This window comes from Glycine soja, chromosome 12, assembly GCF_004193775.1.
Source record: "Glycine soja cultivar W05 chromosome 12, ASM419377v2, whole genome shotgun sequence".
NCBI lineage: Eukaryota > Viridiplantae > Streptophyta > Magnoliopsida > Fabales > Fabaceae > Glycine > Glycine soja.
Window position 1 is genome coordinate 22726821 of NC_041013.1, and position 132827 is coordinate 22859647.

The 132827-nt window shown below is 36.1% G+C and overlaps 1 protein-coding gene, 3 long non-coding RNA genes, 2 other non-coding genes and 1 pseudogene across 19 annotated transcripts; 2 read left to right on the forward strand and 5 right to left on the reverse strand.

The window, feature by feature from the left end:
• Nucleotides 1-9526: 9526 nt before the first annotated feature.
• On the forward strand, nt 9527-10283 carry LOC114379095 (annotated as a pseudogene).
• Nucleotides 10284-38498: 28215 nt separating this feature from the next.
• Nucleotides 38499-38571, forward strand: TRNAR-CCU. The gene has a single exon. It is a non-coding gene; the product is annotated as a tRNA-Arg (tRNA).
• A 413-nt stretch (nt 38572-38984) lies between these two features.
• On the reverse strand, nt 38985-47724 carry LOC114379112 (calcium homeostasis endoplasmic reticulum protein-like). Of its 14 annotated transcripts, none has more exons than XM_028337690.1 (9): nt 47644-47724; nt 46070-47163; nt 45138-45415; nt 42603-44688; nt 41829-41892; nt 41257-41297; nt 40549-40632; nt 39483-39824; nt 38985-39407 (listed from the first exon to the last, which is right to left on the reverse strand). In XM_028337690.1, the coding sequence occupies exons 2-4, from the start codon at nt 47116-47118 to the stop codon at nt 43904-43906; spliced, it is 2112 nt and encodes a 703-aa protein (XP_028193491.1). In that variant the 5' UTR covers nt 47119-47163; nt 47644-47724; the 3' UTR covers nt 38985-39407; nt 39483-39824; nt 40549-40632; nt 41257-41297; nt 41829-41892; nt 42603-43903. The 14 variants fall into 14 exon arrangements, with proteins under 14 accessions (XP_028193491.1, XP_028193482.1, XP_028193490.1 ...); XM_028337681.1 differs by having other exon boundaries at nt 41123-41297; XM_028337689.1 differs by having other exon boundaries at nt 41257-41345.
• Nucleotides 47725-63616: 15892 nt separating this feature from the next.
• Nucleotides 63617-65499, reverse strand: LOC114378618. The gene is made up of 4 exons (XR_003659383.1): nt 65433-65499; nt 65276-65299; nt 65100-65159; nt 63617-63821 (listed from the first exon to the last, which is right to left on the reverse strand). It is a non-coding gene; the product is annotated as an uncharacterized LOC114378618 (long non-coding RNA).
• A 5346-nt stretch (nt 65500-70845) lies between these two features.
• Nucleotides 70846-72006, reverse strand: LOC114378551. Its single transcript, XR_003659370.1, has 3 exons — nt 71754-72006; nt 71569-71672; nt 70846-71468 (listed from the first exon to the last, which is right to left on the reverse strand). It is a non-coding gene; the product is annotated as an uncharacterized LOC114378551 (long non-coding RNA).
• A 1597-nt stretch (nt 72007-73603) lies between these two features.
• LOC114378204 lies at nt 73604-75049 on the reverse strand. Its single transcript, XR_003659272.1, has 3 exons — nt 73993-75049; nt 73830-73878; nt 73604-73720 (listed from the first exon to the last, which is right to left on the reverse strand). It is a non-coding gene; the product is annotated as an uncharacterized LOC114378204 (long non-coding RNA).
• A 28557-nt stretch (nt 75050-103606) lies between these two features.
• On the reverse strand, nt 103607-103713 carry LOC114380670. The gene has a single exon (XR_003659843.1). It is a non-coding gene; the product is annotated as a small nucleolar RNA R71 (small nucleolar RNA).
• Between the last annotated feature and the right edge of the window lie 29114 nt (nt 103714-132827).

The window sequence follows — 132827 nt, forward strand, 5'->3', positions numbered from 1 at the left end:
GTTTTTTTGGGTATAGTAATCTACAAAAAGTTACCTCTATTTTGACCTTTCTTCTTTCACATTTTATAAGACTTTTTTTTTTATGTGTTCTGCTCTTTCTTCCTCCCAACTTATAATTTTTTTAATCAAATTTGTTACATTCTTTTTCATTAATTTCACGATCATATTTCAATTTTTGGCTTCATTACTTTGTTCTTTTTGCTCCTAGATTGATCATTGATAACAATTGTGTATAAATTGTGAGTTAATATAATCATAATTTTTTTTATTTTCGGGATTTTGTTTTGTTTTTTGAGTATTTGTATGTGTAGTATATAATATTTAGGATTTGTTTGATTCTCTGAAAAATACGAGACAGGGCAAATGAAAAGTGATAAACACAGCACAAAAATTTTTTTTGTTACTCAAGAATCTACGGGACAAAGAAAGTTGTCCCAATAACAAAGCTAAAGGCAAAAATATCCTTTTAAATACTCAATTTCTCTCCCACGCAAAGCACTTTTTTACCCTCGTTCTCGATATTTCTCGTAACCGCTACTCTCATTTGATAACCGTGCTTGCTCTTTCATAATTTTTGTTTGTTCTGGTCATATGGCCTTCCGTTTAATATAATAATATTATATAATGATATGTGTTATAATATATTATATATAATATTATTTACAATATATATTACTATATAATATTAAAATATTTAAAAATATATATATAGTATTTGTAATATATAATTATGTATTAAAATATATTATTTTAAATACAATAATATAAATTATATTAAAATAATTAATAATAAAAGGGTATTACAGTAAATTTTGTATTATTTTGCTTTTGTACTGTACTGTATGCACTAAACAATGTACAAGACAAAAAGTTGACGGTAACTTAGGCAATTGTCGTGTGTTGTTCTCTTTGTGCTACGCTGAATGTTGAATCATACTCATCCTTAGTTTGTATTATAACATTTAAAATGACAGTCAAGGTTGTTAAAATCGCAGGAAAGATTACATAATCGAATAATCGAAAGAAAGGTTGTCCTGAATCGCATTGAAGATCATAGCTTGTTGCGAATCGTATCAGATAGCGATCTTCCGCGTGAAAAATTGTCCATTCTGCAGTTTGTCAATATTCAGGGGCAGGTTTGTGTGCTGTATTTCGGGGTCGGGTTTCAGTTCAAAACCCACATTTCTTGATCTGGCCCAAAAAAAACGCAAACTTCTGACTTCAGTCATTCTTGTTCACCTCTCCTTCATCCCTAGGGTTCGTTCTCCCCCTGTTGCCCAGCTTCTCGTGTTCTGCGTCTAAAATTGAGGTCTCAGGTGCCCTATTCTTCATCTCAGTAATTTTTTCGTTTTTTTTTTTGGTTCGACTTTGTTCCCCTCAAGCTCACCCGTTTTTTGTTTTTGTCCCCTGATTTTACAATTTTTAATTTTTATAATTCGTGTTGTTTGTCATGTTGAGCTTCATGGTTTGTGTTCTGCTACCACTTATTAATTTTTTTTGTGTCTACCCAAAATCATTATTTTTTGTCATTCGTGTTCTGCCTTTCTCATTTTAATATAGTTATAAAATTTAAATGTAAAAATGTTTTACTTTGCCTTTATAGTATAGTTTCTTATGTTTTATATCATGTGACTGATTATGAGTTGTTTTGGACCTGTTAGTTATGACTTATAAATTTATAACCTACCTTATATGTGTTGGTAAATATTTGTACTATAATTTAAAATTTATAAATATATATTACTTATATTAATTTTATTTTATAAAATAAAATATTTATTTTAAATTTTCTTAAGATTTTTGTTTTAATGAGTCAACTAGTTTGTTACGTTTGTTTTGATAAATGTAGGTTGGTTTCCAACGGTCATGTCCTCAACTATCATATTTTGTTGTTGTTGCATAAATACTTATATATATCTTTGTCCTCTTTTCTAAAGACACACATAGCTACAATCTCATCCCTTCTCTCAAAATTTTCTATTTCTTCTCTTATAATTTTTTTTTAGAGTAAGAGTATTGATGTTCATAAGATTCGGGAATTCTTTCACTTCACACGATCGGAATCAACTGGTTGTCGTATCTTGGAAGAGGAGCGCAATCAGAATTTCTTACCAGTGCAGTGGAGGCGTATTCTCTCTAAGGATAGCGTTTGCACGCTTCAACCCAGGCTAACTAAATAATTTTTTCCCTGATTTATTTTTTCCTTATGCTTATTGTATGTTATAATGCATTAGTATTATTCATGTGCTGTCAATTAAATTTATTTTGCTACTTTTATTTTGTTATTTAATTAAAGGCTTTGCATTTTGCTTCTTATTTATTTCTCATTTTTTAATTTTATTTTCTAACAATATCTCCTATGTTTATCTTTATATATAATTTTTCCTTTTTGGTAGATCTTGCACAATCATGTGACCTTCTTTTCTTTGCTAAATGTGTGAATTTATGAAGATCAATGGATTAATTTTTTATTTTTTTATCCTTCAACCGGACCTGTTAAAATGCTAGTTCAGTCAATAGATCTATTGTATATGTACACCTTGTACATGTAGCTTTTGCTACAATCATATATATAATGTAAAATAATACATACACTGATCTCAACATGCAAATAAATTTAAATAGCATATTTAGATCAAACAGCGGAAATTAAAAGGAATTACAAGCGTACCTCCAACCATTGCAAATTGAACGGGAAGCGGCTCACACACGAACCTGAAAGACAGTTTTGTTCTTCCAGACCCTTACTCACTCTGAATAGATGGTGTATTTTTCCTGAATAGAGAAGTGGGTTTGGTGATACAAAACTGAGAGCACCCCATCCTATTTATAGAGTCTGTCCATCACAGAGCTCTCAACTTGTTGTCAGAATGTGAGATAGGAAGTTATCAGACGTGAGATAAGAAGTTATCAGTACGTGAGATGATGGGTACGTGATTTGTTACTGAAGGTGGTTGCAAATATATTTTGCAAAGATATGGGATGAATGTGGATGGAAAATGGACCAGATTCAAAATAACTAATTTTTTCAAAAATAATAAAATTAATTAATTAAAAGAACGTGGAGGTGAACGTGCACTTCCAACATTCTCCCACTTGGTCCATTTAACCCAACATCAACCGTAACAAGAAACATAATATATGAGTCATGGCGATAGGTCCTCTAATGATGAGTAGTATCTTCCATGTACCACAATATATCGAGTCTCTCAACACTAGCTCTCAACTTAATGAATAAACCATATGTTTATTCTATATCTAAACCGAATGATTTTTCTCGAAATAAATAAATATGTGCATAAAACGATATGAGAAAATATCTAACTGAATAAGAGTTTCATTGAAAATAACAAATGTTCGTACAATGAAATTACATCATGGAACCAAGTCCCATTCGTACTACATGATCCTTAAAATTCTTTGGTGGCATGCCTTTAGTTAAAGGATCAGCAATCATTAACTCAGTGTTAACGTGTTCAATGACCACTTTCTTTTCTTTAACACGTTCTCTTATGGCTAAGTACTTGATGTCGATGTGCTTACTTCGACTTCCACTTTTGTTGTTTTTAGCCATAAACATTGCAGCAAAGTTGTCACAATACAACTTTAATGGCCTAGAAATAGAGTCCACAACTCTAAGGCCAGATATGAAACTCTTCAACCATACACCATGCGAGGTAGCCTCAAAACAAGAAACGAACTCAGCCTCCATAGTGGAAGTAGCAGTCAAGGTTTGTTTGGCACTTCTCCAAGATACAGCTCCACTGGCTAACATAAAAATATAACCAGATGTTGATCTTCGTGAATCAACGCAACCAGCAAAGTCTGAGTCGGAGTAGCCAATCACTTCCAAACAATCAGTTTGTCTATACATGAGCATGTAATCCTTTGTTCCTTGAAGATATCTCATCACTTTCTTTGTAGCTTTCCAGTGGTCAATACCTGGATTACTTTGATATCTTCCCAAAACTCCAACAGCGAATGCAATATCAGGTCTAGTGCAAACCTGAGCATACATAAGGCTTCCAACTGCTGAAGCATATGGAATATTTTTCATGTGTTCCCACTCAAAATCATTTTTGGGGCATTGACTCAAAGCAAGTTTGTCACCCTTCACAATGGGAGCTACACTTGGTGAACAATCTTTCATATTAAATCTCTCTAAAACTTTGTTGATATAGGTTTCTTGAGACAAGCCTAAAATGCCTCGAGATCTTTCTCTATGGATCTTTATGCCTATGACATAAGATGCCTCTCCCATATCCTTCATATCAAAGTTCTTTGAGAGAAATTGTTTCACCTCATATAGCATACCCTTATCATTAGTCGCAAGCAGAATGTCATCTACGTATAATACAAGGAAACAAATCTTACTCTCACTGACCTTCTGGTATATACAGTGATCCATGACATTCTCTTCAAAGCTAAATGAAGAAATGACCTCATGAAATTTTAAATACCATTGACGGGAAGCTTGTTTCAATCCATAAATGGACTTATTAAGCTTGCAGACTAAGTGCTCACCAACACTAGATAAGAATCCCTCAGGTTGTTTCATGTAAACCTCTTCTTCTAGATCACCATTCAGGAACGCCGTTTTCACATCCATTTGATGCAGCTCAAGATCAAAATGAGCTACTAATGCCAGAATTACTCGAAGAGAGTCTTTCTTAGATACAGGGGAAAAGGTCTCTCTGTAATCGATTCCTTCTCTTTGAGTGAATCCTTTAGCAACAAGTCTTGCCTTATGTCTCTCAATGTTGCCTTCTGAGTCTTTCTTTGTTTTGAAGACCCATCTACATCCGATGGCTTTTACACCAATAGGCAACTCAACGAGATCCCAAACTTGGTTAGATGCCATAGAATCCATCTCATCCCTCATAGCATTATACCACAAATTTGATTCCTTAGAACTCATGGCTTGTGAAAACGTCTCAGGATCATTTTCGGCTCCAATGTTGTAGTCTGATTCTTGTAGGTACACTACATAATCACTAGGAATTGCTGTCTTTTTTATTCTAGTAGATCTTCTTAATGTTGTTTGGTCATCTTGCTGAGGAACTTGTTCAACTGGTTCTTCACCAGTTTGTTCAATATCATCATGTTGTTCCTCACAAACAACTCGATCTACATGATCACTTTCAACAGCTTGTGGAACTTCAATCACTGGTTGTCTAACACCCATTTTAACTTGAGGGGTGGGACTGACTACCAACCTATTACTTGTCCCAGAAGGTTCAGCTTCATAGTGATCCCTTTCAGAAGAAATGTTCTGAAATTGATCACTCCCACTGATCAAGTCATTTTCAAGAAACTTTGCATTCCTTGATTCCACAATCCTAGTGTTGTGGGATGGACAATAGAACCTATACCCTTTAGACCTTTCAGCATATCCAATGAAATACCCAGTAATAGTCTTAGGGTCTAGTTTCTTCTCTTGTGGATTATAAATTCTTACTTCAGACGGGCATCCCCAAACGCGTATATGTCGCAAACTTGGTTTCCAACCCTTGAATAACTCAAAAGGTGTCTTTGAGACAGCCTTGGTTGGAACTCGGTTTAATATATACGCAACCGTCTTAAGAGCATCAATCCACAAAAATTGAGGAAGCTTTACATTACTCCTCATGCTTCTCACCATGTCTAATAAGGTTCGATTTCTTCGTTCTGCCACACCATTCTGATCCGGAGAACCAGGCATAGTGTATTGGACAACAATCCCATGTTCTTGAAGAAATTTCGCAAATGAACCTGGTGCTTGTCCATCCTCTGTGTATCTACCATAGTACTCCCCACCTCTATCTGATCTCACGATCTTAATTTGTTTTCCACATTGTTTCTCAACTTCAGCCTTAAAAACTTTAAAGGCATCTAAAGCTTCATTCTTAGAATGAAGTAAGTAGAGATACATATATCGTGAATAATCATCTATAAAGGTTATGAAGTATTTCAGACTATTTGCATCCATGTCCGGACAACATATGTCTGTATGTATGATTTCTAATAAATTAGAACTCCTCTTTGCACCCTTTTTAGACTTGTTAGTTTGCTTACCCTTAATGCAATCTACACAAGTCTCAAAATCAGCAAAATCCAAAGTACTAAGTACTCCTTCATTTACTAATCACTTGATTCTTTCAATAGAGATATGTCCTAATCTCCGGTGCCACAACATAGAGGATTCTTCATTCATAATACATCGTTTTAACCCAACAGAAACGTGCATAGAGGTAGCGTCATTTTGCAATTCAATCGAATAAAGACCATCAACCAATTGACCACAACCAATAATTTCAGATTTATTTAGTAAATTAAAACCAAAGTCTGTAAAATTAAAATAAAATCCCAAAGGTGCAAGTTTAGAAACAGAAATTAAGTTTTTACAGAAACTAGGAACATAAAAAACTTTCTCCAAATGTAATTTAAAGCCACTACTTAAAACTAAGACGCACGTTCCAATGGCCTCTACATGCGAGCTCATCCTACTCCCTGAGTAGATGCACTGCTCACTTCCCACTGGCTTCCTTAGGCTTTCCATACCCTGCAAGGTATTAGAAACATGGATTGTAGAACCAGAGTCAATCCACCATGTATTATGATTCACATTAATCATATTAGATTCATAACAAACGAAAGTCAATGGTGTACCTTTCTTCTCAAACCAACTTTTAAATTTGGGGCAGTCCTTCTTCATGTGTCCTTTCTTTTTACAGAAGAAACACTTTGACTCCTTTTTAATTGTTGGTTGAGTCAGAATCCTTCCTTTATTGGTGCCTACAGACTTCTTCCTATCCTTTCCAGAATTAGAAGTAGTCAAATTTACCTTCTCACCCTCTTCCATTATCAATCTCTCCTCTTCTTGAACACACATGGTCATCAATTCATTAATAGACCATTTATCCTTATGTGTGTTGTAGGAGATTTTGAAGGGTGTATACTGTTGAGGTAGGGTGCACAAAATGAAATGTACCAGGAAGGATTCAGACATGGTAACTTCCAAGGTTTTCAACTGAGCCACTATGTCCCTTAAGCGCATGATATGTTCACGCACACCCCTCGTTCTAGTAAGCTTAATGGAAGAGAATTGCATAATGAGCATGCTAGCAAGTGACTTCTCAGAGGTCGTAAACTGTTCATCAATGGCTTTCAACAGATCTCTGACCTTATCATGCTGGTCAACTGAACCCCGGATACTAGCGGATATGTTGGTTTTTATGAACATAACGGAGAGACGATTAGATCTCTCCCACTTTTCATAAAGATCAACAACATCAGGTTCGCTAGTTTCAGTAATAGCCGGTGGCTCATCCTTCCTTATAGCATAGTCAATATCCATCCAGCCCAAATGAAGGAGAACTCTTTCCTTCCAAACCTTATAATTATCACCTTTCAAAATGGGAAGGTCACAAGAAATATTCATAGATTGTGAAATTGCAAACAAACACACATGCTCATTAAGAAAATTTGAGACTAAACAAATGCCATGTTTTGCCAATGCAAATCATGTCTCAATATATGAATCTAGTGACACAAAACTTGCCTGTGGGCTAAAGTCCTACTCAATTAGATTCATCATGCAACTTTATGATAAAACTATTAAATCATGTTCTTTTCCTTAATTCCTGTGGGTAAATTAAGAAATATAATTTAATATTTTATCCTAATTAATCATACAAATATAACAAAATTCCTGTGGGTAGATTTCATCACATTACATATGATTAATCACAATTAATATTTCTAATGTGATTATAAATTTAGTATATAATTTTACTCAATTAAAGATGCTGTGGCTATTCTCTAATTTAATAAAATTATATTAATCACTTAACATTCAAAATAATCCTTGCATAAACATACTTAATAATGCAAATGTGCTCAATATTGAATCATAAAAATTACATGTATACCAATTCAAAATAACATTGCACGTATATTCATTCAACATGTAATAAACTTTAAAGGATTAAATCCAATGCATACCAGTATTTAACATAATATTGCATGTTCAACATAACTTAAGAGACACACAATTTTAAACAGTTTGTGCATAAATAATTTATCCTTCAGAAGTTATAAATATACATGAACTACAGTTAATAAACAATTAAATTGCAGTAGCTTAGCGGCAAAGGGAGTCCTTTCATGCTTGTAGGGTGAGGGTTCGAAACCAGACCAAGGTGTTTTCGTTTCATTTATACTTCCTTTTAATTAATTAAAACGAAAACAAGCAAAAGAAGGCAGCAATGAGATTCGAACCCAAAATAATGAGGTAATACAAATCACATCTACCACTGGACCAACTCATGCTTTGTTTAATATTGTTAATTTAAAATTTACATTAACAATTCCAACACAATAAACAAAACCCACAAGACTTCGTCTTCAACCTCCAGCGGTGGGTAAAAAATTAAAAAATTATTACCTTAATTTCGAAAAACCCACATCATTATGTGCATTTTAAACACCCAAAAATACGTTTTAAATCATAGAAAAATTAGAAAACTCACATCATTCCTAATTTTGATGTTATTTTGAATTAAGGAGGCTTAAAACATAACACCCATATACTTAGAAAATAAACTCCGCATAGGAGCGACCCAATAAGCAAGACAGAGGTACATATAGGCTCTGATACCAAATGTAAAATAATACATACACTGATCTAAACATGCAAATAAATTTAAATAGCATATTTAGATCAAACAGCGGAAATTAAAAGGAATTACAAGCGTACCTCCAGCCATTGCAAATTGAACGGGAAGCGGCTCACACACGAACCTGAAAGACAGTTTTGTTCTTCCAGACCCTTACTCACTCTGAATAGATGGTGTATTTTTCCTGAATAGAGAAGTGGGTTTGGTGATACAAAACTGAGAGCACCCCATCCTACTTATAGAGTCTGTCCATCACAGAGTTCTCAACTTGTTATCAGAACGTGAGATAGGAAGTTATCAGACGTGAGATAAGAAGTTATCAGTACGTGAGATGATGGGTACGTGATTTGTTACCGAAGGTGATTGCAAATATATTTTGCAAAGATATGGGATGAATGTGGATGGAAAAATGAACCAGATTCAAAATAACTAATTTTTTCAAAAATAATAAAATTAATTAATTAAAATAACGTGGAGGTCAACGTGCACTTCCAACATATAATACAACTTTGCCTTTAAAAAAAAAAATAGAAAACCAACATGTAGACACTTTGATGGAAGTTGGTGGCACCTACATCCTGTTTGTGATTTATCAATTGTGGGAATGATGTGAGGTTGTTTGTTCTATGGGTTTCCTTGCCAGATTGCATTGATGAATGCATGCATTGGATGTGGAACTTGAAAATATTATTTTTATATCTTTCTAGTCACGGAATGATATCTCATGTCATGTCAATGGTTATCCATAACTAACTTTAAAAAGCATGATTCTAGATTGCCATATTTATGAAACAAGTTACTGTATTGTGTTTCATTGATTGAGTTTCATCCACACGTAGAGCTACTCTTTCTTCTTATTGCTTGTAGCAATGGATGTCGAAGATGCAGAGAATGAAGTTTCAGTTTCTTCTGCTATTCTCAATTTGATAGCATCTCGGCCGAATGAAGTTCTTTCTCCAGAAGATCTTGCTTGGGTTGATTCCTGCCTAGTTAAAGATTCTGATAATTCAGAAACTGATTGGATCCCTTTGAAAAATGCTTTATTAGATATTATCAGCTCCCAACCTCAATCTTTCAGCACAGAAGAAGTCATAAAAATTCCTCCCTACATTATTAGTTCTGAATGTGCTAATACTGCGTCAACTTCTGATGGGAAACTTAATTAGCAATCTTCAACTTCTGTAAAACATAATAAGCAATCTTCAACTTTTGATTGGAAACGCTTATCTGAGCCTTCTTCAACTTATAATGTTAAATTACTTATGGCAGTAGAAACAAGCACAGATGAAATTCCAGATGATGAAAAGACTGGTACTTTGCCATCTATCAATCCTTTTCTGCCAACTTATAAGGAATACCTGAAGGAGAATGAAATCATTGATTTTGGACTTAATCTGGACTCTTCCTCTTATGAGATGGAGCACCTCGCCGAGATATCTTCAAAATCTGGGATTTAGATATTTAATCTGAGGAAGGTGAACTGGTTAAACAGTTGGATAAAAATGTCATTAAATAAAAGTGTCTAGTGTTCTTTGATTTTTACTCAGGTTAAGGTTGTTCTGTTAAATTACGTTTACTTTCAAGTATTAGCATTAGTATTTAGAAGTTCAAAGCCTCTTTTGCTTGTTAGGTAACTTTTTTTTATTCGGAACAATGTCGAGGCCTTAAGTTATCTTTGCAACATAAGACTCTCTCCTGTTCTATACAAAACCACCTGTGATCAAGACAGTTGAGAATAGGGATTGGGAAACATTGGAAAAAACAGGACATACATGAATTTTAAAGCTTATTTTATAACCTTGTTTCTTACAGTGAGAAGTCTGGACTTAATGATGGATACTTATCCTTTTAATCAGGAACTACACTGGTATATCTAAGTTATGAAAACATTGTCTCTATTGAGTTGTTCCAACAATCAGGTTATTAACCATTTAGGGGTATTGGATTATGATTTTAAAAGCATAAAAAGGTTTTGTGGATCTTAAACATTATGTATGATTATTATGATTTATCAGATTTTTATATAAGATTTTTATGATAGTTTGAATTTTAATGGATTTATATCATAAGAATTTAAAAAATTTGAAAGAACTTTATAAATTTATAAGATTTGAAAGAATTTTATGAATTTTTAAAAACATTTAAAATTATAAGAGTTAATGAAAAAAATAATAAATGATGAGGATTGGATAAAAAAATAAAATAAATATAATTTTTTTTAATCTTTTAATAGTTATATTGATTTTAGTTTTATATCTTTCTATACTAATTTTTTCTCTAATAACATCTTTTCATTCTTCTAAATTTGAAAATAGATTTAAAATTATATGTTGATTTTTTATTTTTTTAATTACTACAATTATTTCATGATAAATCTAATGACATGTTTAAATAGGATGCAATAATAAATATATACTAGAAGGGAGTAGTGTGGGTGAAAAATTGGTAGGAGGTTGAATTATGCGGATGATGAAGTTAAGGGTGATAATCACGAAAATATTGCGTCAAATATGTGCTGAGCATGATCAGTGTAAGAAAAACATTGTTTGTTATAGTACATAAGACAAACATTAATTTAATTTAAAAAACCAAAAAGTGCAAAAGGGAGAATATATTTGACATCTTTTTTATTCCAAAAGAATAGGAAAAATATATTTGACACACGCGTCTTGAAGAATATTAAAGAGAGAAGAGGATGTTGATGAGAAAAAAAAGTTTGATAGCCGATAGAAAAAAAAGAAAAAAGTCTAATAAAATCTCAAGAGTTTAAATGAGATTGTTTGATAGATGTTTTATATTAAAAAGTCTAATAAAATTAATCAAAATTCTTCTTAAAAAAAATTCATCAAAATTTGTATATTTTTGAATACTAAAAAACTTTTTATAAGTTATAAAAAATCCTAATTGAATACCACCTAATTTTATTATCTTCCTTAAGAAATCTTAAAAGTCTTAATTGGATATTATAAGACTTATTTATGTTATTTAAAAATCCTGATTAAATACTACAAGACTTCATTTTATATAAAAGAATCTTTTAAAATCTTTTAAAATCCTAATTCAATACACCACTCTTAAACACGCTTGAGACTTAAGGGCCCGTTTGTTTAAACTTGTTTGCTAAAAAGTGTTATTTAAAATGAAATATTTTTTTATTTTTTGTGTTTGTTTAAATTATTTTGTTTTAAAAAATAATTTTATGTTTTTTTTAAATTATTTTTTTACTTTTTTTTTAAGTTTAAACAAATATACCTTTACACTAGTTACACATTTTATCTTTTCAAGTGCAAAGCAGGCACGTAAATGGCCTTGGCACATTTATGTACTCAAAGATAAGTACATACAAATAGGTAGGAATGTGTGTAGGGTAAGCTTGTGTGATTGTCTTACACATTGAGTTCCATGGATGCATTATTATTATTATTATTTTAAAAAAAGTACTTTGGGTTTAGGCTGTGTATCGCATGGAGCCTATAAAAAAAATAAAAATTTGCCTCTTTTTGGTTGGAACTTGGAATTTTATTTTCTATTAAAAATACAGGTTTTATTACTTATACATTATACTTCAAAATTAATTTTTATCAAAATCAATTAAACTTAACTTCAAAACAGACGGATCTCAAGAATAAGTGTGTGTTTCACCATCCGTTACACGCGTTCCAAGACACCAACACACTTTGTTGCTTTTAAAATAACACTGGTTACGTTTGGAAAAACGGTAACCCAAATACGCACTGTAAGAACCCCAATGTTACGTTGGGAGCATTATCCTCCATCTAGAAATATTGGCAAAACTTGACAAAAAAAGATAAAGATGGAAAGACAACAGACAGAAGACTTGAAACTAATTGTGAACAATTGCATGGGGTACATGTTTCCTGCACTCCTACTATTATTACATGCTGCACCTTTAATTGCATTTCGAAAAGTTCATTTTAGAATAAATTTTACATTTTGGAATATGAATTTTTTGAAATACAATAGAAGGGGCATGATGCAATAGTAGAAATGGAAGATGCAATAGCCCTGCATGATTTAGAAGTTAGAACTCTACCCCTGATTTAGCTAGACTTGTTGGAACCATAGGCGAAGAGTTTAATTTTGCATCTGTTGGATTTTGAGTGCAATGGCTTAATACTTTATACATTTAGCAAATTTCATTCGTATGATAGTGGGCGCAAAGGAATTCCACAATTATATTTATCAATGTTGGCATATCATTGATTGCAAGTGTGGGAACATTTAACTAGGATATCATTGATTGCAAGTGTGGGAACATTTAACTAGGATATATTTAGTGTACAACGCGCTCTTAAATTAATCGGGTTTACTTTTTGTGAAAATCAATGTCTACACATTGAGTTGTTTTTATATGCATCCACTAGATTTAATCACTTATACACTCATTTTATATCCACATAAGTGATGTCCAACAAAGCAGTAAAGGACAATGTTAGCTACAAAGGGAAGTGCATGTTCTTGATTTTCAAATTTCAGCTATGTCCCTCTTTATTTGAAATTGCTTAAATTTGAATTTAAGGAAAGGAAAAATATAGATGGGAATAGAATGAATTTGTGAAATATTCCTCGAAGGTCGCTTTCGTCGTAGAAGAGGAGCATATGTAGTTATTTGTACTATTTTTACTATCTTTCCATTTAGAGCACGCCATGTGATTTCACCTCTAGTTATGAGACAACAATCATATCAAGACTCAACAATGATCCTGTAACAGATTCTTCACTGAAGTCTATAAAAGACATCTCTTGGTCAAGAAATCAACAACGAATATACAAGTGAAAAACAAGCACGAGTTCTCTGATGTGTTATTATTTTCTCCAATTTCTTAACCCTTTTTGTTACCATTTTAATTACTGATTAGCCTTAATTGTCAAATTAATTATGCAGTTTTATCATTTGGGCCTACTGGACTAATTTTGTATTTTTAATTTAATTTCAGGAGAATTGTAAGCAATTAGGCTTGAATCCGGAATTGGGCTTGGACTTGAAGAGAGCAGACAATTTTATCAAATCTTATCTTATCCATATTTTATCTCATCTAGATATTATTTCATATAGATTTTATCTTATCTTATCTTATCTAGATTTTATTTCATCTAGATTTTATTTTATCAAATCTTATCTTGCCCAGATTTTATTTTATTTATGGGCTTGAACTTAAAACAGATTTGTAAGCTTTGGGGCTGAGAACCTATATAACAGCACCAAGGTTCTAGCTTTAGGGAGTCTTTTCGTTTTGGGGAGAAAGAATAATTTTAGGTTTTGCAATTCCAGTTTTTACTATTCACGTAGCAATAAAATTCATTTCCTGCTTCAATCTGCAATTTCGTTTTATGCTTCATTCTACAATTTCGTTTTCTACTGATTAATGGAAGACTAAGTCTCCAGCGTTGTTTTCTCTTGAGGATCAAGCACAACTCTCTTTGAGGTTTTATTATCACTATTGAATTCTGATCAGTTTTTCCTCTTCACCAATTACTCTGTATTTGTTGTTATTAATCCCTGCATGCTTATTGCTTGATTAATTGTCTCTGCGCTTAATTTACGTTCATGCTTAATGATCAGTTTCGTTCATGATTAATTGGTGTATGTGTTGCTTAATCACATAATGACAACCTTATGTTAAATTTCGCTTAGTAGTTTAATTTAGGGTTGGATTAAGTGGTTGAACTGATAAAGGATAAATTCTCATAACCTAGGATAAGAGACTTGCTTGTGAATCAAGGGGAAACGTGTTTTAATTCTGATATTTTCTAATTAAATTTGCTCGTTGTTTAATTTACAAAAACAAACACCCCCCCCAATTCGTTATTGTTTTATCACTATCTATTATGAACGTTGGTTGACCATTGCTCGTTGGGAGACGACCTAGGATCACTTCCTAGATACTGCATTTTTAATATTTATTTGATTCGGGTACGGCCTCGATCATTCTCTAAAGTAAAACTCTACTAAATTAGTGGATGACACACTTAACACTTAAACTTTTCATCCTTGGCTAAGAAAAGTTTATTTTTATTTGAGCTTAACTATGTATCCACTCTTTGAGTGTTATTGAATCATTGTATTCGGTCAAACTTTTGTTTGTGAAAACCAGGAGTGACTTAGTGTTTAACAATACTTAGTTGTTCTTAGATTCAGGGGAGTCTAAGGGTGTTCTAGGAGTGACAAAGAGAATAGTTGTATAGCTGGGAGTGGCATGATAGAATGTTTGCTTGTAATCAAAGTTCTGACTAGTGGACCCTTTATAGGAAAATTGGACGTAACTTTGTTTGAGTGAACTAGTATAAACCAAGTGTTTCTACTTCTCTTTGAAGTTGTTTGTTTGAGTATTCTTTTAAGCTCATCTTGATATACTTTCTCACCAAGTGTTTATTTGAAAAACCTTTGTGAAAATATTGTTTATTTGTTACTAGACGACAACACTTTATTTTCATCTAAACTTGTTTTTCAACTTAGTGGACAACACTATCTATATTTGTCTTTCTTATCTTTGTGAAAAAAAATTTATTTGCAAAAAGTTATTATATTTGATTAACATACTATTCAATCCTTCTTCTAGTGGGATTGTTGATATTTCAGTTGGCATCAGAGCTTGCCCTCACAGGTTGAGTATTTGACAATACTAAGGAAAAGATCTAGAACTGAAAGAAAGAGATGGAATAAAGGTATTCTACCAACAAGCCACAGATGTTCAAAGGTGTGAAGTACGATTACTAGAAGGAGCAGATGACTCATTTTGAGTCTATTCACATCGACCTATGAAATGTGGTAGAAAATGAAAATTATATTCCATAGGATGATGAACTAAATGAGATCCTAAGAAGCCAGTGGGTGGAGGAGCAAAAAATTAGATTCCTGCTCAACTCAAAGACTTAGAAAGTTATGTTGTGTGCTCTATCAAAAGAAGAGTACAGCAAAGTACACATTTTCATGAGTGCCAAGCAGATGTGGGATACCCTAGCTATAACTTACGAGGGAACGTCACAAGTAAAGAGGAACAAATTAATTCTCCTCACACATAAGTATGAACTCTTCTCTGTGGAGGAAGGCAAAGACATACAAAGTATGTTTGGGCGCTTTCAAACCATTCTAAATGAATTACGATCTCTAGGAAGAACTTATGATAACTATGATCATATTGACAAAATTTTGAGAAATTCGTCTAGGAAATAGAGACCACAGGTAATAACATTGATGGCTCTAAAGAACCTTGACTCAATTTCCCTTGAAGAGCTCGTTGGAACTCTTATGGTTGATGAACAAGAACTACAACAAGATGAAGGACTTAATAAAAAGAAGTCTCTAGCACTCAACATCCAAAAAGACCCAAAAGGCCTCATCATCCAAAGAGTCATCCTCAAAATCAACGTTTGGAGGCTTGTCCAGAGCTCTTAGAGTGGATAACTCCTCCTCTAATGAAGAATTTGAGGATAAGTCTCATGAAGATGAGCTTGCTTTCATCTCACAAAAGATCCATAAAATATGGAAGAACAAAAGTAGATCCAAATAGAAGAACTCTTACAAAAAGGTGTTCAAGGAAAGGAAAGACAAAGACAAAAGCTCCATATTATGCTATGAACGCAAGAAGTCTGGACACTTCAAGTATGAATGTCTAGAACTGAAGAAGTCTTAGGACAAGAAGAAGTACTAAAGTCCAATGAAAAGAAAGGCCTCATGAGCACTTGGGATGACCTAGACGACACCTCGTCTAATGAGGATGAAGAGGAAGCTAACCTATGTTTGATGGGGGATATAGCCTCTAAAGAATCATAGTCAGACCAAGAGGATGAGGTAAACTTTGATGAGCTTAAACAGACCTATCATGAACTATTATCAAACTTGTCCATTCTTTCAAAAGCTTAGAAAAACTTGTGAAAAGACTTTAAGAAGCTATCTAGAGATCATAAGGAACATGAAAATGCTTTTCAAGATAAAGTAGATTTTACTCTGGACGAGTCCACTTAGACATGTAATGCTTGTGAAGCTCTTAAGATAAAAGAGTCTAAGCTCTATTTTGAGAATGAGACAATCACCAAAGGAAAATCTACTCTATTGAAAAAATTTAAGGACTTGGAAAATGAACTAAAATATTTGCAAAAAATTTGGAATAACTTAATGAACCTCATGATTATCAAAATGAAGAAAGAAATGATCTTTAGAGAGAATGTGCACATACACACAAAGATTATGAGGATCTTAAAAAGAGCAAAGATAATCTCTAGGTGGAATGTGCAGAACACAAAATATTTGTGAAAGTTTCAAATGAAGAGCTTTTAAAGAATGAAGATTTTAAGGGTCAACCTCAAGATGTTGTAAAAATTCTTGAGGAAATTGGAACCTTAAAGTCTACATTGACTAAATTTGTTGGTGGAATCACAAGTCTTGACAAATTGTTAAGATACTGTATATGTCCCACTAACAGATTTGGGAATGGATATGAGGGAGATATTTATGTTCATGATGAAGATACTATTATTTGTTACTTTTGTGGAAAAGTTGGACACATGAATCCCAAATGCAAGGATCAACCTAGAAAGGGCGTGTCCGATGCATTTAAAACTAACAAGAAAGGACCCAAAAGGATTTAGGTACTTAAGGAAAAGATAATTCGTGTTGCAAATGTCCTTGATAGCAAGAAGTAAACACCTATCATGGTACTTGGACAGTGGTTGCTCATGGATCATGATAGAAGAAAAGTGTATGTTCCAATGCTTAACTCCCTATCATGGTGGAACCACCATTTTGGAGGGAATCAAAAGGTCAAATCACAGGAGTGGGTAAGATAGGCATACATCCTTATCCCTCTGTTGATAATGTTTTGTTTGTTGAAGGACTCAAATACAATCTATTGAGCATAGTGGTCGAGCCCGGCAAGTGCACCGGATCGCGCAAGTTGTATAAAACGGTAAGAACCGAGTATCGAACTCTCGGGAAACTTGTATTACTTGGTAAAGCTATATTCAGTGAATAAGTGTCTAGTATGAAAAGATATGTATGGACTATGAATAGGTATGTAAACTAACTATTAAAAAGGAAAATCACATGAGTAATGATGTGTAAAGACAAGTAGACAACATGTTGGTCTTCCTATTAGGTGCCTGATGTTATAAGGATATTCTCTGCTTAACAATGCTCATGTGTTCTATGGTGTCGACTGAAATGCTAAACCCCGATCCCTCGTGATAGTCTAGCCTAATCCTAATCAAGCATTGTTTGCAGATTCCTCTTGTTGGACTAAACTCAACCAGAATCGCATTAAGACAAACATACAAACAACTAGGTTACCATACCCCGATCCCTCGTGATAATACGATAAACTAGCCTTGTCCTATCAAGTTCTAAGAATCAGACCAATTTCCACTGTTGAATGATCCTAACAAAGCATGCATCTACATGATCAAGGAAAAAGCACACTGAAATGACGTACTGATAGCACAGAGAACACATAAAACATCATTAAATAGATATACAAATATTTACATCAAGTACCTACATGGAAGAACCAACAAAAGATTTAGCTCTCCATATCTGGGAAGCTTCCTTTACAACAAAAAGAAGAGAAAAATGAAGGATTGAAGAAATGCAAGTAGTAGGGATGTCTCCTCCACCTCTAGAACCTCACAATCACTCACAGACTCATCTCATGCTCTCAGGATGGCTTCCTCTTCACTCTTTGTTCTCTGCCAGTCTTCGCACAACAAAAGCTCTCAAAACTCTCTGGAACTTGGACCTTTCTCTCTCTAGAAATCTCTAAAAATGTAGAAGCTCAAGGAAAAGCCCAAACTCCCCTTCCATTTCTGATTTCAGGCTTAAATAGGTGGCCTTGTTGGTGCTTGCGCGCTTAGCGCAACTCTGCCTCGCTTAGCGTGCATAAGTGAATTTCAGCTTAGCGTCCGGCTTCTCGCTTAGCGGATGCATGCAAGCGGTGCGCTTAGCAGAATGAGCTCTCGCTTAGCGCGTGTGTCCAGCTCATCCTTCTTCCAAATTCTTCGTCGCTCTCAGCCGCAAGAGTGGTGCGCTCAGGGGATGGCTCGCTAAGCCGACAGATTGGCTTAGCAAGAAGCTAAAAATCAGCACTTCACAAACTTGCCTAATTAACCTGAAATTGAAAGGAAATGATTATTAAATACACAAAATAGGAGTACTAAGTACTTATTACCTATATTTAACAGAAAGTAATTACAATACTACAAAATAACCATAAATGGGAGGAGTTAGATACAATTTGCACATATTTATTACACAAAAGTTAGTCGTATTCATCGACTAACACATAGGTCAGTTATGTGACAATGGATATGTTGTTTCCTTTAACAAAGATGAGTGTATCATCCAGAACAAGGATAGGTCTTTGCACTTCTCTACTAAGAGAAAGGGTAACCTCTATAAGACCAAGTTGGGAGAACTATCAGATTAAAAGGTATCATGCTTGTTATCTGTAAAAGAAAATTATTGGCTATGACATAAGAAACTTGGTCATGCAAGCTTAAGGTTAATCTCAAAGCTGCAAAAATACAACCTCATAAGAGGATTACAAAGTATGTCATACAAAGAGGATTGACTTTTTTAGGCATGTTGTCAGACCCTAATTTCATCCGGGGACTATCATTCACTGATGTTTTGATTCTCGCTAGCCAAATTGCGTTGTTCGACACCAGTTACCGCACAAGATGAAAGATCGTTCAATGTTTTGATCAAGAATGCAAAAGATACCAAAAAGGAGGGGCAAAAGGGGCACAAGACAAAAGATCGTTCAATTTTTTGTTCTTATTAAAAAAAGAATCTTTCAAAAGCATAAAAAACAATTTGACACACAAACTTTCTCACTTTAAAGAACTACATAGGTCTGAATTCCTCATCGCACCCGAGGATACATAGGAGCAAGGGCAACACCCTTGTTGACCCTAAAAAATAAAAAATATAAAAAGGGAAAATATATAATTTTGAAGTCATGTTTTGTGCACTCAATCAAAGGCTGTCGTCCCTCGTGATAGGCGCATGGGGTGATAATACCTTCCCCATGCATAAACAACTCTCGAACCCTTATTTTCAAAATTCGTAAATCTTATTTTTTGGTTTTTCTAATGTTTTCCTCGAATAAACGTTGGTGGCGACTCCCACATGTTTTCCTTTTTGGGAGACAAATTTTTGCCTTTTTGCTTGCACTCTCGTCGTAGGGTAGGTTGCGACAGATGGCAACTCCACTAGGGACATTAGAGAGTTAAGCCATTCGATCAGTGTGCAATGTTTTATTGTGACAAATTTTTGCCTTTTTGCTTGCACTCTTGTTCAAACCTACGTAGTTCTTGCAAAAGCGATAAAGTTATGTGTTGATTTTAGGCTTTGAATGGTCCATTTTAACCAATAAAAGCAAAGAGGACCATTTTAAGGCGTTGGACCTTAAAACAGTTTTGAGTGACATTTGCGAACAAAGCTTGGTTTGTGAGTTGATTTTAGCCTTAGTTTCACTTTGATCATTAGTCAATTCATTCAAGGAAACTTTCAATGAAAAACGTCCGATTGATTTTTTATTATTATTTTTTTCTAGATATTTTGATTATTTTATTATTATTTTTTCGAAGATATTTTGATTATTTTATTATTATTTTGCTTTTTTTGATTTAACTGAAGTTACAACGTGAGCGATCGGTTGAATTTTATTTTAATAGCGATTAAACGAGATTATAACACAAATGATCGGTTGAAATTCATTTTATCAATTATTAGGCGAGATAACGGCTTAAATAAACGGTAAAAAGCTCATTAAAAGCGAAAGAAAAGAAAATCAAAAGTGAACGAGATGAAGATGGAAGCAAACAAAACAAGAAATGAATTGAAAGTCTCGGATTCGAAAACTTACCAGTTGAAGACTAAAGAAGGAACGAAGAACGGTGAAGAATGGCGGAAAATCTTCACGGATTTGCTCACGGAAACGTCTCGGAAGCGTAACGGAAGCACCTCAGGTTGGATTTTCTTCACGAAAACACGTTTTTTCACCCAAAACAGCTAAAATGCATAGCATAGGGGTCAGGGACCCTTGAAACTCAGCCTCCTCCCCCTATTTATAGGAGAAATGGAGAGGTGCTTGCCGCCTAGAGGCTTCTTGAGGAAGATTTATGAGCGCACCCCAATTACTAAGTTCACCCCCCTTTTCGTACTTTACAGAAAAGTTACGGAAGTCTTACAAGAGAGTTTCAAACTTGATTTTCCTCTTTTTTCGCTTTTCTTTCACCAATATTAAGTGAAATATGTCAACCCAAGGTTTTTGGAAATTTTACGGAAGCATTATGGAAGCCTCGGATGCCATTTTTTAACAAAATGGAGGTGGTTGCCGCCTTGAGGAAGATTCCTGAATGCGCCCCATAATTGATAAGTTCACCCCTTTCTAGAATGTTCTGGATGAAGTTTCCTGAGTGCACCCCCCGTGTTTGATAAGTTCACCCCCTGCTTTTGTGTTTTTGGCTGTTTTCTTTTCGAAACGTCCCGAAACTTTACGGATTCCACGACAATGGGTATTAAACATTTTGAAGTGGTGAAACGAAGGTCACATGCCGACAAACAATGGTCCCCAGACGAAATTAGGGTATGACACCTCGAATAAACATTGGTGGCGACTCCCACATGTTTTCCTTTTGGAAGACGAATTTTTGGCTTTTTGCCCGCACTCCCGTCGTAGGGTAGGTTGTGAAACATGTCAAAAGGGAAAACAAATTAAATGCTCTTTTTCAAGAAACAACCTTGTTTCCATATCAAGACCTTTAGAGCTGTTACATCATGATTTTAGTCCAACCAGAACAACATCTATCAGTGGAAAGAGGTATGGACTCGTCATAGTGGACAACTACTCTAGATGGACATGGGTTATGTTCGTAGCCCACAAGGATGAGTCTTTTAGTGTCTTCTTTAAATTTTGTAAAATAGTTCAAAATGAAAAAAGAGTATGCATTACTTCAATTAGAAGTGACCATGGGGGAGAATTTGAGAATGATAATTTTCAACTATTTTGTGAAGAAGATGGTATGCTCCACAACTTTTCAACACCACGAACATCTCAATGGAATAGGGTAGTTGAAAGAAAGAACATATCTCTACAAGAGATGGTCAAGACCATGCTCAATGATAATTCAACCCTTAAACACTTTTGGGCTGAAGCAGTAAATATTACCTATTATTTACAAAACAAAATTTATATAAGACCCATTCTCGAAAAGGCTCCCTATGAACTGTGGAAGGGATGCAAACCTAACATATCATACTTCCATCCATTTGGGTGAAAATGTTTCATTCTTAATACTAAAGATAACTTGGAAAAATTTGATTGAAAGAGTGATAAGGAAACATTTCTTGGATACTCTAAAACATCTAAGGCATTCAGAGTTTACAACTCTAGAACCATTCATGCGAAGTTGAATGACGCTAAGCCTGATAAAGATTTATTAGAGCTAGATGAGTCCTTTGCAGATCTAAGACTGGACAATGGTATTAAAGATAAGGTGTCATCCAGCCAATGTCCAAAAGTTGTAGTGTCCACTCAATATACAAACGATCCTTAAGAAGAAGTAAGGAAATCCACTAGATGTATAATGAGAAGAAACCATCCAGAGAGCCAAATCATTGGTGACCCAACAATACATGTTCAAACCAGGTCATCACTTTGACCACAAGGTCATATTGCATTGATCTCAGAAGTGGAACCCAAACACATAGATGAGGCAATGCAAAACGAGAGCTGGTGAAAGCTATGCAAGAAGAGCTAGACCAATTCCAAAAGAATGACATTTGGAAGTTAGCAGAGCTGCCAAAGACAAGAAAACTATTGGACCCAAATGGGTCTGCCATAACAAGCTAGATGAGAATGGTAAGGTTGTGAGGGGCAAGGCATGGTTAGTTTCCAAAGGTAACTCACAGTAGGAAGGTGTTGATTATCTAGAAATCTATGCTTCTATGGCTCATCTAGAGATAATATGAATTTTACTTTCATTTGCTCCTCATAGTAATATGAAGCTATATCAAATAGATGTAAAATGGGCATTCCTCCATGGACTCATCCAAGAGGAATTTTGTGTTGAACAACCTCCTAGATTTGAGAGTAACATTCTTCCTCACCATGTTTTCTAACTTAATAAAGCTTTGCATGGACTCAAGCAAGCTCCTCGAGATTAGTATGAAAAACTAAGTTCTTTCCTTTTGAAAAATGGCTTTGAAAGAGGAAATGTTGACACAATTTTGTTCTGTAAGAGCTTTGAGTCAATTTATATCAATGCAAGTTTATGTCAATGATAACATTTTTGGTGCTACTAATGAAATTCTGTGTGAGGATTTTTCTAAGCTAATGCAAATAGAATTTGAATGAGCATGATCGGTGAGCTGAAGTTTTTCCTTGGACTGCAAATAAAGCAAACAAGGAATGAAATTTACATCCATCAAACCAAGTACGTGAAAGAACTTCTAAAAAGGTTCAACATGGACAATGCAAAAGAGATGAAGACACCTATGCATCCAACCATATACCATGGACTAGACAAAAAGGTGGATGGGACTCAATACATAGCAATGATTGGATCACTGATATACCTTACAATGTTTAGACTTGATATAATGTTTAGTTTTTGCTTATGTGCAAGGTTAAAAAAAGGGAAGTCCATTTATCTATTGTTAAAAACATTTTCAGATATCTTATTGGAACTTTTAACCTTGGCCTATGCTTTAAGAGATGGGAAGATTTCAAACTCACAAGTTATTGTGATGCTAACTACGCTGGAGATAAGCTTGAAGGGAAGAGCACAAGAGGAAATTGTCACTTCATTGGTGGAAACCTGGTAAGTTGGATATGTAAGAAGCAAGATTCAACTGCATTGTCCACTACTGAAGCATAATACATGCTAGCAACAAGTTGTTGGGCTCAACTTCTTCAAATAAAGAATTAACTTGAAGACTACATCATCTATGAGAGTAAGATTCCTATATGTTGCGATAATAAAGCTGCTATTAGTCTTTTGAAAAACCCTAAATTATATTCGAGAGAAAAACATATAGAAATTAAGCATCATCTTATAAGAGATCACATTTAGAAAGGGACAGTGGATTTATTGTTTGTACCTACTAAAGATCAGCTTGCTAACATATTCATAAAACCCCTTACTGAAGAATGATTGATTCTGTTAAGAAATCAACTTGGTATGGACTTTATAAAAGATTAACTTAAAAAATACTTGGGTTTTCTTAGATACACAGAGAGTGTAAGATATGTCAAAAGTGGCTAGAAGAATACTTGTATAGCCAGGAGTGGCAGGACAAAATACTTGCTTTGTAATCAAGTTTTTGATTAGTTGAACTCTTACTATTGTGTAAAGGAGAACTAGACGTAGCTTTCTTTGAGTGAACCAGTATAAATCAAGTGTTTCTATGTCTCTCCTTAATTGTTTTATTAATCATTCTCTTAGCACTTTCTGTCATTCTTTTCGTATCAAGTGTTTGCTTGAAAATTATTTTAAAACTCTATTTCATATATTTACTGAACAGCCAAACTCACCTTTATCAAAGCCGATTTCTTTTTAGTGGACGACTCAATGTGTGTGTGTGTGTGTGTGTATCTTTCTAAACATGTGATATGTTGGATCAAGTGGCCTCGGAATAATTAAGAAAGGGGGGTTGAATTAATTATTAATGTGTCATGACTGATTAAAAATTTATCCTTCTTAATGTTACTAGATTCAACTAGGCTTTTACTACTAAGTTACGAAAGTAAAGAACAGAAACAATAACTTAACCAAAAGTAAAAGCGACAATTAAAAGTACACAGTGGAAATTAAAGAGTGTAGGGAAGAAGAAGACAAACACAAGATTTATATTGGTTCAGCCACAAACCATGCCTAAATCCAGTTCCCAAGCAACCTGCGGTTCTTGAGATTTCTTTCAACCTTGTAAAACCCTTTACAAGCCAAAGATCCACAAGGGATGTACCCTCCCTTGTTCTCTTTGAAAAAACCAAGTGGATGTATCCTCCACTTGAACTGATCAACAAGAGATGTACCCTCTCTTGTTCTTAGTATAACAATCCCCAAGTAGATGTACCCTCTACTTGTACCACAAAGGATGTACCCTCCAATGTGTTGGGACAAAGAATTCTCAGGCGGTTAGTCCTTTGAATCTTTGTAAGGGGAAACAAAAGATATCTCAGGCGGTTAGTCCTTTGAGATCTTTTGTTTAAGGGGAAAGGAATAATCAAAAGAATTCTTAGGCGGTTAGACCTTTGAATTCTCTTGGAAAGAGAGAAGAGAGACACAAAATAATTCAGGCGGTTAGTCCTTCTATTCTTTTGGCAAAGGGAGAAGAGAATGAAAAAGATGAATAGCACAAGTTTTTGAACAATGAACTTTTCTTGGAAGAGAAAGTGTTGAACAAAAACTTTTAGAAAGATGAAGAGAAATGAATTAGAAAGTTTTGTAGAAAGTGTTGAAAGATTGTTGAAGGATGATTTTAAATTCATGTCATGGTCACATATTTATAATCTCTTGATGACTCAAGTTAAAGTTTGTGACTCTTGGTAATTTCTTTAAAACTAGTCACCCTTTAAAAATTGTGACTCTTTTGAAAACTAGTCACTTAAAAAGTTATGACTTTTGAAAAAATCTTCAGAAACAAGTCACTTGAAGTATTGTCACTTTTGGAAATTTATTTTTCGAAATGAGTCACTGGTAATCGATTACCATCAAGGTGTAATCGATTACACATCAACAGATGTGACTCTTCATGTTTAAATTTGAAAATTAAAATGTTTAGAAACACTGGTAATCAATTACAAGTATTGTGTAATTGATTACACAAGTTTAAAATGATTTGAAAATGTTTAAACACAAGTTGTGACTCTTGAAATTTGAAATCTAACGTTTTAAAACACTCGTAATCGATTACATGCTTATGGTAATCGATTACAGCTTTGTAAATTAGTTTTGAAAATAATGCTGGCTACTGGTAATCGATTACTACCTTCTGGTAATCGATTACCAGAGACTAAAACTCTTTGGTAATGATTCTGTGAAAACTTCTTGTGTTATTCAATGTTTTGAAAAACGTTTTTAGTACTTATCTTGATTAAGTCTTCTCTTGATTCTTGAATCTTGAGTCTTGAATCTTGATTCTTGAAACTTGATTCTTGAATCTTGAATCATGATTCTTGATACTTGATTCTTGAATCTTTGGAATTTGCTTAACTCTTAATTCTTTGACATCATCAAAATAATCTTGGAAGGCATTGCTTCCACAATCTCCCCTTTTTTGATGATGACAATCCTGAAATCAAGAGAATGCATACATGTTTTGTTCTACCGTTCACTCATCCCTTTCTCCCCCTTTCTTTTTGAATTTATGCTTAATTTTAAAGCTTTGAAAAAATATAATATCTTGATTTCTAAAATACCCATTTTCTCTCCCCTTTTGGCAACATCAAAAAGGCGAAAGTGCGTAAAACATACATAATTTAAAACATACACAAAGCATATTTTGTAAAACAAACATAAAAGATTAACCATTCATGAAGCAAGACATGAATAAAACCAAATTGAAATGCAAACCACATAGTCATATATCACAACCCTTAAATATTCAGTCATACTACGCAAATATTAAAAATACTAAGTGTTCAAATGTCATAAGCATATAGCCAAATACAAGGCTTTAGAAACAAAATATAACAATAATAATGTCTAAACTGATGGTGGTGGTGGAGGTAAATCAAGGAAGTCGCGAATGATGGTGACATCTTCTTCAACCTTTGTGATTCTTGAGTCCATTGCATCGAATCGCATGTCCACTTGTCGTTCCAAAGCATCAAACCTCTCACCAACATAGGTTTGAAGTCCATCGAACCTGTCCAAAATACTCTGAAGGAGAGAAGAGTCCCCTTCAACCAATAATTGTCCTTCATCATCATTTGGTTGAGCACCCTTTTTTACCCAAGAGTCATCACGCTCTTTGCGGTAACCAAAGGACGCAACCACAGCAGCACCGATCAAGAAAGATCTCTTGATTGGAATATATGGTTCAGAATCAAGAGGGATGTTAAAATTTGTTGAAGGAAAAGAGTGACTAAATGTGGATATGGTAAAGGAGCATTTAATCATAATGCCTTATGCATGTGATACCGGACTAAATGTGCCCAATCAATTTGTCGGCCGGTATGAAAGGCCCACACGACTATAAGATCTTCTTCAGAAACCTGTGCAAGGTTTGAAGATCTTGGGAGTAAGATACAAACAATAAGATAGTGAAGGATGCGGCTTTCAAGAGCCAATGAACCGGCAAGCAGCCTTTCGGTCATATCCGCTTGGTTGGTGCAAACCAACCGGCGAGCATCATGCATAGAAAAATCAAATTTCCAATCATCATCTAGTGTACCTTCAAATGGTATACCTTCACTAGACAATTGAGTCAGATCATAGAAGAGGGATTGGTCAATGACCATCTTTATCCCATAAACCTCTGAAATCAAGGTACTTTCTTGAATTTCAAGATTAGAATAAAAAGCTTTTACAATAGAGAATACACAGGCAATTTTAGTGACATAAAGAGAATGAGATTTGAGTTTTGAAATGCTTGAATGCATTCAAAACTCTCATCAAAAAAGAAATCCATATCTATAAACTTAGGGTCTATGATAGAACGAGAGGAGAAGAGGTTTGTGTATCGTATACGTTGTTCTTCTGATGAGAACAATGAGGATGAGGAAATGGAGGAAGGAATTGGAGTATCCTGAGCCTCAGAATGCTATTGGCTTTTACTCGAAGAACCTTTGCACTTCTTTGATGGTTCCGACATTTGAGAGACTTATTCGAAATTTCAATCGGTTTAAATGAAAGAGAATGAAAAAGGATGAATTTTGGGCTTTGTGGGAAGTGGTTTGGATAAGAAATGAGTAAGTTATGGCAGAAAGAAAAATTGGGAACAAGGGTTTCGTGAGAGAAATGGAGGTTCTGGTTCATGAATTCTGAAAATTGAATTTATAAGCACTAGGGATGCGTTGTAATCGATTACAGCTTTTGGTAATCGATTACACTCAGCCTGACTCGTTGTAATCGATTACATATTGTGGTAATTGATTACTAGAGAGCTTTTTAGGAAAACTAAGTACTAAATGAATTCTTAGAGTGAAAGGATTTGAAAAGTGTTCAAAATAATTTATATCTAAAAAATCTTTTATGAAAATAAATATATATAACATAATAGATTTTTTAAAAAAAAAACTTTGTGAATGACTTTTAAGCAAGTAATTCACATATCATACTAAAAATCATGCAAGAAGCATAGGTACTATCAACTATTTGATTTAATAATAAACTTCATGCTTCGAGAAAGAAAATAACTCAATCAAACACATAAACACATAGCAATCAATCAAGACAAACAAATAAAAATTTGTTAGTCATCATATAAACATGTTAATTGAAAGAAAAAATTTCAATCAACTTAATTTAAAAGAGAATGGTTTTGATGTTACCTTTTTCATGATTTAAGTGCCTAGATCTTCAAAGATGGAAGTCAGACTTTTTCTTTTTTTGCTTAATCTTCTTGAGAAATGTTCTCATCGCTCTCATAGTCCTTGGATAGAAGGTTGATCTCCTTCTTCGAACCATCGGATGAGTCATTGTCATCCCAAGCAATATACGCCTTCTTGGATCTTCTTTCTTTATAGCTTTTCTTCTCATTCTTCTGGGGCATGACTCATTTGAGGGGCATATTGCTTTTATGTGACCAGGTTGATTACACTTATAGCATTTAAGTGTTGGAGAAACTTCTTGAGATCTCTTCCCATTGTTGAAGTTATGGCTTCTCTCCATTCTTCTATTTTTGATGAATTTATGAAACTTCTTCACAAAGAATGAGAAGTCTTCTTCATCATTAGATTCTTCTTCTTCTTCTTCTTCTTCTTCTTCTTGCATTAAGGAGGAGGCTTTGAGTGCTATGCTTCTTTTCCTTTTGTTGGTCTCTTCATTTTGATTGAGACGTTGAAGTTCCATTTCATGTTCCTGCAATTTGCCAAACAAAGTGGCAAGAGACATAGAGGAAAGGTCTTTACTTTCATAAATGGCAGTTACCTTGGGTTGTCATTCCCTACTTAAACATCTTAAAACTTTATTAATTAAATCTTCATTAGGGAAAATTTTTTCTAAGGATGCAAGATGATTGACTATGTGTGTGAATCTTTTCTACATACTGTGGATGTTCTCATTAGGGTTCATCCTAAATAATTCATATTCATGTGTAAGGGTATTGACTCTAGATCTTTTCGCATCAGTGGTGCCTTCATGTGTAAGTTGGAGAGTATCCCACATCTCCTTTGCATTTGAACATTTTGACACTCTAAAATACTCATCTATTCCTAGGGCAGAAGTGATGATGTTTTTGGCTTTAAGATTATATTGGATTCTTCTTTTATCCTCTTCAGTCCATTTATCTCTAGGTTTTTGTGTTGTTGTGCTAGTGCTTGCATCTACTGTGGTGGGTATGTAAGGTCCTATTTCTATTGCTTCCTAAATGTTTAAATCTATGGCTTCAATACAGATTTACATTCGGGTTTTCCAATAGTGGTAACCCTCACCATTAAAGATAGGTGGCCTATGAATCTTGAACTTGTTAAACGTTCTACAAGATACCTGCTCTGATACCAATTGTTGGATCAAGTGGCCTCGGAATAATTAAGAAGGGGGGTTGAATTAATTATTAATGTGTCTTGACTGATTAAAAATTTATCCTTCTTAATGTTACTAGATTCAACTAGGCTTTTACTACTAAGTTACGAAAGTAAAGAATAGAAACAATAACTTAACCAAAAGTAAAAGCAACAATTAAAAGTACACAGCGGAAATTAAAGAGTGTAGGGAAGAAGAAGACAAACACAAGATTTATACTGGTTCGACCACAAACCGTGCCTACATCCAGTCCCCAAGCAACCTGCAGTTCTTGAGATTTCTTTCAACCTTGTAAAATCCTTTACAAGCCAAAGATCCACAAGGGATGTACCCTACCTTGTTCTCTTTGAAAAAACCAAGTGGATGTACCCTCCACTTGAACTGATCCACAAGAGATGTACCCTCTCTTGTTCTCAGTATAACAATCCCCAAGTAGATGTACCATCTACTTGTACCACAAAGGATGTACCCTCCAATGTGTTGGGACAAAGAATTCTCAGGCAGTTAGTCCTTTGAATCTTTGTAAGGGGAAACAAAAGATATCTCAGGCGGTTAGTCCTTTGAGATCTTTTGTTTAAGGGGAAGGGAAGAATCAAAAGAATTCATAGGCGGTTAGTCCTTTGAATTCTCTTGGAAAGAGAGAAGAGAGACACAAAAGAATTCAGGCGGTTAGTCCTTCTATTCTTTTGTCAAAGGGAGAAGAGAATGAAAAAGATGAATAGCAAAGTTTTTGAACAATGAACTTTTCTTGGAAGAGAAAGTGTTGAACAAAAACTTTTAGAAAGATGAAGAGAAATGAATTAGAAAGTTTTGTAGAAAGTGTTGAAAGATTGTTGAAGGATGATTTTAAATTCATGTCATGGTCACATATTTATAATCTCTTGATGACTCAAGTTAAAGTTTGTGACTCTTGGTAATTTCTTTAAAACTAGTCACCCTTTAAAAATTGTGACTCTTTTGAAAAAAAAGTTGTGACTTTTGAAAAAATCTTCCGAAACAAGTCACTTGAAGAATTGTCACTTTTGGAAATTTATTTTTTGAAATGAGTCACTGGTAATCGATTACCATCAAGGTGTAATCGATTACACATCAACAGATGTGACTCTTCATGTTTAAATTTGAAAATTAAAACGTTTAGAAACACTGGTAATCGATTACAAGTATTGTGTAATCGATTACACAAGTTTAAAATGATTTGAAAATGTTTAAACACAAGTTTTGACTCTTGAAATTTGAAATCTAACATTTTAAAACACTGGTAATCGATTACATGCTTATGGTAATCGATTACAACTTTGTAAATCAGTTTTGAAAATAATGTTGGCTACTGGTAATCGATTACTACCTTCTGGTAATCGATTACTACCTTCTAGTAATCGATTACCAGAGACTAAAACTCTTTGGTAATGATTTTGTGAAAACTTCTTGTGCTATTCAATGTTTTGAAAAATGTTTTTAGTACTTGTCTTGATTAAGTCTTCTCTTGATTCTTGAATCTTGAGTCTTGAATCTCGATTCCTGAAACTTGATTCTTGAATCTTGATTCTTGAATCTTTGGAATTTGCTTAACTCTTGATTCTTTGGCATCATCAAAATAATCTTGGAAGGAATTGCTTCCACATGATAAACTTTTAATTCTATAAATTCATTATCTTTTATTAACACACTATTCAACCCCCCCCCCCCCTCTCCCCTTCTAGTGTGATTTTTGTTATTTCAGTCACGGTCCCAGACTTGATGATTTGTTGTGGTGAGATATGAATTTGTTGGGGTGAAATTGCTCACTTTGGCACTTCACTTCTTATCCTCGTTCATTGTGGTGAACACTCCATTCATTGTGGCAAATTGGGATAATCAACTCTACTTTTGACTTTTCCTTGAAAATGTCTTGTATGCAAAATATTCACAAAAACATAGTAAATTCTATTTTTGTTTCCTAAAATTAGTTTTCACAATTTTATTAACAAAACAAGTAGTTCCAATCTAAAATGCTAAGGAAAACAAAGATGATTGCTCACAAACATAAGGTTCAAAAAGCAATTATCAGCTCCCTACAACGAAAAACTCCTTAGCCATGAAGAGTCTCAACCGTTGGTTATGGTATGGTTGAGGAAGTAGAATAAGATAAGGAGCTCTTAGAGGAACTATGGGAAAAAGGATGGCTGAGGAGAATAAAGAAAAGGAGGGGGGAGTATTCCCCAAGGCCAAACATTTCTACTCCCTAGAGGAAAGTCATAATTAGGTGTTAAGTAAGCGGGTAAGCTTCAAAACGCTTGAACAGAAACTTGAAATAGAAACAATGACACTAGAAGAGGGGTTGAATATCGTGTTAATCAAATATAATACCTTTTTAAAACTTTTAACACAAATATAGACAAATATGTATATGTATTGTTAGTCATCCACTTAAAAGAAAACAGTTTTTAATAAGGCCAAGCTTGATCGTCCAATGACTAAATAAGATAAAGTCTTTAAAATAGTTTTTCAGGCAAATACTTGGTATGAAAATAATGACAAAAGGTGCTAATAGAATGCTTAACAAACCATCAAAGAATGATGTAGAAACACTTGGTTTATACTGGTTCACTCAACCTGAGCTACGTTTGGTTCTCCCTTACAGAACAATAAAGGAAATCAAAACTTGATTACAAAACAAGTATTTTGACCTGTCACTCCTAGCTATACAAGTATTCTTAATACCACTTCTGGAACTATCTTAAACTCCCCCTGAAACTAAGAAACCCAAGTATTATTTAACACAAAGCCACTCCTAGCTTTCACAAATAGTAGTTTGAATGAATACAAGTATTCAATAACACTCAATGAGTGAGTAAATAAAAAAGCTCAAATACAAGATAACTTTTCTTGAAAAAGGATAAACAAATGAAAACTTAAATTAGTTGTTTAGTGATTTCAACAGTGTTTTGCTTTAGAGATATTCTCATTTTCTTGTAATGTTTTTTCGTCATATTTGTTTTAGATTTCAGAGAAAGATCTGTTATGGGATCAGTGTTGATTCCTTGAAAAGACCATTGTCTCACATTGGGATGTAGCAGAGCCTAAATCACCTAATATCCCTAGACATGGATTAAGACTTATATTAAATAATTTGCATTACGAGCAGAGATGCATAAATAGGCTAGACAATACCACTCTATCCCTAGACATGGATTACCTAGATGTTCTTCCCAAGTTCTTAGCATATAAACATTTCCCAATATGTATATCCTAAAACAGTACATGAAAATGGATGATCAGACCACAAGCATGTGAATGAGCACAAAGATGAACAATAATATCAACATCATATTAATAGAGAGTTTAGAATCATTACATCAAAGAGTTTAGTTTGCATAACTCCCAACAACAGGTGGTTTTATCCTCTCATTATCATGAGAGACTTACAAATATAAAAGTAGGATCAAAGGGAAGAAAATGGAAGAGAAATGGATTGAAACGAATCGGCTAGAGCTCTGGAATTGATTTCCTTCAACAATGGCTTATTAGTTTCCTTGCTCCTCTGCTTCTTGTTGGTTTCTTCCTACTAAGGAAACAAATGTTTCCTTTCGTTTTATATGCTTCACCAATTGATTGGCCAATTAGAACTTCCTTGTGCATTTAGCGCGACACTCGCACTGAGCACGCATGTCCAGCTGAATCAAGTAGCCACGTGCTAAGCGTAGGATGTGCGCTTACTCGTAACAGTTATCTTCCAATGTGGCTTCTTATGCTAAGCGGCTTGCTTAGGCTTAGCGGTCCTGACTCGCTAAGGGCGACACTTCAGTTCATCAATTCTCTTCCATGCCTCTACTACATCTCTACACAAAATACAACCAAAATTACTATAAATTCATTAACTTTAGCATCTTCTAGATAAAGACTCAAAAGAAGCTAAGTTCCTATTGTTTCAACACAAAATAAGCAATAAAAGAGAAGAAAATGATATAATTGCTATGTGATTTTAGTATACAAGTGACGTATGCATAACAATTATCAATTGTTAATTATCAAAATCCAAGGTAGATGTGAAAAGTGGTCATCCAGATGTAACTAAACTCAATCACAGTTGGCCAAAAGGGGGTCCTATCAAGCAAGTGGATATGCTTGATGACTTTTACTTTGTCCAAGGATGTTGGTAAAAAGACAAAGTTAGAGGAAAAAAGGAGGGACAATGACGACATATTGGGAGCGATTATGACAAGTCAAAGCATGGTGTTATAAACTCTAAGGTGGTTAGGAATGACCAGGGGAAGAAACCCAATTAGGATATGAAACATGGCTATAAGGCCAATGTAGGGGATCAGTAGGATAAGGTTGTAGCAACACAAAAGCAATTTGCTCAGAAGATGGTGGTGAGGAATGGGTGGTAAGAATCCCCAAAAGCATCCTATGGGCAAGAAGAGTAGGGCCATGGACAATTCAGCCAATCCAAAGAAGTAGAGTAACAAAAAGGTGGCTAGGACAAAAGGGGAAGGGCAATTGTCCTCGAGTGGGTCCCATTTAGTGACTCACACAAAAAGTTCAAATGATAAGGATGTTGGTACAGAGAAGGGAACAGGCCTTAGTGACGAAGAGAAACGACACAAAGATGAAATGATTTTGCAAAGAATAAGGGAGGTGGGTAATAGCTTTGATATGGACTCCTGTTTAACATGATTAAAGTGGTTCACAATAGCATGACCCATCCTAGAACCCAACCTTAGCCTGGGGTACAGGTGGGCCAAGGCACAATTTTGAGGAATGACACTCATATGAGTGAAACTATGGGGGTTACAAACATTGGGCCCTTACCTAAAGAGAATAATCCATGTTTGTGTACTAAAGGCTCTCTAGCCCAGGTGACATCGCCCAATAGGGCCCAAATTCCTTAAGTTATCCATGAATATTATCACATGGAATAGTAGAGGCTCAGGAAGAAAAAGTTTGGCCCTTTTGATTAAAATTCTGACCAACAACTACTCTATTGACTTAGTTATTCTTGTTGAAACTCATGGAGACTCCAATACAACGAATATTCTTACTAAGAAGTGCAATTTTGACAAAACCCTATGTGTGGACGCTACGAGCCAACTAGGGGGGATCTGGTGCCTTTGGAGGGACTCATGGGATGTGGAATTCATTTATTTGTCTATGCAAACACTGCACCTGAAGGTTTCTTTTAAGAAATAGAATTGTTGGTTCTTTATCTAAATATATGGTTGATCTCAAGTTCCTCTGAGGAAGGTCCTATGGGAGGACCTTATTGATTTGGTTTCGAGTACTAGTGGCGAATGGATGGTGGCAGAAGATTTCAACTCCTTTATTTTCCCCCATGAGAAGAATGGGGGATCATGGAGCCCTTTGGCAAAGAATTCCCTTGTTTTTAAATCTACCATTCAAGTATGTTAGCTTCTAGACATGGGTTTTGAAGGCTTCACCTTCAGCTGGAATCGGAATAGGGTGCATGAAAGGCTAAACAAGGTTCTGATTAATAGGGAGTGAAGGGTTAGATTTCCTAAAGCCCACGTGTGTCATATTCCACCCTTCACTTACGATCATAATCCCCTTCACTTGAAGTTCAAATCCTCTTTAAATTATAAAATGGAAAGGATACCCTTCAGATTTAAGGCAGTGTGGCTTACCTGTAGTGACTTTCCAACTTTCGTGAAGAACAATTGGAAATTCCTAATCCACTAGAATATGAATTTATCCAATTTCATGGAGAAGCTTAAAGGATGGAATAGAGATGTGTTTGACCACATTTTCTATCAAAAGAAATGGGTTCTTGAGAGCCTAGAAGGTATTGCAAAAAAGCTTAATATTTCTTATAACCCCTTTCTATTTGATTTATAGGGGAAGCTATGGAATGACCTTGAACAAGTCCTCTTTAGGGAGGATATCCTTTGGTAGAAGAAATCTAGTTGTAAATGGCTAAAGTATAGAGATCAGAACTTCAAATTTTTCCATTTAGCAACTGTCATTCATAAGAGGAGGAATTTCTATGAAAGTCTTTAGCTAGAAGATGGAGAGTGGACACCATTGAGCATGAATTTTCTAGGAACTTCCTGGATAAGTTCTCTAAAACTCATTAGCCCATTGCCCTTTTCCTGTGGGATGGGTTCCCTACTCTATTTGATGTGGAGACTCAGGATTTGGGAAAGGATATCTCTAAGATTGAAATTAAGTAGTTACTCTTCCAGATAGGAGGCCTCAAATCCCCAGGAGATGATGGGTTGCAACCTATTTTCTACCAGAATCAATGGGAAGTTATCCGTCTAGCCCTATGTGAGCTCATATGTTCTTTTTCCAAAACCCTGAGAATGTGGCAGACTTTAATGGTACTTTGATTGTCCTTGTGCCAAAGTAAGATAATACCTCTAAACTAACCCAATTTCTCGCTAGTATCCTCTTCAACGTCTCCTATAAAATCCTTATGAAGGTGCTTGCTACTAAGTTCAGACACATCATGGGGAAACTAGTTAACCCAGTGCAGTGCAGTTTTCTGCCTAATAGGCAAAGTCGTGATAACATCATAATAGCCCAAGAAGTTTTACATTCTATGCGCTTTAGGAAGGGAAATAAAGGTTGGATGGTTGTGAAGCTTGATATAGAAAAAGCTATAGTAGTATTTGAGGAAGCCACTATAGAGCAAGCTATAGTAGTATCCTTCAAGATTGTCTGAATCATTTTTTTCCAAGCTCAAGCCAAAACATCAATAAGGGAAAAACCAAGATATATTTCTTCAAAAATGTTAACTAGACGGTTGAGGAGGAGAAAAGCTCCAAACTGGGATTTGGATGAATTGACAACCTCGAAAAATATTTGTGAGTGAATTCATCACAAGAAGTCGTCTTGAAGCACTTATAAGCACATTTTGGACATGGATGCTTCTAAACTTTCAGCTTGGAAGGCGAAAAACATGTCTCTGGTGGGAAGAACCACCCTCATTAAGTTTATGCTCTTGGCGATTCCTACTTATGTCATGCAATCTGAGCGGCTTCCAAGATCGGTGTGTGATGAGTTAGACAAGATGAGCAGAGGTTTCCTTTGGGGGGAACATCAAGGGAACCAAAAGTGGCATACTATAGCTTAGGATATTATTTGCGTTCCTTGTAAGTGAGGCGGTCTGGGCATTAAAAAGATGAGGGAGGTTAATGATGCTTTCCTTAAAAAGTTGGCATAGGAAGCATGTTGTGATAAAGATAAGCTTTGGGTCAGAGTGTTAAGAGGGAAGTACAAGTGTGGTGATGGGATGCCTTCTTTCCACACTAATAGTAAAAATATCACGAGATGCTAGAGGGGTATCTCCTCGGTTTGGGAATCTTTTAGGAACTCAATGTCCTGGAATGTGGGTGATGGAAACCATATTCTATTCTAGACATATTGGTGGGCGGATGAAGCTGGTGTTTTAAAGGATAATGCCATTAGGCCTCTCCAAAGCTCCTACACTCAAAAAGACTTTATCTCAGCTTACCCTTGTGGATGGATCGTGGAATCACCGCTACCTTCTAGAAATGTTACCGAACCACATTAGCAATCTCATCATGGTTATTCCTCCTCATTCTTCTTCCCTTGGGAGGATGAATTTGATGAGATGGGTAGAGATGGCATATGGAAGTTTCAATGTTTCCTCTGCTCATGCCAGCTCCTTAGCCCCTGCGATGGGAAACAACAACAGATTATTTCTCCTTCTCTGGGCTTGGCCAGAACCTGAAAGAACTAAAGCCTTCCTCTGGAAAATGTCTCACAATGCCCTTCCTTCTAATGCTCTTCACTTTGCCAAAGGTATAGCCCAGGATGCTCTATGTCCAGTTTGCATTGGGCAAGTGGAAAGTACTATTCATATCCTTCTTGATTGCCCTTTCTCCATGGGTTTATGGAATTCGATTTTCTCTAAATTGCACCATAGAGATGACTAGTTCTAGAACCAGCAACTTCCTCACTGGTTGTCCTTTAATTTGAACCATATGGGGCTTGCTAAGGTGGGTTGGAATCTAATTTTTGGGCTTGTCCTTGAAGCCATTTGGAAGAGGAGAAATAACAGGGCTTTCAATGGCTTTTGGAGTGAGGACTATGATATTTTCACCTATGAAACTAGAACCACTTCTAATGCCATTATGATGCATAGAGAGGAAAAAGGGAACCATTCCAGATTATTCCCTAATCATATGAAGCTTTTTAGTTGGTAGCCTCCACAACGAGTTTGTTGAGCTTAATTGTGATAGGACCTTTTCTTCAGCTATTTATCGTTGCCTCTCTGGGAGGTGTTATCAGAAATTATTGGGGTCATTTTATTGTGGGCTTTGCGCCTAATTTGGGTCAATGCACCATTGTGAAGGTTAAGTTTTGGGCCATCCTGCATACTTCTCAACTGGCTATAAGTAGTGGTTTCTTGAAGTTGAAAATCAAAATTGATTCTCAATTGGTTGTCTAATTCATTAAAAGCGGGGTTTCTCCTCATCACCCTTGTGTTGCTCTAATGCATAGCATCAATCTGGCGTTGAACCGATTCACTTTGTTTAGAATTCGTCATATTTATAGAGAAGTTAATGCCTCTGCCGATGCTTTAGCTAAATAGGGTCTTTCCTTAGATCAAGAGATGAGGGTCAGGATTCTTAACTTTGCTCCAACCTTCCTGAATTTAGCCTTACTAGCCAATTCTTCGACAATGCATTTGTGTACATAGCTATTTGTTCTTTCTGTTTTTAGCCAGCCTGTAATATATAAAAAAAAAAAAAACTTTCATTTGATGGTCTGGGTGTATCTGTTTGTGTTTGTGCTTAATCAATCATTAGGGACTTGTAAAATCCAAAGTATTTGCTTTTCAAATGAGATATTTTCAATATCTTTAAGATGAGGCTGGGAGCTTCGACTAACTTTTATTTTTTTGTCTGAACCACATGTATCCTTCACCGGAGGCAATCCTATTCGTGTCGGATAGGACCATTATGGGCTGCAAACCTCGAATAATGTCCATAACTTCTCAGCAACTAAACAGAACAAATAGTGAAGTGGTTGCAGAAAGCTGCCAATTCGCCATCGTCTTCTTCCACTCTCTTCCAATTGCGCCTATGCTTTTGAAATCTTCATCCAAAAAGCTTTTAGGCGGAATCTAAGTATTTATTGTATTTTTACACACCTCATAATTAATAAGCGCTTGTAGCTCAGTGGATAGAGCGTCTGTTTCCTAAGCAGAAGGTCGTAGGTTCGACCCCTACCTGGCGCGTCCTCTTTTTATTATTTTGTTGTATATTATTATTTATTATTTTCTGTGTATTTTATGTTCATCACCTTTTGTTCTGTATATTTTTTGTTCTGCCAAATTTTTGTTTGTCTATCTATTCAAACTTCAACCGATGTACAACAACAACAACAACGCCTTATCCCACTAGATGAGGTCGGCTACATGGATCAACTTCCGCCATAATGTTCTATCAAGTACCATACTTCTATCCAAATCATTAAGTTCGAGATCCTTTTTGATAACCTCTCTTATAGTCTTTTTGGGTCTTCCTCTGCCTCGAATTGTTTGCCTTCTCTCCATCTGGTCTACTCTCCTCACTACAGTTTTTTCATTAAGCAATTGTGCAGATCATTAAGCAATTGGTTCCTAAATTTATCTGTGCTCTAAACAAAATGTAGAAAAACTTGTGCAGATCATTCATTATAAGAAGCACAAAATCTGCTGTCACCGTGTACATTTCTTCAAACGGCTGGAATATCTATCCATCTCCTTTTAGAAAACTTAATGTACAATTATGTACCACAATATGCAGATAAGCTAACTAATTAACTAACTACTCTGCTCGTGTTAAAAGAAACGCTAATATTTACAGGTAACTCAAGTACAAGATTTCATCCATCTCCATTCTCCTCTGTATGACTTTTTCCCATTAGTTTTTAGGTGAATTCTCCACTGAGTGCAGCACCAGCAGCTCTACGAATTGCTTTGGCAACCCTCCAAATCTCATATTGAATTGATGATAGCCGACGACCTAGTGATAGAATCAGAAATCCCTGGGAAGAAATTAACCTCCCATGGTTGCTTGAAGGCCCAAACACCTATAACAGAAAATGTCAGGTTTTATGTTTCATTTACAACATGCAACGATGATAATATGCGAGTAACACACTCACGAGAGATGCTTGAAGTCCATCTGCATCCAAGAAGCCTTTTTCCGCAATTAGTCTATCATTCAATGCTCGCTTTTTCATATCTACCAAACAACCTTCAGTTTCTTGCAATCTCAGTTTTTATGGTTCAAAAGAAAGACAAGCATAAATGCATGGCAATTGGAAACAAGTTGGAGTGTTTACAACATAAGAAACAATATATGAAAACCATTGCGGTTATTTTGGCTTTACCTTTAATTCATCATCGGCTTCTTTGGCAGCAGAAGCAGATTCTTCAATTGAAAGGGTTAATGGATGTAGAGAAATTTTCTGGTCTATCAAGTTGCTCAACGTGTTTTTGTACAACTGCCCAAAGCAGGGAAAGATTACATAATCAATATATGGATGCTGTGCAACTAATACTGTAATACATGGTGCCAATTACACAACCAACATCAATATTACAAAAACTTTCTTCAATTCATTTCTCACTGTTTGTTTTATTCAGTTTCTCACTGTTTGTTTCAGCCCTATGTTAATCTTTTCTTATTAGATAAAGACCAACGTCTTTTAGATTAAGAAAAAAAACAATTTAATGGAATTCATGAAAATTCAATTTTAAATATTTTTAATGTTTAACAAGAAAAAAATGTTGGATAATAATCAATCAAAACACACTCACGGTCCATCCATTATTCAGGCAACTTCCATGCATTATGCATCATGCATCATGCATGTCAGGATGTCACTAATTAGTATCATTGTATCAACTCATTTAATTTAGTAGTTAACTCTCAAATAAAAGTCCCTAGTTTATTTAACAGTGGAACTACCTATCCCAAAAGACAGTAGCTAACAAGAAGTTAGTTTAAATCAGAGGTGAATATAAATGCACACCTGTAACTGTAACTAATTTGCATATGGAACGTAATTGAAAGGAAGAACAGGATCATCAGCCAAGTGAAGGGCTACAAGCCCCCAAACTCCAACAGTTACAACAAAGAACAGAAAAGTAACATCTTATGACTGTCACATGGATTTACAGTTCATTAAAAATAGAAACTTTTAAACCATAAAAGAAAAATCTAACCAGTAACATGGCGGTGGAAGAATGGATCTCAATACTATGCCATCCAGTTATAGGAGTCGAACGCAGTGTGATAGATGGGGAAATCTGGAAATCGGAAAGAGATTATTACACCACTATTATTAGAAATTCAAGCCTATGGATATATGACACATTATAGACATGGCATATTAGAAGCATATTGAGGTAGCAGGGCCATGGAAGCCACTAGGTGAGTGAGGCAACCACCTTAGGCCCCACTTTAGTTCTTAATTTCTTTAAAAAATGATAATTTTTTAATTTAAATTATAAACTTTATTATAGTATGTGAAATTATTTCTTAGTAAGTCTATGCAAGTTAAAAATATGTATATACAAAGATATTTTTGTAAATCATTTAAGTTTATTGCTCATTTACAAAGATAGAGAAAACTATTTACATTTAATATACAGTGATTGAATAAATTACCATAAAGTTTGGTGTAAGAATAGATTACCATAAAGTGAAATGTTGAAATTGTTTTATTGTAAATGCATTTCAATAAGTTAGAAATAAAATGAAACTCGACGAATAATATCAAAGTAAGACTCAACTCACTCAAGTATAAAATTTGCCTCAGGCCTAGAAAGTTTTAGACACGGCCCTGTGAGCTAGAAATAATTTAATTTTGTATCACAAAACAATATGCTTAAAGAATCTGGGACTGGACAGTGAATCATGAGATACATAACTCTTCCATAATACATATCAAAATGAATGGAACCCCTGCGTGCTGCACAAATGGAGCAAAATCAGAATCAACTCCACTGAGCCTTTGAATCTGCGCAATCAAACAAAAGTGGCTACCAAATAGAACAACAAAATTGAAACCCACTTTGGAAAAAGCATGGCAAAAACACATTATCATAATACGGCTATAAAATTTAAGTTGCTCCATTTAAAAGTCAGATATCATATCCTACAAATAAAATAAATCTGTTATAGGGAAACAAAAGAATGCCAATCACCTATAAATTCAGTTTCAGCTTTACACACTAGGGTTGCCAAAACTCAAGCACCTTGAGAAACCCCAATTATAAGCTATTCATTATCAAACTAATTTTAGCTATATGCCAGCTCAAAACCCAAGACAAGTTTGATCAGTAACGGACAAATAATGAATAACTGTAGGATCTGGTGCATTAAAGCAACAAAGATAATCAAGAGATCATGGTTCTCTGGAACATCATAACAATTGTATCAGACGAAACATATATGAGATGTGAGCAAACAAACACTTGGCAAGTAGTGACAAAAGCATTACATTATTGCCTCCGCCAGCAGCCACCCAATTCTCATGATACACCCTCAGAGTCAGGATCCTTGACCTGAAATTAAAGCAAAAGCTGATTGATATTCAGAATTACTGAATTACTATGAGTAAGCATAATATATATTTGTTAAGAATTACCCACATGTATGTTTGCACATGTATTTATAAATGATAATAAATTCAACTAAATACATTTTTTGTGACCTCAAGAATAAGACTGTCTAGCTGAGGAGTTGAACCAACAAAGCAACCAAGACCTTGCATAGCACAGTCCACATTAAGGTATGCTACAGCTTTGGAACGAAGATTATTAAGGTTTTGTTGAACCCACTCAGTGGATCCTATCTACATAAACAGATAAACTTGATTTCGAGAGAATATTGCAGGAAATGACACCATTATTGAAATAAAGCAAACTCATTTGATTTGATAGTGAGCATATCTGAATGTTGAAGAAGGCAACTGACAACACATTGAAGAAAACAGGTAACAAAATTGCAATCCGTATCAAGAAGAAATTCAAGAGAAAGACAGCGACATTTAATTTAGGCAAATTAAACAAATAATAGTAGAGTTTCACCCCAAATGTCCAAAATTATTTGTAGCTAGCTTATCAACAACCACTGACACCACATCATCATGAAAGTGGTTACAGCAGACATTAACATGAATTTAAAATTTTAAAAACCAAAAAAACTGGTCATTTTCCATATTATTCACAGAACCACAATGCATATCAGTTGTGAAGAAGGAACTACTACCTACCATCCCAAATTCCTCAGCATCCCAACTGCAGAGAATTATAGTTCTGCTTGGCTTCCACCCCGAGCCCAATAGAGCAGAAAATCAACGAGCAACATCAAGTAGTGCAGCTGTTCCAATGCTAGGATCAACAGCACCATTCGTCCATGCATCTCTATGGTTCCCAAGAAGAACATATCAATCAGGTTCTTTCGACCCCTTTATGACAGCTAAAACATTTTGAATTGTGGCCATCTTTTCACCCTAAAAAATAGAAACCAAAAGCCAACAGAAACATACACACAAAACAATATCAAGCTTCAGCTTAAGTGTTCCCATTCCTCCTTTTCAACTCCCCACCTCATTTCTATCAAATCATGTGCCATCTTACTGAGGTGTTATCTTATCCACTAACGGAATGGAGCTGAGTCGAGTGGCTGGCAGAATTATGGCATTTTTAGGTGTGATCTATTAATCCTTTGCCATTAGTCCTTGATATGATGAACATGTACGATACTGAAACAGTTTCAGAAAAAGACTCGATGGCATTGTGCGAGGCAAAGCTAGGTACATAAGATTCAGTAAAGATTACTGCAAGTGACATGCTTTTCAATGTGTCCCAGCTGAGTGGCTGACCTTCACAGCCGAACACACAGGACAAAACAAAAACAACATGGTGGCTATAAACGTTAAAGAATTTTCTATTGCTGTTAACTTGTCAGTTTCGAGTCAAGTTGAGTGATTTTGCTCATCTGCATCAGCTTAAACAGTTTCTTAGCCCATGTTGAGTATGTTAGCCAACAACACCAAATCATGCAGCTCAATTCACAAGTTTATCTGCTTGATCATGTTCACTTTAAATTGTAAGTCAATTAAGGTTCTGTGGAACTGAAAAAAAAAAAAAAAAGAGCATGACTCATTCAAGCACACTGAATCATACAATTAAACAAAATCCATTAAAACTTAAAAAAAAGGCTAAAATGAATAAAGGATAACGAGTTACAAGGACTAAAAGACCCTATTAAACCATATACCAAAATCAAACTTGAGCGAAGGGAATATAGAGGAAAATGGGATTATCATTCATTTTCTATCCCATTACCATGTGTGACTTAAAGTTTATGGAATATTCAGTTTTGGTCAAGGAATGATACATCCAATCCATGAATTCAGCTGAAAAAGCACATTTGACCATTGGCAAATAACAAACAAAAGTGTCAGCTCAACTACAGCCATTCAAAAAAACATTAATAAAGACAAAGCTAACTGAGCTAGTCTAACATCCTGGAATCTGAAATGTTGGATGAAAAGGTAATTAGAGGCTTTCATCTTGTGGCGGCTCTAGCACTCATTGATGAATGGTAATTGGTGCTTCTGTGCTTCCTGTAAGATGTATATACATCATCATACTGACTCACCTCATTGGGATTAGCTGTGGCCCCAAGCCCCAATCTTCCCGAGCCACTGGATCCTGGTTTCCGTTCTACACTTCCATCAGCATAGGTTCCCGTCTCTGGATCAACCTGCAAGGTTGGGGGTGGAGGTATACAAGCACCTCCCTTTCGTATTGGAGGCTCCCTCTCATATTCTCTATCATATTCATCATCTTCATCTCTTGAATCGGAATTCATAGGGCCCTCAGAAGGATTTACCTCTCCAATTTCTTTAAAAAATTTTGACACTCTTTGAAGAATTTCTGATGGCGGTACAGTCGATGGTGGTATTATAGTTGGAATATCCAAAGGGCTCAAAGGAGAATATGGGACTCCGCTACCAATCTGCATCTTTCTAACCATTCCAGGAATGAGGCCAGGTGGGAATAATGGATATGGTGGCAACTGTTCAGGGGTGTCAGATGAAGGAAGGGGCAATAAATGAGCACCAGGAGCTTGGTTAGCTGGTTGAACAGAAGATGGTATAGCCATGGACCCAGGAAAGGCACCAGGAGAAGCAGAACTTGGAAGAAACTGCTGAGCTACTAGGGGAATTGATAGTGACTGTGCTGAAGCTGCAAGTTTATCAGGACGATCTTGATCCAAGGAACTTAAACCAGCGCCTAACCTATCAGTTTGCCACTGCTGGGCAACATAGTTAGGTGTCTGCAGTATTCCTGCAACAGGGAAGGGAGAAGAAATTATAAATAATTTACTAAATCACATAATATAGACCTGAATTGCAAACTTCAGTTTTTTTTTTTTTTTTGTAAACTTCAGAGTAATAATTTCAAGAAAACAAAACTAAGTTGTTTCAAGTTCAGTGGTGACCGGTGTGGATGACTATGAAATCAGAAATTAATGCCTAGTCATTTATTACAAAACTTCATGAAAAAAACATGCAAGAAAACACCAAATTAGCTTACAGTGTTCTAATGGATAAATTTACAACAGATGACACCACAAAATTACTTGAGTCAACCCCTTCCCTCTCCTTAAAGAAAGAAAAAAGAACTTGAGTATTCCTTAAAGCAAGATGGACATTATCCAGCTATCATGAGAGAAGAAATTGACTGACAGACTTTATCAAGCCATAAAACATTCTGGCTAAAAAAGAGAAGCTTACCTGAACCTGACTCTGCTGAAGCAGAAGATAAATCCTTTGAAACCCCGGGAAAAGGAGTTGATTGTGGCCCACCAATCATCTCACCCTTCAGTAAAGATATAGTCTCTTGATCGTATACCTTTTTAGAAGACCAGAATTCCACCATTTGCTGCATTCTTTTCCTGTATTCCTCATTGCTTTGTGGATTATGATAAATTCTTGCAAGCATGGAGCCTAAAACAGGTTTAAAGGCAAGAGCTTCATTGTCAAGGTCACTATTGCTTGTCCTTCGATTTAAGCTGTGATGTAGTGATACAAAAGTCAAAGATAATGAAAAGCAGAATCATCCACTCTAGCATCAATGTCAAGAAAATTATCAAACCAGGACCAAAATAACCAAGAGGGCAAAGATCTTGCAAAAAAGTACAACAAAAGGAAAAATATGCTCTATTTTTATATAATTATAGTACAACCATAGGGCCAGAAACAGTTAACAGTTAATAAAACTCCCAAATAAAATCCAGCCTGCACCTTCCGTGAAAAGTGCTTTGATAATTGATAGGATGACTATGTATTGCTTTGCTATTTTCATGAGATTTCAGCATAATTTCCAAGAGATTTGGGAAGAAAATAGAAGGTTTTAGGGGGAAAATGAAATACATGAGAAGGGGTAGTGTTTGGTAACTGTGGTAAGTCCTATAAAACATGATTTTTATTGCATTCCTAGAGCCGTGAAAATAATCCCCCAATCAGGCAAAAACTGCAAATGGAGAAAAACCTACACTAATAACCAAGCTTATTTGGACATGACAACAGGGAGGGAAAATACAGTGTATGCGTGATCCATACTTTGCAAATTAATCAAAGAATGTTTCTGAAATTTGGGAGGGGGGGGGGGTTGGGGGGGGTTGAAGAAAAACCAAGCTCAACGCTGAAATAATATCGTATGATACCTGTCAAAAAGTATGTCATTGGCGAGGTATATTATGTGTAACTGTCTCTCAACTTCATCCAATGCAAAGACTCTATCTCTAAGAGCCTCTGCTAGGGCTGGTGCAAATGGAGATCTCTGCATGAACCAAAGTTTTGCACCTTTGATGGATTCTTTTGTACCATTCAGATTGTTAAGGACATTACTGAGCTCCATTGCAACATCAGATGGAAGTGGCCCAGAGATCCCTTTGAAAGACTTGGATGACGGATCATACTCAGGCCGACCAGGAAGTCCAAAAGACTGAGGATGTTGATGGTGGTGTTGTTGATCATAGAACTGTTGGAAAGGAGGTGGACCTAGCATCGAAGGTGAAGAACCAATTCCTGCAGGGTTCATCGGAGAAACATTTACAGGAGACAGATTCATCATTGGATTTGGAGGAAGCATCATGGGCATGGAAGATGATGGAAAAGACGGGTTGAATGGACCACCCGGGGGACGAGTTGATAACCAAAGCTTATAACGGTAGTAACCATGACCTTCCCCACCAAAGAGGAAGCTATAGGAAGGATTATCCCGTTGTTTTTCACATATCATAGCTTCAAAGTCAGGGCCATTTTTCACTGCATACTCAACAAGCTTGTCAATTCTCTTGTGCAGCTCGGGATCAGAAGGGGGAGCAACCGGGGGCGGAGCAGGAGCAGAATCATAAAACGGAGATGGAACAAGAGGAGGAGGATAATGCGAAGGGTATGCAGGTGGTCCTTGGTGCTGCTGCTGCTGCTGCTGAAGTAGAAGATGAGGCGGGGGAGGGGCATGAGGGTGTAATTGTGGAAGTGGCTGTTGCTGCTGCTGCAGGGCAGGATGATAAGGGAATTGTTGCATAGGGGGGTGTGCAGGACCAGGACCTGGGGGGATAAAAGGAGAACCGTGCATTGACGAAGGAAACTGCTGATGCTGGGGATGAAATCCAAACTGCTGCTGTTGTTGCATATTAGCAGCTTGTCGTTGTTGCTGAGCATATGCCATAGCAGATGCAGTTGCATAATCATGACCCTGGCGCTCCATAACCTCAACAGCACTTCAGAAGTAGTATTATCTTAATTAATGTACCTACAACCAAAGAAAATTTTAAAATCCCTTCAATTTTGTTATATATATATAGTTGGTTGCCATTGATCCATAACCTGACATATTCGTAATAACTGAACCCAAAAATACTGCAACAGTAGACAAATTTCTAAACAAACATTTCTAGAAAACAGAATTGGCTCGATGGAATTCCTCTTAAAAAGTTCAGTTGAAGTTTGTTCATAGCATTGAGGCAAGGTAATGCAATAAAAATTAATAAGAAAATAAAAAATTATTATAATCATAAAAATGCGACCCAAATCAAGAACAAAAGATCAACACATACACCACAAATTCCGCCATGAAATCATAAATATCCAAACTCGAATTAAAAGAAAACAAGTATTGACGAAATTTCAAATGACGAAACCAAACAGAAAACAGTGAAGCGGGAACAATAATTAATCAGATATAGAGAAGAAGGATCAGCGGTGGATAGAAAACAAAAGGGTGAAATCGCACCTGATGTAAGAGACGAACGAAGAAAGCACACGCTGCTGGGGTTTTGGGATGCTTGCTTACACTTCAACGAGACCAGCGTGAAAAATTTAGCCCCACCCGAGATTTACATATGGCTTATAATTCGAAATTACGTTTTTACCCCTTATGCATTTTTTGTGATTATAGATATAAGGATATTTGGATATTTTATTCAAACTTATTTGTTAAATAAATGTTTATTTTAATTGAATAATTATTTTTTTTATTCTGTTTTTAAAGTATTTTTAATTAAAATAAATATGTTTAGTTTAAGAATCAAATCCTATTAATTTATCTGCTTATTAAAAATGTATTTTTTTTTGTTAAAAGTGTTTATTTAAAAATTATTTTTTAATTAAATTGATCTTTAAAAATTTAAATTTTTATAAAGATGAGTCAAGAAGAAGTTCACCACCATAGGAAGTCAAAGATAAGAGCTTGAAGGTAAGAGAGAAGATGAGTGAAGGGAGAAGGAGAAAAGGAGCATGAAATTTTGTGCCTCAAAAGATATTTGAACTTTAAAGGGTAATTCTCAAATGATCAAAGTTGAAAAAATGCACACACATGGTCTCTGTTTATAGTCTAAGTGTCACAAAATTCGAGGGAAATTTAAATTTCTATTCAAATTTTACTTGAATTTGAAATTGAATTTATGGAGCCAAAATTTTACTAATTGTGATTAATGAATTTTAGATGGTTCAGCCCACTAATCCAAGATAAGTTCAAGATTCTCCACTAAGTATGCTTAGGTGTCATGAGGCATGTAAAGCATGAAGGACATGCACAAAGTGACTATATGATGTGACAATGGGGTGTAACAAGCAAATGTTCACCTCTCCCTTTAAAATTTAATTGGATTGGGCTTCTCCCAATTCAATTAAATTTATTTCCTATTGATCACCATTTAAAAAATTAAGGAAAGTAATGCAATAAAACGTACCTTTTTTTATATTCTCATGTTGATTACTCATACCAAAAAGTATGACAAACCTAAGGTGTCCCATATGAGCACCTAGGTTTGTATTGAAACAAAAAATAATAACAAACCTACCTAATGAATCTCTATGTACACAAATCATGAAGATGTTGAGTGCATGAGTGATTTTACAAAAGAGGGTTACACAAATTCATCATACCACCTATTTTAGGGATTTGGTGCCTAGTAATATCTATTTTGGGCACCAACAAAAAACAAGGATTTAAGCTCTTACGAACCAAACTCTCATCCAACAACTCCTTTAATTGAGGAATAACCTCAAGCCCAAGAGGTGTGGCAATGCTAACAAGTGTCTTTTGACAAAGGAGAAAATGTAGAGGTTGTCTAAGAGGGGAAATTTCTTTAATGTTTGTCTTTATTGCAAAATGATTTTCCTTCTTAGCTAACCTCTTGGAGGAGACACTTACCTCCTTACACTCCTCCTTAACCATTAATGGTTGTCCTTCTTCTTGGGGGTCGATTTCTTCACTAGATTCTTCCCCTTTTGCTTCATCACTTTCACTAAAGGAAGGTGAAGTAGTAGCCTCATCTTGGCTACTATAAATGTCTTGGCCCCTCATAATCATGGTTTTCTTGGTGGGGCATTAAGAAGTAATGTGTCATCTTCCAAGACATTTAAAGCATTTTATAAAGCTAGTCTTCTCTTGCATACTAGCCTTGAGGGGTTGCTTTTCTATTATCTTCCCCTTATCATCTTTGGGCTTAGAAGGTGGTGCCCCTAAGATTCCTAAACCTTGGTCTTTCTATAGATAAGAGTGAGAGCCATAAGATTTTGAAGTAGACTTTCTTTTAAGTTGTTGCTCTACCCTTATTTCCCAATCTAAGTAAGCCTCTACATTGTCCTTCCCATGGATGTATGGGAGGTTAATGTTAGCCTCTTGAGGCTTTCTTTCCTTTTCTCTCCTTTGGGAGTGAGGTCTAAGATGTGACCTATGCCTTCCTTCATGATAGTCACGAAGTTCTTCACTTAGGCTCTTACAAGAATCATGACTACTATAGGTGGCATGTTTTTCTTTCCTTAACTCTTTTAGTATTTTCCTTCTTTCTTCTTCTCTTATTTGTTCCCTCTTATCTTGATTTATTTCTACCCTCTCTTTTCCTTTTTCTTTTCTTTCTAGTTTTTCTTTCCATAACTTGAGGGAACTCAACACATCTAAGATTCTAGATAGATGGTCCTTATGACTAGTACCCTCACCATTAACACTAGATGAATGATGACTCATGTTGGTTCCTAAGTTGTGGTTCTTTCTTGTTGGGGGTTTGTAAAAGGTAAAAGCTAGGGTTCAAAAGAACTCAAGATAAGCATGATAAGCCAAAAGAAAGTATCATGCAATAACAAGATAAACTAGGCGTGACTAGTAAAGAAAATAAGCTATGAAAGTAAGCAAGAAATTAAAGTGAAAGAAATGTAAACTAGGCGGTTCCTAAGAGTGTTTGGATGACCTCATTTACGGTTCCCAACAAACCACTCACTATCCTAAGAAAAAATTGCCTAAAATTATTACACACAAATGGAAGTAGGGTGACCTATTAGAGGCTCCCAACTTACTTCTAATGAAAGGCCTTTTTGTTACAAAATTAGAAAGCAATGAAGGAAAGTAATTTGTCAATTACAAAATTACAAAAAGATCCTCAATTTTGGTGGTTGTTCTCTCTTTGGTGATTCACTCAATTTGGAGTGCTTCTTAGCCCAATAGCTCTTAAGGTGGTTGGCCCGTTGCTTCTTGACTCAAATTCTTAAAGGGATGACACCAATCCTCCTTTGCAATTTCCTATATGGCAACTCACAAACAAGGAAACAAAGAGACAATCAATAACCAAAGACCAAAAAAATGAAATGAAAGCTAAACCAATAGAGTTTTATCAAGACAAATTTTCAAGGATTATTCAACAATTAAAGCAATGACCAGCACATAAAAGCAAGGTAGGACTCAAAGAGAAACCTAGAATGGCTCTAGAGTAGAGTAAAAAAACTAAAAAAAAGACTCAACAAACTGTTAGTCGTCATTTACGACTAACTTTTGTATTGAATAGTTATATGAAATTAGCATCTTTCCCTCAATTTATGGTTCTTTTTGTAGGATTCGTACATATTTTTGTGTTTAGTTTGATTTTGCTCAGCTGATACTCTTATTTTTATGAATTAATGTGAATCAATTTTAGTTTCAGGCCAAATGAAGAGAAGGTCTAGCAGCTGGTGTCTCGCTAAACGAGGCATATGCGCTTAGCGAGTGACATCCGCTAAGCAAGGCACTCAGCCCGCTTAGCGCGTTGGGAAACCCTAGAAGAGGATCTGTGTCAGATGCCCACGCTCAGTGCACCGCCAGCTCGCTCAGTGAGTCATTTGTTCCTTATCGCGCTTAGCGCGCCCAACTCGCTAAGCCAAAATTCACTTACTTGCGCTTAGCGAGCAAATCGCGCTAAGCGAGCCTTCAGAATCTGAAACGTGGAAGCCTTTAAAACACTGAAGTTGGTGTAAAAATTAAAAAGAGGACACCAGAGGAAATGAAGAGACACACCCAGAGAGATGAAAAACAGAAAAAAGCTCCAGCCTTCAAGAGAGTTTAGGTTTTAGGAGTGATTTTAGGGTTCTAGGGGTGGAGGAGACATCCTCATCCATTTGTAACCTTAGTTTTTCTTCAAAAATCTATCCTTTGTGCTGAAAGTTATTAACTTGCAATGGAAGGCTAAACCTCTTGTTGGGGATTTCTGCTGAACATTTGATGTAATATTCTCTCACTATCTATTTAAAGTTGTTTTTATGTGTTTGTTGCTTCTATCTACACTTATTTCTTGCATGCTTGTGGCTTGATCACTCATTTGTATGTAAAGTTAGGATTTTAGTACTGGGAAGTGCTTTAAAACCTTAGAATTTGATAAAGCAGACTAGAGAACTGTATGTCTAGGAACGGAGTGTAGTGATTTAGTTTATATTATGTTGTAATCTTAATGCAACTCGTTTAAACTAAGTTTGTTGAGGGATCAAGGACGAAGTTTAAATAGAGTTAGGCCCATTCACTCAAGGGATATTGGTTTGGGTAGTTTCTTCAGCATAAGAACACTAGAACAACGTTAAATAGAGAAAATACTTAGTAACATCAAAGTAGGTTCAGTAGAATGACCCAACGCTTTTACTTGACTGTTTTTATCTCTCACTTTTAGACATTTTAAATTGGTAGTTAATTAGAACTGTAGACAAAAACCCTTCTTAATATTTACTGGCTTTAAACAAATGTTTGCTCATTTGAACGCATATTTTCTGAATGAAACAAGTTCCTTGTGATTCGATACTCGGTTCTTACCATTTTATATTACTTGTGTGACTCAGTACACTTGCTAATTAGCATCGCGGATTAATCCGACCGAACAGAAACCTCTAGTTTTGGCACTTGTTTTCACACTAATTTTCAATTTAAATTTCAGAACTAAGATTGGTATAAAATAGGCACCAATTATAGAATAAATTTCGAGCCAAAACAACAAGCACACTTCCCTTTCACTCTTTTTTTTCTGGACACTGATTTTTCTGCCAACTTGTGTGATTTTTCATATGTTTTCCTTTTATCCAAATCACTTGGTTCTTTTTTTATAATTTTTTTCCAGATGTCTAGAAAATTTTGTAAACATTTCAGCTCAAAATTTGCAATGACCAATTCCCAGTAATTTTTACAAGTATGTATGTTCAAGTTACCAGCACCAGCAATTTCAACCTAGAAATCAAGAGTAGTGTTTATGTTGTTTAAGGCTTGGATAATTACAATTTGTGTTTGCTTATGCTCAAATGCCTTGAATAAAACAATTCAAAAGAGCTTAAGACTTATTTTGATTCACAAATTCAGCCACAACTCAGCACCACATCTCAATTTCTTCATAGGCATCATATAGGAAACTTAGAAAACAAAACAAAGTCCAACAACAAGACTACTTCTAGGAATTGATTTAGAACATGTTATGAACTAAATAACATGCATGAATTAGACTCAAAATTCAAAAGATAGGCTAAGAATGACAAGAATACATGAACAAATGTATCTAGAATTCAATCAACCAAATCAAAATTCAACACAAACTTAGAACATAATGTGACAATTATTATGACTAAACATGACTCTAAGACAACATGGATTAAGTGATTTACACTTAGATTTTTGTGTTTTTTTTTCTAATAAATATTTTGGAAGAAAATTTAGATCTAAAGGTTCAACACAAAAAGATTATGACTGAAAAATGATAGAACCTAAAATCAACACAAAAACAGGATTCAGGAGTAGATCTATAAAATTTGAACCATAGAAATGTAGGAACAAGTGTAGATCTAAGATTTAATCGGTTTATTTTTTTGAATCTACTCTAAACAACACCAAGCCACAAGAAAATGGAGGATATACATGGAGAATAAGATGAAGAACAAGTAATTAAAGTGAATTGACAGAACAAAAAGATAGAGGAAGCAAAAGAACATCACCTGGATGAAGATGATCTTGATACCTCATGATGTAGCTCCATTGGAGCTTGTAGGCCTTGGATCTTCTTCATCAATGGAGTCCTTTTCTTCTTGAATTTTAATGGCAGTGGAATGGAGACGAAGAAGAGTTGAGAGGAGACGCCACTTCAAGGAGAATATTAGTCAAAAAGAAGCTCACCACCATAGGAAGCCATGGATAAGAGCTTGAAGGTAGGAGAAGATGAGTGGAGGGAGAAGGAGAAAAGGAGCACGAAAATTTTGTGCCTCAAAAGAGGTTTGAACTTTGAAGTGTAATTCTCAAATGATCAAAGTTGAAAAAATAAACACGCATGGCTTCTATTTATAGCCTAAGTGTCACACAAAATTGGAGGGAAATTTGAATTTCTATACAAATTTCACTTGAATTTGAAATTGAATTTGTGGAGCCAAAATTTCACTAATTATTATTAGTGAATTTTAGCTATGGTTCAACCCACTAATCCAATATCAAGTCCAAGATTTGTTAGACAAGTGGCCTCAGATATCTTAAGAAGGGTGGGGGGGTTGAATTAAGATATTCCAAACTACTTCCCCAACTAAAAACCTATTTCACTTTTTATTTAAGTTATAAATTTCCTTAACAATGAACTTCTTAAATATTGATTCAAATAAAACAATTTGAATATGAATATAAAGCAATAATAAATAAAGGAGTTTAAGGGAAGAGAAAGTGCAAACTCAGATTTATACTGGTTCGGCCACACCCTTGTGCCTACGTCCAGTCCCCAAGCAACCCGCTTGAGAGTTCCACTATCTTGTAAATTCCTTTTACAAGTTCTAAACACAGAAGGACAATCCTTCCTTTGTGTTTAGAATTCTTTTACAACAAGAGACCCTCGGTCTCTTAATCCCTTAGAGAATTAGAAGGAGAAGAAGAATGAATCTCTCTTGAAAGAGATAGATTTTACAGATTGAGCACTCAAATAATTCCTTAATGAATTGCAATTGAATTGGCCAAGGAATTCTTAAGAGGATAAAATGATTTTTCTCTTTTAGAGAATAAACACTTGTTGTTCTGAAAAACTCTGAGCAAATTCATGTTATAAATCACATATATATAGACCATTAGTGGTCATGAAAAAGCCTTTTGAGAAGTTGTGACTCTTAGAATTATTTTTCTGAAAGTCTTGTCTGGTAATCGATTACAGGATTTGTGTAATCGATTACAGCTTTTAAAATTTGAATTTAAAACGTTTATTAACTGCTGGTAATCGATTACCAAAATTGTGTAATCGATTACACAGTCTAAAATTTGAATTCAAATTTTTAGTAGCTGTTGTAAAGCATATTTGGTCATTGGTAATCGATTACATCCTCTGGTAATCGATTACCAGAGAGTAAATCCTTTGAAAAACACTTTTTAATTTAAATTGCTTGGCCAAACCTTTTGCTAATTCAATTAGGAATTCCCTTCCTAATATACTAGTGATCATCTTGATGTTGTGACTTGTATTCTTGAAGTACTGTCTTGAAGTTAAACTTGAAAAGCCCATTTGCATCAATTGCATATCATCATGATCATCATCAAAACACCAAAGGCATTTGCATCTACAAGATTCTCCACAAAGTGTGCTTAGGTGTCATGAGGCATGTAAAACATGAAGGACATGCACAAAGTGTGGCTATATGATGTGGTAATGGGGTGTAGCAAGCAAATGTCCACCTCCCCCTCTAAAATTTAATTGGATTGGGTTTCTCCTAATTCAATTAAATTTATTTCCCAACACACACATCAAATATTCACTTAATTCACGTGAAATTAGAAAACTACCCTTAATACAAAAACTAGTCTAGGTGCCCTAGAATACAAGAGCTGAAAAATCCTACATTTCTAGGATACCCTACCTATATTATGGAGCCCTAAATACAAGGCCTAAAAATAATGAAACCTTAATCTAATATGTACAAAGATAAGTGGGCTCATACTTAGCCCATGGGCCCGAAATCTACCCTAAGGCTTATGAGAACCCTAGAGCCTTCTCTCGCATCTCTGGCTCAATCTTCTTGGAGTCTTCTATCCAATGCTCTTGGGGGGTAGGATTGCATCACCCCACTAGGAGAGACCCCCTGGTCGCTTTAGTGCAGTAGAGTTCTGCATGGAACTCACCCTCCCAAGTATACATTTTCAATAAAAAAATATTCCCAAAGGACATGGCTAACTTCTTTCAACACATGGATGATTCTAAAATAAGATTATCATTCATCATCATCATCTAATCAATATTCCATTTCAATTCTCAAAATATAAAAATCTTCTCAATATTTCATTCAACAAATACAATTTTGTTTCTTCATGTTAATCTAAATGCCTCAATTGATGTGAACCTAAGTAGGAGCGGATCGTTTGATACAGGCTATGAAGATTTGGATGACGCCACTTCCAGTGAAGGAAGATAAGTCAGGGTAGACGCCACAAGGATTACCTTGATAAGTCTGATATTGGTTCAACAAGAGAGAAACTCTCACCCAATTTTATGAAAATGCCAAAAGTTTTTTTTATTCAAAACAAAAACCAATACTTATAGTGTAGCTGAACAAAAAGATAAAAAATAAACATGGGCCTTCTAGACAGTTTGGGCCAAAATTACAATAAAAATAAATTATAACTAAAAACTTATTTAACTTGGGCCTTCAAATTAGTTTGGGTCTTCAGCAACAATTAATAGTTTTGATAGTGTCTCTGCCTCTGTGCCTTCATCCTTCTCCACTTGGGCCTTCACCCTTCTCCACTCGGGGGCTTTGTCCTTCTCCACTTGGGCCTTCGTCCTTCTCCACTTGGGCCTTTAGACTGTATTTGGCCAGTTTCATGATTCTCATCATTCCCTCCTTCTTGGAAAACATTTGTCCTCAAATGTCCAGGATCATCACCGGGTTCAAGTACCACTTCCTTCCTTTTCTTGTTGGCTTGCTTGGCATAGTTTTCATTCTTCTTTGCAATTTGCACCTTCACTTGGTCATACAATCTTTTCACATACTCAACTTTGGCATGTGCATCCTTACGTTGAGTCTCTTGGGGATTGCTTTTGTAAGTTGGCCTGTTAGGCAATGAAGCTCCGGGGAGGAGATCAACTTGATGTTCTATGCCTCTTGAAGGTGGTAGTCCATGAGGAATCTCCTTAGGAAAGACATTTTTAAATTCCTGCAATAATGGTTGAACACTAGGAGAAATTGAAATAGTAAACTCATTAGAATTATCAGTAGAAATTTTACTGTCTTTGCAATACTGTAGATTGAGTGGTTCATGAGCAGGTAACACTTTCCTCACTTCACTCGCCTCTGCAAAATAATTAAATTTTCTCTTATGTGTATCACTCTCTCTCTTATGTGTATCACTCTTTTCCTCGGGTGTATCACTCTTCTTTTTCATATTCCTTTGTGGTGCCTCACTATTTTCTTTCTCTTGTTCTCTTTTTTCTCCCATTCTGATTTGGTCATCACACACTTCTCTAGGGGATAGAGGTTTAAGAGTAAATGAGGAAGATTCGACTATTCGTCTGTAGGGCTCTTCTTTGTTACGGTTCAACAAACGTTGCATTTGTGTAGTCCACGCGTCCAGAAATAAGCGTTGAGATTCGTCCAATTGATGATATACACCACCATTGTCACAAGCTCTTGCCATGATTAAGGAACAAAGAATTTTGTAGTAAATTAAAAAAATTCAGGACCTCACCACACTCTACTCACGTGTTTCTCTCTTTGATGGTAGTTCACTCGTGTTTGATGCTCTCAATATAGGCTTTTGTGTGATGTTTTCACTCTTGCCTTTTACCACTCACTCCCTCTTAAGTTCCTGGATGAATCAAATTAGACACACAAGGTATATAACAGGAAAGACAATTTAATTATCACAGACTGTGTAGCAGATTTAATTTGGATAACAAATCAGATTTGATTTTGGTTAACAGATTAGACTTGATTTGGATTTAGATTTGATTTGGATAACAGATTAGACTTGATTTGGATAGCAGATTAGATTTGATTTGGATAACAGATTAGATTTGATTTGGATAACAAATTAGATTTGATTTGATTTGGATAACAGATCAGATTTGGATAACAAATTAGATTTAATTTGGATAACAGATATGATAACAAATAAGATAATAGATATGATAGCAGATAAGATAACAGATATGACAAGTAAACTTCAAATGCTCATAACTTTTGCTACGGTTGTCCGTTTGAGGCCCACTATATATCAAAACGCTCAGAATTCAGAGGAGAATCTAGAATAGGGGATTTGATCCACGATTTTCTTTCCAAAAAAATACCTCTAAATGCCTCGATTTCGTGTTCAAAGATCAAACACCCACTTTTTTTTTCAAATTTTTTTGCAATTTTTTTGACACAAAGTGTGAAAGACACAAGAAACAAGAACAAGAACGTGACAAGAACAAGAACAAGAACGCAAATAACAGAACACAAGATGCAAACAAAAACGAAACAAGATGTAAACAAGAACGCAAATAACAGAACAAGGACAAAAACACGAACCTAGACAAATTACAAAGAAAAAAAATAGGATAGGATAGGATAGAACCTGTATCAAGAGCCGAAGCTCTGATACCAGATGATGTGAACCTGAGTAGGAGCGGATCGTTTGATACAGGCTACGAAGATTTGGATGACGCCACTTCCAGTGAAGGAAGATAAGTCAGGGTAGACGCCACTTCCGGTGAAGGAAGATAAGTCGGGGTAGACGCCACTTCCGGTAAAGGAAGATAAGTCTGGGTAGACGCCACTTCCGGTGAAGGAAGATAAGTCAGGTTAGACGCCACAATGATTACCTTGATAAGTCTGATATTGGTTCAACAAGGAACCCAGAGAGAAACTCTCACCCAATTTTATGAAAATGCCAAAAGTTTTTTTTATTCAAAACAAAAACCAATACTTATAGTGTAGCTGAACAAAAAGATAAAAATAGACATGGGCCTTCTAGACAGTTTGGGCCAAAATTACAATAAAAATAAATTATAACTAAAAACTTATTTAACTTGGGCCTTCAAATTAGTTTGGGCCTTCAGCAACAATTAATAGTCTTGATAGTGTCTCTGCCTCTGTGCACTCATCCTTCTCCACTTGGGCCTTCACCCTTCTCCACTCGGGGGCTTTGTCCTTCTCCACTTGGGCCTTCGTCCTTCTCCACTTGGGCCTTTAGACTGTATTTGGCCAGTTTCATGATTCTCATCATCAACTTATCATTTTTAATTAAAAATAAATGACATTCATCTATGGTTATATGAAAGAAAGCAAGCATATCAAACAACTACATAACTAAAACCTTCTTTAATCATTCTCGACTACTCTTTGGAGAGTTCAAGGATTGTTCTTTGGCCTTATTTTCACTTAGTAAGGTTTTTCTCACTTAGCGAATAAAGTCCCCTAGGTGTTCACTCGCTAAGTAAGACTATGCTCACTCAGTGAATATAGTTCCCTGGGAGTTCACTTGCTAAGTCACAACATACTCATCAAGCCATAGAGCGAAATTTGCAACTTGACACTCTCACTCTCATTTAGCGAGAATGTGCTCGTTAAGCTATATCTGTGATCTACAAAATATCATTTTCACAAGATCTGCTTAAAAGGCCCATCAATGGCTTCCCAAGCATAACAATCAAGTTATAAAGACTTATATTACATTTATAATCGATTAAACTCCTCAATAAACCCATCAATCAAGCCTAATCATCAAAATCCCTAAATCTCCACCTTGGGTTCAAATGGGGAAAAAACACACAAATCAAAGGGACACGGAAGGACAAAGGGGAAGCACTCACCTCTTGGAACATGTGGAGTTGATCTTTGGGCACTAGGTTTAGAGATCTTTGCTCCTTCTCTTCTTCACCTTCCTTTTTCTCCTCTTTCTCTCTCTAACCTCTTTCCTTTTCTTCTCTTTTCTCTCCCTAAACTCCTTACTTCAACGGGGGTGGTTTAGCGGGTCTCGGTCGACATTGGGCCTTGGTTCCCCATATGGGTCATGATGCCCTATTCTCATCAATTCTTAATATGGGGTAACTATTATTAATGTTTAAGGGTCTCCTTTAATCATTAATTATAAAAGACTATGCCATAAAAGATATCTTTTTATTATTTATGATTGAAGTTCATAAATTTGGAATGTTACAATAACTAATGTGTTACATAAGTAATTTTAATTAAAAAATGATGACAAACTAACGATGGACCAAAATTTCTCGATTTTTAAAATGTGAGAGAGCAAAAGTGCAAGAAAAAAATTTTAGGGATTAAAATTGCACAATCGAGAAACTATAAGGATCAAAGGTGGATTTAATCAATTTTTTTAGTCACCATAACATTAGTGTAAAATATTTATTGACTTTGTCAATGTTTGTTGAAGAACTTGACTAATCATTTTTAGCAAGGCATTCTCTTTCAACCATATTTTATACCCATCCGCAAGACTCGAATCAAAAACCTTGATTAAGATATTTGAGTCCAATACCAATTGAACAATAAGATGTTGGTTTATATTGTAGAATTTAAATGAGTAATATACATTAATATATGATTAATTTGTTATGCCAATTATCATCTAAAAAATAATAAATATTTTGTAATCTTTATATTATATATATAAAAGGAAGTAGGTGGGAGTATTATTAGAAAAAATTACAACCTTTGAGGCCCACCAAGAGGAAGTAGGTGGGGGTATTTTGTGATCTTTATATTGCAGCCCACCAAGAGTACATAACCATTGATTGAAATTTTAATTTTATCATAGCTGTTGATTTGATTTAAATGGTTCACATTAATAATCTTTATTATTATATAATTTATGCACAATTTTTTAGTAACAGTCATTGATTTGATTTAATCATATTTAGCCATGGATTAAAAGTTACAAATAACAATAACTGTTGATTTAATTTAACCAAACTTGAAGTTTATGTAGTCATTGGATCAAGATTTTAAGAAGACTAATAAAATAAGAGATAATATAGTATCTATTTAAGAAATAAACAATATTTTTAAAAAAATATTTACTTTATAAATTATATTGATATTAATTTAAATGATTATGCAATAATAATAATAATAATAATATATTAGTTTTGAAATAGAATAAAAACATTGTTATAAACACAAATCTATCTATCTATATACTATAGGTAAAAAAAGCTTGAACTTTCATGAGTCGTCAAATGAATTTCTAATTTGTCAAGAACGGCTGATTTGATATACTATATGTAAAGGAAAATTGACGCTTTGTTAGCCTATATATTATATGTAAAGGAAGTTTGAACTTTGTGAGATATAAGATGAATTTTTAGTTTGTCAAGAATCATTGATTTTGTGAATCTATATATAACCGTTGATTTGATATACTATATGTAAAGAAAACATGAAGTTTTATCGGTCATTGGATCGAAATTCTAATTTGTCAAGAATCATTGATTTGATATAATATATAAAGAAAGTTTGAAACTTTGTGGTCGTTGGATCAAAATTTCTAATTTATCAACGACTATTGATTTGATATGCTACATATACATATATATAATAATTTATTATTTAATTCCATACTAAAATATTAATTTTAAAAAAATATATGACAAAAAAATATTACTACTTAATATTATTGTGATTAAAACTAATATTTAATTTAGTATTCAAGATTTGAATAAATTTAAAATGCTTTAACATTTTAGAAACATTAATTTTTTTAGTTTTAGAAAAAAAATTAAATAATAGTAATAATAATAATATGCAGACATATATAATAATTTATTATTTGATTTCTATTCTAAAATATTAATTTAAAAATATATAAAATAAAATTTTAATACTTAATATTATTATGATTAAAATTAATATTTAATTTAGTATTTGATATTCGAATAAATTTAAATTAAAAACTTATGAAATAATATCTTTCATTGTTAGTTTTTAACGAACTTAAATAATTCTCTAAACAAATTAAATAAGGAAATAACCGGTTGTTAAAAATTTAGGTTAAAACAACACAAAGTGAAACTGACAAAATAATAAGAAAAAAAGTTATTGAAATTGAATTTCTTAAAAAGAAAGAATTTAAATCGGTCATAAAGTTAAGTCAAAGCCTTTACTAAACTATTTAATTAACATTTAAACCAATTATATTCAAACAACTGTTTTGAAAAAACAAATCTAACAACAATCATTTATTATTTAGCATTGTTGAAAAAAAATCCATAATTTTTTTATTTTTAATTTATGTTTCTTATTTATAAAGAAGAGGAAAGAGTTTGGTTTATTCCTCTGCAAATGGATAAAAAAGAAAAGAAAATGAAACAAACATGGAAACTCAACTCATGTTGCTAATAATTGGTTCCAGGATAACAATAAATAATTCAATTTACCAAGTACCCATTGTATGCTTAAAAATGTTAGTTTAATATGTTTTGTAATGTATACAAAATTTGTTGAACAACATTTTAACAAAAATGTTAGTTTAATATCTTTAACCCTTTTAACAAATATATTTTGCTCAACAACATTTCTCCATTGGATGGAAAAATCATCAAATTAAAGTTCGAGCTTCAAGAATATGGGACACCCATGGCATTTATAAGAGGAAACATTTTATTGGCAATAACATGGTGTTGATTGATGATGAAGAGATTTCAAATCTTATTTTAATCTTTAGTTACACTACAATCATGTAATATATTCTTTTATGCTAATTTTTTATAATGTTTTATTTCAAAGTAATTATATATACATGCTACTATTGGAAAGTTTGTTGTCCGTAAACAAAATTAAAACTTTCACAAATGTTTCATTTGTTTATTATTTCTTTTCTTGGCTTAGCACTTTCTTTCTCTCATTATGTTAATAAACAATGACACATTTTGTGTAGATAAGATGAGAAAATTCTTATAACGATGCACCTGGATATGGGTTGGAGATTCATAATCACCTACTACTTTAACTATCATCACATAACAACTAATTATGTATATCATCTTATCCTGTCTTTTAACAAATGTTTCATTTGTTTATTATTTCTTTTCCTGGCTTAGCACTTTCTTTCGCTCAATATGTTAATTAACAATGACACCTTTTGTGTAGATAAGATGAGAAAATTCTTATAACAATGCACTTGGGATATGGATTGGAGATTCATAATCTCCTACTACTTTAACCATCATCACATAACAACTAATTATGTATAATATCTTATCCTGCCTTTTATTATCTCTTTTATGATCTCTTTGCATTTTTTCCATTTCTCATTTTACAATTTTGTATTCTTTTTATATTTTGATAACTGTTGTTCAATTTTTTCAAACATATTCTTATATTTTTCCTCTTACAACTACTACATTATCTTTTCTCATTTTGAATAAAAAATATTAACAATCTAAATTTTACTTTATATCTTCAACTTACTATATTTTTTTTTTGTTTAGCAGAGTGTAAAGGAAGTATATTATTGTTACTACCATAAACAAAGATATTGTCATACCTGTTTATTCGCATTTCTATTGTACTATTATATTTTATTGTGTTAAAATTTATATATTGATATAATATCTCTTATTATATGTAAATTTATGTGTATATTAATTTTAGTTTAATATGTTTTGTAATGTATACAAAATTTTACTTCTTATGTCTCTTTATTTGTTATGATAACATGATAAATTAATATATTTTATTTGTAAATACATGTCTATTTATACACAATTGACTAAAGCATTTGTGGTACATACTTGCATATTATTCTATTTGATAAATGTATTTGTAAAATATTGAAATATTAACATTATTATGTCATGTTGAATATTTTTTCTTCTTATTTTAATATATCTTTGCTCTTAGGATCTATATACTTCAATTCTAAGGATTTATATATATATATATATATATATATATATATATATATATATATATTTATATATTTCAAAGTAAGATATGTGGTGAAGAGAAAAATAAGAGAAATGGATAAGTATATAAAATAAATATAAAAATATATGTAAAAAGGAAAGATTATTTGAACATTTTTTTAATTGTAATTGCAAAACAAAAAAATTCATTCAAACCATGTTTCCTTTGATAGTGTTTTTGAGTTTGTTATCATTTTTTAAACATTTATATCCAAAATTAACAAATTATAGAAATATACAATGGTGTTTGTTTTTCCACTAGCATTTGATAAATAATAAATTTCTAGGACAGAAAAATAATTAATGATTTTTTTTTACTTTTTTAGAAGAAAAAAATTAAAGATAATATTATGTTGAAGTCATTATAGGAACACGTTAGCTTAAATATTCATGTTTTTTTTAACCAATGAGTCATATTTTAATGACTTACATAAATTCATTTCATAAACTTCCCTTAAGAGAAAAAAAAAATCATCTTAAATACCTTACAAAAGTTCAATAAAACTATTTCTTAATGTTATCAACTATCGATTAAGTCATTTTTTCATAATTTGATGTTCGTGATACAAATACAAAATTCAACAATTTTTTTTATCCAAATACAAATCTAAAAATCAATTTTAATATAAATTTGTATGACTAAATACTATAAGCATGACATGATCAAAGACAAAAAGAGAGAAAAATATATCATCTTGTTCTTTACAATTATGTTCCTTTTTTTTCCCTTTCCTATAGGCTCATGGCATGCAAACTTCAAATACTTCAACTACACACAAAAATGAGAGAAAGAAAATTAGAGCAATAAAAAACAAAAGAAAATTAATAAAAGATAAATTTAAGTTTAAATATTAATTGAAAATGTAAATAAAATAACACATTAAGACAATAAAAAGTCTATAAAATGTAAGAGGTTTTCTTACTTTGTTTATCTCATTTTTTATCTATTCTCTCTTCAAATCAAAAACTTTGTCAACAACACCATACATATTTTCACCATCCTTAAATATTAGAAAATTATATATTCTCATGGTTTCTGTTCCCTAAAGGCACAAAGATAATAAAAAAATTATAGTATGAATGAGATAAGGGAAACATTATTATATTTTTCTTCTTCTTTTCCTTTAAAAATACTAAGAAACAATAAGATAAACAAAAACAATATAGAAGAAAATAGTTAAAAAAATCTATAAAATGTAACATGTTTTTTACTTTGTCTATCGTGTTTCTTCTCATTTTTCTCTTTAGATCAAAGAGTCTTTGCCAACACAACATCATACATCTTTTTACCTCCTAAAATATTAAAAAATTATATATTCTCATGACTTTTGTTTCCTAAAGGCAAAAAGATAATAAAAAAGTAATTAAAATAAAACTTATAGCATGTGAATGAAATAAGTGAAAAATCATTAAATTTTTTATTTTTTACCTATAAAAACACTTAAGAAAAAGAAGAAGTTTCTCTTTTTAGATCAAAGAGTCTTTTGCCAACACAGCACCATACATCTTTTCACCATCTTGGAATAATAGACAATTATATATTCCCATGACTTCCTTTCCCTAAAGGCTCAAAGATAAAAAAAAAAAAAAACTTATAGTATCTGAATGAGATAAATAAAAAATCATTTGATATAAAATGATTGACATTATTACTTACATGCATAGCAAAATATTGATAAGTCTAGTGAGAGAATTTGATTACAAAGGTCACATCTGAAAATCTCAAAAATAATTAATCAATAATGGGTTTCTTTTTCTAAAAAAGGAAAAAAGAAGTAATGCTTTAGATGCAAGACAACATAATGGTGTAGGAATTATACCCACATCTTTCATATGTTGTATGCCATGTTGAATTCCATCCTTCCAAATGTACTCAAAATGAATAAACATCATGTAAACCAAATTTATACTCTAAGAATTATACATGAAAGAGAAAGTCAAAGAAGGAGAAGAGAAAAAAAAAAAGTAAATGAAAAGGAAGAGATTCCAGATAGAAACTTAAAGTAATAAAAGAAATTATAAAAAAAAAAAAGAGTAGTGTTTTTACATTTAAAAGTTGGATTGTGTTGAATCACCCTAGCCACCAAACGACCAATTCTTCCAAATCCTATTACATTTCAATTTAAATATTAATTAAAAAAACTGAGAAAATGGAAAAAGTAGAAAAATAATTGAACTGATGTTAAGCAACAGAAGGGTGATCGAAGGATGGAGAAGACTTACCGCTGATTCCGATCTTGACCTTGCCTGATCCATGCAATTCATTTGAAAACAAAACAAAAATCAGAAAAGAAAGAAGAAAAAAATTAGATTGGAAGAAATGGAGTATAGAGTTGAAAATGAAAAGAAAACGGTGAGTGTGTGGTGGTTATTTGCATACCCATGACAGCGGGAAAAAAGAAAGTTGTTGGAGTAGGAAGTAGCAGAAGTTGTTGAGAATGGAATAGTATGAGTGAGAGATAGGGTTTATATATTAATATTATTAAGGATAAAATGGTTTAAAAAAATATGAAAATAAAAAGCAGTTATACAGAATAATATCATCTTTATATATTGGTATAAATAACTCTACTTCTTATTCATTAATTTTCTTCTTTGTTATATTTTTTATTAATTCACTTAACACAATTTGTTTTTCTACTCATTTTTCTTTTTTTGTTTACACATATTGATTATATAATTCATTATATACTGCTTTTTTCTTTTGCAAAGTTGTTTATATACTTCAACTTTTATTAATAATTACAAATAAATTATTATGAAAAAATATATAATTGTTTTTATTGGTGTAGTAAAAAACATATTACATAAAACCAAAGTTATTGTAAAAAATATTAATTGTTGTGTCAAGAAGAATCTCCATCACTTTGAAATATATGTTATTAAATAATCATTAATATAACCAATTTAATTAACATATATTTGGTCCTGAAATATGTTATTAGCTTAAAATAAAAAATTAAATTGATTACATTATTGATGGTAATTATTATACAATTTTTATAATAATGAAAAAATAAATTCCAATTAAATTCTTAAGAGTCAATTTGTTATTCTTATAAATTAATATACCTTAATAATAATGATCATTATAAAATTAGTAATAATAAAAATAAAATTGTGGATTATAGGTATTACATGTTAACATAATATTTATAATAACAAAAACACACACTCAATTTTAAATAATTATAAATTGATATATATTATATTTATATTTTTAATTTATACATCTAATATAGATATTACATCATTATTATTACTTAAAAAACAACAAATCGTAATAAGTTTTGATAGGCTTAACATTTTTTCAGACTTATGAATTAAAAATATAATTAATTAGCTTTCTCAATTTTAATATAATTATATTTAATATACTATTAAATATTTTAAAAATTAATAATTTTATTATATACATATAAATTTTAAAAAAAATTATAAAAATCTCAATAGACTTAATATTTTTTAAGACAACATCTACTTGATTAAAAATATACTTGATCCTTTTCATCTATTTTAATAATTAATATAATATCTTACTAAATATTTAAAAAATTCATTTTATTTACGTACATATATTTTTTTGAATAATAATAAATATAAAAATACAAATAAAAAATTTAAATGAAATTGTGCATGGCATGGATTTAAAATATAGTGTATTATGTTAGGTCCTCTTTTTTATATAAGACATAAATATGAGTATTGAAAAAGGAATATGAAAAATTATTTAACAGAAATTAAATAATTTTTTGATAAAAGAATGTGAATTAAATTCAAATTAAGTTCTTAGCAGTTGTAAAACGTTTTAAATTTAATTTATTTATAGTATAGATTTATTGTATTATTAATTCAAACAATGATTATCCACACATAATAATAATAATAATAATAATAATAATAATAATAATAATAATAAAAATATAAACATATTTTTTATCTTTATAACAGCCAAATACTGTTATTATATTTAAAATATGAATTTTAATCTAAGTATGTTTTTTCTTAAATAGCAACTCAATTAATTGTTTTTAAATTTTGACAATTTTTAATTGATTACTCTAATCCTATCATACGAAAAAAGAAAAAAAATAAAGTTTAAAACAACAAAAATATATTGTTTTCAATATTTAAGTGCCTTTTTAGAAATTAAAAAAAAGTAATTACATGAACTATTATACCTAAATATATATATTTCTTTTGTAATCACTGATATAATTAAAATAATTAAATTGAGATAAATACATATTTTTATCGCCATAGAATTGGATAAAGGTACGTAAAGAATGAATTTGTATATATTCCCTAAGTAGCTAAATATTAAACCATACTGAAATTTGGGACCTCATTGCGTTTGGAACTCAAAGTGATGATAGGTTTCTCATTAGCAATGCTAACAGATCGACATGCCTAATATGGTGCAGTGGTACAATGAATATATTTTTGAACAATCTTTTTTTCTAGGGAGGTCTCGGATATGTAACACGAGGTGTTTTATTGGCTAGAATTTTTTTTCCTTTTGTATTTTGTTTATACTTGGATTTAACATATCTTATGTTGAATCTGGTTCTCTTTCTTAATACTTTGGCTTTGTTTTTCCTTTAAAAAAACACCTTTTTTCTTCAATTTTCTGTCCCACATTTCACCGTATTTTTTTTTGTTAGGTTTTAGTTTTCGCACTATTTTATTTTTAATAAAAACTTTTTATGTTAGGTTTGATCTTCAAATTTAAAGAGATAAAAGATTCCTATGGTTTGAACTTCCAGGTAAATAATTTTTAATAAATTTATTCTAAAGAATTCTTTTTTTTTATTTTCTTATTTTTCTTCCTATATTTTTATTTTAGTTTTCTTTGCATAAATGTTGTATTGCTTACAATTTAGGTGAACTATTTTTTTCAATTAAAATTATTGAGTTTGGCTTGTATTCAATATTCATGTATTTGTGTTTTGTTTAATTATTTATTTCATATACAGTTTTCATCATTTTTTTTAAAATAATCTCGTGTAATATTATTTCTATTTCTTATATACAGGAGAACCACTCTACAACTTCATTCCATTTCATAAATATTAGTCTTTTATTTAGTATGATGGTGGATATTGTTAGAGGAAGAATATTGATATAGAATGTATACTAACAAATCTTCTTGAATTGTGTGAAAAGTGTAAATTGTTAATATTGATGTTGAAAGCGATATATTGATAATTTATTCTATCGAAATACTTTACTTATTCAACAACTTTTTATTCAATTACAAAAAAAACATTAAATTATTTAGTATTCTATCATTTTAAAGTTTAAGCATAATCTTTTGTTCTTTTTGTTTTTTATTTTATTTTTATATTATATTCTATTTTGATTCACTACTATAAAATGTAGATTTCATATTGCTAAGTTAATATCGTTTTTTGATAAAATCGATATTAACAAAAACACGATGGCATAATCATAAATAACGTGAGTTTGTTAACATCGATTTTTCTAAATCACTGATGTTAACACATTAGGTTAACATCGATTTTTTAAAAACTGATGTTAACGAACTCGATTTTTAAAAATATTATTGCCTCCACGCCCTAATTCACTCACTCTCTCTTGCGTATCTTCGTCTCTGTTGCAGCTCCTCCATTCACGGTTCACAACATCTGACTCTCGTGCCTTTGCGTCGAGCTCCGGTGTCGTTCTCGCTACCACTCGCGACCAATCTCACTGTCACTGTCACTATCAGTGTCGAGGTAAGCTTCTCTTACACGTGTTAGAGGCCCATTGTTATCTGTGAACCAAAATGACTTTTGTGTGGTTCTGTGAACACCAGGCATTGTGAGTTATAGGTGATAACAAAATGACTTTTGTTTGGTTCTGTTAACAAATGAATTGTTGTTCATAAGTTGCAAAAGATTTTGCAGAAGTTGTATTTTGGCTAACCGAGTGATATTTGGCTGTAAACCTAGAGGCTTATTGCCCCAAGCAGTGTTAATGGCACTGCTCAAGTTTGACATGCCAAGAAACTGAGAAAGATTCATGAGGTCATTCAAGTCTGTCCTTGGCTTGTGAGTTTTTGGATCAATACCCATCTTGCAGAGTGTTTTATTGTATTAATTAGCTTCTTCTTGTTCTTTCTATGGAGTTCCATTTATTTGTGCTAGCTCTTATGAAAGGAATCCTGTAGCTCTTATGCACTATGTGAATATTAGAGGTTGGTGTCATAAATAACTAAAAGGTAAAGCTGGACATTAATAGATGATCAGATTTATACAAATTAATTCAATAAGAATTTTAGGAATCAATAAGGTATGAATTTGATATTTTATTTTTTACTACATTGAGTTGAAGATGATGCCTTTCTGCTGAGTATTGAAAACATTGTCACATGCATATAATGCATCCCTTATTGTTGTAGTTGTGAATTATGTATTGTACTATAGTACATAGCTCTAGCTAGGGACCAATATATTCATTGTTGCAGTTGTGAATTATGTATTATACTACTAGAAAACAACCTTTCTACATCGGTTCTTTTCACCATTCTACATCGGTTATGACGCGTCATCGTAGTAGGTGATGTTGAAAGTCATGCGTCCTACAATGACGGTTATTTGACCGATGTAGAATACCTCACGTTCGAAGATGGATGTCTTGTAAAATCTGTCGTAGAATAATGAACATTCTACATCGGTTATTAGCGTTGAACCGTCGTAGAATGTCAATCTTTCTAAATCATTCTACATCCGTTGTGCCTTTAACTGATGTAGAATGTCATACTTTCTACATCGCTTGCTGTTAAAATTGTAGTAGTATCCTAAACCATTCTACATCGGTTGTTCTAATAACCGATGTAGAATGACGATTTTTCTACATCATGTCTTTGGGCACTGTAGTAGATGCTAAACTATTCTATATCGGTTTTGGCTAATAATCAATGTTGAATGGAGTACTTTCTACATCATTTTTGTCATCAACCGATGTAGAATTATTATTTTTTTTGGGTGCTTTTTGTTCAATAATGACAGTAACTATATGTGCAAATATAATTATACTTAATGTCTCATATGAGACTTAATTCAACAATGAAATTATACTACCCGGTCAAAATTCTGCAATGAAATTAATATACTATAAAAAATTATGCCATATAACTGAAATCATTATGCATAATTATATGGCAGCTTACACCTGCAAATTTGTTATTGAAATAAAATTATTACAGCTAGTCATATGTATAATATGAGTGTTTGGTTGCTCAAAATCTCCTATCCTAATTCTAGAAAAGCATAATAAAGTTGGTAGAGGCAAAAATTCTTGAGCATCATGTAAAGGGATTGATAACCTAATGGTCCTTGCTGGTCTTCCTGTCTCTTATGACTTATTCCATTATATCTTTTCCCTTGCTACAGTTTCACTACCTGCGATGTCCAAATAAAATGAAGATTTACATTTAAAGCCACATATTCATGGGTTTCTTCAACAACTTATGTCCAGATGTTTGGTATTTTGTCAGCATACCCTATACCTATTAAATAAAAACACTAGGAGAAACAACAAGGCTAATCAAATAAAAACATTTTCTCCAACCAAATTTCAAATATATATTCTCTCCTAAAATCATTCATGGTCTTCACCTAATAGCTTAAGCTTTAAGGAGATAAATCTACTATTGAAATTAAAAGGAATGATTCTATTTTAAAGGGAACTTCAAGAGAAAAGTGCTAAGACCTCTTTATTTGGAGGAATATAACCATTGAGTTTTGCCGCACTGGAAAAGTCTGGATGACTCACATCGATCTCTTCATTGTTGCACACAATGAATATATGTATAAAGCTCCATTTTAGAAAGTGTAGATGCAATAGTAGACACAATCACACCGCTATAAAAACATAGAGCCAAACTGATGGATTTTTGTTTTGTTCATCACATGGCTCGTAACAAAGCTAGATGAAATCATGAAACCAACAAATGAGCTTGACTCATAACCATAACTTAATGGCAAATGAATGCAAGAGATGAAGTGTTTGCCGGTTTTTTGGTTTTTTTTTTGTGTGTTTGCTGGTAGCTTTAAAAGCTGTTGCTTTTAATTACATAGTATAACACACAATTTGAAAAATTATAAAATGATTTATTTACATAGTAAACACACAATTTGTAGACATATAAAATGATTTCAACAATTATAAAATCATTCAATTGGTAGATAATTAACCAATACATGCAGCAGCAACAACACATCTGATACAATGCAGACTTGGAATTTAGATGAGGAATACAAGAATTTAGATGACAGTACCTGAATGCTGCAATAACATTCTCCAAAGTGAACAACATACACAAAAACAAGAAAAGAGTATTGGGTTTGATCAGGCTCAGATTGCAAAGCAAATACCCTACCTTTGCACTTCTTAATTCTCTCTGCTTCCCCTGTAAGAGTTTCCAACCAATTTTGAATCAAGTTATATCTATAGAAAAGCATATATTCAGCAGAGAGCATAAATGATGATGGCATATGAGTATGACACACTTGGCAAATCAGGCTTCAAATCAACAGTCAACTGAATAGCCACCATCCTTGGATCCCATCATTGCTCGAGAATCCCCAGTATAGCCCATGAACAGATTCGAACCCTGGTACAATTAGAAATTAAGAAAACTGGAAAAAAAATGAGAAACAAACATAAGTGTAGATGTTGCTCTTTATTTAACTACCTGCTTCACTATAGTCACAGTAGTGCTCCCACTACACAAGCAATCCTTCCCAGCTACGTTGTGCAAGAGAACCCTGTTGAGTTAACCTAACTTCCTTGGGGACTAAAGATGGACCTGGAGTTCTCATTCTAGATGGTGAAACAAGACTAGTTCTGGGTTTCACGGCAGATTTTCCCTGACCATTTTAAACTCCTAGATGATTATTACTACATAAACCTAAATCACAAGTAATTTTACTCAATTATAACTACTCAAATTATCCCTTAAAAGTGAGAAGATCTATTTAAGGAGAATTGTCTATGAAACAAAAAAGTGGTCATAAGGGGATTCAAATTCACACTAAAGAGAAGATAAAAGTTAGTTCTAGATCCTTAATTATTGTGAACCCGCATAAACATTTCACCGTTATTGTCATTCTTTTTTTTTTATTTGTCAAAATTGACATTTTTTTATAATTGAAAATTGACAGTAATTATTAAAAAAAAGCTAATTTAAATTAAAAATAACATTAACAATACTTATATATATGCAAAGATAAGAACATTAATAGGCGCAACTTTAGGACGTTAGGTGGAGAAAATCTGCGCTCTTGCAAAGGCAAGGAAAGCCAATGATACACCTGTCCTGGTAATAGAATATAATACCATCATTATTGTTTAATAAGAGTTCGATTAAGAATATTTAAATCATTCCCCACTTAACCCCATTTAATTTTGAATTGATTGAAATTAAGCTTATAAGTTACGAACTAGTTTTCACTTATCCTAGAAAGTTTATTTAAACTTAATTAAATTGAAAATAAATTATAAACAAATATTAAAGTAACTATTTTAATAAGTTCTCTTTCAAACACCTACCAAATATACTTATATATCTCATAAGATAACTCTAAAAAATAATGATTACATTAAAAAATCTATTTTTTTCTTTAAAAAAAATATTTTATACATACAAATGTAGTGTGTGACTGTAAATTAAAGATATGCAAGTTTTATTTCTTTTTATCATCAAATATTAATTTGTTAATTTGGTTAAAAATTACTATTGATATACATTAAAATTAATCTATAAATTTTTGGCATGTCTAAAAATTAAAATTTTTAAATACGTGTACTTTAATTATCACTAAAATTAATCTATAAATTTATTTTACTCATTTTTATAACTATTATATTTTCATTATATGAGATAACTAATATCAAATAAAATTAATATTTTTTAAAGAAATGATCAAACAAATTTATGCATAAAATGGGATTTTAAGTAAAAAAATTAATAAAAATTGACATATTAAATAAAAAATAATGAATATTGGTAGGCGTAAACAATTGTATTATTGAAATAATGAATTCTGCATGCTTACCAATTACAGAAATTAATATTAAATAAAAAATAGCAGTATATACAAACTAGCATATATATATATATATATATATATATATATATATATATATATATATATATATATATATATATATATATATATATATATATATGCTTGTACATGTATGTATATACAAGTAGGAATGAATAAACACTTATTTATATATCAAAGTTTCGTTAATGAAATCATTCAAGTTTACAAGTTTAATTATTAATTGCTAAAATTTGCAACTCAATTCACTTGGAGAAATAATGAAAGGATATCATTAACAACGACAAAGCCATTCATTCTAGACTTCTAGTCTTAAAAGTAATATCACTAATATGAAAGTATTTTTCAATTTTGCACCAAAAAACAATAGGAATCAGGCAGGAATCAGCTTTACTAATTCTTCATACATATCGAGAAACAGAGAGAAGGAGAGTGTGAAAATTCAAACTTGAGAAAAATACGTACCTTCTTCTGCTTTCCAATGACTTTTATCCCGCTGCAATCAGACTTTCCAACATTGAAATCAACGGCTGTGATTCCACCTTCATCCTTGAAAGCAATGTGGGAAGGAGTCAACCCAATCACACACAAGCTTTAAGGTAACAACAATAGTTATAGAGAATTAAAAAAAAGAAGAAAAAAAATACCAACACAATTCAATTCCAAGTAGAATCTCAAAAGAAAGAATGAATAGTATATACCCATTGGCGTGGCGGTTAATGTACTGATCATGAGCTGGCTTCATGAAATCTGCAATTCAAATTAATTAATTAATTAATTATTCTCATCAGAATTAAGTGTTAACCGAACTAGAATCTGCAATTCAAAATATTATAATAATAATAATATTTACATTGTATTTACCTGGCATAAGATTCAACTCTAGTATAAGCTTGAATAACCCAATTGTATGTCTCGGTATCAGGCTTCATGTAATCTGTATAAGGCATTTGCATCAATGGTCACATTAGGTCCATTGGAGAAGGGAGCCATGAAGTCTCCAGGAACAACAACTTTTGTTGGGGAAGCAAAAGGGCTATCAGGGAGATTATGCTCCAAATTGCATTTAAACCAAGGATTGAGTTTTATTGGTTCATGGCATATACAAGAAATTACATAGAGTTTCTTTGAATCATTTCTTGATCTTTGCCTTTTTGGAACCTGGAGTTTTTTTCTTTGCTATCTTTGCTTGTGGTTTTCCTCCTGTACTTCTACCTCTTTTCTTTCCGGCACCCTGCATCCAAATTTTCAGCAATTAAGTATACATGCACCAGCATTTTCATTCACTAGCTTGTTCCTCAGCATTCTCATTTGATCAGTTTGGTTAGTTGACTTCTGGATCATGCCAGCCTCCTCATCCAAATCAAGGAGATCCAAGAAAAAATAAGAAAGCTGCAAAACATCCTAGTGAAAGCAAATAACCATATAAGTATACAGAAGGAAAATATCTGTATTACTCTGAATGTTTCAATTCACTGAGATATAACCAATTACTTTAGGCACATGCACGTCAAAGTTATTCCACAATACAAAGAAATACAAATATGATAGAAGGTACACTACTGTGACTAGCATCTAACATTTAGTGATTCATTTATTTAAGGTAACAAAATAAGGATTGAAGAGTGCCATTTACGATTCCCTCCCTCCAGTCCATGCATCACTGAACCATCTTTCTCTGAAAAGAAAAAAAACAACAACAACAACAATTGAATGATGATACCCATTGATGTTAAAATTCAAATCATAGCATCTTTGCAGGGACGGGGACTTTCATATTTCTTTAGACTCTAGAGTCTAGACAAACAGTGAAAGTAGAAACTCTCCTAATCAAGGATCTCAGCAGGAAAAAAGTATTGAGATGCACCAAAAGTGCATATGAAGGATAAGCGCACAAGTCACAACAGTATATAAAATTGATTCTGCTGGAGGTTTAAGGCACTAAAGCTTAAACAATTGAATATATTTGATAATTATATAATATATTCATCATGGTATTATCCTTTATAAATGGAGTATTAAAATATAAATATGCAACCACCGAAATTTTATCATGTTATATCCGAAAGAATAATCCGCTCCAACACCTTGCAGGAAAAGCCATTTTCTGCCGTACAATCAAACAAATGACAAACAATCTGATGAATTCATAATTCTTCTTGCTTTATTAAATTATAGTTCCCTTCATTATTGACCTTAATCTTCCTCTTCACTGTCGATCATAACCACAACGGAAAAAGTACCATTTCTAGGTATGTTATGTTTCAACGACATCTTTTCAGCGTTAATTTTAAGGGGGGGCAGGGGGATAAAAAAAACAGGAAAAGAACAATGATCACAAAGGCGTAGATATATTAATGAAAGACCAATGAAGTTCAACCAATACTCATTTTTCCAAAAGATAATTCTAGATTAAAACCACTAATGCAATCACAAAACTTATCCCTGGATGAAGTCTTATGAGAATGTAAAATTGAAAGATGAAATGCACCCAAGCATGGTTTGCAACAAAAGTTAAATGGACTTTTAAATGTAAATGTGCTAGGAATTTGCATCAAAATCTATTATTTAATTATTTTTGCACTCATAAAAGCATGTCTTTGCAGAATTGAAGTGCACACCGGGGAAGGTGACAACAAGTTTTCCTCATTAGGAACAGACATGAATGAGTCTTGACCAAGGCTTTTGGATCCTAATTTACACCAATTACTGGCGAAAGTCAGAAATGTCCACAAAAGCTTTATGGAAGTATAAATTAAAGACAACAACAAAAGAACCAAAAAAAAATAACAAAAGAAAACAATGTAGAGATCTACATGACCTGAACCTATTGTTAAGAATTAATTTAATTTTGAACTTTCAAAATATGCTAAGACATCATTAAAGAAACTCTAAAGATAGTAAGAGATTGAATATGCTTAAGAAGGCAAGGGATGGTCACACAATACAAATGTAAATTTCATCATGTAAAGTTCAACCAGCAGGCTCTAAGAGAATAAGAATCATGATGGAATGAAGAAAACACAATAGCTTAAAATAAAAAGATGCGGCTTCAGGAATCATATTGAATTGTATTCGTGTATATATAATCAGTGAGGAAAAAAAAAAGAAAAAAGGAGCACTCTAAGTAATTTGGGTCAAGCAGTTGACAATAACCTAAAGTAGTAGTAAGAAGAATGCCTTAAAATATTATCAACATCATCATTGTTAAGTGCCTATATAAACACGATGGTGGAGCAACATTTAACTCAACATTGACAACAAAATATAGTATAAACCATAACCCAACCTAAGAACATATTCATCACACGCATATCCTTCATCTCAGTCTTCAGACAAGTTCTCTACATTATCTTCCTCCTTTCTAGAAGGCAAGCACATGTTTTACTCTTTAGCACAAAAAAAACTCAATATTCAAAATAACTCAATCCAATATATGACAACAGAGACTCCAGTACTATCTTTGTTCTTCAGCACAGTCAAAAGCATCAACACTGCAAATAATAAAAAAAAACACAAAGCAACACAACGAGAAGGGAATTGAAACGCACTTGAGCGCCATTTTGCGGTACACGATTTTGATTTCCTGATCCGTGGAGTTGCATGAGACGCTGAGGACCTCGTAGGGGTCGTCCCATCGGAGCTACTTCTCACCACTGCTGTCGTCGACGTCGTGCTTCTCCGACTTTGAGTAGTGCCCCGACATCTTGCGCCGCCCTCAAATCAAACGACATCATATACATGTTTTATGCTTTCTATCCCCAAAACCCTAGAACTCGGATACAGAGAGAAGAGTATTAAGGAGAATGGAGATTGAAATGGAAGGGATGTGGAGCGAGTGATATCTTCCCGTGCGTGTGAGTCACGGGGAAGGAGAAAGAATGAAGAAGGAGCATTAGGAAGAAGAAGGTGTTGTGGCGGTGACGGTGAGATCCAGAAAGTGGACCATATAAAGCACAGAATCGGAATCAGAATTGGATGACACCGTATAAAGCACGATCTCTCCTCAATGATCAGCTTCTTCGAGCCACCAAGTGTAGGGGAGGAGGTAGAAAGGCTCGAGGGCGACAAAATCGCGGTGGTGGTCGTGGTCGTGGTCGTGGTCGCGGCGGTGGGGACGGTAGGGGTAGGAATCGAGGTTGTCAGAGAAGTAATCGGAGAAGAGGTTGCTATTGTCCATGGTGACAGCTAGGGTTTGTGAGAGTAGGAAGTGAGCGAGGGACTTGCAGAGATGATGGAGAGTGGAGAAAGAAACAAGAGTATCTTCAGATTTCTCCTAATTTTTATATGATTTTTTATTTTTTTTTTATTTTTAAATTACGACGGTTGTTCAGTAAAAGCCGGTGTAAAATTTAATTCGTATAACATTCGAAGGCGGTTTTCAACAACCATCTTAGAATGTGTGTCGTAAAATGTATTTTTAATCACAATAATTACAAAAATGCCACCATACCATTTTCTAAATCGGTCATAAACAACTGTCGTAGAATTGGTGTCGTAAAAAGGACCTTTTTTAGTAGTGATAACTAAAAGGTAAAGCTAGACATTAATAGATGATCAAATTTATACAAATTAATTCAATAAGAATTTTAGGAGTCAATAAGGTATGAATTTGATATTTTATTTTTTACTACATTGAGTTGAAGATGATGCCTTTCTGCTGAGTACTGAAAAAATTGCCACATGCATATGATGCATCCCTTATTGTTGCAGTTGTGAATTATGTATTGTACTATAGTACATAGCTCTAGCTAGGGACCAATATATATCTAGATACATAAATAATAGATGCTTTGGATGAAGAAAGAGCCCACTTAATATTATCTCCTGAAATCCTAATTAGTGTATTCGGGTTTTTGAAGTAGCTAAGCTCTTAAACTAAGGTGGTGACCAGCGAGCCCCCAAGGGTTGGCCATTGCCTAAACTTCAGGTATTGTCACTGCCTCCACAACACCTTAATTCTTTCTTTTTCCATTATAAAATGGATGCATATATATATGCTAGCTAGTTTGGCAATTGGCATCATAGCCAAAGTTTATTATTATGTGTATAGTACGTTTCATGAATTATAGTTGTAATAATATTCTAGCTAGGCTATGAACTCATCACATATTACCTGTTTTCACCCTTTGCCCCTATTGTTCAGAAATCAACATTGTGTTGTTTTCAAAATTTTAAAAACTGCCTGTACCAAAATTAGGTTTTTGAAAGTGTATGTATAATTAATTTGACTAATTTTTATAGAGGTTTTTTTCTTTTCAATATTTTAGAGATTTTCAAAAAAGAAATTATCATTTCCCCCCAAAAGTAACAATCATAACTGAATTTAGATTATATATACTAAATTTGGTTTGCAACTTTCATTTTCAGCCCCACGCTACTGTTTTCTTATACCATGAGATGTATTAAGTGTACAAACATATGTTCTGATTTAATTATGAAGGGTTAGCATGGGATACATTAGTCTAATTTCTAGCTTTGTTTAGAAACAAATATGATTGACACGATATATATGTGTATATGTATACAAGAGGTGGCTAATAAGTTTTTAACTCTGGAGATAAGCATCAAAGTCTTTGAGCCAATAATATGGGATGATTACTCATTTTGATATCTTCTAGGGAATTCTAAAACTATTAAATGGTTGGTATTCTAATTATTATCTAAGATACTTTTTCACCAATATGGATTTTATTTTAAGTGCCTAAAGAATCCATTGTATGAAAAAAGTGTTTGATGTGGGTTAACTATAAATCAGGCATGTCTAGTTTGGTGGATTATTGATAAAAAAAATGTATAAGATGGACATGGTATAAATTAGATTTAGTGGGTAACATGGACATGGTAATTTTGTAGGCATTTATCATTTTGTTGTTTGTATCGTGATTCACGATATTCATTGTTGGAGACTATTGGTGAGCATTATCACAAGTACGAATGCAAAACATACTTTCTTGGGCTGTTTTTTTTATTATGAGTCCTTTTTACATTGTTTTATGTGATTAATGACTATTGCTTTGTATACAATTAATGTTCATCACGAGTGAACCTTAGATTCCCGTTTAAGATTGAATACATTGATTCTTACGGACAATTTGCATTAATTGTTGTATTGAATCTTGAATTGTCCGTTTGTACAATTTAGGAAGAGTCATTTTTTAATGGTAGATTCATGTGTTAAGGTTTAGTCTCTTTTGTTAAATTTGATGAAATTTTGGTACAATGCATTTCTAGTTGTTCTCTGAGTGCATACATGATAGCCGGGGAATTAATGTTACTGCTTTTATGTTGTGTGCTTGGAGGTCAATGCGAAATGATATCGAAATTTTGTCAAATTTAACAAAAGAGACTTAACCTTGAAGTACGAATCTACTATAAAAAAATGTCTTCCTGAATGGGATAGGGTCCCACCTTTAATAAAAAAAATGAGATTTTCATGCATCGAATAGCTTTGTGAGTATCACGAAGTTATTAATTAGATGGATCAAAGTTGGATGGACGAAAGTCGTATGAGCCTTGCATATAAGGAAAGCATGGAACAATTCTTGCAATTTGCTTCGAAAGAAGTCGATCAGATGAGGATGCAAAATTTTTTTGTCCTTGTATAAATTGTTTGAATGGGAGACGACAAATACTCAATGACATATGGGAACATCTGTCGTGTGATGGGATTAAGAAGAATTATACAACGTGGATATGACATGGTGAATTGACAAACATGCAAAGGGGATCCCAATCTAAACCGTTTGATGTAGAAATGGGAGATCGCCTAGAGGATATAATTTGTGATCTTGGACAAGAGTCTTTTTAACAAGTACATGCCCCTATGTATGATACATTGCAATCTGATTCAAAGAAGCCATTGTATCCGGGGTGCAACAATTCATTGGCGTTGTTGTCAATGGTGTTAAGTCTGGTTAATGTCAAGGCTAGATGTGGATGGAGTGACAAAAGCTTCAGTTCACTGCTTCAAGTAGAGCACAAAATGCTTTTAAGGGAAACATATTGCCAAAAAGTTACTATCGAGGGAAGAAGATATTGTGTCTGATGGGTATGGAGTATTAGAAGATTCATGCTTGCCCTAATGATTGCATACTGTACAAACACCAGTTTGAAGAAATGCATAAATGCCCTAGGTGTGGGGTATCACGATACAAAGTGAAGGATGATTACGAGTGTAGCAGTGACAAAAACTCAAAGAAAGGCCCCCCAGCGACGGTGTTGTTATCTTCCGATCATTCCAAGGTTTAAGTGCATGTTTGCTAACCGAGACGATGCAAAAGACCTTACATCGCATGCAAATGGGAGAAATTGCAATTGAATGCTTCGTCATCTGGCTAATTCCTCCTAGTGGAAGAAGATTTCGGCAAAGAGGTAAGAAATCTTAGGCTTGGACTTGCCACTAATGGAATGAATCCATATGACAGTTTAAGCACTTAACACAGTTTGTGGCCAGTTTTGTTAGTAATTTACAACTTGCCTCCTTGGTTGTGCATGAAGTGAAAATACATGATGTTGTCTATGATGATATCGAGCCCAAGATAACCAGGAAATGACATCGATGTTTATCTCAGTCCCTTGATTGAAAACTTGAGAAAGTTGTGGGACAAGGGGGTTTCAGTGTTTGATGGGTTTCAAAATGAGACTTTTGATTTACGTGCAATGCTTTTTTGTACCATTAATGACTTTCCAACATATGGGAATTTGAGCGGGTACAGTGTTAAGGGCCATCGTGCATGTCCCATCTGTGAAGAAGACACAAGCAACGTACAACTGAAATAGGATAGAAAAACAACATCCACTAAGCATCGACGTTTTCTGACACCGTATCACCCTTACCGATGATTGAAAAAAGCTTTTAATGGAAATCAAGAGCATGAAGTGCATTGATAGCATTAACTGGTCAACAGGTTTTTCAGTGGGTTAAACACTTGAATACTATTTTTGGAAAGATGCAAAAGAAGGATAAAAGTAAGAGTTGCATATGGAAGAAAAGGTCTATTTTGTTTGATGTTCCCTACTGGTTTGATCTTGATGTTAGACGTTGTATTGATGTTATGCATGTAGAGAAAAATGTTTGTGATAGTGTCATTGGGGCACTCCTTAACATTCAAGGCAAGACGAAAGATGGTTTGAATACTCGTCAAGATCTAGCTGAGATGGTTATACGAGCCTAATTACATCCAAGGTTTGATGCTAACAAAATATACTTGCCTCCAACTTGTCATACTTTGTCCAAAAAGGAGAAGATGAGTTTTTGTCAGTGTCTGTGCCGTGTCAAAGTCCCATAGGGATACTCTTCAAATATTAAGAGCATTGTGTAGTTGAAAGATCTAAAGTTAGTAGGCTTAAAGTCTCATGATTGTACGTCTTCATGCAACAATTGTTAGCGGCCATACGAGACATTTTGCCTAACAAAGTTAGGCATGCCATAACTCGGCTGTGCTTTTTCTTCAATACCATATGTAGCAAAGTCCTTGATCCTGTCAAATTAGATGAGTTGGAAAATGAGGCTGTCATTATATTGTGTCAATTGGAGATGTATTTTCCTCATGTGTTCTTCAACATCTTGGTTCACTTAATTGTTCATCTGATGAGAGAAATTAAATGTTGTGGTCCTGTTTATTTGCGGTCAATGTACCTGGTTGAGCGATACATGAAGATTTTAAAAGGGTATATAAAGAATCTACACTGTCCTGAAGCTTCTATTGTAGAAAGGTACATTGTAGAATAAGCTATTGAGTTTTGTTAAGAGTACATTGCAAAGGCAAAACCAGTTGGGCTTCCAAAGTCTCGACATGACGAAAAAGTCAGAGGTAAGGGTTCAAGAGGACTGCATGTTATCACTCCAAGTCTAGAAGATTTGCAACAAACTCATTTGTATGTATTGAATAATAGTAATGAAGTTTTGCCATACATAGTTCGCCACAAAGGTTTAGTGAAGGAAAATAATCCAAAAACATCAAAGAATAGGGTGTTGAAAGAGCATAACAAGAATTTCCTAAATTGGTTTAAAGATACAATCTTTGGTGATGATAATGCTTCTGAAACATTAAGAAAGCTAGAAGATGGGCCAAAAAGAAATGTTATAACTTGGCAAGGATACAATATAAACAAGTATTCCTTCTATACAAAAGCACAAGACGAGAAAAGTACAATGCAAAAAAGTGGGATTACTCTAAGGGCTAAGTCTCAACACTTCGCAAATGTAAATGTTGACAATCCCCGTGTAGCTTTCATCGCTTAGTTTGATTTCGTTGAAGAAATCTAGGAGCTTAATTATGTCAAATTCACAGTTTGTGTTTTCAAATGTAAGTGGGTTAACAACAATATCAATGTACGAACCGATGATTTAGGATTTATGTTGGTAGATCTTAAGAAACTCGCTTACCAGAATGACCCTTTCATCATGGCAGGTGTTAGTCATCTTTTACGACTAACTTTTGTATAGAAAAGTTTTAAAAAATGTATATATTTCTCCCAATTTATGGTTCTTTTTGGTAGGATTGTAAATATTTCTTGTTTAGTTCTTATATTTGCTCAATAGAAGCTTTCCATATGAATTTAATGTAAATTTCACTTCAATTTCAGGTAAAACGGAGAAAAATTTGAAGGTGCAAAAGCTGCTGTCTCGCTAAGCTTGGACCGTGCGCTTAGCGAGACTCAACCGCTAAGCGAGGCATCAGCCGCTTAGCGAGTAAGATGAATATTGAAGAGAATCTGCCATGTCATCATGCGCTCAGTGCGTCATCAGCTCGTTCAACGAGAAGATTGTCTGTTCTGCGCTTAACGCGAGAATGGCACTAAGCCAAATTTCACTTACTCGTGCTAAGCGCGAAGTTGGCGCTAAGTGCACCTTCGTGGACAAAAAGCCCTTTTAAAGCCTGAATTGGAGAGAATGAAGAGAGGAGGTCTGAATAGACTATGTGAGCTTAGTGCTGAACGAAGAACAGAGGAAAAACTGAGCAAGGAAGAAAAAGACCCTAACTTTTTGGTAGATTTTAGGTTTATGAGTGATTCCTAGGCTCCTAGAGGTGGAGGAGACATCCCCACTACTTTGTAATCTGGTATTTTCTCTTAAACCCTTCTCCTATTTGTGAAAGGTGCTCCCTTGTAATGGAGGGCTAGAATCCTTTGTTGGGAAATTCCATTGAGTGCTTGATGTAAATATTATTACTATATATTTGAAGTTGTTTTTATGTGTTCAATGTTTCTATTGTGCTTATGTTATGCATGCTTGTTGTCATACCCTAATTTCGTCCGGGGACCTTTGCTTGATGGCATGCAACTTTTGTTTGGTCCTTGTGAGGTGCTTGGCACCCATCATTAGACAATTTGTGAAGTTCCGGGACATGCCAGAAATCAAAAGAAAATACTGATGCACAATCCGTAAGGTTCTGTGACACACCGGAAATCAAATGGAAGCATCGTTGCATAATTAGTGAGGTTCCGTAACATTCCGTAAGTCAAAAGAGGGGATGATTATGTAATCCGCAAGGTTCCATAACATTATGGAAAGAAAACAAGTATCGTTACGAGATTCGTAAGTTTCCGTAACTTTACGAAAAAAGAATCACCAAAAAAGGTAAGGGGGGGTGAACTTATCAAGATAGGGGTGTAAATAGCAATTCAAATCTAGGCCCTTCCGGAACATTTTGGAAGTTGGGTTGCTTAAGGAGGAAGCAACTGGGTGGCAAGCTCCTCCACGTTTTTGAAAAATGGTTTCCGGGGCTTCCGCGGCTTCCATAATACTTCCGTAAAATTTCCGAAAACCTTGGGTAAGCATATTCCACTTAACATTGGTGAAAGGGAAGAGAAAAAGATGAAAATCAAATTCGAAAACACTTCTGTAAGGCTTCCGTAACTTTTCCGTAAAATACGAAAAGGGGGGTGAACTTAGTAATTCGGGTGCGCTTAGAAATCTTCTTCATTAAGTCTTTGGGCAGCATGCACCTCCTTTTTTTTCTATAAATAGGGGAGGGGGGGAGCTGTTTCAAAATGTTCAAGAACCCTTTGGCTATGCATTTTGGCTATTTTGGGCAAAAAACACGTTTTCGTGAAGAAAAATCGAGTCGAAGTGCTTCTGTAACGCTTCCGTAAGCGATTCTGTGGAAATTCTTCATCGTTCTTCGTCGTTCTTCACCGTTCTTCATCCGTTCTTCGTTCTTCAACGGGTAAGTTTTCGAATCCGAGACTTTCAAGTCATTTCTTGTTTTGTGTACTTTCACTTTAATTTCGTTTACTTTCAGTTTTCTTTTCTTCCCTTTTGACGTGCTTAAACCATTTATTTAAGTCATTTCTCGCTTAATCTAAAAATAAAATAAATTTCCACCGATCGTTTGAATTGTATCATCCATTAATTTCGTTTAAAATGAATTCCGACCGTTCGGTCGTGCCGTAACCACGTTGGAAATAAAAAAAAAAGAGGTAAAATAATAATATAATAATCAAAAAAATATTTTTTTAGTAAAGTAAAGCGAAAAATCAATCGGACGTTTTCTCTTTGGGATTTCTCATTCTTAATCGAATTGACTAATAACTAAGGTGAAACTAAGGCTAAAATCAACTCGCCTAGTCAAGCTCGTCCACAAAAATAGGTTTTTGAAAGTTTATCACTTCAATTTCTTATTAAGTAAAATGGGTCATTTTTAAGGTCCAACGCCTTAAAATGATCACCTTTCAAGTAAAAAGAATCACTTGATTCACGCATAAGAAAGAACTACGTAGGTCTGATTTTCTCATCCCAATTGAGGAATATGTAGGAGCAAAGGGAAACACCCTTGTCGACCACAAAAAGAGAAAAAAAAATATAAAAAGGGTATAAAGGATATAAGGACATAAAAGGGAACGTAAAAATCAAAGTCATGTTTGCACATTCGATTAAAGGCTGCCGTCCCTTGTGACGGACGTGTGGGGTGCTAATACCTTCCCCGTGCGTAAATACAACTCCCGAGCCTTTCACTTAAAAGTTCGTAGATCGCGTCTTTTCCGGTTTTTCCGACGTTTTCCTCAAATAAATGTTGGTGGCGACTCTGCGCGTATTCCTTTCGTGGAACACGCATCCCGCGAGTCACGCGTCGCCCTCCCGCCGAAGGGTAGGTTGCGACAGTTGGCGACTCCACTGGGGAATGTTTTTAGAGAGTTAGGCCATTTAATCTTGTGCAAAGTTTTGCCATGACTTACTCCTTTGTTGGTTTCCCTTTATTATGTTCTTGTATATATAACTCTTTGATGCTTTTAGTGCATTTTTTGTATGCATGAGGTAAATATTTATTCATTTGATGCACACAAACACTAACACTATTTGCACACACGGTGAGTTGAGAAAGGGGCCCTATACCCGGGTTCGTGGGAACATAAGGAGTGGAGGTGAATCTGTGATCATGCTGGGTCTCCGACTTGCTTGATTACAGTAAACCCTCAGCTAGAGTTTTTCTCTTTGAAAACATATTGTTGCTAGTAGTCCCTACTGCTGCAGTATGTTCTTCGAAGGGGATGATACCTCTAGAAACCATCAAGAGAGATATGACTACCTTGGGGGTTATCACTAAAAGCCTAGTTAGCTCTCTCCCTTATAGGTCCCTTAAATAAGGGCATGGGGCAAACACGCTGCGTGCCATTTTTCACACTGCCATGCATAAGTATCATATACCCTTTTGCTTATATTTGTTTGTGAATATTGTCGTACTATGTACATCCCCGTGTTGTGCCTTTCGCATATGCATCATGCGTGGGTTTCGTCTTTGATCCCCTCACTTTAGCAAACCGACGAAGGGTCCGTGTCGCCTTCTTAAAAACATACGTTGGGTGCCATGCTGCCCAAACGTTGTATCCAAGAAGGAAACAATCTCTCGGGCTCCCGTATTCGTAAATTGCATCTGTGTCATATGCATTTCTTCATGCATTCATCCATTCCACCCATGATAGATGTCGGAGTTTTGATTCGCACTAGATTTTATTTCACTTTAGTAAAACATGGGATCAAGTCAAAAGCCTTCGCTTAAAAAGAGGTTCTATCAAGTCAAAATCAAGAGCTTAGAGGTCACTAGTTTACGAGAGGTTGGGCAATTAATGGGTCAACTTCAACGGCAAGCCTTCCGCAAAGCCTATGGTAAGATTTGGGACCTAGCTAGGGTAGAAGTCTCCATGGAACTGATTGCATCCCTTTCCTAGTATTATGACCAGCCCCTAAGGTGCTTCACATTCGAGGACTTCCAGCTAGTGCCGACTGTGAAAGAGTTTGAAGAAATCCTGGGATGCCTACTGGGAGGAAGGAAGCCATATCTTTTCTCTGGGTTCTATCCCTCCTCGACAAGAGTTGCCAAGGTAGTGAAAATCTCAGCACAAGAGTTGGACCGGGTAAAGCAAAACAGGAATGGGGTAGTCGGAGTACCAAGGAAGTGTTTGGAGGAAAGGGCAAAGGCCTTGGAAAATCAAGGCGAATGGGCTTTCTTTTATTGACATCTTGGCGCTTTTGATCTTTGGAGTTGTCCTCTTTCCGAATATGGAAGGGTTAGTGGACCTAGTAGTGATTGACGCTTTCCTCGCCTTTCAGCATGGCAAGGAAAGCCCGGTCGTCGCCATTTTGGCCATGTATGACACGTTCGACCGAGGATGTGAAAAGAGCGGCGCAAGAATTGTTTGTTGTGCACTGGCTCTCTATGTGTGGCTGGTTTCACACCCTTTTCTCCAAGAAGGTAGGCCCGTCTATCCGCTACAAGGTCACCGCTCGTGCGTCGAAAAAGGAAAGGCGAATTGGGACCAACTCTTGGCTAACATGGAGGGGCGTCTGTTAATTGGTTCCCTCGCTAGAAGGAAGGAAGAATCAGGATTCTATCTTCATGCGAAGGATGTCCAAATGTTCCCTTGATGGAACAAGGGGTTGTATTAATTATAATCCCGTCCTCGCCATAAGATAGCTTGGCTACCCCATGAGAGGAGTGCCATCAGACGAAAGCATCACGCCTTTCATCGCACGGGGTTTCAGTGACCACAACGCGAGGGTACTCCAAGGAGTTCGCAAGGCAGGGGATGCGGCGTGAAGAAAGGATAGAGAGTTTAGGGGAAGCAGTAATGGGATCATCGGCGGCTATCATAAGTGGCTGAGAGTCCGAACACAAGGATTGGATTGGCTCCCAAATCTAAAGACTGTGAGAGACGATGAGGTTAAAGCTTCGGAAGAAAGTGATGAGGTACAAGCCCTAAAGGCAGAGCTTGAAAGAGCCCGGGTAGTCGAAGAGAAGTTCAAGTCCATAGCCATCAAAGTCTGAAAAGAGTATGATGAACTAAGGGACGTCAATATGGCCACAGCTGAAGCCTTGGAACGAGAAACCAAGAAGGCCCGAAAGGAAGAACACGACCAAAGCAAAGTTTTGAGGGGCTTTATAGGGCAGCAATAGTGAGCTCAAGCTCCGAAGAGGTGAAAGGAATCATCACGGGTCAAAGGCATTATCTTGAAAGACGAGCTAAAGGCTTGCCTTAGGTCGAAAAGAAATTTGTCCCAACAGTTAAGCGAGACTGAAGGGAATATGTGGGCCATCATCGATGAGTGCAAAGAGAAGCTAAATCTAGCAGCGACTCACGAGCAAAGGCTAGAGGATGAGTACGCCAAGATATCAGCAGAAAGGGAAGCAAGGGAAAGGGTAATTGATTCATTGCACCAAGAGGCAACAATGTGGATGGACCGATTTGCTCTTACTTTGAACAGGAGTCAAGAACTTCCCCGATTGCTAGCCAAGGCCAAAGCAGTGGCGGATACCTACTCCGTCCCCGAGGAGATCCACGGACTTCTCAGCTATTGTCAGCATATGATAGACTTAATGGACCATATGATTAGAAACCGCTAGGAAGTTTGTATTGTCGCTCAGATCTTGACTAGTTATAACTTTTTGAATAAGATGAGTTTATCCCACGTTTTTACTCCAAAAATCAGTGCGAATCGAGTCACTCCCACATTTTATCTCTAGCATGCATTGTATGTTGGTCTCGTCCTTTGTCACGGGAAGCCGGAAGGTCCATATCACCTTCTTAATTGTACAGATGGGGCACTGCGCCCCCAAATGCGCAAGTAAGAAGAGATAATTTTCCGGGCTCTCGTATCCGTAAAATGCATTTGTATCATGCATCGCATAAGCATCTCTTCATAACATCATAATGAACATATCGTTCCTGCTTTTGTCCGTTATCATATTCCAACCTCACATTTTGCATGAGTCATGGCATCATCATGCATATGCGTTCAACAAACTTTTTGATTTGCAAAATTGCATACCATTTGTTTTCATGTTTGCTCATCCTTGCGTTTTCCTCTACAAAACAAAAACAAAAAAGGGGAAGCGTGAAAACTTCACACTACATTCTTAGTTGCATGTGTTAGGCACCATGAGCCAACCATGTTGGGATCATAAACCCATTTCTAAAAAAAAAAAAAAAACACACACACACAACAACAAAACAAAATAATTGAACATGGTACCTAATGCATGGTTAACTAAGAAAGGATGTTTCTTCGGGCATCTCAATTTCATAATTACATTTTCCATGCATAGCTTAAAGTATGCCCGAGTCATTCATCCCTATGAGATGTTGTTGAAGTATTGGCGATCAGAATTGCCATTCCTTGGATTATAGGGTTGAACCAAGCTCATGCTTTTACAAAAAGGTTCATCGAGTCAAGTTGAAATATGGAAGTAACCGTCTTGCAAAATTGGGGCAAAAGATGAATCGAGTCACATCACTGCTTCGTCTACTGCCAAACATATTTAGGATTGTTGATGTCCTTGTTACTTCCAGTTTCACCTTGACAAAGATGTCATGGACCATGTTGAAAATCTAAATTGATTCAACCCCATATCCTGCGTAAAAATTCGCAATACTTCAACTGTACGTCATTCGCATACATCCATGCTTTTCATTGGTTGCATTGCTCATTGCATTCTTTCCTTGAAAAATAAAATAAAATAAAATAAAATGAACTTAATCATTGTTATAAAAAAGAAAAGGACACGCTTTACGGCGCCCTTACCGAACTCGTGCTAGAGCTAGAGTAATGGGTGAAGCAGAGGAGGTGCAAGAGAAGATGAAGGCCGACATGGAGGCCATGAAAGAGCAAATGGCCACAATGATGGAGGCCATGATGAGCATGAAGAAGATAATGGAAGCCAATGCGGTTATAGTTTCCGCTACTAGCGTTGTCGCTAAGGTGAACCCGATGCTCCCATCTGGCCTCAAGCAAATGAATCGTCCAACCTCAAATATGGTAGGCAAAGATTTGGGAAGTACGGATGACCCCATGATGTGCAAATTCAAAACAAGCACGCCTTCCCGCCATATGGCTTGCCTCCCAAACTATACACCACCCAATGTGGCGTACATTCCCAATGAGGATGTAAAAAACTCCACTCCCATACTCATTAAGAGCCAACAACCTCAATCTGATCATGCACATGTCTCTCGACCCATGGAGGAGACACATGAAATTCCCCACCACGATCTAGCCGACTTCGAGCCTTGCCTCGGATATGCCGCTGAAGGGCAAGCAGTTGGTGGTATACCCCTGCAAAACACTTTGGAGGGCCCTCAGTATCATCCACAACCACAACCCTCACGTTCCACAACGGTTAAAAACCCTCATGACTATGGCAGGAATAGGAAAGTTGGATCATCTAGAGGAAAGGCTCAGGGCCATTGAAGGAGGTGAAGATTATGCCTTTGCTAACCTAGAAGAGTTGTTCCTAGTACCCAATATCATCACCCCTCCCAAGTTCAAGGTGCTGGACTTTGACAAGTACAAGGGGGCTACTTGTCCCAAGAACCATCTAAAGATGTATTGTCAGAAGATGGGGGAATACGCAAAAGATGAGGAATTGCTGATACATTCCTTCCAAGAAAGTCTTACTGGGGTAGCTGTTACCTGATACACTAACTTGGAATCTTCCCGAGTCCATTCTTGGAAGGACCTAATGGTTCCGGATAGGATGCAACTACAGAACATGTGCAAAAAAGGGGACGGATCTTTCGAAGAACACACCCAAAAGGTGGAGGGATCTGGCGGCCCAGGTGGTACCCCCAATGATGGAAAGGGAGACGATAATCGTGATGGTAGACACATTATCGATACTCTACTATGAAAAGATGGTGGGCTACGCACCCTCAAAGCTTTGCGGATTTGGTCTTCTCCAGTGAAAGGATCGATGTGGGTCCGAAAAGAGGCAAATTTGATCATCCTACTAGGACGACTGAAAAAACTGGGGCAAATGAAGAGGGTGAGGAAGAGGGAGAAACCCATGCTGTGACTGCCATTCCTATACGGCCAAGTTTCCCACCAACCTAACAATGTCATTACTCAGCCAATAACAAACCTCCTCCTTACCCACCACCCAGTTATCCACAAAGGCCATCCCTAAATCAACCACAAAGCCTGTCTACCACACTTCCAATGACGAAGACCACCTTTAGCACAAACCAAAAACACCAACAAAAAGGAATTTTGCAGCAAAAAGCCTGTAGGGTTCACCCCAAATTCCGTTGTCATATGCTAAACTTGATCCCCTATCCACTCGATAATTCAATGGTAGCCATAACCCCAACCAAGGTTCCTCAACCTCCATTTTTCTGAGGATACGACTCGAACGCAATGTGTGCTTATCATGGAGGAGCCCCGGGGCATTCCATTGAGCATTGTATGACCCCGAAGCATAAAGTGTGAAGTCTAATTGATACGGGCCGGCTGAAATTTGAGGAGAATCGCTTGTTGAATCCTAACATTGACAAGCAACACCATACATGGGGCAATTCTGGAAGCTGTTGTTATGACTCATCAGGATTTTCAAGTTTATGCCATTATTATAAACCACAGTTACAATGCTAAATGATATGGATAAAATGGACATCCTTGTCTCTCTCATCCTCTCACGAACACATCTTTGCTTATTCAACTTCCACCGGAATGTGAGTGTAAGCCATTGGTCTGTTTGCTCAAGCAACCTGCGCTCCTAAGTGTTGACTTCCAAGACCGTTCAATCAGAGATTACTCATCTTGCACGTTGGTGGGGGTGTCGTAAAACGACGAGTAAAGTAAAAAAAAAAGAAGAGGGGGCATTTGATTGACTGTGTTTTCAAGTAAAAATATAGACGTTCATGTGACCTCATTTTATCATTCCGGAAAGTTTGAAGCGAGTTGTCAAGAATAAGATGTTGGACAAATGGCCTCAGTTATCTTAAGAAAGGGGGGGGGGGGTTGAATTAAGATACAAAGACTATTCCCCAATTAAACTTTCACTCTCCCTTTTCGGATTAACAATGCACCCTTAACATGAATTACTCAAAAGACAATTCAAAATAAACTTCTTTAAAGCAAAAGATAAATAGCAATAAATAAAATAAGTTTAAGGGAAGAGAGGAATGCAAACTTGATTTATACTGGTTCGGCCACTTCCCGTGCCTACGTCCAGTCCCCAAGCAACCCACTTGAGATTTTCCACTCTCTTTGTAAAACTCCTTTTACAAAGTCTGAACTACACAGGGATAACCCTTCCCTTGTGTTCAGGAATCCTCTAAAACAAGAGACTCTTGGTCTCTTAATCCCTTTTCAGAAGTAAGAAGAAGAGAAGAAGAAATCTCTCTTGAAAGAGATAGATTGTACAATGAAGACCAATCAAAATTCCTTAATATGCAAGTGGTTGACCAAGGAATCTTTTTGAGAGAATAAGACAGTTCAGTTCAGAAAAACTCTTAATCTTTTGAGAGGATAAACTTTTTGGGCAATGAAAACTCTCTTTAAATTCGTGCTTCCAAGCCACCTTTGATGGCCATTCATAAACCATTGAATAGATGTGACTCTTGGAAATTATTTTCCGAAAATCCCCTCTGGTAATCGATTACAAGACTTGTGTAAACGATCACAGGCTTTAAAATTTGAATAAACTGCTGGTAATCAATTACCATCCATGTGTAATCGATTACACATTATAAATTTTGAATTCAAATTTCTAGTGACTGTTATAAACATTTTCAGCTGCTAGTAATTGATTACCAGAGAGTAAATCTCAATTTAAAATGATTTAGATAGAATTCTTTGGCCTAACCTTTTGCCTTTTCAATTTGGAAACTTCTTCCTAAGATTCTAGAGAACAACTTGATCATATATCTTGATTTTCTTGGATTCTTGGATTCTTGTCTTGAATAAAACTTGGAAGCACTTGATCCTTTGGCATCATCAAAACATCAAAACATCTTGCTTCTACATAGGAGTCATTTGACTTAATCCATCGAAAAATCCTTCAACTATTTCTCGTCCTTGAAAAAATTCTTTTTGCAAGAATCAACTCCTTCTTTCATTCTTCCTCGCTACGAGGCTATGAAAACAAGACAACGATGGTTACCTCATAGCCGTACACTGGGGCAATGAAAGGCACCATGCATAAACCTCAAGCGAACCTAAGGGCAGATCAAAAGTTCTCACCCAGTAGGTTCCCAGCTACAAGGTCATCACGAAAGACAACGATTGGTACCTCAAAGCCTTACACTGGGGCAATGAGGGGCACCGTGCATGAGCCTCAAGTGAACATAGGGGCCGACCAAAAGTTCTCACCCATCAATGTTTTTAACAAAAAAAGGGGGACAAACCCTAGGATTTCAATGGATTGATTAAACATCAAACGACACCATTGTCGTCACTCCAAAATGGTCAAATGACTAAATCAAACAGAACACACACTCTGAGGGAGTTCTCGGAGAGATTTGCAAAAGATAGGATAACGTTGCATGGACTATCACCTCTTTCAAAAGGACAGTCAATTTGTGTTTTCCAAAAACAATCAAATCAAAATCAAAATCACAAAATAGGGAAAGAATGTCATGAACATTGTACAACTTTCCATTACATTGCATTGTTTCATATGAAGTCCGCATTTACCAAATTTCACGACAAAGGTTGCATGCATCTGCATCCCTAAAAATTATGTTAACTGCATAGATTTCCTACATCTAATGTCCAAATCTTGTGGATTTGGGATGACCGGCCCTCTCGATGAGTCGATCTCTTGCTTTCTCATAAGGGTGGACCCTTGGGTACTTGTACCTATCGCCTTTAGAGGACTACACACCCTCGCCATCAGAGGACTACATGTCCTCACCTTCAGAGGGCTACACGCCCTCTCCATCAGAGGACTGCATGTCCTCACCTTCAGAGGGCTACACGCCCTCGCCATCAGAGGACTGCATGTCCTCTCCATCAGAGGACTGCATGTCCTCACCTTCAGAGGGCTACACGCCCTCGCCATCAGAGGACTGCATGTCCTCTCCTTCAGAGGACCACATGTCTTCACCTTCAGAGGGCTACACGCCCTCGCCATCAGAGGACTATATGTCCTCACCTTCAGAGGGCTACACGCCCTCCCCATCAGAGGACTACATGTCCTCACCTTCAGAGGGCTACACGCCCTCGCCATCAGAGGACTGGATGTCCTCACCTTCAGAGGGCTACACGCCCTCGCCATCAGAGGACTGCATGTCCTCACCTTCAGAGGGCTACACGCCCTCGCCATCAGAGGACTGCATGTCCTCACCTTCGTAGGGCTACACGCCCTCACCTTTAGAGGACTACACGTCCTCGCCAACAGAGGGCTGCACGCCCTCACCTTGAGAGGACTACACCTCCTCGCCAACAGAGGGTTGTACGCCCTCACCTTGAGAGGACTACACGCCCTCACCTCCAGAGGACTACACATCCTCGCCTTGAGAGGGCTGCACGCCCTCACCTTGAGAGGACTACACGTCCTCGCCAATAGAGGGCTGTATGCCCTCACCTTGAGAGGACTACACGCCCTCACCTCCAGAGGACTACACATCCTCGCCTTGAGAGGGCTGCACGCCCTCACCTTTAGAGGGCTACGTGTCCTCATTTTCAGTGTGCTCCACATCCGCACCTTAAGAGAATTTAAGGTCCTCTATCCTTAAATGCTTAACCGAGACTTGCACTCCCGGTTAAGGGACCAGTAGTTTCCTTTTAACGGTTCCTGGGCCACCCCCTAATATTGGAGGGCGACCAACTGTGCAAGCACAACTAGAGAGGAGGCTATCACGCAACTACTATGCATACCGGGGCAAGATTTCACCCGGGCCGCTGCAAAGAGACGAGTGTGGATCATGCGCACCAACATGACCACTCTTACACAGATATAAATGACGTTGTTACTTAGCAACATTCTGCCTAGTGATCGTAATGCCGATCTCCCCCTGCGGAAGTATCAGTTGGTCTGTGCCGTCCCGACATAGGTAGGTATGCATTATTTCCAACTAATTTCTAATGCCATCTACTATTTGCAGGGATCGCACCCACAAGACACCCAGTGGACCTGGAAAAGTCCAACAGGGCCCTGGGGTTTCCAGCTCTGGTTACGGGCCTCTATCAGTCCTACAGGGTGCCCGTACCCCCCCGGCAAGGTCACGTCATCATAGGTAAGTATACACATCGCTCAACTGATTTCTGATTTCATCTATTGTTTGCAGGGATCGCGCCTGCAAGACACCCAGTGGACCCGAAGAAGTCCAACAGGGTCTTGGAGTTGTCAAGCTCTAATTACGGGTCTCTGTCAGTTCTACGGAGTACCTGTCACCTCCAGCAAGGGCATCAGGCCCCCTACTAATCGAGCTTTCATCAAGAAGTACTGCGCCCCCAGGCAGGCGCAGGGCGAAACACCACATCTGCATTGGGATGGCCGGTAGCGGGCAATAGACACACCGCCACCACCTCTAGAGTTCACCTCAGCTCATCCATAAAAAGGTTAGAGCGTTGCCTACGACACATGGCCGACCCATAGGCGACCAAGTCCAAAGCCAAAGGTAAGCAAAGTACTAGGTCCATGACCGACAAATCATTAGGCGTCCAGCTCAAGACGTTAAAGAAGCGCTACTAGGAGGCAACCTAGTAACTTTTAAATTTCTACTTGCTATTTGATCACCTTTTGTTTCTCAAGTCAGATTGGGGCACACCTAGTTGCTCATGATCCTAAGAATTTAGATAAAACGAGCACAAGCTCGGAAGGTAGTCATACCTCACAAAATATATGTATGCGTGTTTAGGTAGCAAGATACCTTAGATATGCATGTATGTAGCAAAAAGATACCTCACAATATATATATATGTATGTTTAGGTAGCAAGATACCTTGGATATGCATGTATATAGCAAAAATACCTCACAAAAATATACACATGTTTAGGTAGCAAAATACCTCATGAAAAAAAAAGGAAAAAAAACAAAAACAAACAAGAAAAAGAAATAAACAAATAAAAAAAAGGAAAAAGAGAGAAAAAAAGAAAAATAAGTTGTCTAGCTGAAAAACCAACATGCTTTTGAAAAGATATGACTTCCAACTTTTCTTTAAAGAAAAATTCGCTGATCATAGCTAGTTTTTGGAAAAAAAATGTGTGTACACCTGAAGGGTGAATGCTGTGAAATTTTCCCGGACGCCCGAAATGGACTTGGATGAATGCACAAATGGATAAAAGAACATATTTTGGAAACATTGGGTTGACTAAAATAGAGGAAATGAATCCTGAGCCCTAGCATCACATGACCATAAAAATTTGACACTTGAGTGTCCGCATAGGTGCATGCATGACCAGTTTTGCATAAAATTTCCAAATCATCATTTTTGCATTTGTGTCATGGAAATAATGTGGGGCATCCCTTTTATCCTTGAGCCAAACCAAACCCCGACATGTATCATGTCTAGCCATTCTACAAACCTTGAGCCAAAATCCTGACTCACCATAAACCTCGACCCAGGGTGAGAATGTCAATCCTTACCCTCGGAAGCAAAAAAGAAAAGAAGGAAAATTTCCAATCAAAGAGAAAGCAAACAAAGAAAAGAAAGGAAATTCCCAATCAAAGAGTGGGAGAAAGCAAAAAGAAACGAAAGAAAATTCCCAACCAAAGAATGGGAGAAAGTAAAAAAGGAAGTAAAGAAAGTTCCTGATCAAAGAAACTAGAAGAAATGTGCAGAAAGGTCTTTTTGACCAGACAATATCTGAACAATACAGAATTGTCACCAAATGAACAAAAGGAAGGAAAGGAAACCATGACCTAAAAGTGGTCTTCTCCCTTTGATTACCAACCAAAATCCTGTGCGTCGGTGACTTGTTCGCCTCGCGTCAAACAAGAACAGAAAAGGAAAAAGCCAAAAAAACTCAAAAGCCGGAAAACCCACCAAAAGAACCCATTTCCAAGGGAAGTCCCATTGATCCATGATCACGCATGTAATCTTTGATTTGATAGGAAATGATTTGTAAAATCAAGTCATGACATATCTATGGTTCGGAATTAGGATAAAACACTTACCTATGCGAGATTGATACACTTTGAGTGGATTTCTTCTATTTTTGTCGAACCCAGTGTTTCCTCTAAATGGTCATTTAGAAATGAAATGCTAAACATCCAAAATCTCATTTATGGTTATGAGAAAATTTCATCAGCATACTCTCCTTCCCCGATAGACGCATTGCTTTTCACTCAAAAAAGGATATGCTGCTCTAATCAGTTGGAATATTTGTCTCTTTGCTAAAGCATGTTTGCATTTTAGTGGAGAAAACACCGAGACTTTTTCAAGTCTCACAAGTTATCCAGAACTACGTAGGTCTGAGTTCCTCATTGGAGGATACGTAGGAGCAAGAGCCTCGCTTTTGTCGACCACACCACCTTTTGTTGTCATGACCCAAGAGCTGGTAGCCCGCGGAGACACCTTACGGTTATCCGCACCTCGTCATTCAGTGACCCCAAGTGTGATTGATGAGCAGAGGCCAATGTGGTCATCTACGCCCTTTCCGGAGGTGTCAGCATCTTCCGGTGGAGACTTTTTCAAGTCTCACAAGTTATCAAGAACTACGTAGGTCTGAGTTCCTCATTGGAGGATACGTAGGAGCAAGAGCCTCGCTTTTGTCGGCCACCTTCACAAGATCTGTCATACTGACTTTTGAGTCACGCTGACGGGCGGAGATACCCGAGTGGTTATCCGTATAAATTCTTTTTTGCTATCTGTAAGACGAAAAGCCTGATAGCACGCAGAGACTAACGTCGTCTCCTGCGCCCTTCGTCAATCGCGGCCGACAAGCCCGTTGACACGCGGAGATTTACGTCATCTTCCACGCTCACAAGATCTGTCATACTGACTTTTGAGTCACGCTGACGGGCGGAAATACCCGAGTGGTTATCCGTATAAATTCTTTTTTGCTATCTGTAAGACGAAAAGCCTGATAGCACGCAGAGACTAACGTCGTCTCCTGCGCCCTTCGTCAATCGCAGCCGACAAGCCTGTTGACACGCGGAGATTTACGTCATCTTCCGCGCTCATAAGATCTGTCATACTGACTTTTGAGTCACGTTGACGGGCGGAAATACCCGAGTGGTTATCCGTATAAATTCTTTTTTGCTATCTGTAAGACGAAAAGCCTGATAGCACGCAGAGACTAACGTCGTCTCCTGTGCCCTTCGTCAATCGCGGCCGACAAGCCCGTTGACACGCGAAGATTTACGTCATCTTCCGCGCTCACAAAATCTGTCATACTGACTTTTGAGTCACACTGACGGGCGAAAATACCTGAGTAGTTATCCGTATAATTTCTTTTTTGCTATCTGTAAGACGAAAAGCCTGATAGCACGCAGAGACTAACGTCGTCTCCTGCGCCCTTCGTCAATCGCGGCCGACAAGCCCTTTGACACGCGGAGATTTACGTCATCTTCCGCGCTCACAAGATCTGTCATACTGACTTTTGAGTCACGCTGACGGGCGGAAATACCCGAGTGGTTATCCGTATAAATTCTTTTTTGCTATCTGTAAGACGAAAAGCCTGATAGCATGCAGAGACTAACGTCGTCTCCTGCGCCCTTCGTCAATCGCGGCCGACAAGCCCGTTGACACGCGGAGATTTACGTCATCTTCCGCGCTTACAAAATCTGTCATACTGACTTTTGAGTCACGCTGACGGGCGAAAATACCTGAGTGGTTATCCGTATAAATTCTTTTTTGCTATCTGTAAGACGAAAAGTCTGATAGCACGCAGAGACTAACGTTGTCTCCTGCGCCCTTCGTCAATCACGGCCGACAAGCCCGTTGACACGCGGAGATTTACGTCATCTTCCGTGCTCACAAGATCTGTCATACTGACTTTTGAGTCACGCTGACGGGCGGAGATACCCGAGTGGTCATCCGTATAAACCTTTTTGCTATCTGTAAGACGAAAAGCCTGATAGCACGCAGAGACTAACGTCGTCTCCTGCGCCTTTCGTCAATCGCGGTCGACAAGCCCGTTGACACGCGGAGATTTACGTCATCTTCCGCGCTTACAAGATCTGTCATACTGACTTTTGAGTCACGCTGACGGGCGGAGATACCCGAGTGGTCATCTGTATAAACCTTTTTGCTATCTGTAAGACAAAAAGCCTGATAGCACGTAGAGACTAACGTCGTCTCCTGCGCCCTTCGTCAATCGCGGCCAACAAGCCCGTTGACACGCGGAGATTTACGTCATCTTCCGCGCTCACAAGATTTGTCATACTGACTTTTGAGTCACGCTGACAGGCGGAAATACCCAAGTGGTTATCCGTATAAACATTCTTTTGCTATCTGTAAGACAGAACGCTTGATAGCATGGAGAGACTGACATCGTCTTCTGCACCTTTTGTTCCCCCGGGGACAACAAGTTATTTGCATGTGGAGATGTTATAGTCACCCGCGACTCTCGTCAACCGAGAGGAACGAAATTAGTGTCTTATCTTTACTTCCCTTTTATCTCCAATAAAAGACAAGTAAAGAGGGGCAACTGTCATACCCTAATTTCGTCCGGGGACCTTTGCTTGATGACATGCAACTTTTGTTTGGTCCTTGTGAGGTGCTTGGCACCCATCATTAGGCAATTTGTGAAGTTCCGGGACATGCCGGAAATCAAAAGAAAATACTGATGCACAATCCGTAAGGTTCTGTGACACACCGGAAATCAAATGGAAGCATCGTTGCATAATTAGTGAGGTTTCGTAACATTCCGTAAGTCAAAAGAGGGGATGATTATGTAATCCTCAAGGTTCCGTAACATTACGGAAAGAAAACAAGTATCGTTACGAGATTCGTAAGTTTCCGTAACTTTACAAAAAAAGAATCACCAAAAAAGGTAAGGGGGGTGAACTTATCAAGATAGGGTGTAAATAGCAATTCAAATCTAGGCCCTTCCGGAACATTTTGGAAGTTGGGTTGCTTAAGGAGGAAGCAACTGGGCGGCAAGCTCCTCCACGTTTTTGAAAAATGGTTTCCGGGGCTTCCGCGGCTTCCGTAATACTTCCGTAAAATTTCCGAAAACCTTGGGTAAGCATATTCCACTTAACATTGGTGAAAGGGAAGAGAAAAAGATGAAAATCAAATTCGAAAACACTTCCGTAAGGCTTCCGTATCTTTTCCGTAAAATACGAAAAGGGGGTGAACTTAGTAATTCGGGTGCGCTTAGAAATCTTCTTCATTAAGTCTTTGGGCAGCAAGCACCTCCTTTTTTTCTATAAATAGGGGAGGGGGGAGCTGTTTCAAAATGTTCAAGACCCCTTTGGCTATGCATTTCGGCTATTTTGGGTAAAAAACACGTTTTCGTGAAGAAAAATCGAGTCGAAGTGCTTCTGTAACGCTTCCGTAAGCGATTATGTGGAAATTCTTCATTGTTCTTCGTCGTTCTTCACCGTTCTTCATCCGTTCTTCGTTCTTCAATGGGTAAGTTTTCGAATCCGAGACTTTCAATTCATTTCTTGTTTTGTGTACTTTCACTTTAATTTCGTTTACTTTCAGTTTTCTTTTCTTCCCTTTTGACGTGCTTAAGCCATTTATTTAAGTCATTTCTCGCTTAATCTAAAAATAAAATAAATTTCCACCGATCGTTTGAATTGTATCATCCGTTAATTTCGTTTAAAATGAATTCCGACCGTTCGGTCGTGCCGTAACCACGTTGGAAATAAAAAAAAAAAGAGGTAAAATAATAATATAATAATCAAAATAATATTTTTTAGTAAAGTAAAGCGAAAAATCAATTGGACGTTTTCTCTTTGGGATTTCTCATTCTTAATCGAATTGACTAATAACTAAGGTGAAACTAAGGCTAAAATTAACTCGCCTAGTCAAGCTCGTCCACAAAAATAGGTTTTTGAAAGTTTATCACTTCAATTTCTTATTAAGTAAAATGGGTCATTTTTAAGGTCCAACGCCTTAAAATGATCACCTTTCAAGTAAAAAGAATCACTTGATTCACGCATAAGAAAGAACTACGTAGGTCTGATTTTCTCATCCCAATTGAGGAATACGTAGGAGCAAAGGGAAACACCCTTGTCGACCACAAAAAGAGAAAAAAAAAATATAAAAAGGGTATAAAGGATATAAGGACATAAAAGGGAACGTAAAAATCAAAGTCATGTTAGCACATTCGATTAAAGGCTGTCGTCCCTTGTGACGGACGTGTGGGGTGCTAATACCTTCCCCGTGCGTAAATACAACTCCCGAGCCTTTCACTTAAAAGTTCGTAGATCGCGTCTTTTCCGGTTTTTCCGACGTTTTCCTCAAATAAACGTTGGTGGCGACTCCGCGCGTATTCCTTTCGTGGAACACGCATCCTGCGAGTCACGCGTCGCCCTCCCGCCGAAGGGTAGGTTGCGACACTTGTGTCTTGATCACCCATTTGTGTGTAAGGTTAGGAGCTTTAGCATTGGAAAATGTACTGCATCCTTAAAATTGGATAGGGTAGGGCTAGGTTATCGAACTGCCAGACACGGAGTGCGGTAATTTAGTTTTTTTCATGCTGTAATAGTAATGTTGTTCGGTTAGGCTAAGTTCAACAAGAGACACAAGGGCTCGCACTGTGATATGAACCCTCATGGCATAAGGGCTGACTTAGGATCGTCTAGGACTAAACTTTGATGGAAAATGCGGAAATTGATTAAGGAAATGATGGAAAATAAGGTGGTTAATTTCGTGGGTCTTAATAAGGTGTGATGTGCCATTATTTTCTCCTATTTCTTAACCCTTTTTGCACCATTTTAAGTACTGATTAGTCTTAATTGTCAAATTAATTAGGCAGTTTTATTATTTGGGCCCATTCAACTAATTTGATGTTTTTAATCTAATTTCAGGAATTAATAAAGCATTGGGCTTGGGCTTGAATCCAAAATTGGCCTTGGACTTGAAGAGGGCAGACTATTTTATTCAACAAAATTAGATCTTATCTTATCTTATCTTGATAAGATATTATTTAGATTTGATCTCATCTAGATCTTATCTTATCTAGATTTGATTTTATTTTATTTATGGGCTTGGATTTAAAACAGATTTGTAAGCTTTGGGGCTGAAAAACTATATAACAGCACCAAGGTTCTAATTTAGGCTCTCTCTCTCTCTCTCTTTTCTCCTTTTTTCGTTTTTACAATTCCAGTTCTGACTTTTTGTTTTAGCAATAAAATTTCGTTCTTCAATCTATAATTTCGCTCTCTAGTGATTAATGGAATGCTAAGTCCCCACCGTTGTTTTCTCTTGAGGATCAAGCACAGTTCTCTTTGAGGTTCTATTATTACTGTTAAATTCTGTTCAGTTTTTCCTCTTCACTAATTACTCTGAATTTGTTGCTATTAATTCATGCATGCTTAGTGCTTGATTAATTGTCTTTGCGCTTAATTTACGCTCATGCTTAATGATCGTTTATGAATAGTTGGTGTATGTGTAGCTTAATCACATAATGAATGTCTTATGTTAAATTTTGCTTAGTAATTTAATTTAGGGTTCGATTAAGTGGTTAAACTGATAAAGGATAAATTCTCGCAACCTAGGATAAGAGACTTGCTTGTGAATCAAGGGGAATCAACGTATTTTAATTCTGATATTTTCTAATTCAATTTTACTCGCTGTTTAATTTACAAAAGCAAACAACCCCCCCCCCCCCAATTTGTTACTATTTCCTACTATCTGTTATGAACATTTGGTTTATCATTGCTTGTTGGGAAACGACTTGGGATCACTTCCTAGTTACTACATTTTAATATTTATTTGATTCGGATACAACTTCGATCAAATTTGGCACTGTTGCCAGGGAGCAGTGTCCAAAGGTTCATAATAGCTAGTGTCGTGTTAGTGTTTAATTCTTGTGTTAGTGTTTAATTCTTTAGTGTTGTGTTAGTATTGTTTAGTGCTTTGTTATTTTGTTTATTGTGTGTTCTGTTTTAGTTTTTCTATTCAGCGCTTCCCTTGTTTCAGTTTTGGTATTTTGCTGTGAATAGTGTTTTGCGACGGATTTAGCGACCACTTTTACTGAATAGAACACTTGCTGAAAAACAGGGTAGTAATGGAAATCCCTTAGCGACGGATTTTAGAGACCACCCTTGCTGAATTAATTAGGATTTTTTTGTTTTGGAAGCTATAGTTGTTATTTTTGGCTGAATTTTTTAGTGGTCACTTCTTTTGATCCATATTTTGTGGGAAAAATAGTTGGAGCCCTTAGTTTGGTCAGATTTGAAAGTTCCAAAAAAGTAGCAAATTTGATTTTTGTCAAAACTTCAAACAGCCATAACTTTTGCTCTGGTTATCAGAATCGCAATTATTATATATGTATTTGGGGTAGGAAAAAATTTCCCATGTCATGGCCGCCACCATAGGTCGGCTGAGGTCTCCTTCTTCCAAAAATTGCGATTATGTCAAAAGTTTTTTATTTTCCAAGTATTATTCTCTTATTTTTCTTAACTTTTCATTTTTAGCTTTTTTAGTTAGACTTTGAATTTCTGTTTGAAATTTTTTGTGCTATCTTCTCATCATTTTATAAGGTTGATCACAAAATTTCAAGTCATTTGGATATCATTTGAGGGTAGTTGTACTTCAAACCTACATTGTTACTTGCATAAGAAGGCAACTAGTTGTGCATGCTGAATATAGTGTATGACTAGAGGCAATCGATATGACTTACAACCCTTTGATCCTGAGATAGATAGGACATTTCATAGATTAGTTAGACATCATTTGGTACCTTTTGAGCATCCTGAGCATTCTGTTATTGGTGATTTTGAGCATTATTATTTTGAACATTCTCAGAACATGGCACAACCTCCACCCCGTGAGAGGACTCTAAGGGAAATGGCTGCACCTGATTTCACCTATGAAAGCTTGTGCATCCAATACCCTGATGAGGATGTCCCTTATGTTCTTAAAACTGGACTAATCCATTTGCTTCCAAAGTTTCATGGCCTTGCAGGTGAAGACCCGCACAAAGATTTGAAAGAATTCCATATTGTCTGCTCCACCATGAAACCCCCGGATGTCCAGGAGGATCACATATTTTTGAAGGCTTTTCCTCATTCTTTAGAGGGAGTGGCAAAGGACTGGCTTTATTACCTTGCTCCACGGTCCATCACGAGCTGGGATGACCTCAAGAGAGTATTCTTAGAAAAAAAAATTCCTGCTTCCAGGACCACGGCCATCAGAAAGGATATTTCAGGCATTAGACAACTCAGTGGAGAGAGCTTATATGAATACTGAGAGAGATTTAAGAAGCTATGTGCCAGTTGCCCTCACCACCAGATTTCTGAGCAGCTTCTCCTCCAATATTTTTATGAAGGACTCAGTAACATGGAGAGAAGTATGATAGATGTTGCCAGTGGTGGAGCCCTTGGAGACATGACCCCTGCTGAAGCCAAAAATTTAATTGAGAAGATGGCTTCCAACTCCCAACAATTTAGTGCCAGAAATGATGCTATTGTCATTAGAGGAGTGCATGAAGTAGCCACGAATTCATCTTCATCAGGTGAGACTAAGAAGCTTGAAGGTAATCTAGATGCCTTGGTTAACCTGGTAACCCAACTGGCCATGAATAAAAAATCTGCACCTGTCGCCAGACTTTGTGGTTTATGCTCCTCTGTCGACCACCACACAGACCTTTGCCCTTTTGTGCAACAATCTGAAGCAATTGAACAGCCTGAAGCTTATGCTGCAAATATCTACAATAGACCTCCTCAACCTCAGTAGCAAAATTAGCCACAATAGAACAATTATGACCTCTCCAGCAATAGGTACAATCTCGAGTGGAGGAATCATCCCAACCTTAGATGGTCGAATCCTTCACAATAGCAGCAACAAAAACAACCTTATTTTCAGAATGCTGCTGGCCCAAGCAGACCATACGTTCCTCCACCAATCCAGCAGCAACAACAGCAACAACCCCAGAAACAACAAACAGTTGAGTGCCATTACATTGAGATCGAGAAAGCAATGTCAAGGACCTCAACCAGCAAATGAACCTGCCCAACCTCACTCTACTCCAGAAAAAGATGATGCCAAAAATGAAAATGTAAAGAGTAAGTTACCTAACAATTTCTATGCAGGTGACTCTACAGAGCAGCAGCATATCCCTCTTCCATTCCCTCCAAGAGCAATTTCCAACAAAAAAATGGAAGAGACAAAGAAGGAGATCTTGGAAACATTTAGAAAAGTAGAAGTAAACATACCTCTGCTGGATGCAATAAAGCAAATTCCAAGATATGCTAAATTCTTGAAGGAGTTGTGTACTAATAAGCGGAAGCTTAAAGGAAGTGAAAGAATTAGTATGGGCAGAAATGTCTCCGCATTGATTGGTAAATTTGTTCCCCAAATCCCTGAAAAATGTAAAGATCCAAGTACATTCAACATACCTTGTATTATAGGGAGAAGTAAGTTTGACAATGCCATGCTAGATTTAGGAGCTTCTGTTTGTGTTATGCCTCTGTCTATTTTTAATTCTCTATCTCTTGGTCCCTTGCAGTCAACTGATGTGGTAATTCATTTAGCTAATAGAAGTGTTGCCTATCCTACTGGTTTCATAGAGGATGTCTTAGTTAGAGTTGGTGAACTGATTTTCCCTGTTGATTTTTATATTTTGAATATGGAGGAGGGATTTTCTAAAGGATCAGTTTCCATCATTCTAGGCAGACCTTTTATGAAAACTGCTAGAAGTAAGATAGATGTATATGCAGGCACACTATCTATGGAGTTTGGTGATATAGCTATTCATTTTAATATTCTTGATGCTATGAAACACTCATCTGAAGATCTTTCTGTATTTCGTGTTGAAATAATTGACCATATTGTTGATGAATACATGACTGATCTTCATTCTAATTTGCATGCCTTTCACTCTTCATGCATTGAATCTGAATTTGTACTTGATTATATGTTTGAATTTGATGCTGAGAGTGAATCTGATTTTGATATTGATTACATGTCTGATGTTTTACCTCTTGAGATTGATTTTATAAAGTCAGATAGAGCTAACCATGTTTTAGGAAGTACACATACTTCTGACTTTCTTTATGAGGTACAGGCTGAGAAACCATCTCTTTCTACCACTATCCAGCCGACCACACCAAAATTGAAGCCTCTACCATCAAATTTAAAATATGCTTACTTGGATGATAGCAAAAGTTTTCCAGTAATTATATTTGCCTCCCTTGTTGATGAGCAAGATGAGAAGTTGTTATATGTTCTCAAGAAGCATAAGAAGGCTATAGGCTGGACCCTGGCAGACATTCCTAGTATTAGCCCATCCACATGTATGCATCGAATAAATTTAGAAGATGGAGCTAAACTAGTAAGACAACCATAGAGAAGACTCAACCCGGTGATTCTTGATGTAGTGAAGAAGGAGGTGACCAAGCTTTTGCAAGCTGGCATCATTTATCCTATCTCTGACAGCCAATGGGTGAGCCCTGTCCAGGTAGTCCCGAAGAAAACCGGCCTCACCATGATAAAAAATGAGAAGGAGGAGTTGATTCCTACTCGGGTGCAGAACAGTTGGAGACTCTGCATCGACTATATGAGGTTGAACCAGGTTACCAAAAAGGACCATTTTCCACTGTCATTCATTGACCAGATGCTTGAACGCCTGACAGGTAGATCTCACTACTGTTTCCTTAATGGTTTTTCTGGTTATATGCAAATCACTATTGCTCATGAGGATCAGAAAAAAACCATATTCACCTGCCCCTTCGACACTTTTACCTATAGGAGGATGCCTTTCGGCCTGTGCAATGCCCCTGGTACCTTCTAGCGGTGCATGATTAGTATTTTTAGTGCTTTTTAGAAAATTGCATAGAGGTGTTTATGGATGATTTCATTGTATATGGATCCTTTTTTGATATTTGTTTGGATAGTCTGGAAAAGGTTTTGAATAGATGCATTGAAACTAACCTAGTTCTAAATTTTGAAAAATGTAATTTTATGGTTGAGCAAGATATAGGTTTAGGCCACATTATTTCCAATAAGGGCATTGAAGTAGATCCAGCAAAAAATTCTGTTATTTCACAATTACCTTACCCCTCTTGCGTGCGAGAGGTGCGATCTTTTCTTGGTCATGCAGGATTCTACAGGCGCTTTATAAGAGATTTTAGCAAGGTAGTCCTTCCACTATCCAACTTGTTGAAAAAGGAGGCGGAGTTTGACTTTAATGATAAATGCAAAGAGGCCTTTCATTGCCTCAAAAGAGCACTGACTACCACCCCTATCATTCAGGCACCTGATTGGACAACCCCATTTGAGCTAATGTGTGATGCATCCAATTACACATTGGGGGTTGTCCTTGCTCAAAAGATCTCCTTACTTCAGCTTACTTTTTTTCCACCATGACTTAGGGAGTTTTTCTTTTCCAATCTCCTTCTTTACTTTTATTACATTTGTCCGATTCTATTTGATGATTTAATTGCTTTTAATCTTTTAATTGTGCTACATTGAGGACAATGTGTTGTTTAAGTATGGGGGGGGGGGAGTGTTCTTTGGTTTTGGTTTTGCTAGTTTTGTTTGTGTTAAATTTGTTAGTTTTGTTGGGTTTCTAGTTTAATATTTTAGGTCAATTCTGTTTGCATGTACAACTTTGCATATTTTTCTTTGAATTATAGGATATGTTCAAGAAATGGGTAATTGTTTTGAATATAAAAGTCTCTTGACATTTTGTGATTTGAAATCCTAGTTTTTCCTCTACATGTCATGATAGTTTTGAAAGCTCAATTTGAAAGTGATAAGTTTACCTTTGTGAGAATTTGAGCCATCCGTCATCATAATCTTTTGGTGTGTTTTGCCCCATTGATTGCTTGCACAATAGCCTTGGCTTGATTCTTATTGATGCTTCCTAATTCACATGCATATTTGGAAATGATTTTGGCAATTTTGTTCTTATAAGCTTCTAGCCAAATGGACTTACCTTGAATTAATTCCTTTGATAGCCCCTTTGAGCCTATGTTCCCCTTTCTTTGTTTTGAAGCTCATTACAAGCCTTAAGTGAAAAACCATGATATCACCTTACCCTTAAGGAATTTTGGAGCTTTGGAATTGTTTTGGGAATAAGTGTGTGGGGGGGGTATGTTTCATTGGAAGATATGATTTTTGGCCATGCTTAATGTTTTATTTTGGCCATGCTTGATGTATATATATTGCCTAGTTCTTGCTTTAATCTTCAATTGCTGCAAAAAAAAAAAAAATTCAATTGCTGCAAATTCGTACTGTTAAAAAAAAAAGAGAAGAAAAGAAGTGAAGTTGAATAAATGAGGTCTTGTTATGAGGACTTGATTTGGGAGCCTTGGTTGATTTTGTTGATATTAGAGGGTTTGGGTTTACTACTTGTGCTTAATTTCCACTTATTCCCCATTGCTCCTCTATTCCTTTGGGATTTAGCTACTTATTCCATATTTTTCTTCCCTACCTTGTCCTTGGCCCCATTACAACCTTTAAAGACCTTTTGATCCTCATGTGCATGTGTTTGTCAAGTTGTTGTCAATTTTAGAATTTTTGCCAAGTCTATGTGGTGTTTGTTTTCATGGATGCTTCGAGAGTAAACAGTAGCCTAGACACTTGAGAGATAGAGTGTATATCTTGTGAGGCTTTATCACTTTTCATTCTTGAGCTCATTAACTATTTTGCCATGATTGGGTTGCTTGGATGATTTTCATGAATGTCTTGACTCTTTGGATCTCTTCATGTTAGATGTTACCCATTCCTTTCATTCCTTGATGTTCATTGCGAAATATGTAAATGTTTGTGTTTGTCTCTCTTTGATATCCTTGGATTTTGTTCTTTATTTCATTTTGCCCAGGAGTGCAAAAGGCTAAGTATGGGGGGTTTTTATATGCCATTATTTTCTCCTATTTCTTAACCCTTTTTGCACCATTTTAAGTACTGATTAGTCTTAATTGTCAAATTAATTAGGCAATTTTATTATTTGGGCCCATTCAGCTAATGTGATGTTTTTAATCTAATTTCAGGAATTAATGAAGCATTGGGCTTGGGCTTGAATCCAAAATTGGGCTTGGACTTGAAGAGGGCTGACTATTTTATTCTACAAAATTAGATCTTATCTTATCTTATCTTGATAAGATATTATTTAGATTTGATCTCATCTAGATATTATTTCATCTAGATCTTATCTTATATAGATTTGATTTGATTTTATTTATGGGCTTGGATTTAAAATAGATTTGTAAGCTTTGGGGCTGAAAAACTATATAACAACACCAAGGTTCTAATTTAGGCTTTCTCTCTCTCTCTTTTCTCCTTTTTTCGTTTTTACAATTCCAGTTCTGACTTTTCGTTTTAGCAATAAAATTTCGTTCTTCAATCTATAATTTCGCTCTCTAGTTATTAATAGAAGGCTAAGTCCCCAGCGTTGTTTTCTCTTGAGGATCAAGCACAATTCTCTTTGAGGTTCTATTATTACTGTTAAATTCTGTTCAGTTTTTCCTCTTCACTAATTACTCTGAATTTGTTGCTATTAATTCATGCATGCTTAGTGCTTGATTAATTGTCTCTGCGCTTAATTTACGTTCATGCTTAATGATCGTTTATGAGTTGTTGGTGTATGTGTTGCTTAATCACATAATGAATGCCTTATGTTAAATTTTGCTTAGTAATTTAATTTAGGGTTCGATTAAGTGGTTAAACTGATAAAGGATAAATTCTCGCAACCTAGGATAAGTGACTTGCTTGTGAATCAAGGGGAAGCAAAATATTTTAATTCTGATATTTTCTAATTCAATTTTACTTGCTGTTTAATTTACAAAAGCAAACAACCCCCCACCCCCCCAATTTGTTACTATTTCCTACTATCTGTTATGAACATTTGGCTTATCATTGCTTGTTGGAAAATGACCTAGGATCACTTCTTAGTTACTACATTTTAATATATATTTGATTCGGGTACGGCCTCGATCAAGGTGGTTCTTGGCAAAAAATGGAAGAATGAGATGATAAAACGTAGGTTAAGTGGTGGTTGGACAGAAATATAGAAATGGCAATAACTCAAGCTACATGGCTCCAAATGAGGTGATTCCAAAATGAGGTGAAAGGTCTCAATATGAAATTCAATTTAGGCTCAAGAATCACTTAATTTGAATGCGTAAAATGGGAGTTATGGCCACGAGATAATTCTAGGCAGGAATGGATTTTATGAAATTATGGTTTGAAAGAACAAGGTTGAAGATGAAAGGAAGGAAAAAATCACTCTTTCCGGCGAGGGCAACACACAAAGGTTGTGAAAGTCCTTTGATACAACCAGGGTGTTCTTGAATCGCTCAAGAATTTAGGAGAATCACTCTTGTCATACCCTAATTTTGTCCGGGGACCATTGTTTGATGGCATGCAACCTTTGTTTGACCGCTTTGAGGTACTTGGAATCCTTTGTTGCACAATACGTGAAGTTCCGAGACATGCCGGAAATCAAAAGGAAGCATTGTTACGCAATCCGTGAAATTTCGTAACATGCCGGAAATCAAAAGGAAGTATTGTTACGCAATCTGTGAGTTTCCGTAACATTCCGAAAGCTAAAAAAGGAGTAATTACATGACCCGTAAGGTTCCGTAACCTTACGAAAAGAAACCAAGTATCATTACGAAATTCATAAAGTTTCGTAACGTTACGGAAAAAGAATCACCAAAAAAGTAAAGGGGGTGTATTTAGTAAAAAAAAGGGGTGCAAATAGCAACCAGGCCCACTTGGAGAAGGCGGTTGCTTCTGGAGGAAGCAACCTGGCTCGCCTGGGCGAGCTGGGTGGCAAGCTCCTCCCCTATTTTCCTATAAATAGGGGGAAGAGTGGAGGAGAAAAGGGTTCAACCCTTATGGTACTTCGTAATCACTTAAAATTAGTGAGGAAAATTGTTTCCGTGAAGAAAATCCAAGCCGAGGCGCTTCCGTAACGTTTTCGTGGGTGATTTCGCGAAGATTTTCAACCGTCCTTCATCGTTCGTCGTTCGTTCTTCGGTCTTCAACTGGTAAGTTCCTGAAATCTAACTTTTCAATTCATTCTATGTACCCTTGGTGGTCCCCATTTGTTTCATGTACTTTTATTCTCGTTTTATTTACTTTTCATACCCCCTTTTGACGTGCTTTAGCCATTTACTTAAGTCATTTTTTCGCCTAATCAAAAAATAAAATAAATTTCCACCGATAATTTGATTTGTAATATCCGTTAATTTCTGTTAAAATGAAATCTGACCATTCGGTCATGCCATAACCACGTTGGAAACCAAAAAGAGGTAAAATAATAATATAATAATAAAAAATATCTTTTAGTAAAATAAACCAAAAAAATCAAAAGAACGTTTCTCTTTGGGATTTCTCTTTCTTAATTGAATTGACTAATAACTAACGTGAAACTAAGGCTAAAATCAACTCGCAAAGTCAAGCTCATCCACAAAAAATCACTAAAAAGGATTTTAAGGTTCGATACCTCAGTTTTCTCACCAAGTAAAAATGGGTCATTTTAAGGTCCAACGCCTTACAAGGACCTCCTTCCAAGTAAAAAGAATCGCTTGATTTGCCCTTTAAAAAGAACTACGTAGGTCTGACTTCCTCTTTGATGGAGGGTGCGTAGGAGCAAGAGACCCGCTTTTGTCGACCTAAAAAATAAAAAAGAAATAAAAGTTTAGGTACACAATTTCACACAATTCTAAAATTAAGGTTGTTGTCCTTTGAGACAAACGTGAGAGGTGCTAATACCTTCCTCAAACGTAAATACAACTCCCGAATCTAGAATATTCTTCATGACCGGTTTCCTTCGGTTTTTCCGAAGTTTTCCACAAATAAACGTTGGTGGCGACTCCACGCATTTTCCTCCTTTGGAAGACGCACCCATGAGCCTCGCCTGCTCGCCTGTAAAAGGGTAGGTTGCGACAGTTGGCGACTTCATTGGGGACTATTTTTGTGAGTTAGGCCTATTTTAGGAAAGTGTGGAATTATGAAACTTTGTGTGTGCGCTTTTTCTTGAACTGTGTAAAAATAATAAATGCTGTCTTTTCCATATTTTTACACCGCATTCTAAGCACCCATGGGTTTGAGTAAAAAAGGGGCCCTATACCCAGGTTCATGAAAATCTAAGGAGTGGAGGTGGATCTATGGTCATGCTAGGTCTCCGACTTGCTTGATAATAGTGAAACCTCGTCTAGAGCTTTCTCTCTTTATAATGTGTTGTCGCTGGTATTTCATACCGCCGCAATATTATTATCTTGAGTGATGATACCTCTAGAAAACAACCATGTGAGATATGGATCGTTGGGAGTAGTTATTAGAGACCCCTAGATATTACCTTATAGGTCCCTAAAATAGGGGCACAGAGCAAACACGCTGCGTGCCGTTTTAAACACTGCCATGCATGTAGTCCTAAATGTCATGTACGCCTTTGCTTGTAATTATTTGTGGATATTGTCGTACTCTGTGCATCCCCGTGTTATGCTTTTGCGCCTCTACATCATGTCGTCACGCACGCGTTGTATGTTGGTCTCGTTTTTTGTCATGGGAAGCCAGAAGATCCATATCACCTTCTTAAACTGCACACATGGGGCATTGCACCCCCAAATGCGCAAGTAAGAAGAGATAATTTTCTGGGCCCTCGTGTCCGTAAATGCATTCATATCATGCATCGCATAAGCATCTCTTCATGGCATCATAATGAACATGTTGTTCTTGCATTTGTCCGTTATCATATTCCAGCATCACATTTTGCATGAGTCATTGCATCATCATGCATATGCGTTCAACATACTTTTTGTTCTACAAATTGCATACCTTTTGTTTTCATGTTCGCTCATGCATGATCCTTGCATTTTCCTCTGCAAAACAAAAAAAGGGGAAGCGTGAAAATCCACACTACATTCTTAGTTGCATGTGTTAGGTACCATGAGCCAACCATGTTGGGATCATAAACCCATTTCACTTAAAAACAAAATGATTGAACATGGTACCTAATGCCTGGTTAACTAAAAAAAGATGTTTCTTCAGGCATCTCAATTTCATAATTACATTTTCCATGCATAGTATGTGTATTCTCGAGTCTTTCATCTCTATGAAATGTTGTCGAAGTATTGGCAATCAGAATTGCATTCCTTGGATTACGAGGTTGAACCAAGCTCATGCTTTTACGAAAAGGTTCATCGAGTCAAGTTGAAGTATGGAAGTAACCATCTTGCAAAAAATTGGGGCAAAAGATGGATCGTGTTACGTCGCTGCTTCGTCTACTGCCAAACACATTTAGGACTATCGATGTCCCTGTTACTTCCAGTTTCACCTTGACGAAGATGTCATGGACCATGTTGAAAATCTGAATTGATTCAACCCCATATCATGCGTAAAAATTCGTAATACTTCAACTGTGCATCATTCGCATGCATCCATGTTGTTCATTGGTTGCATTGCTCATTGCATTCTTTCCTTAAAAAAAAAGAACTTAATCATTGTTATAAAAAAGAAAAGAACACGCTTTACGGTGCCCTTACCAAACCTGTGCTAGAGCAAGAGTAATGGGTGAAGTAGAGGAGGTGCAAAAGCAGATGGAGGTCGACATGGAGGCCGTGAAAGAGCAAATGACCACAATGATGGAGGCCATGATGAGCATGAAGAAGATAATGGAAGCCAATGCGGTTGCAGTTGCCGCTACCAGCGTTGTTGCTAAGGTGAACCCGACGTCCCCATACGGCATCAACCAAATGAATCATCCAACCTCAGATATGGTAGGCAAAGATTTGGGAAGTGTGGGCAGCCCCCATGATGTGCAAATTCAAAACGAGCACGCCTTCCCGCCATATGGCTTGCCTCTCAACTATACGCCACCCAATGTGGCGTACACTCCCAATGAAAATGTCAATAACTCCACTCCTATACCCATTGAGAGCCAACAATCCCAAAATGATCATGCACATGTCTCTTAAACCGTGGGGGAGACACATGAAATTCCCCACCACAATCTACCCGACTTCGAGCCTTGGCTCGAATATTCCACTGAAGGGTAAGCAGTTGGTGATATACCCCTGCAAAACACTTTGGAGGGCCCTTAGTATCACCCCCAGCTACACCTCTTGCATTCCACAACAAGTAAAAACCCTCATGCTATGGCAAAAATGGAAAAGTTGGATCATCTAGAGGAAAGGCTCAGGGCCATTGAAGGAGGTGAAGATTATGCCTTTGCTAACCTAGCAGAGTTGTTCCTAGTACCCAATATCATCACCCCTCCCAAGTTCAAGGTGCTGGACTTTGACAAGTAAAAGGGGACTACTTGCCCCAAGAACCATCTAAAGATGTATTGTCGGAAGATGGGGGCATACGTAAAAGATGAGGAATTGCTGATACATTCCTTCCAAGAAAGTCTTACTGGGGTAGCTGTTACCTGGTACACTAACTTGGAACCTTCCCGAGTCCATGCTTGGAAGGACCTAATGGTTGCCTTCGTTAGGCAGTGTCAGTATAATGGCTTCATATAGGATGCAATTACAGAACATGTGCAAAAAAGGGGGCACGAATCTTTCAAAGAATACGCCCAAAGGTGGAGGGATCTGGCAGCCCAAGTGGCACCCCCAATGATGGAAAGGGAGATGATAATCATGATGGTAGACACATTACCAATATTCTACTATGAAAATGGTGGGTTACACACCTTCCAGCTTTGCGGATATGGTCTTCGCCGGAAAAAGGATCGAAGTGGGTTTGAAAAGAGGCAAATTTGGTCATCCTGCTTTGATAAAAACTGGGGCAAATGAAGAGGGTGAGAATGAGGGAGAAATCCATGCTGTGACTGCCATTCCTATACAACCAAGTTTCCCACCAACCCAACAATGTCGTTACTCAGCCAATAACAAACCTTCTCCTTCCCCACCACCCAATTATCCACAAAGGCCATCCCTAAATCAACCACAAAGCCTGTCTACCACACAACCAATGCTAAACACCACCTTTAGCACGAACCAAAACACCAACCAAGGAAGGAATTTCGCAGCGAAAAAGCCAGGATTCACCCCAAATTTCGGTGTCATATGCTAAACTTGCTCTCATATATACTCGATAATTCAATGGTAGACATAACCCCTGCTAGGTTTCCTCAACCTCCATTTTTCCGAGGATACGACTTGAACGCAACATGTGCATATCATGGAGGAGCCCTGGGGCATTCCATTGAGCACTGTATGACCCTGAAGCATAAGGTGCAAAGTCTATTTGATGTGGGCTGGCTGAAATTTGAGGAGAATCGCTTGTTGAATCCTAACACTGACAAGCGACACCACACATGGGGCAATTTTGATAATTGTTGTTAGATGTCTCTAATGACTCATTAGGATTTTCAAGTTTATACCATTATTGTAAACCACAGTTACAATGCTAAATAAAATGGATAAATTTGATATCTTTGTCCCTCATCCTCTCACAAACGCATCTTTGCTTATTCAACTTTCACCGGAATGTGGGTGCAAGCCATTGTTCTGTTTGCTCAAGCGACCTGCTCTCCTGAGTGTTGACTTCCAAGACCGTTCAATCAGAGATTACTCGTCTTGCACGTTGGTGGGGGTGCCGTGAAACAACGAGTAAAGTTCAAAACAAATAAGTTTCAAAATATAAAAAAGTTCAAAAAGAAAAAGAAAAAAAAAAGCATTTGACTGACTGTGTTTCCAAAACGTTCATGTGACCTCATTTTATCATTCCGGAAAGTTTGTCTTTTTAGAGAGAAGTGAGTTATCAAGAATAGGATGTGGGACAAATGGCCTCAGTTATCTTAAGAAGGGGGGGGGGTTGAATTAAGATACAAAGATTATTCCCCAATTAAACTTTCACTCTCTCTTTTTGGATTAACAATGCACCCTTAACATGAATTACTCAAAAGACAATTCAAAATAAACTTCTTTAAAGCAAAAGATAAATAGCAATAAATAAAAGAAGTTTAAGGGAAGAAAGGAATGCAAACTTGATTTATACTGGTTCGGCCACTTCCAGTGCCTACGTCCAGTCCTCAAGCAACCCACTTGAGATTTTCCACTCTCTTTGTAAAACTCCTTTTACAAAGTCTGAACCACACAGGGACAACCCTTCCCTTGTGTTCAGGAATCCTCTACAACAAGAGACTCACAGTCTCTTAATCCCTTTTCAGAAATAAGAAGAAGAGAAGAAGAAATCTCTCTTAAAAGAGATAGATTGTACAATGAAGATCAATCAAAATTCCTTATTGAATATGCAAGTGGTTGACCAAGGAATATTTTTGAGAGGATAAGATATTTCAGTTCAAAAAAACTCTTAATCTTTTGAGAGGATAAAACTTTTTGGGCAATGAAAACTCTCTTTAAATTCGTGTTTCCAAATCACCTTTGATGGCCATTCATAAACCATTTGAATAGATGTGACTCTTGGAAATTATTTTCTGAAAATCCCCTCAGGTAATGGATTACAAGACTTGTGTAGTCGATTACAGGCTTTAAAATTTGAACGTTCAATAAACTGCTGGTAATCAATTACCATCCATGTGTAATCGATTACACATTATGAATTTTGAATTCAAATTTCTAGTGACTGTTATAAACATTTTCAGCTGCTGGTAATTGATTACCAGAGAGCAAATCTCAATTTAAAATTATTTAGATAGAATTCTTTGGCCAAACCTTTTGCTTTTTTCAATTTGGAAACTTCTTCCTAAGATTCTAGAGATCAACTTGATCATATATCTTGATTTTCTTGGATTCTTGGATTCTTGTCTTGAATAAACTTAGAATCACTTGATCCTTTAGCATCATCAAAACATCTTGCTTCTACATAGGTGTCATTTGACTTAATCCATCAACTGAAAAAATCCTTCAAACTATTTCTCATCCTTGAAAAATTCTTTTTGCGAGAATCAATCGCCTCTTTCATTCTTCCTTGCTACGAGGTTGTGAAAACAAGACAACGATTGGTACCACAAAGCCCTACACTGGGGCAATGAAAGGCCCCATGCATAAACCTCAAACGAACCTAGGGGCAGATTAGAAGTTCTCACCCAATAGGTTCCTTGCTACAAGGTCATGATGAAAGACAACGATTGGTACCTCAAAGCCTTACACTGGGCAATGAAAGGCACCATGCAAAAACCTCAAGCGAACCTAGGGGCAGATTAGAAGTTCTCACCCAATGGGTTCCCAGCTACAAGGTCATGACGAAAGATAAAAATGGATACCTCAAAGCCTTACACTAGGGAAATGAGGGGCATTGTGCATGAGCCTTAAGTGAACATAGGGGCAGATAAAAAGTTCTCACCCATCGATGTTTTTAAACAAAAAAAGGGGGGGCAAACCCTGAAATTTCAATGGATTGATTAAACATCAAACGGCTCCATTACCATCACTTTAAAATGGTCAAGTGACTAAATCAAACAGAACATACACTCTGAGGGAGTTCCTAAAGAGATTTGCAAAAGATAGGATAAGGTTGCATGAATTATCACCTTTTTCAAAAGGACAGTCAATCTGTGTTTTCCAAAAAAAAAATCAAATCAGGGAAAGAATGTCATGAACATTGTACAACTTTTCGTTGCATTGCATTGTTTCATATGAAGTCCACATTTACCAAATTTCAAAGGTTGCATACATCTGCATCCCTAAAAATCATGTTAATTGCATAGATGTCCTACACCTAATGTCCCATCTTTTGGAATTTGGGATGACCGGCCCTCTCAATGAGTCGATCTCTTACTTTCTCAAAAGGGTGGACCCTTGGGTACTAGCACGCTCTCGCCTTCAGAGGGCTGCACATCTTCGCCTTCAAAGGGTTGTACGCCTTCGCCATTAGAGGGCTGCACGGCCTTACCTTCAGAGGATTGCATGTCCTCACCTTTAGAGGGTTGCACGTTCTCGCCTTCAGAGGGCTGCACACCCTCGCCTTCAAAGGGCGACACGCCCTCGCCTTTAGAGGGCTACGTGTCCTCACTTTCAGTGGGCTCCATATCCACGTCTTAAGAGAATTTAAGGTCCTCTTCCCTTAAATGCTTTACCGAGACTTGCGCTCCTGGTTATGGGGTCAATCGTTTCCTTTCAACCGTTCCTGGGCCACCCCCTGATATTGAAGGGCGACCAATTGTGCGAGCACAACCAGAAAGGGAGGCTATCACGCAGCTACTATGCATATCGGGGCAAGATTTCACCCGTGCCGCGGCAAAGAGACGAGTGCGGGTCATGCGCACCAACATGACCACTCTTACACAGATACGGATGACGTTGCTACTTAGTAACATTCCACCTGGCGACCGCAATGCCGATCTCCCCCTGCGAAAATATCAGTTGGTCTGTGTCGTTCCGACATAGGTAAGTATGCACATCGCTCAACTGATTTCTGATGTCATCTATTATTTGCAGGGATCGCGCCCGCAAGACACCCAGTGGACCCGAAGATGTCCAACAGGGTCCTAGGGTTTCCAGCTCTGATTACGGGCCTCTGTCAGTTCAACGGAGTGCCTGTCGCCCCTAGCAAGGTCCCGCCATCATGACATAGGTAAGTATGCACATCGTTCAACTGATTTCTGATACCATCTATTGTTTGCAGGAATCACACCTACAAAGACACCCAGTGGACCCGGAGAAGTCCAACAGGGCCCTGGGGTTTCCAGCTCTGGTTACAGGCCTCTGTTAGTCCTACAGGGTGCCCGTTGCCCCCAGCAAGGTCCCGCCATCATGATATAGGTAAATATGCACATCACTTAACTGATTTCTAATCTCATCTATTGTTTGCAGGGATCGCGCCCGCAAGACACCCAGTGGACTTGAAGAAGTCCAACAAGGTCTTGGGGTTTCCAGCTTTGATTATGGGCCTCTATCAGTTCTACGGAGTGTCTGTCGCCCCCAGCAAGGTCATTGGCCCCCTACTAATCGAGCTTTCATCAAGAAGTACTGCGCCCCCAGGCAAGCGTAGGGCGAAACACCACAACAGCCTGGGGATGGCCGGCAGGGGGCAACAGACGCACCGCCACCACCTCTAGAGTTCACCTCAGCTCATCCACAATAAGGCTAGAGCGTTGCCTACGACACATGGCCGACCAATAGGCGACCAAGTCCGAAGCCAAAGGTAAGCAAAGTACTAGGTTCGTGACCGACAAGTCATAAGGCATCCAGCTCAAGACATTAAAGAAGCGCTACTAGGAGGCAACCTAGTACCTTTTAAATCTCTGCTTGTTATTTGATCACTTTTGTTTCTCAAGTCATAGCAGGACACACCTAGTTGCTCATGATCCTAGGAATTTAAATAAAACAAGCACAAGCTCGGAGGGTAGTCATACCTCACAAAATATATGTATGTATGTTTAGGTAGCAAGATACCTTGGATATGCATGTATATAGCAAAATATCTCACAAAAATATACGTATGTTTAGGTAGCAAAATACCTCATGAAAAAAAAGAAGAAAAAAAAAAGAAAAAGAACAAAAATATATCTTTCAGCTGAAAAGCCAACATGCTTTTGAGAAGAGATAACTTCCAGCTTTTCTTTGAAATTTTTTTTTACTGATAATAACCAGTTTTTGAAAAAAGATGTGTATGCACCTGAAGGGTGAATGCTGTGAAAATTTTCCTAAATGCCCAAAATAGACTTGGATGAATGCATGATTTGATAAAAAAAACATATTTTGGAAACACTGGGTTGACTTAAATAGGGAAAATGAATCCTGAGCCTTAGTGTCACATAACCATAAAAACTTGATGCTTGAGTGTCCTCATAGGTGCATGCATGACCAATTTTGCATAAAATTTCCTAATCGTCATCGTTGCATGTGCATCATGGAAATAATGTGGGGCATCCCCTTTATCCCCGAACCGCTGTCCAAACCCTGACATATATCATGTCCAGTCGTTCTAGAAGCCTAGAGCCAAAATCCCAACTTACCATAAACCTTGACCCAGGGTGAGAATGTCAATCCTTGCCCTCGGAAGAAAACAAAAAAAGAAAATTCCCAATCAAAGAAAGTGAGAAAGCAAAAAAGAAAGAAAATTCCCAATCAAAGGGTGGGAGAAAGCAAAAAAAAAAAAGAAAGAAAATTCTCGATCAAGGATCGGAAGAAAACAGAAGAAATATGTAGAAAGGCCTTTGGACCAGACAATATCTGAACAATACAGAATTGTCACCAAGTAAACAAGAAAAGAAAGGAAACCACGACCTAAAGTGGTCCTCTCCCTTTGATTGCCAACCAAAATCCTGTGCGTCGGTGACTTGTTCACCTCACGCTAAACAAAAACAAAAAAGGAAAAGGCCAAAAACACTCAAAGCCAAATTTCCCACCAAGAAAAACAAACCATTCCCCCAAAAAAAAAGTCCTATTGATCCATGATCACGCATGTAATCTTTGATTTGATAGGAAATGATTTGCAAAATCAAGTCATGACATATCTATGGTTCGAAATTAGGATAAAACACTTACCTGTGTGAGATTGATACACTTTGAGTGATTTTCTCCTATTTTGGACCCGATGTTTCCTCTAAATGGTCGTTTAGAAACGAAATGCTAACATCCAAAATCTCATTTATGGTTATGAGAAAATTTCATCAGCATACTCTACTTCCCCAATAGACACATTGTTTTCATCAAAAAAATCATATGTTACTCTGATCAGTTGGAGGTTTTGTTTTTTTACTAAAGCATGTTCGCATTTTAGTGAAGAAAACATTGAGACTATTTTTTAGTCTCACAGTTATCAAGAACTAAGTAGTTCTGAGTTGCTCATCACAAATTGAGGATACGTAGGAGCAAAAGCCCTGCTTTTGTCGACCACCCCGCCTTTTGTTACCGTGACCCAAGAGTCCGGTGGCATGCGGAGCCACATGACCGTGGGATCCCCAGATTCGTATTCTTTTCATTTTTATGTTTCATCATTTATCATTTGTATGTTATCTTGTTTCTATGACTTGAGGGACTAACGTTTGTTTTTGTTGTTTTTTTTCAATTGTTATTTGTTTTGTGCATACATTTTGTTGGGATTGTTGCGTTAGTGCTTATTTCGTTATTGTCAATAATATTTGTTGAAATTCTGGATCCATGTAGAGTTTTCGTTTAGGAACGTCATCCTAAAATAAAACGAACAAACGTCGTGATAACGCCAAGAATAGAGAAAGCAAGAGACGTTGTGGACAAAATGTCATATTTGTATATAAAGAAAAGAAAAGAAATTTTTGTATATAAACAATGTGTGAAAAGAAATTCTTGTATATGAGCAATGAGTGTATATAAAGGAAATTTTTATATGAAACAATGAGTGTATATTGAAAAGGGGAAAATAAATCTTTGAAAAGGAATAGAGATTTTATATAGACCATGTCGGTATAGAGAGAAAGAGTTTTTCAATGCGTGTGTATATAGAGAAAAAAGTTTTTTTCGTGTATAGGAACGTAGGTGTACGGAGAAAAAAGCTTTTCTCATAGATAACGATGGATGTATAGTTTTTTGCAAACATGCATAAGAAAAAATGAAACAAAAAGAAAAGAGAAAGAAAGACCTCGAAGGTCGACATGTTATAGTCCTAGGAAGCATAAATCATTCGCAGAGAACAAACATATCTTTTGGAAACAAGAGACTAACGCTAAGAGTTTATTTTCTGGAATAACCAAGATAAGAATGGATAGATTCATTGAACCGATGAAAGAACATAATTTGGAAATATTGGGTCTACTTGCGTAAATCCCAAGCCCACCTAGCTTGAGTACCCACCTGGAAGTATCACAATGCCATAAAATGGATGCTTGAGTACCCACCTAGCTGTAGCCATGACTAATTTTGCACGTTGTTTCCAAATCATCATTGTTACGCGTGCCTCGTGGAAATAATATGGAAATTCAACCCGGAACCGACACCTTGACACACGAATTTTTTTTGCCCCAAATATCAAAATCGGGCTCGCACGATGAAAAGACCATGTTGAGACACAACCTTAAGCTACTCTGAACCTTGGCCCATGAAAAGAATCCTCATCCTTTCCCCCGAAGAAGAGGACAGCAGAATCTCCTCAAGGGAGAGCGAATAACGAATGATAAAACCCGAATTCCCCAAGAAAGAAATGGAAAGGGAGAAATGAAAAGAAAGAAAAGGAAGAAAGGAAAAGAAGGATTCCTGATCAAAGATCGAAAGAAAGTAAAAAGGAAAAGATCGGAGGAAAACATAATAATTCCCGATCAATAAAGGAAAGAGGACAGAGGATCTTCAGACCAGATAAATTTTCGGCGAGGTAAAAGACTGCCGACAAAGGGAAAACCAATTTTTTAAGTAGTTCTTCCTTTGGAATTGCCATTCAAAGCCACTCTCGATTGGCGATATCCCGCCCCACATAAACAAAGAGGAAAAGACCGAAACACCCAGCTTCCTCTCCAAAAACACTACCCTTGAGAAAATCCTATTGATCCGTGATCGTGCGTGTGATCTTTTGGTTCGATAGGAAATCATGTATAAAATAAAGTCATGGTGCAGCTATGGTTTGGAATTAGGGTAAAACACTTGCTTGTGTGAGTTTTTATACACTGAGTGGTTTTATTCCCAGTTTCAGTTTGACCCAACGTTTCCCCTGAATGTTCATTTAAAAGCTAAATGTTGACATCATGTCCTTCATTTTCGATTACAAGGAAAATTACTTTTGGCATGGGTATATTGTTTCTCTAAGATATGGTGTTCTCGTGAACGATTTATTTTTCCTTGCTAAAGCATGTTTGCCTTTTTAGGTGAAAAAAACCTAGTGGACCATTCGGTCCTGCCAACAAATCTTATTCGGAGATCCATGAATTGATTGCCTAGCGCTGTTCATGTGTCCTCCGCTATCAAGCGCGGAGCCTCTGGTGACTGGGAAATATTGTTTTTTGTTATTTTCCCGATCGGTTCCTTCGCCAAACATGTGTATATGTGTATATTATGTTATTGGTGTTTTTTTGTTGTTTGTGTTTGTTTTGTGTTGTGCAAAGAAAGAAGAAGGAGAGACGGGAGTCGTCATAGACTAATCACGGAAAGTGCGAAGACGGAGGAAATCAGTGTTTTATCTTTGCTTTCCTCTTATCTCTGATAAAAGGTAAGTAAAGAGGGGCAACTGTCATACCCTAATTTCGTCCGGGGACCATTGTTTGATGGCATGCAACCTTTGTTTGACCGCTTCGAGGTACTTGGCACCCTTTGTTGCACAATACGTGAAGTTCCAAGACATGCCAAAAATCAAAAGGAAGCATTGTTACGCAATCCGTGAAATTCCGTAACATGCCGGAAATCAAAAGGAAGTATTGTTACGCAATCCGTGAGTTTTCGTAACATTCCGAAAGCTAAAAAAGGAGTAATTACATGACTCGTAAGGTTCCGTAACCTTACGGAAAGAAAACAAGTATCGTTACGAAATTCGTAAAGTTTCGTAACGTTACGAAAAAAGAATCACCAAAAAAAGCAAAGGGAATGTATTTAGTAAAAAAGGGGTGCAAATAGCAACCAGGCCCACTTGGGCCTTCCAGGATGTACCTCCAGAAGGCGGTTGCTTCTGGAGGAAGCAACCTGGCTCGCCTGGGCGAGCTGGGTGGCAAGCTCCTCCCCTACTTTCCTATAAATAAGGGGAGGAGTGGAGGAGAAAGGGGTTCAACCCTTCTGGTACTTCGTAATCACTTAAAATTAGTGAGGAAAATTGTTTCCGTGAAGAAAATCCAAGTCGAGACGCTTCCGTAACGTTTGTTTAACGTTTCCGTGGGTGATTTCGCGAAGATTTTTAACCGTCCTTCATCGTTCGTCATTCTTTCTTCGTCGGTCTTCGGTCTTCAACCGGTAAGTTCCCGAAATCGAACTTTTCAATTCATTCTATGTACCCTTGGTGGTCCCCATTTTTTTTGCTTACTTTTATTCTCATTTCATTTACTTTCCGTACCCCCTTTTGACATGCTTTAGCCATTTACTTAAGTCATTTTCTCGCCTAATCAAAAAATAAAATAAATTTTCACTGATCATTTGATTTGTAATATCCGTTAATTTCTGTTAAAATGAAATCTGACCGTTCGGTCATGTCGTAACCATGTTGGAAACCAAAAAGAGGTAAAATAATAATATAATAATCAAAAAATATCTTTTACTAAAATAAACAAAAATATCAATCGGACGTTTCTCTTTGGGATTTCTCTTTCTTAATTGAATTGACTAATAACTAAAGTGAAACTAAGGCTAAAATCAACTCGCAAAGTCAAGCTCATCCGCAAAAAATCACTAAAAAGGATTTTAAGGTTCGATACCTCAGTTTTTCTCACCAAGTAAAAATGGGTCATTTTAAGGTCCAACGCCTTAAAATGACCTCCTTCCAAGTAAAAAAAAATCGCTTGATTTGCCCTTTAAAAAGAACTACATAGGTCTGGTTTCCTCTTTGATGGAGGGTCCGTAGGAGCAAGAGCCCCGCTTTTGTCGACCTCAAAAATAAAAAAAGAAATAAAAGTTTAGGTACACAATTTCACACAATTCTAAAATTAAGGCTGCTGTCCTTTGAGACAAACGTGAGAGGTGCTAATACCTTCCTCAAACGTAAATACAACTCCCGAATCCGGAATATTCTTCATGACCGGTTTCCTTCGGTTTTTCCGACGTTTTCCACAAATAAACGTTGGTGGCGACTCTGCGCATTTTCCTCCTTTGGAAGACGCACCCGTGAGCCTCGCCTCGCTCGCCCGTAAAAGGGTAGGTTGCGACAACTCTCACTAAGATAAAAGAGATAAACTCTAATTTTCTGAATAAAACTCAACTTGTGTTTATTGATAAAATGGTTCAACTTATATAGAAGCTTTACAACAGATTTTAGTAATGACCCACTAACCTAGAATTAAAATAACTTAAGGCCGTTAACCTAGGGAATTAAAATAACTTAATGGCTGAGTGTAACTGAAATTGTGGCAACCAAAAGTCACCCCCAACAGCCATCAATCAGCCACCATATGGTCTCCCAAAAGGTTGATGCCTAGGTTGCCAATTGGGCCCTTATTACAACTTGAACTAAACCTAACTAAAGCCTTTTTAGTTGATTAACCCAAAACATATTTTTGGTCAGCCAACTTTACAAGGATTGGGCCATTATTTAGACAAACTAAACACTCTAAAATTGAGACAAAGTGGTGCCATTTAGTCCTCCTCCATTTGGGCCATGATACAACTCACAACCTGGGACTTTTCTCCTTGAAACTTGGGCTTGTATTCAAATAGTATGGACAACACTTGTTGAAGAGCTTCCTTGGCTTTCCTTGCTCTAGCCCTTGTCATTGGTCCTCCAAGTCCTTCAAGTGGATCCTTGCCCTTGCTCTTGGTCATGTCCTCATCATTCTCTCCCTCTTTAGAAGGATTTGTCCTCAAATCGGATTCTCCATCTGCATCAAAAAGAGATAAGTCAGATACATTGAAGGTGGAACTAACATTATACTCACCGGGTAGCTCAACTTTGTAAGCATTGTCATTGATTCTTTCAAGCACTTGAAATGGTCCATCTCCCCTTGGTTGAAGCTTTGATTTCCTTTGTTTCGGAAACCTTTCTTTTCTCATGTGCACCCAAACCCAATCTCCGGGTTCGAAGACAACCTTCTTTCTCCCTTTGTTGGCTTATTTAGCATAGCTTTTATTTTTCCTCTCAATTTGATCTTTGACTCTCTCATGAAGCTTCTTCACATAGTCCGCCTTTGCTTGACCTTCTTTATGCTTAAAAACAGAAACATTAGGCATAGGCAAAAGATCAAGAGGAGTTAGTGGATTAAAACCATAAACAACTTCAAAAGGAGAACAATTAGTGGTGCTACGAACAGCTCTATTGTAAGCAAACTCAACATGGGGTAAACAAGCTTCCCAAGTTTTTAAGTTCTTCCTCAAAACTGTCCTAAGCAAAGTTCCCAATATCCTATTACCAACTTCCGTTTGCCCAACGGTTTGTGGGTGACAAGTAGTTGAAAATAACAATTTAGTTCCCAACTTGACCCACAAAGTCCTCCAAAAATGGCTTAGGAACTTAGAGTCCCTATCACTAACAATGCTCCTTGGCAAACCATGGAGTCTCACAATCTCCTTGAAAAACAAATCAGCCACATGGGAAGCATCATCAACTTTTTTACATGTAATAAAATGAGCCATTTTAGAAAACCTATCAACAACCACAAAAATGGAATCTCTACAACTGCTTGTTTTTGGCAGCCCCAAAACAAAATCCATGGATAAATCAATCCAAGGATACTCTAGAATTGGCAATGGAGTATACAATCCATGAGGCTTTACCTTAGACTTTGCCTTTTTACATACAATGCAATGTTCACAAAATTTCTGCACATCCTTTTTCATATGAGGCCAAAAAAAAAATGTTCTTGTAATGTTTCTAGAGTCTTTTGGACCCCAAAATGCCCCATTAAACCTCCTTCATATGCTTCACAAACAAGCAAATTTCTTGTAGAACATTTAGGCACACATAATTTGTTTTCTTTGAAAAGAAAGCCTTCATGTCTAAAGAAACCATTTTCCGAAAAATTTTCACAATTTTTAAAAATTTCTCCAAAAGTTTCATCATTTTCATAGATGCTTTTCAAACATTCAAGACCTATCAATTTCGTTTCAAGCATAGAAAGTAATGCATGACGCCGAGAAAGAGCGTCAGCTACAATATTACCTTTTTCTTTTTTATGTTTGATAACATAAGGGAATTGCTCTAGGAATTCCACCCACTTCGCATGCCTTTTGTTAAGCTTGCCTTGCCCCTTGATATATTTGAGGGACTCATGCTCACTATGAATGAAAAATTCCTTGGGATAAAGGTAGTGTTGCCATGTTTCCAAAGCCCGTACTAAGGCATACAACTCCTTATCATAAGTTTAATAGTTAAGGGTAGGACCACTTAACTTTTCACTAAAATAAGCAATTGGATGACCTTCTTGCATCAAAACAGCCCCAATCCCAACATTTGAAGCATCACACTCAATTTCAAAAGATTTTTGAAAGTTTGGCAACGCAAGTATGGGGGCATTAGTTAGCTTTTGCTTAAGAACATTGAAAGCTTCTTCTTGTTTCTCTCCCCATTTGAAACCAACATTCTTTTTCAGCACTTCATTGAGAGGTGCTGCCAATGTGCTAAAATCCTTCACAAATCGTCTATAAAAACTTGCTAAACCATGAAAACTCCTCACCTCGGTCACGGACTTAGGTGTAGGCCATTATTGAATAGTCCTAACCTTCTCCTCATCAACTTTCACTCCTTTTGAACTTACAACAAATCCAAGAAACACAACATGGTTAGTACAAAAGATGCATTTTTCAAGATTGGCATACAATTGTTCTTCTCTAAGCACATTGAAGACAGATTTAAAATGATCAATGCGCAAATCAAGTGAAGTGCTATAGATAATAATATCATCAAAGTACACCACAACGAAATTTCCTATGAACTCTCTCAAGATATGGTTCATTAATCTCATGAAAGTGCTAGGAGCGTTAGTTAGGCCAAAAGGCATAACCAACCATTCATACAAATCATATTTTGTTTTAAAATCAGTTTTCCATTCATCCCCTTCTCTAATCCTAATTTGATTGTATCCACTTTTTAAATCGATTTTAGAGAAGTAACATGCACCATGCAATTCATCAAGCAAATCATCAAGCCTAGGAATAGGATGCCTGTATTTAATGGTGATGTTATTAAGGGCTCTATAATCAGAACACATGCGCCATGTCCCATCCTTTTTAGGGACCAAAATCACTGGGACGGCACAAGGACTCATACTATCTCTTACCCAACCTTTGCTAATGAGTTCATCCACTTGTCTTTGAATCTCTTTGGTTTCGTGTGGATTACTTCTATAGGCTGGCCTATTGGGCAAAGAAGCTCCCGGAATAAGATCAATTTGATGCTCAATTCCCCTCAAAGGTGGTATTCCACTTGGCACATTTGATGGAAACATGTCTTGAAAATCCTGCAAAAGAGTTTTAACACTAGAAGGCACTTCAAAATCATCAAAAGTGTTAGTGGTCAAAATCTGATTTTTGCAAAACAAGATGTATAGTGACTGTTTAGCACAAAACAACCTCTTGACCTCACTTTTTGTGGCTAAATAGCTCTCCCTCACTTCAAGTGTTTCACTCTTCTTTTGTTCACTCTTTTTCCTCTCAAGTGTTTCCCTCTTTTTCTCACTCTCTAGTGTTTTGCTCACTTTTTCTTTTTTTCTTTTCTCTTTTCTCTTGAAGAAGTTTTTCTCTCATTTTCTTTTGATCCTCACACACTTCTTGTGGACTTCAATGGTTTGAGCACAATCTTTTTGTCTTGGTGCATGAAAGAGATCTTGTTGGTGTAACCTTCATGATTGGCTCTTTTATCAAATTGCCATGGTTTCCCCAAAAGAAAGTGACTGGCCTCCATAGGAACAACATCACAAAGTACCTTATCATTGTATTTCCCAATGGAAACGTCCACTTCAACTTGCTGCCTCACTTGCACCTCCCCATCCTTACTAAGCCATTGAAGTTTGTATGGCCTAGGATGTGGTTTAGTAGCTAAATTTAGCTTTGACACTAATCTAGCACTAGCCACATTGGTTCAACTACCTCCATCAATGATCACCATGCACACCTTGCCATTGATTAAACATCTAGTGTGAAAGATGTTTTCTCTTTGGCTCTCCTCCTCATGCTTTAATTGACCACCAAGTAACCGCCTAATCATCAACAAATCTCCCTCCGGAGTCTCCTCTTCCTCTACGTACTCACTCTCCCCTTCCTCTTCAACATCGGATTCACTTATATATTCTCCATCTCTAAAAACCATGGACCTTTTGTTAGGGCACTCATAAGCATAGTGTCCTAGGCCTTGGCACTTGAAACACTTCACATCTCTTTTAGAGGGTTCCTCTTGGGACTTTGAGCGAGTTTTTGATGGGATAGGTGTGGAACTACTAGAAGTAGCAGCCCCATCTTTCTTACCTTTGTCTTTCCAACTAGAAGAACCAAAGTTGGTAAAACTCCTCTTAGCCACTCCTTTCCTTTTTAATTGTTGCTCTACTTGGATTGGTTTGTGAAGCAAATCATCCATTTCAACAAACTCCTGCAACTCAACAATATCACGGATATCATTAGTCGAACCATTAAGAAATCGGGCCATAGTTACCTCCTCATCTTCTTCAATCTTTGCTTGAATCATGAGCACGTCCATTTCCTTGAAATACTCCTCAACCCCCTTGTTGCCTTGGGTTAGTTTTTGGAGCTTGAATTTCAAATCCCTTGAGTAACTAGTCGACACATACCGCTTCCTCATGATCCTTTTCATCTCCACCCACGTATCAACAATTGGCTCTTCATTTCTTGCTCTCTCTTTTTGTAGCTTGTTCCACCACACAAGAACATAGTCAGAAAACTCCGTGGTGGCAAGCTTCACCTTTTGGTCCTCCTCATAGTTGTTGCATAGGAAAACATGCTCTATTTTCATCTCCCACTCCAAGTAGGCCTCCGGATCATTCTTTCCTTTAAAGGGAGGAATGTTGAGTTTAATACCATCAATTCGGTTTTGTCTAGGAACACCATCATTCCTTCTTCTCCTCCTTTCTTCTTCATTATGATCTCTGTTCTCCATTTGATCCAACCTCTCATGGAGTGCATCATCTCATTGTTTCATTAACCTCTCCAAATGTTGCATCAAAGCTTGCATTTGGAATTGCGAAAGCCCCCCTCCATCATTAGGATTTGTTCCTGCCATCTCAAACAAACAAATCAAACGTAACAAGACAATTATAGTTGTTGTTTGAATACCTCACCCACTCAAGTGTATCACACAATTATGGCTTTTCTCTAATGAAACACTCTTGCCTTTTACCACTCTAATTCCCCTTGAGTTCTTAGGCAATTCAAGAGATTATGGCCACAACAAAGAACAATTCACCAATATGTGTAAGGTAAGGCTAGAGAGACAAGGAAAAAGGTTAACCAAGAAAAAGGCTAACAATGTTTTTAGGCACAAATGAAGGAAATAAAATTCAGAATTTAGGAATTCAAGTAACAATCCTTCATGCAACCAATATATTACCTTAAAGAGATTTTTTTAAAAAGTTCTTCAAGCATGAACCATTCAGCCCAATTTTTTTTTTTTTAATTTTGCTTATACAAAATTCTGCTCTCTTTTTTTTATAACAATGAGATCAAAAGGCTTAACTTTTTCAATGGTTCAGCCTAAAAAAATATGAATAAGAAGGTAATATAAATGGCAAGAGAATAAAGAAGGATGTTACCCAATATTTCCAGCAAAGGAAGTGTTGATCCTAGAACCGGAGCTCTAATTACCAAATGATATGAACCCTCATGGCACAAGGGCTGACTTAGGATCGTCTAGGATTAAACTTTGATGGAAAATGCAGAAATTGATTAAGGAAAGGATGGAAAATAAGGTGGTTAATTTCGTGGGTCTTAATAAGGTGGTTCTTGGCAAAAAAAAAATGGAAGAATGAGATGATAAAACATAGGTTAAGTAGTGGCTGACAAAAATATAGAAATGGCAATAACTCAAGCTACAGGACTCCAAATGAGGTGATTCCAAAACGAGGTGAAAGGTCTCGTTTTGAAATTCAATTTAGGCTCAAGAATCACTTAATTTGAATGCGTAAAACGGGAATTATGGCCACGAGATAATTCTGGGCTGGAATGGATTTTCTGAAATTGTGGTTTGAAAGAACAAGGTTGAAGATGAAAGGAAGGAAATAATCACTCTTTCCGACGAGGGCAACACACAAAGGTTGTGAAAGTCCTTTGATACAGCCAGGGTGTTCTTGAATCACTCAAGAATTTAGGAGAATCACTCTCACTAATATAAAAGAGATAAACTCTAATTTTTTGAATAAAACTCAACTTGTGTTTATTGATAAAATGGTTCAGCTTATATAGAAGCTTTACAACAGATTTTAGTAATGACCCACTAACCTAGAATTAAAATAATTTAAGGCCATTAACCTAGGGAATTAAAATAACTTAATGGCAGAGTGTAACTGAAATTGTGGCAACCAAAAGTCACCCCCAATAGCCATCAATCAGCCACCATTTGGTCTCCCAAAAGGCTGATGCCTAGGTTGCCAATTGGGCCCTTATTACAACTTGAACTAAACCTAACTAAAGCCCTTTTAGTTGATTAACCAAAAACATATTTTTGGTCAGCCAACTTTACAAGGTTGGGCCATTATTTAGACAAACTAAACACTCTAAAATTGAGACAAAGTGGTGTCATTTAGTCCTCCTCCATTTGGGCCATGATACAACTCACAACCTTGGACTTTTCTCCTTGAAACTTGGGCTTGTATTCAAATAGTATGGACAACACTTGTTGAAGAGCTTCCTTGGCTTTCCTTGCTCTAGCCCTTGCCATTGGTCCTCCAAGTCCTTCAAGTGGATCCTTGCCCTTGCTCTTGGTCATGTCCTCATCACACTGCCTCCTGAGCCTGAGGTTGGTCCTTTAGTTTCTTGTGTCAACACAAAAGAGAGTTGTGTTGATCCCTCAGGGAACGACCCAGATACAGGTGACTTAGAGAAATGTGGATTGTACGTTGAAGAAAATCCTCCCCGCCTGGTTACCCTAGGAAGACTTTATGAGGGGTCGACCATCGTTCACAACATCCCTTTGGGCAATAATCAAGTCAAGATTGGTGTTGAGGAAGTTCGAGATGCAGATGCTCACATTCTTGTACCCACTCAACACCTTCATTGTTTGGCCGACACATCTTGTCAAGCATTTCTCAAAGCAGGTATTTCACTGTCATTAAATGATTTTTTTCCAATTAAAGTGTTCACTGTCATTAAATTATGTTAATTAACTGTGTTGGATAAACAGAGAGTTGTAAGACTGATGAAACCTATAGATAGGCCGGATCATGGTGTCGATGATCCCCTATATCTAATGACATTGACCATCCCACAACTTTTTCTAAAGTTGTTGCAGGTTATGTGGGATGCTAGCGTGTTTGGGGTGTTTAATGACAACTTCCCCTTATACATAAAGCATGAAGATCTGTCTGAAATAGCACACGGTGGTCAATGTCTCAGCATCTCCATTATACAATTGTGGATTATGTAAGTCACTTTACATTATTGTTTATTACTTAACTTATTGTTTTAAATTCATACATAATTTACTTTATTTTAACAACAATATGCATATGACTGAGACAAGTATGCGAGCAGGGAATGCCAATGTATATGGGTTCCTCAAGCCATAGTCCATACAAAGATTTGGACAATCACAATTTGAATAAGAAAGTTATATTAAGAATTGGATGCATACTTCAAAGAGGGATGCGTACCCAGGAGCCTACTTGAATGGGTAAGTTAAACTGAACAAATGAATTTAAATAATCTATGCACTATAATAACTTATTCTTCTCTAATGCAGTGCACATTGACAAATGGTGGTCATTTTGCCAAAGGAAAATGTTGTCATCTGGTTTTGTTCCTTGCATAATAGACCAGACAATTACCTGAAAGGAAATATTAACAGGTCAGTTACATTTTCCAATACATTTACATTAGCATTAGTCGAGAACATCAATATTTTAATTCTACAATACTCATCCATGTTTGTATTGAACAATGCTTTGAAAGGATTTGACGATACTCTACAAAGTAAATCAAAGGTTATTGCTAGGTGGATTGTTATTAAAGTAAGTCATTTAAACAAAGCTTCTAATTATATTTTATTATTGTGTAGACTAATTTGTACTTAACATTGAATATCTAAATTTCATAATATATTTAGTGTAATAGACAAAAAGGAAGCACTGAGTGAGGGTACTACGTCATGCACCGGATGTCAACTATAATCTTAGGAAGTTTTAAGAATAATTTGGAAACGGTAATTGTTTAATTCAAATGTAATTTATTTTGTTATAATTGGTATTATATATTATTAACTTATGTTTTATCATATCATGCAATATTTCAATGATGCTAGACCATTGGAACCAGAGAGAATGAAGGTGTTTTGTATCCAGTGGGCAACCTATTATTTGAAAGTTAAAAATGAAACAATTAGTGTTTAAGTAATTTAAGAATTGTAGTTTAGTTAATTTACATTTTTTACAATTCGTTTCATGTATGCACATTAAATATACTTTTAATTCATAGTACATATTCCATTTTTATGGAATTTTTGCTAAAAAAGTGTCTGAAAATAGACTGAAAATTATTTGGTGTGGATCTGATTTTAAATTTATAGGTTAATTTGGAGTAATTAAAAAAATAGACAGCATATTAAAATAAATCCAATAAACAACATCGGTTTTCAGATAAAATCGATGTTGATGTTTACAAACAACGTTGGTTTTTGTAAAAACTGATGTTAAGTTGTACTCACAACATTGGTTTTGGTAAAAATCAGTCTTGTGTATATATATATGATGGGGAGTACAAATCAACATCAGTTTTGATAAAACCAGTGT

Coding starts and splice junctions, on each gene's coding strand:
- LOC114379112 (XM_028337691.1), bottom strand. CDS start 47,118: ATGGAGCGCCAGGGTCATGATTATGCAACTGCATCTGCTATGGCATAT. Junction 45,416..46,069: donor AATGACATACTTTTTGACAG/GTATCATACGAT, acceptor ACTACATCACAG/CTTAAATCGAAGGACAAGCA. Junction 44,689..45,137: donor TTCAGCAGAGTCAGGTTCAG/GTAAGCTTCTCT, acceptor TCCCTGTTGCAG/GAATACTGCAGACACCTAAC.